Here is a 113,541-nt window from a genome sequence, read left to right on the forward strand (position 1 = left end):
ACATTATTCACATTCAGGGTAGGCTAATTGACATCTGTCTCCTGTCCCCAACTCTAGGTTACTGTGCAATGAAGCACAGTGTGTTGTCTCTGGATGCAGACAGCAAGGTCACAATTGCTGTACTGACATTTATTGGTAAATAGGAAATTTAGCCTAGCTCAATACCAACCACTAAGAACTCAGGATCCTGTTAATTGAACATTTACATAGGAGCCCCTTATAACATCAAGCACATCCCAGGTACAGCTTTACTTAACTCAGCTGGTCAGAGCATATAGTTGTCAGCAGGGGGTTACATGTAGTTAATGAGAAGAGCTAGGTATATAGCAGAGAGAAACAGCTTTGTGTTTCAGTTGCCAGAAGGAGCTATTTAGAGATAGACAGTCTAGGCTGCTCTGAAAATCAGAACCTCTCTAAAAGATTAAAGACTGTTAACCCAAATTAGAGCAAGTACATCCGTGACTGCTAATATTTAAAATGGGTTTTAAGCCCATGGGAATAATGTTGCTTATTTGGAACTGAAATAGTGATAAATTATAAGTTATTGTTTCTTTTCATGTTTAAAGGTTCTTAAACTGTTGAGTTGAACTGCTTCATGTTGTTGAGTTATATTTAAACGGTGTTATGAATAAAGCTTCAAAGCATCCTCTCCTCACATTTATGCCAAAAATAGAAAAACTGTGTCCAGTGTGAATTCATTATATATCTTGGGCTTCTGGTCCAGGATCTAATAGCATCTCCCAATTTGAATTAAACAAGCTTTCCTAAAATACGACAATTACTACGCATGGGAGTCTCATCTGTATATGCCATTTTTCAACAGGTCCTCAGGTAGTAGTGTACCTGGACAATTTCTTGGTCACAGGAACTTCAGAATGCGAACACACAGCAAACCTGGAAGAGGTCTTATGATTATTCTTGGACATCAGGATATGCCTGTGTCTTCCAAACAAGTGACGTGATCTATTTGGGCTGAGGTGGATTGCAAGGGCTTTCATCCAGTGAAAGCCAATAAAGGAGGCATTAACTCCAAGGAACCCCACGGAATTGATATCCTTCCCAAGGTTCGTGAATTATTGCGGAACGTTTATTCCAAATTTAGCTTCCTTACTGACTGGGATCCTGTGCTCTTCCTTCATGAATCAGCATTGGTTGATAAAGGTGGCCAGAGGCTGTTCTGGGAATCTAGTCACCTTTGACAGGCTCAACATTCAAATAGGAACCAGGATTATAAACAAATGGACCACAATGGCTGCATTTTTAATCTTTATCCAAAACATCGCTCCAGGAGTGGCTGACAATTCATTCAAGCCCTTTATCAGTTCCAGTCCAAAGTCAATGACAGCAGTTGTTGCATTTCAAGCTTAAATTTCCCATGATGCCCTGCAGACATCTCATTTGTCCACACAAGTCTATACCAGATCAATTAAAAATCTTTCTGGCGTTGTGGGGTGAAGGCAGATGGGTTCCATGTAGATTAGTTACCTGGCATGGAATACAGAGCACCAGACTGTAAAGTATGCACCAACATTTACTGTGCCCAAGAGCAAACTGGTTGGCAAGTTCCAGCTGAACAGACTGACTTTAGAACCATCTTCTCTGTTTTTGTATTTAACCATCTCAAAAGTCTTTTCCATTTCTTTATCTTGTCTGGTTTCTATATGCTCTGCAGAAGCTTGCAGAGCAGAAACTGAATCATTGTAAATCTCTGGTGGTCCTTGTGATTGTGATCTTCTCACATTACCGCATCTGACTGCAGGATAAGCGCCTGATGGCTTTGATTCTGCGGTTTCTGCAACCACAACAGGGGCTGGTGTTATCTTGTTCCAAGGGTTGACAATTTTGTTGTCTCTATACAAGGATATTCTCCGCCATATTCTTCTCAATGCTTTCTTCCGCCCCTCTTTTATCATTGATTTGTAAGGTCTGGATTCTCAAGCCACTGTAATCAACTTGCAGGTGTTCTGGCCTGTTCCCAGTCTTTCCTGTGTCCCCCTGTTCTTGAGTCACTGAGCCGGAATGGCCGCAAGTGTCCAGCTTCAACCCAGCCCAGACTTTGTTTGTTGAGCCACTCCAGGTCATCTTCCTTTTGCTCAAGTCAAACTCTTTCCATTCATCTCCCCTGACCTGCTCCTGTTGGGGATCCTGACACTCTTCACTATTAGTTCCTTCTCCTTTCTTTACTTTTTGAAGCCACTCAGGGGACCAATAATGGCATGGCTTCAGTAGGAGCCACCGCTACCAGCATGAGGGAGGTGGCAGCAGTAGCAGCAAGTGGTGGTGGGACCCGAGCTAAGGCAAGGGCCTCAGTCAACTTCGGCCAGCCCAGCAGGAAGTGCCAACTTGGCCACTTTGGTTTTGTCTTTCTTCTGGTCTCTTTTGGTAAATTGTCATGGTTTTTGTCATCCTGATTAGCCAGGCTGGGCTGAATACTCACAGCCAACCCCACCTCAGTCACTCAGAGTCTGGTGCTGGCTAGAGCCACCAAGAGCAGGTAGGACAGGGAAACCAGGGGCAGCATTGGCAATGGATGGTTGTGGTGAACCATAGTTGGTTACCACTGAGTACTGAACCATAGATGGTCAGCACTATGGGTACTTGTAGATATGTTATTGTTGTCACTGTTGGGGTTAGGGTTGGGGTGTTCTACCTGTTGATATTGTTCTGTGGTACACTCCAGTTGGCTCCACCTACCTGGAGTATAAAGGTCACTGCACTGCCTGGTGACCCTTTAGTCTGGGATTGTCTTGTACATAGTATGCTCCATTCTTGTTAGTAATAAAAGCTTTTATTTCCCGGGTACGATCTAGCCTCCCGAGTGATTTAATCGCACATCAATGGCCCACACCTTTTTGCCACCTGGGTTGCTGGAATTGCCCTTCTGAAATCTCATTGGAAGGTTGCAACATCCACACCTTCCCCTCTGTTGCCAGTGCATACTGTGATCCAGGGGTTTAGTAAAATGTGGCTCAGTCTTGCACTGCAAGGGGACTCAACCAGAGTTCAATGCTGCTCTGCATTGCCTAATAGCTCTGCATTTGCTTAATGGCTTGAGCCTTGGGCCCCCACAGCCACCGGCCAGCACAGGGCCAGCGATGGCCAGCACGAGGAGAGCCACCACACCCAATAAAGGAAGACCAGAACGCCAGATCAGACCAAAGGACCAGACTATGCAGAGGACAACAGAGACCAGCGCACAAAGGCCAATATCTTTGTCACGCAAAGTTAAGTCAAGGTCTTGTATTGAACTTGAACTCTAGTATTTTCTGTAAGATGACTTATTGTTGGTTGGGTGGGTGATTATGGATTGTGTGTCTTAAATAAACATTGGTTGTACTAATAAGACGTCTACTCACAGTTATTTGTCCTCCGTATAAGGATTAAAACAGACTGTGCGGCAGGCACAACAGACTGCACCTTTCAATGTGCTGCCTTCCATTGGCAAAATATAAAAATGATTTCATAGTCTGTGTTCCTCTGGGAGCGGACCTGCGGGGTGGAGACTGTGAGCGGTGAGAGAGAGAGCGCGGACTGTGAGTAAATTCTGGGTTTTTTTTTTGTCTAATTTTCGGGAGGTTTTTTGTAATTAACGGAAACCGGAAGGCCGCATCGCGAAGCCTGCCGGTAGCTGTAGTTTTTTTTTCTCTCGGGCCCCTAGCCCTATAAATTGGTGCAGAGGAGATACCCGATCCTCTACACTGGTAGAGGATCCCACCCTTCCATCCTCCTCTAACCTAATAAGTGTGGGGAAGTTTTTTGTTTTCTTTTTTTCTTGCTGGTAATGGCTTCAGGGATGGCAGTTCAGGCAGTATGCTGCATCTCCTGTGGGATGTATGTGGTGAGGAAATCCAGTAGTGTTTCAGGAGATTTTAGTTGTAAGAAGTGCATTAGATTGCAGCTTCTGGAGGAGCGTGTAAAGGAGCTGGAGGGGGAGTTAGTGGAACTCCGCATAATTCGGGAGGCGGAGGTGGAAGTTGATAGGAGTTATAGAGAAATAGTAACTCCTAGAAATGAGGCTTGGGTCAATGCCAGGAGGGGTAAGAAGCAATCGGGAAGACAATCCCCTGGGGCGGTTCCCCTCCATAATAGGTTTTCGGTGCTGGAGGCTACAGTTGAGGAGGAATCAACTGAGCATAGAGAGCAGATCTCTGGGGGTGAGCCGAGTGAGAAAGCTCAGGTGGTTAGGGGCTGTAAAAGACTGGGCCTGGTGATTGGGGACTCCACAATTAAGGGGACAGATAGGAGGGTCGGAACTAAAGGTAGGGACTCAGGGTTGGTGTGTTGCCTACCAGGGGCTGGGGTCCGGGATGTGTCTGACAGGGTATTCAGGACTCTTAGGGGGGAGGGAGATAAACCACAAGTTATTGTACATGTGGGGACACACGACATAGGGAGGATAGGGGAAGGGGATATTAGGCAGGGATTTATGGAGTTGGGGTGGAAACTAAAGGCCAAGACTGACAGAGTGGTTATCTCTGGACTCTTGGCTGTACCACGGGATAGTTTAGAGAGGAATAGGGAGAGGGAAGGTTTGAATTCATGGCTGAGGGGATGGTGCAGGAGGGAGGGGTTCAGGTACTTAAGCAATTGGGGCTCGTACTGGGGAAGGTGTGACCTCTATGAGAAGGATGGTCTACACCTTAATCAGAAGGGGACCAATATCCTGGGGGGTAAATTTGCTAAGGCCATGCAGGGAGGTTTAAACTGATTCGGGGGGGGGGGGGGAGGGATCCTGAGTAGTGGGGCTGAAAGTGAGGGATGCATGGATGGGGACTGCAATGCACGGCATTGCAGAGGTGGGGTGGAGCAGGGTTTGAAATGTGTATACTTCAATGCCAGGAGTATTCGCAATAAAGTGGGTGAACTTGCAGCGTGGATCAGTACCTGGGACTTCGATGTTGTGGCTATTTCAGAGACATGGATAGAGCAGGGGCAGGAATGGATGCTGCAGGTCCCGGGGTTCAAATGTTTTAGTCGAAGTAGGGAAGGAGGTAGAAGAGGGGGAGGGGTAGCATTATTGGTCAGAGATTGTATCACAGTGTCAGAGAGGAGGTTTGATGAGGACTTATCTGTTGAGGTAGTATGGGCGGAGATTAGAAATAGGAGAGGAGAGGTCACCCTGTTGGGAGTCTTTTATAGACCTCCTAAAAGTTCTAGAGAGGTTGAGGAAAGGATTGCGGAGTCAATCCTGCTTAGGAGTGAAAGTAATAGGGCAATTGTTATGGGGGATTTTAACTTGACTAATATTGACTGGAATTGTTATAGCTCTAGCTCGTTAGAGGGGTCAGTTTTTGTTCAAAGCGTGCAGGAAGGTTTTTTGACTCAGTATGTAGACAGGCCAACTAGAGGTGAGGCTATATTGGATCTGGTGCTGGGAAATGAGCCAGACCAGGTGCTAGACTTGGAAGTTGGTGTGCATTTTGGTGATAGTGACCACAATTCGGTTACGTTCACCTTAGTGATGGAAAGGGATAGGCATGAACCTCGGGCCAGTGGTTTTAGCTGGGGGAAGGGTAATTATGAGGCTATTAGGAGAGAATTAGGAAACATAGGTTGGACTAGGAGATTACAGGGACTGGGAACGTCCGACATGTGGAGTTTTTTCAAGGAGCAGCTACTGCGAGTCTGTGATAGGTATGTCCCTGTCAGGCAAGGAGGAATTGGTAGGGCTAGGGAACCGTGGTGCACCAAAAAAGTTTCTTTGTTGGTTAAAAAGAAAAAGGAGGCTTATGTTCGGATGAGACGTGAGCACTCGGGTAGTGCACTAGAAAGCTTTAGATTGGCTAAGAGGGAGTTGAAGAGCGAGCTTAGAAGGGCTAAAAGGGGACATGAGAAGACTTTGGCGGATAGGGTTAAAGAGAATCCTAAGGCGTTCTATAGGTATGTCAAGAACAGAAGGTTGGTTAGGGCAAGTTTAGGGCCAGTTATAGATGGCAGAGGGAAGTTATGTGTGGAACCGGAGGAGATTGGTGAAGCATTGAACCAATATTTCTCTTCGGTGTTCACGCAAGGGGACATGAATATAGCTGAGGAGGACACTGGGTTGCAAGGGAGTAGAATAGACAGTATTACAGTTGATAAGGAGGATGTGCAGGATATTCTGGAGGGTCTGAAAATAGATAAATCCCCTGGTCCGGATGGGATTTATCCAAGGATTCTCTGGGAGGCAAGAGAAGTGATTGCAGAGCCTCTGGCTCTGATCTTCAGGTCGTCGTTGGCCTCTGGTATAGTACCAGAAGATTGGAGGTTAGCGAATGTTGTCCCATTGTTTAAGAAGGGGAACAGAGACTTCCCCGGGAATTATAGACCGGTGAGTCTCACTTCTGTTGTCGGCAAGATGTTGGAAAAAATTATAAGGGATAGGATTTATAGTTATTTGGAGAGTAATGAATTGATAGGTGATAGTCAGCATGGTTTTGTGGCAGGTAGGTCGTGCCTTACTAACCTTATTGAGTTTTTTGAGAAAGTGACCAAGGAGGTGGATGGGGGCAAGGCAGTGGACGTGGTATATATGGATTTTAGTAAGGCGTTTGATAAGGTTCACCATGGTAGGCTTCTGCAGAAAATGCAGATGTATGGGATTGGGGGTGATCTAGGAAATTGGATCAGGAATTGGCTAGCGGATAGGAAACAGAGGGTGGTGGTTGATAGTAAATATTCATCATGGAGTGCGGTTACAAGTGGTGTACCTCAGGGATCTGTTTTGGGGCCACTGCTGTTTGTAATATTTATTAATGATCTGGATGAGGGTATAGTTGGGTGGATTAGCAAATTTGCTGATGACACCAAAGTCGGTGGTGTGGTAGACAGTGAGGAAGGGTGTCGTAGTTTGCAGGAAGACTTAGACAGGTTGCAAAGTTGGGCCGAGAGGTGGCGGATGGAGTTTAATGCGGAGAAGTGTGAGGTAATTCACTTTGGTAGGAATAACAGATGTGTTGAGTATAGGGCTAACGGGAGGACTTTGAATAGTGTGGAGGAGCAGAGGGATCTAGGTGTATGTGTGCATAGATCCCTGAAAGTTGGGAATCAAGTAGATAAGGTTGTTAAGAAGGCATATGGTGTCTTGGCGTTTATTGGTAGGGGGATTGAATTTAGGAGTCGTAGCGTTATGTTGCAACTGTACACAACTCTGGTGCGGCCGCACTTGGAGTACTGTGTGCAGTTCTGGTCCCCACATTACAGGAAGGATGTGGAGGCTTTGGAGAGGGTGCAGAGGAGGTTTACCAGGATGTTGCCTGGTATGGAGGGGAGATCCTATGAGGAGAGGCTGAGGGATTTGGGATTGTTTTCGCTGGAAAGGCGGCGGCTAAGAGGGGATCTTATTGAAACATATAAGATGATTAGAGGTTTAGATAGGGTGGATAGTGATAGCCTTTTTCCTCTGATGGAGAAATCCAGCACGAGGGGGCATGGCTTTAAATTGAGGGGGGGTAGTTATAGAACCGATGTCAGGGGTAGGTTCTTTACCCAGAGGGTGGTGAGGGATTGGAATGCCCTGCCAGCATCAGTTGTAAATGCGCCTAGTTTGGGGGCGTTTAAGAGATCCGTAGATAGGTTCATGGACGAAAAGAAATTGGTTTAGGTTGGAGGGTCACAGTTTTTTTTTTAACTGGTCGGTGCAACATCGTGGGCCGAAGGGCCTGTTCTGCGCTGTAATGTTCTATGTTCTATGTGACTCTTCTGGCAAGATGTTTAATTTTACTTAGATGGAGGTCATGTGCTCCTCCATCCCTTTTCCACTGATTAAAAATGTTACATTTCATGAAATTGGAAATAAGGTGCACACTACATAGCTTTATTGCAAAATTTTGTAGCAAAATGACATGAACTTTAGTAGATTGCCTGTTGCTGTTTTCATTAAAAATTCTTGTTCGCCCGAATCCCCATTTTATGTTTGTGACCAGCATGCATGTGTTTTTGTGGTTTGCTTGTATGGAAAGGGGCGGGGGGGAGGGAGGATTCTCCCATTCCAACCCACTAATTTTTTGGCGGGTTCAGTCAGGCATTCCCAACGCACGTGTCTCTTTCACTGCTGGAAATCAGGCGCAGTTCGGACCACACAAGAAACCGGTCAGAAGACAAGGTAAGTACTTTTAATCTATTTTTAATGTTATCTGCATTTAACTATCAGGCCCAGGACGGAATTCGCCAGGTCTGATTGCATCTCCCAGTGCAATTTCACTGCGGCGGGGTTTAGAGTAGCTCCCCACCTCCGGGGAACTCGCAAGAGACCCTGGAGTGGTGGTGCCCCCTGGCAGTGCCAGCCTGTGCACTCTTGGGGCTGGATTTCCTGACCCACCCGAGGAGTGTGATTGTGATTTATAATGGGCCTCTTCCCCCGCTCTCCATCTGCAATCAACAGTTTCGAAATTGCCCACAACGCACAACCTGCAGTCTCGACTCTTAAAATCACCCCTCCCTCTCTGTTCGCTAATCTTGCCCCTGGTTGCAAGCCTATCGCCAAGGGCAGGCGGTATAGTGCTGGAGATAGGGCCTTTATCAGGTCCAACGGCTCCTCAAGGAGGGGATCATTCAGGCCAGTACCAGCCCTTGGAGAGCTCAAGTGGTAGTTGTAAAGTCTGGTGAGAAACACAGAATGGTCATTGACTACAGTCAGACCATTAATCGATACACGCAGCTGGACGCGTACCCTCTTCCTTGCATATCTGACATGTTCAATCAGATTGCGCACTATCAGGTGTTCTCCACCATTGACTTGAAGTCAGCATACGACCAGTTCCCCATCCGCCCGGAGGACAGGCCATATACGGCCGTTGAGGCGGATGGTCGCCTATACAATTTCCTTAGGGTCCCTTTTGGCGTCACCAATGGGGTCTCGGTCTTCCAGCGCGAGATGGACCGAATGGTGGACCAGAATGGGCTACCTTCCCGTACCTGGATAACGTCACCATCTGCGGCCACGATCAGCAGGACCACAACGCCAACCTCCACAAATTCCTGCACACAGCAAATCTCCTTAAACCTGACCTATAATAAGGAGAAGTGTCTATTCCGCACACACCGCCTTGCCATCCTCGGTTACGTGGTGGAAAACGGGGTCATCGGCCCCGATCCCGAACGTATGAGTCCCCTCCTGGAACTCCCCCTCCCCACTAGCATCAAAGCACTGAGAAGATGCCTGGGCTGCTTCTCATACTATGCCTAGTGGGTCCCCAATTATGCGGACAAAGCCTGTCCCGCTGATAAAATCCGCCTCTTTTCCCCTGACGGCAGAGGCCCGTCTGGCCTTCGACCGCATCAAAGCTGATATCGCGAAGGCCACAATGCACGCTAGACAAATCCATCCCGTTCCAGGTGGAGAGCGATGCGTCTGACTTTGCCTTAGGCTGTGTGGTGAACCATCTTTGGTTCCCACTGTGGGATTGTACTAATGTTGTTGTTGGGCTAGGGTGGGATTGATACACCTGTGGTTGTTACTGTTGTGGCACATCCCAGTCGGGCTCCGCCTCCTGGGAGAGGTATAAGACCCCCTTGCTCGGACGGGACCCCTTCAGTCTGGGATAGTGTGTTAAAGTTCTGATAGTTCCATTTGTTAGTTAATAAAAGCCTTCTTTTACCGAAGCTTTGAACCTCGTGTCCAATTGATGCGCATCAATTTTATTAATTAAACTCTCGACGGAAGAAAAAAGAGAGTACGGAGCAAATCCTTAAACCAGAACGTCTGACGCTAGATCCACGTGCGGTGGGCGCTTCTAACACCTTCGACCACTGGCTGAAGTGTTTTGAAGATTACCTCGCAGCCTCCGCAGCGGTCACCACAGATGATGACAGACTCCGGGTTCTCCATGTGGTGAACCATCGTTGGTTACCACTGGGGGTTGTTCTTATGTTACTGTTGGGTTAGGGTGTTGTCACTGTGGGGGTTGTATAATGTTGTTGGGTTAGGGTGTTTACCTGTTGTAAATGTTATTATGGCACATCCCGGTGGGGCCCTGCCTCCGGAGGAGGGGTATAAGACCCTCTGCTCCGGCAGGACCCCTTCAGTCTGAACTGGTGTATTCGTGTTAGTTAGTTCCATTGTTTGACAATAAAAGCCTTCAATACTGAAGCCTTGTTCCACGTGCTTGATTGTCGCGCATCACTCCATGCGAGGGTAAGCGACAGTCTACCTCGCGATCCATGCGGCCAGCACTTACCCGAGGGCCCTCGAGCTTCTACAAAAAGCGCTATACGAAACCTCCTAACGAGATCCACGCTCGTTACCTCCTCGCTACACGACGTCTGCAGTCGGGCGAAACCATGGAGGACTACGCCAATGAGCTCTTGCAGCTAGCCAGGGGCTGTAACTGCAAAGCTGTCGGCTGAGCAGAGCATGTACGACCTCGCCCGAGATGCGTTTGTGGCCGGGTCTTCATACATCCGTCTCAAGCTGCTAGAAAAGGGGAATCTCAACCTGACCCAAGCCATGGAATTAGCTGAAATGCTCGAGGCGGCTTCGAAGAGCTTGGTCCTGTATCCGGAGGACCACGTGGAGACAACGTGGCAGGAAGCAGTCGCAAATCCCTCCTCGCCCCTCGGGCTTGAAGTGCAGTGTTATGGCGTGCTCCCATGTGGACCAGACGACGGCTGCAGCCCCATGCGGCCTGCGGTGCTACTTCTGCGGAGGAGCCAAACATACACGACAAAAGTGTCCGCTAAAGCGGTAGCCTGTACCGCATGCAGTAAAAAGGGGCATTATGCGAAGGTGTGCAGATCGAAGCCCAGGAACGGCAGTGCGGCCTGTGACCCTTCGGAACGGGGATCATCACCATCGTCGTCGAAGTACTCACGGGGTTCGTCCACGTGCGAGTCCAGGACAACGCCATTGCGGTCGACAGAGTCGGAGGAGGATGACCACCAGGAGTCGCTACGTTTGGCGCCCTCACCCATGTGCGATTCATGGGGGCGGCCATTTTGGTCGACGATGACCATGAGTGACCAGCAGGGGTCCTCAGCATCGACCTCAGCTGCCTGCAGTGACGTTCACGGACCAACAGTGGCGTCGATCACCCTGGATCGGGCTAAGCCTCACAGGCTTGATTGTTCAATGATGGATATACAGGTAAATGGTCATGCAATTTATTGTCTGTTTGACAGCGGGAGCACTGAGAGCTTTATTCACCCTGACACTGTGAAGTCCAGATTCAACCTGCCAAACAGACAATCTCTATGGCATCAAGGTCCCGGTCTGTCGCTGTGCTAGGACGTTGTGTGGTAACTTTGAAAGTGCAAGGCACAATTCTTTGCGCACCAATTCTCCTCGGACTAAACTTTATGGTCCACATGAAGAGTGTGATCCTACAGTACGGTGGGCCACTCCCTTCGCTGACAGTGGGAGAACAGCTGCAGTCTCCAAATTGTCCAAAGCGCCCCGCCTGCAATCTTTCCACGTTAAAGATCACCACACCCTCTTTATTTCAGAATCTGGTACCAGGCTGCAAGCCCATCGCTACTAAAAGTAGGCGTTACAGCACTGAGGATCGGATCTTCATCAGGTCTGAGGTTCAGCGACGACTCAAAGAACGGATCATACAGCCCAGTGTTAGTCCGTGGAGAGCACAGGTTGTGGTGGTCAAGAGCGGGAACAAACCCCGGATGGTCATTGATTGCAGTCAGACCATTAACCGATATATGCAGCTGGATGCGTATCCTCTCCCGCGCATATCTGATATGGTCAATCAGATTGCGCAGTACCAGGTGTTCTCCACCATAGATCTTAAGTCCGCCTACCACCAACTCCCCATTCGCCCAGAGGACCGACAGTACACGGCCTTTGAGGCGGATGGTCATCTGTAACATTTCCTTAGGGTTCCATTTGGTGTCACCAATGGGGTCTCGGTCTTCCAGCGTGTTATGGACCGAATGGTGGACCAGAACAGGCTGCGGGCTACCTTCCCGTACCTGGATAATGTCACCATCTGCGGCCGTGAAGAGCAGGACCATGACACAAATCTCCAGAACTTCTTACGCACTGCATCTCGCCTGAATTTGACCTACGACAGGGAGAAGTGTGTATTCCGTACGCGCCGGTTAGCCATCCTGGAATACGTGGTGGAAAACGGGGTCATTGGCCCTGATCCAGACCGTATGCGCCCCCTTGCTGAACTTCCCTTGCCTGCTAGTGCAAAAGCACTGAGAAGATGCCTAGGCTTCTTCTCTTATTATGCGCAGTGGGTTCCCAACTACGCGGACAAAGCCCGTCCGCTTATTAAGTCCACGACTTTTCCCCTAACGCCAGAGGCCCAATTGGCCTTCAAGAAATTGAAAGACGACATCGCGAAGGCCACGATGCACGCTGTAGACGAGTCCATCCCCTTTCAGGTGGAAAGCGATGCATCTGATTTCGCCCTGGCCGCCACACTTAACCAGGCGGGCAGGCCCGTCGCATTTTTTTCCCGCACCCTCCAAGGCCCCGAAATTCAGCATTCAGCCGTGGAAAAGGAGGCCCAGGCCATTGTGGAGGCCGTCAGACACTGGCGCCATTACTTGGCGGGAAAACGGTTCACCCTGATCACGGACCAGCGGTCCGTGGCGTTCATGTTTAACAACACGCAGAGGGGCAAGATCAAGAATGACAAGATCTTGCGGTGGAGAATTGAAGTCTCCACCTATAACTACGATACCATGTATCGTCCAGGGAAACTCAATGAGCCCTCGGATGCCCTCTCACGTGGAACATGGGCTAGTATTCAGGAGGATCGTTTGAACGCCCTCCATAATGATCTGTACCATCCTGGGGTCACTCGGCTCTACCACTTTGTAAAAGCCCGCAACCTGCCTTACTCGGTGGAGGAAGTCAGGTCGGTAACAAGGAGCTGTCGGATTTGTGCGGAATGCAAACCGCACTTTTACCGACCTGACCGGGCACATTTGGGCAAGGCCATTCGTCCCTTCGAGAGACTGAGTGTTGATTTTAAGGGCCCCCTTCCCTCAACAGATCAGAACCTGTACTTTCTAAACATCATCGATGAGTACTCCCGGTTCCCTTTTGTTGTTCCCTGCTCGGATACATCTGCTGCCACGATGATCAAGGCATTCCGTGATCTTTTTACCCTGTTCGGGTACCCCAGCTACATCCATAGCGACAGGGGCTCGTCGTTCATGAGCGATGACTTGAGGCAATTCCTGCTCTCATACGGGATTGCCTCTAGTAGGACCACGAGTTATAACCCATGGGGTAATGGACAGGTGGAACGAGAGAATGCTACAGTCTGGAAGGCTGTCTTATTGGCGTTGAAATCCAAAGGTCTTCCAGTCTCCCGTTGGCAGGAGGTCCTCCCTGATGCGCTTCACTCTATTCGCTCCCTCCTGTGTACGGCAACCAATACTACTCCCCACGAGAGGATGTTCTCATTCCCTCGGAAGTCTTCCTCGGGGATATCTTTACCGTCTTGGTTGACGTTCCCAGGACCCATCCTCCTGCGGCGACATGTAAGGGCCCGCAAGTCTGACCCCTTGGTCGAACAGGTCCATCTCCTCCACGCCAACCCTCAGTATGCCTATGTGGCATACCCTGACGGGCAAGAGGACACGGTCTCGATCCGAGATCTGGCGACAGCAGGGGATGTAGCAACTCCTGTCGCTCCCATACCCCCAGTAACAAACCCATTATCTCTCATTTCTTCCCTGGACACAGCGCGGGCAGCATCAGGACCATTGCTTAATAATTTTACTCCCATGTACGGCTTGCCTGAGCCCAGAAGATGGTCACCACCGCAGGGCGTGTCAGGATCCCCTGCACCACCGTCACCCCAGGGTCAACCGGCCTGTGAGTCCGTGGAAGAACAGCTGGACGCCGTTTTGGGGAGAACACCACCGCAAGTGCCTACTCCGGTGTCACCGCCGGTATTGAGGTCACAACGACGGTGCGGTCCCCCTGACCGTCTGAACTTATAGACTGCTGACATTTTATTCTGGTTTTTGTACCCCGCCGGCCTTTGTTCTCAAAGGAGGGGTGAATGTGGTGAACCATCGTTGGTTCCCACTGGATAGTGCTGAGCCAGGGGCTGGCCAGGACTACAAAGATGTACATATGTTACTGTTGGATTGTGCTATTGTTGCTGTTGGGTTAGGGTGGGGTTGTTACACCTGTGTATGTTACTGTTGTGGCACATCCCAGTCGGGCTCCGCCTCCTGGGAGAGGTATAAGAGTCCCTGCTCTGGCCGGGGCCCCTTCAGTCTGGGATAGTGTACATAAGTTCTGATAGCTTCATTAATAGTAAATAAAAGCCTTCATTTACTGAGCTTCGAGCCTCGTGTCTAAATTGATGTGCATCAGGGTCTTCCAGTCACCCGCTGGCAAGAGGTCCTCCCTGATGCACTACACTAGATTAGGTCCCTCCTGTGTACAGCAACTAATGCCACTCCCCATGAACGAATGTTTGCATTCCCCAGGAAGTCGTCCTCAGGGACATCCCTACCGTCGTGGCTGGTGTACCCCTGTTCTGCTCCAGAGGCATGTTCGGACCCGGAAGTCGGATCCCCTGTTTGATAGGGTCCAGCTCCTCCACGCCAACCCCCAGTATGCCTACGTGGTGTATCCCGATGGGCGAGAGGACACAGTCTCGATTAGAGAGCTGGCACCCGCGGGTGCCCCGGAGTCCACTATGCCCCTCAACCCCAAACTCGTTTGGTCTCCAAACAGCGCCAGGGTCACTGCTCACTCCTCTCACCCGTGTACAGCTCACCTGAGCCCCGGGAACCGTCACCACGCACCCGGCAGTTGGACGAGGCTGTGGATGGTCCAATAATCTGGTTTTGGCGCCCGAACCGACACCACAATCTCCGCAACTGACTTCGCGGCCATCGGAACCGACATCGCAACCTACACTACGGCAGTCGCAGCGACGTATCAAGCCACCGAACCGACTTAATCTGTGACTGTATATATAGTTCCACCCATCTCACCCCCGCTGGACTCTTTACTGTAGAGTTAGTTCCCTTTTATAGTGAATAAAAGCCTATTATTCCAGATTCCGTCTCTAGGTGTTGATGGTGCATCACCATCAGGCCAATCACAGACGCGATTGTTAACAGTTGGGAGTCTCAGAAGCATTTTTATCTGTGCTGTATATAGTTGCTTCTCCAAATAAACCTTGATTTATTCGCCAAGTTGGTCGCCTTCGCAGCCAAGTGTGTGCAGGGGAGGAGGAGTTATGGAAAAAAATCAACTTCAAAATTGTCAGATAATTTTTTGCCCAGAAAATTCCGGGAGGAGGAGTTATGGAAAAGTGGATGTTCCATGTCAAAGAAAAAAAGAGCTTCCCAAGGCTCAGAATTCCAAAGAAGTTATGGAAAAAACAGATGTTCATGTCTGCTAGAGCCATTATTATTAAGCATCTTGTTATTTAAATCCATTGATGTCATCAATTGTTACCACCTGTATATATTATGTTAACAGCCATTTATTTTTGCTTTTCTGTTTTTCCGATGTTTAACTAGATGCTCTCAATTTTTTAAACTTCAATGCATCTCAACTATCTTTTTGTGGTCAAGTTACCATAAGTATATCCGAACGCTCAGAATGGCAGAAGTTATGGAAAAAAACTGATCAAGTTGAAAATTAAATTGCCCACGGTTTTATCTGTTATCGCCCACTCTGAAATATCCTTTCATTATCCATGCAAAAGGGAGCAAGGCAGAATAATACGATCTAATTCTATTGAATTTTTAGTATTTTTCTGTATGTGTGAAAGATGATTATTCTATGCTATACTGGATTTTTGAGGGTTTCGTTGTATTTTTAAAAAATTGAACATTTTCAATAAAAATATATTAAGAAAATGAGCGCTTCCCAAGGCTCAGAATTCCAGAGGAGGAGAAGTTATGGAAAAAACCTGATGTTCGTGTTGTTGTGAAGCTGGGCAAAGCAATCACCACCTGCCAAGAGTAGAGTGTGACAGTTGGTGTCTCACTGTGGGAGTGCTGCTCGGGCTGCAGTAGAGTAATTAATTTATTTAATTATTTTTCAGTTCAATTAGTGAAAAAAATCGGAGGTTTTTTTTTCTAAACAGGAAATAGGCCCAGCAGCAGCCTGGGAAGATTTTGGAGGGTTTAAAAGTAGGCCGCACCTTTGAGCGGGCAGCGTCGTTAGCGGGCAGTGGAGTGAGCAGGGGACAGAGTGAGAGCTAAAAGGGCTTTGGCTCACAGGGCTTCGGCGAGGAAGGTTGTTTGTTTGTTTTTCTTCGGTTACACCCCCTTTTTGTTTTATCCCCAAAACTAAAAAGGACATGGCTGGTATGAGTGGGAGGCCAGTATACTGCATTCGGTGTGGGATGTGGGAGTTCCTGGAGACAACTTGCCTCCCGGAAGTCCATATCTGTGCCAGATGTGTGGAACTGCATCTCCTGAAGGATCGTGTAAGGGAGCTGGAGCTGAGGCTCGATGAACTCAGTTCAGTTAGGGAAAATGAGAGAGTCATAGATAAAAGTTATAGTCAGGTAGTGACACCAGGGTCTCGGAAGGAAGACACGTGGGTCACGGTTAGGAGGGGTAATAGTCAGAAGGGTGATGTGCCAGAAAGCACCCCAGTGGCAGTCTCCCATAAGAGAAAGGGATGGGCAACAGATGGGAGAAGGGAAGGGAGTGAGCAGTCTGTGGAGGGATCCCCTGTGGTTGTCCCCCTCCACAATAGGTATATTGTTTTGGATTCTGTGGAGGGGGATGACCCTCCAGGGGTAAGCCACGAGGACCAGATCGCCTCCACGGGGACAGGCTCAGGGGTCCGGAAGGGAAAGAAGGGGTTTAGGAGAGCGATAGTTGTGGGGGACGCAATAGTTAGAGACACGGACAGGCGCTTCTGTGGGACTGAACGAGAATCCAGGATGGTAGTCTGCCTCCCTGGTGCCGGGGTACTGGATGTCTCCGAGAGGGTAGGAAGCATATTTAAAAAGGAAGGTAGTCAAACGGATGTGATTGTACACATTGGGGGAAATGATGTAGGTAGGAAGAGCAGGGGGGTCATACGAGAGAAATTCAGGGAGTTGGGTGCTAGGCTAAAAAGTAAGACCTCCAGTGTAGCAATCTCTGGACTGCTCCCGGTGCCTAGTGCAAGTGAGGCTCGGAACAGGGAGATTCTACAGTTGAACGCGTGGCTAAAGGACTGGTGCAAGAGGGAGGGTTTTAAATTCATAGATAACTGGGAAATCTTCAAGTCAGGATGGCAACTGTACAGAAATGATGGGTTACACCTTAACTGGAAGGGAGCAAATATCCTGGCTGGGAGTTTTGCTCGAGTGTTTCGGCAGGATTTAAACTAGTGTGGCAGGGGGGTGGGGAACAAAACAGGAGGTCAGTAAATACTGAGGCTGGGGTCGAGCTGGGGGCCAGGGCAAGGCTAGCTAAGAAGAGGAGCACTCTGGAGGAGGAGGACCTGACTGGGCCTGGAGGTCTGGAGTGCATCTGCTTCAATGCGAGGAGCGTAACGGGTAAAACAGACGAACTTAGGGCCTTAATGCTTGTGCGGAATTTGGATGTGGTTGCGGTGACGGAAACTTGGTTAAAAGGACAGGACTGGCAGCTGAATATTCCGGGGTATCAGTGTTTTAGGCGAGACAGAGGAGGGGCTAAAAAAGGTGGGGGAGTAGCGATATTAGTTAAGGAGCATATTACCGCGGTGCAGAGGGTAGACAACTTAGAGGGGTCATGTACTGAGTCGCTGTGGGTGGAACTCAGAAACAGGAAGGGTGCAGTCACTATGCTGGGGGCGTACTACAGACCACCCAACAGCCCACGGGAAGTGGAGGAAAGGATATGTCAGGAGATTCTGGATAGGTGCAGAAAACATAGGGTTGTTGTAGTGGGGGACTTTAATTTCCCTGGCACAGACTGGAAAGTGCTTAGAGCTGGGGGACCGGACGGGGAGGAATTTGTAAAATGCGTACTGGAAGGTTCTTTGGAACAGTATGTAGATAGCCCGACTAGAGAGGGGGCTATACTGGACCTAGTTCTGGGAAATGAGCCCGGTCAGGTCGTCAAAGTTTCGGTAGGGGAACATGTGGCAAATAGTGACCACAACTCTGTTAACTTTAGGATAGTAATGGACAAGGATGAGTGCTGTCCTACGGGCAGGGTGCTAAATTGGGGGAAGGCTGACTATAGCCGGATTAGGCAGGAATTGGTGGATGTTGATTGGGAGAGGATGTTCGAGGGTAAGTCCACGTCTGGCATGTGGGAGTCTTTTAAGGAACTATTGATAAGGCTGCAGGATAGGCATGTGCCTGTAAAAAGGAAAGATAGGAAAGGTAGGATTCGAGAGCCGTGGATAACCAGGGAAATTGAGGATCTGATTAAAATGAAAAGGGAGGCGTACGTTAAGTCCAGGCAACTGAAAACAGATGGAGCTCTGGAGGAATACAGAGAGAGTAGGAAAGATCTCAAACGGGGAGTTAGAAGGGCAAAAAGAGGGCACGAGATGTTCTTGGCAGGCAGGATTAAGGAGAATCCTAAGGCATTCTATTCATACGTTAGGAACAAAAGAGTTGTCAGGGAGAAAATCGGACCTCTCAGGGACAAAGGAGGGGAATTATGCTTAGAACCCAAGGGAATAGGGGAGATCCTAAATGAATACTTTGCATCGGTATTCACGAAGGAGAGGGGCGTGTTAACCGGGAGTGTCTCGGAGGGAGGTGTTGACCCGTTAGAGAAAATCTCCATTACGAGAGAGGAAGTGTTAGGTTTTTTAGGGAACATTAAAACTGACAAAGCCCCAGGGCCTGATGGCATCTATCCTCGACTGCTCAGGGAGACGAGAGAGGAAATTGCTGGGCCTCTGACGGAAATCTTTGTCGCTTCTTTGGACACGGGTGAGGTCCCTGAGGATTGGAGGATAGCGAATGTGGTCCCGTTGTTTAAGAAGGGTAGCAGGGATAACCCAGGAAATTATAGGCCGGTGAGCTTGACGTCCGTGGTAGGGAAGTTGTTGGAGAGGATTCTTAGAGACAGGATGTATGTGCATTTAGAACGGAACAATCTCATTAGTGACAGACAGCATGGTTTTGTAAGAGGGAGGTCGTGCCTTACAAATTTGGTGGAGTTTTTTGAGGAAGTGACAAAAACGGTTGATGAAGGAAGGGCCGTGGATGTCGTCTATATGGATTTCAGTAAGGCATTTGACAAAGTCCCACATGGCAGGTTGGTTAAGAAGGTTAAGGCTCATGGGATACAAGGAGAAGTGGCTCGATGGGTGGAGAACTGGCTTGGCCATAGGAGAGAGGGTAGTGGTCGAAGGGTCTTTTTCCGGCTGGAGGTCTGTGACCAGTGGTGTTCCGCAGGGCTCTGTACTGGGACCTCTGCTATTTGTGATATATATAAATGATTTGGAAGAAGGTGTAACTGGTGTAATCAGCAAGTTTGCGGATGACACGAAGATGGCTGGAATTGCGGATAGCGAAGAGCATTGTCGGGCAATACAGCAGGATATAGATAGGCTGGAAAATTGGGCGGAGAGGTGGCAGATGGAATTTAATCCGGATAAATGCGAAGTGATGCATTTTGGAAGAAATAATGTAGGGAGGAGTTATGCAATAAATGGCAGAGTCATCAGGAGTATAGAAACACAGAGGGACCTAGGTGTGCAAGTCCACAAATCCTTGAAGGTGGCAACACAGGTGGAGAAGGTGGTGAAGAAGGCATATGGTATGCTTGCCTTTATAGGACGGGGTATAGAGTATAAAAGCTGGAGTCTGATGATGCAGCTGTATAGAACGCTGGTTAGGCCGCATTTGGAGTACTGCGTCCAGTTCTGGTCGCCGCACTACCAGAAGGACGTGGAGGCATTGGAGAGAGTGCAGAGAAGGTTTACCAGGATGTTGCCTGGTATGGAGGGTCTTAGCTATGAGGAGAGATTGGGTAGACTGGGGTTGTTCTCCTTGGAAAGACGGAGAATGAGGGGAGATCTAATAGAGGTATACAAGATTATGAAGGGTATAGATAGGGTGAACAGTGGGAAGCTTTTTCCCAGGTCGGAGGTGACGATCACGAGGGGTCACGGGCTCAAGCTGAGAGGGGCGAAGTATAACTCAGACATCAGAGGGACGTTTTTTACACAGAGGGTGGTGGGGGCCTGGAATGCGCTGCCAAATAGGGTGGTGGAGGCAGGCACGCTGACATCGTTTAAGACTTACCTGGATAGTCACATGAGCAGCCTGGGAATGGAGGGATACAAACGATTGGTCTAGTTGGACCAAGGAGCGGCACAGGCTTGGAGGGCCGAAGGCCTGTTTCCTGTGCTGTACTGTTCTTTGTTCTTTGAAGGGGGGGAGGTTTAACACAGATATCAGAGGGACATGTTTCGCACGGGGGGTCGTGGGGGCCTGGGGTGTGTTGCCGGGCGGGGTGGTGGAGGCGGACACACTGGGAGCGTTTGAGACTTGTCTGGACAGCTATGTGACCGGAGTGGGAATGGAGGGATGCAGAAGAGTGGTCTAGTTTGGACCAGGGAGCGGCGCGGGCTAATTGTTCCTTGTTTCTCGTTTCAAGGCTTCATTCTATGATCATCTTGCTGGTGCCAGTACAGAGCGAGACTGCGGATAGTTGGGAACCTGTCTCGGGGGCAGGGAATTCATATGGTGTTCATGGAAGTGGAAATGACTAGGGTTGGGAAGCATTTTCCGATCAGGGCCATTGTGATCTCCTGGACTCGTTTCGATCGCCTCAGGGGGTCGGAGAGGAATTTCCCAGATTTTTTTTTTCCCCATATTGGCCCTGGGGTTTTTCACTCTGGGTTTTCGCCTCTCCCTGGGGATCACATGGTCTGGAATAGGGGGGTGGGGGTGAGTTAATAGGTTGTAATGAACAAAGCATCGTAGCTGTGAGGGACAGCTCGGTGGATAGGATATTGGTTTGTAGATAGGCTGGAAAATTGGGCGGGGATCCTGGATTCAGGATTCAATCCTGGACCGGGGAGCGGCGCGGGATTGGAGGGCCGAAGGGCCTGTTCCTGTGCTGTATTGTTCTTTGCCAAAGCCAACAGCTCTCTCTAGAGAGAGAATCGCAGGCTCTCAGCTTCATTTATGTCTTAGAGAAAGCACAATCTAGAAAGCCAAGGTTGCAGACAGAATAATCAACAGAGAAAGCCCAGAATATTCCAGAAGACACAAAACCTGGTTGTAATTTAGAGAGTGACTAAATTCTATTTTGTTAGCATACCATTAGAATCTTGTTTTACTCAGGTATAGTCAATAGAAGGGATTTATTCAGTTTGTTCATATGCTCACTTTTAGTTAAATAATTTGTTAAGTGTTGATTTTAGAGTATCAGGGACTTAGTTTTATTGAAAGTAATGTCCTTTGGAATGAAAAATGCACCAGCCACTTATGAACAGAGTTGTTGCAGGATTGACTAATTGTGCTGTCGACAGAGATAACTTAGTGATCTTTAGCCATTTGTGGGAAGATCGCAGAGCATTTGGCGGAGTTCTTTGAGAGGCTACGGGAGGCAAAGTTAGTCATAAACTTAGCAAATACAGAATTTCTGAAGGCGAAAGTGACATTCTTTGGACACATTGGATGACACTAAGAAATGTGAAGACGAAGGCCATCGAGGACTTTCCAAGACCATCATTGAAGGAACTTATACGATTTTTGGGATTGAGCAGATTCTACAGGAAGTTTGTACCAAACTTTAGTAGCATCATGGCACCGTTGAAGGATGTTAAAAAACGCAAAATTTCAGTGGATAGAACAATGCCAGGAGGCATTTAAAAGCACCCGTTTTAACCATACCAAATTTTTTTGAAACCCTTCAAAGTTGTCATCGACGCAAGCGATGTAGGTGTTGAAGCTGACTTGTCACAGGAGGATGATTGTGAAAATGAAAAGCCAATTGGTTTTGTCAATAATACTCAATATCCACCAGAAAAAAATATTCAACCATTGAAGAGTTAAGATTGGTAATGGCCAAACAATGCATCAGAGATGATTGCGTATACCATCACAATCCTTTGATAGTTCTGGAAAGATTTGAGGACAAGAACACCAGATGATTTTGTTGAAGTCTTATGCTACAAGCATTTAATTTACAGATTGTACATATTGCGGTCATGAAAATATCAGATGCTTTATCACAAATTTGAAAGAAAAATATTTATAAGATTGAAATGATAGTGTTCAAAGTTATATATGAATGAAATTAGTATAAAATGTTAAACTCTAATGAGTTATGGATCTAGGAATATAAATGAAGTTAAGGTTTTTTTTAAAAACGCAATGATTCATTTGTTTCTTAAGGGGGGGGAGGTGTTACAAAGTTAGGTAGAGCAACTGCCACCTGCCAGAGCTAACAGGTCTCAACTCCCTCTCAAGAATTTTTTAAAAACCGTATCTTCATTTATATTAGTAGATTCATAGCTCATTAATCTGGTTTCACAAGAGAGGGAGAGAAAAATCGCTGGCTCTCAGCTTCAACTAGGTCTTAGCGAAAGCACCATCTCGATAGCAGAAGTACCAAGAAAGAAGTTCCAGACAAAAAGCCCAGAATATTCCAAAAAACACAAAACCTGGTTGTAATATAGAGAGCGACTAAATTCTATTTTGTTAATGAGTGGGAATGTTTTATTTGGGAATAGTTGTTACTTTGCTCACTGTTAGTTAGATAAATGAATTGTTACGTGTTGATTTTAGAATGTGTTAGGGATTTTTTATTTTACCACTGGAAGTTACTGAAGAGCAGGTCATACCACTTCACACACACTTTTTACAGATTACTGGGCGAGGTACGCCTCTTGTGTGTTTTGGTGTTAGTTCTCTGAGGCAGGGGGGTGGGAAAGAGATCAACTTCCACTTTGTAAGTGTTAAGAGCTTCAAGAATTCCAGAGGAGGAGAAGTTATGGAAAAAAAACTGATGTTCATGTTAAGAGCTTCCCAAGGCTCAGAATACCAGAGAAGAAGTTATGGAAAACACAATCTGGCAGATTATGGTTTCCTATTTGGTGAAACCATTGTTGCCTTTGAGAAGACGTTATCCAAAAACTATTCTTCAGATTCACTGCATCTGATTGGAAAGGTTTGATCCATAGGGAGATGTTAACAATCTGCAATTCTGTATGCCTCTGGAGTTTTTACAGTTTAACTCCACTGTACAACCCTGTAGACGGAAGGTCTTAAAGGATTTTGTGATGGAAAAGATTAGTTTAAAAATCTATTTTCTTTAATGATCGCTACTGAAAATCATAACTAGTTTGTTTAGAAGCTAGGGACCATTAAGTCAAGGACTTGTTTGATGGCGTTGCATATGCTGGGTCACCTAGAATTGGAGGAAGAGGATTACAAATTCTCGCAGCTTGCAATTGTGGCCAAACAGGCCACCTAAAATGGCAATTTGTAAAGCACTCTGGAACAATTGGGCAAGAACTAACACAGCAGGTTGCCGCCTAAAAGACAGAGATCAACAGGCTGCAACTCAAGACGACTGAATACACAGGATATGGGTCATGTCCAGGACAAAAGGGACTTTCTGGTCAAACTGGGTTGTTTACCAGACATAGGGGCGCCGTAACGCTTTATTTGGGAGGGAGGTGTGTCCTATGTGCCCCCAGCACCTACAGACATGGCCGTTGGGGACACACCCAGTGATTGATGTGGCAGCACCCAATTGGACTTTATCGATCAGGGTGATCAAGTCCTGATCAATTGATTGGCAATGGTTAAAAAGGGTGCAAAACCCAACCGGGTATAAAAAATGCTGCACAAGAGAAGAACCCACGAACGTGCTACAACACAAGTGACCGTCGCCAGCAACGACCAGCACAAGGAGAGCCACCACACCCGAAAAAGACCAGACCAAAGGACCAGACTACGCAGAGGACTACCGAGACCAGCGCACAGATAAAGGCCAATATCTGCTTGGGTACTGTGGTGAACCATCGTTGGTTCACCACTGGGGTTTGTTACCATGTTACTGTTGGGCTAGGGTGTTATTACTGTGGGGGTTGTACTATGTTGTTGGGTTAGGGTGTTTACCTGTTATGAGAGTTATCGTGGCACATTCCAGTGGGGTCCCGCCTCCGGTGGCAGGGTATAAGACCCCCTGCTCCGGCAGGACCCCTTCAGTCTGAACTGGTGTATTCGTGTTAGTAGTTCCCTTGTTACTTTATTAAAGCCTTCAATACCGAAGCCTTGATTCCATGTGCTTATTGACGCACATCAATTTAATAAACAGAAAACTCACAACTGTGCAACAAGAAGAAAAAAAAACAAGAGAGTATGGAACAGATCCTAAAACCGGATCGTCTGACACTGGACCCACGTGCGGTCGGTGCAGCTAACACATTCGACCATTGGTGGAAGTGCTTTGAGGACTACCTGGCAGCCTCGGTAGCTATCACTACGGACAGTGATAGACTCCAGGTCCTCCACGCGAGGGTAAGCGACACGATTTACCTAGCCATTCGTGCAGCTCCCACTTACCAGGGTGCCGTCGAGCTCCTAAAGAATAGGTACATTATGCCACCCAACGAGATACATGCTCGTTACCTCCTCGCTACACGACGTCGGCAGTCGGGCGAAACCATAGAGGATTATGCCAATGAGCTGCTGCAGCTTGCCAGGGGTTGCGACTGTAAGGACGTCTCCGCCGAGCAGTATATGTACGACCTCGCCCGAGACGCGTTCGTAGCAGGGGTAGGGTCCTCGTACATCAGGCTTAAATTACTAGAAAAGGGGAAACTCAACTTGACCCAGGCAATGGGGGTGGCCGTGAGGTTGGAGGCGGCGTCGAAGAGCTTGGCGCTGTACCCAGAGGACCACGTGCAGTCAACGTGGTTGGAGCAAGCTCTGCTCCCTCCTTGCCCCGCGAACCCGCGCTCCCAGACCGATTCGACGACGGCGGCAGCTCCAGGTGGCCAGCGATGCTATTTTTGTGGAGGGGCCAAGCATCCACGGCAACAGTGTGGATCTGTGTCATCCTGGAGTCACCAGACTCTACCACTTCATCAAAGCCCGCAACCTGCCCTACTCGGTGGAGGATGTCAGGTCAGTAACTAGAAGCTGTCGGATTTGCGCAGAATGCAAACCACACTTTTATCGACCAGACCGGGCACAATTGGTCAAGGCCACTCGCCCTTTTGAGAGGCTGAGTGTGGATTTTAAGGGCCCCCTTCCCTCAACGGACCGGAATGTCTATTTTCTCAATATAATAGACGAGTATTCCCGGTTTCCGTTTGTTTTCCCCTGTGCGGACACGTCAACTGCCACTGTCATCAAGGTTTTCAGTGAACTTTTTACCCTGTTCGGGTACCCCTGCTACATTCATAGCGACAGGGGCTCGTCGTTCATGAGCAACGACTTGAGGCAATTCCTGCTCTCATTCGGGATTGCCTCTAGTAGAACCACGAGCTACAACCCTAGGGGTAACGGACAGGTGGAAAGGGCGAATGCTACAGTCTGGAAGGCTGTCCTACTGGCACTGAAATCCAGGGGCCTTCCAGTCTCCCGTTGGCAGGAGGTCCTTCCAAATGCGCTCCATGCTATCCGCTCCCTCCTGTGTACGGCAACCAATGCTACTCCCCACGAGAGGATGTTCTCATTCCCTCGGAAGTCGTCCTCGGGGACCTCATTGCCAGCCTGGTTGACGTACCCAGGACCCGTCCTTCTGCGGCGCCATGTGAGGGCTCGCAAGTCCGACCCCTTGGTCGAACCGGTCCAACTCCTCCACGCCAACCCTCAGTATGCCTATATGGCATATCCTGACGGGCGAGAGGACACTGTCTCCATTAGAGACCTGGCGCCCGCAGGGGACGTAGCAACCCGTCGCTCCTATTCCCCCAGTCACAAATCCACTACTCCTCATTACTTCCCCAGACGTGGCGCGGTCAGCACCGGGACCAGTGCATAACACTTTTACTCCCATGTACAGCTTGCCTGAGACTCGGAGATCGGCGCCACCATCATCATCATCACCACCACCACTACCACCAAACGTTCCAGGATCCCCTGCACCATCGCCTCACCAGGGCCGGCCGGCCCGGGAGTCCTTGAGGGGACAGCCAGACGTTACTTTAAGAGCGCCACCACAAGCACCTGCTCCGTTTTCGCAACCGGTGTTGAAGAGATCGGCACCTGCTCCGGTTTCGCAACCGGTGTTGAGGAGATCGCAGCGTCGGTGCGGTCCTCCAGACCGTCTGGACTTGTGAATCCTGTGACTTTTCTGTTATTGTCTGTTATATGACCTGTTTTTCGTCCACCCCGCCACCTTTTGTTCTTAAAGGAGGGGTGAATGTGGTGAACCATCGTTGGTTCACCACTGGGGTTTGTTACCATGTTACTGTTGGGCTAGGGTGTTATTACTGTGGGGGTTGTACTATGTTGTTGGGTTAGGGTGTTTACCTGTTATGAGAGTTATCGTGGCACATTCCAGTGGGGTCCCGCCTCCGGTGGCAGGGTATAAGACCCCCTGCTCCGGCAGGACCCCTTCAGTCTGAACTGGTGTATTCGTGTTAGTAGTTCCCTTGTTACTTTATTAAAGCCTTCAATACCGAAGCCTTGATTCCATGTGCTTATTGACGCGCATCAGGTACTTGCCAGTCACGCAAAGTTAAGTCAAGGTCTAGTATTGGACTTGAACTTTAGTATTTTCTGTAAGATAACTTATTGTTGGTTGGGTGGGTGATTATTGATTGTGTGTTTTAAGTAAATATTGGTTATACTAACAAAGTCTACTCGCAATTCTTTGTCCATTGTATAAGGGTTAAAATAGACTGTGCAGTAGGCACAACAGAACCAGGTGCTGATGGCCCATCGAGCCGAGTATACGTGAACCACTGTAGTATTGTCTGTTTGTGATATGCCTGGACACGCCCCCTTGCTGCCTCAATCCGAGGCTCCGCCCTTCTCTGGGTATAAAGGTGACTGCTCTCCACCCCTTTTGCCTCAGTTCGGATTAGCTATCGGTTCCGGTCTGCTCCAGTTCTTTTGTTAATAAAAGCCTGTTATTTCGCAACGAGTCTTTGCGTAATCAATGGTGCATCAGAGGGCATTTCAGAAGAGCAAGTTGGTACTTGCCAGTGTGCAGAAGAGGGAGAGCCACGTTTTTGGAGAGGAGCTTTTCGGAGGCAGTAAAAACTCATGTCGAAGTGAACATTTCTCAGGTAGAACTGCTTAGTTTTTCATGACAGCCGAGGAGGACAGCCTTCAGCGCACTGGACCTGCGTTACTACACAGATAGCTCGCGGCACCTCTGCCTTGTGTGCTTGCTCCATCATCTTCCCTCTCGCAGACCCGTCTAGACTGTGTGTGTGTCGGGGTTAAGTGAGTACGATCAGACAGGAACGTTAACAGAAGTGGGTTGCCGAGGATGTGGTTTTCTTCAGATGTGCCCCAACGGATGGGCCCCAACGTTTAAAATTCAAAGTGCTTGGTGATATTCTGAAGGATTCTTTACTTGTTTATATCTGCTAATTATATTTGTTCTTAAATTTTTTTGTTATCCCGTTTACCTTGTTGTTCCGAACCTTTTCTCATTATAAGGTTTATCTCAATAACATTTTTGGAGGCACCGCGCTAAACATACTCAAATCCTTTTCATGCAAGCCTGTACTGGCATTTATGGGTAAACAGGAAATTTAGCCAGCTCAACATCAACTGCTAGGAATTCAGGATCCTGTAAATCGAACAGTTAAAGAGTAGCCCCATATAGTGATCAGCAGGGGGTTACATGTGTATCGTGGAACAAATTGTGCTGACTTGGAAACTTGGGGTATTTCTCAGTATTGACCGCACTTACGTTGGAACATGTTACTAATGCCCACATTGCTATCAGAAGTCTTGAGCCAATCTGTGTTAACCACATCTGTAACATGCATCTAACTAACTAATGAATGTAAATGGACATTATCTAGCGCAAGGAATAACAATGCTTGTTGAGAGAGAAAGGCAGGAAAACATGTACAAGAAGCTTGCCATATTTCAATTAAGATCTTGGAAAAGAAAATTTCTCAGCACCCGAATTTTGCAAATCTGTGTAACAGAGTTTGACGAATCTAACAGAGGCATGGATGGAACATGAGTGCTCCATCAAGATATGCTTATTCTTGAAGGCATTACCCTTCACCTTCAGATATGTGGCGCTCGGTCTCCTTGAACTCTCTGTATCTGCAGAAGTCTCAGAATTCTCATCTCCTGTGTGGTGAACCATCGTTGGTTCCCACTGGATAGTACTGGGCCAGGGCTGGCCTGCACTACGGGAATGTATATAGGTTACTGTGGGATTGCACTAATGTTGTTGTTGGGCTAGGGTGGGATTGATACACCTGTGGTTGTTACTGTTGTGGCACATCCCAGTCGGGCTCCGCCTCCTGGGAGAGGTATAAGACTCCCTGCTCGGATGGGACCCCTTCAGTCTGGGATAGTGTGTTAAAGTTCTGATAGTTCCATTGTTAGTTAATAAAAGCCTTCTTTTACCGAAGCTTTGAGCCTCGTGTCCAATTGATGCGCATCAATTTTATTAACTAAAATTAAACTCTCGACGGAAGAAAAAAAGAAAGGAGAGTATGGAGCAAATCCTCAAGCCAGAACGTCTGACGCTAGATCCACGTGCGGTGGGCGCTTCTAACACCTTCGACCACTGGCTGAAGTGTTTTGAAGATTACCTAGCAGCCTCCGCAGCGGTCACCACAGATGATGACAGACTCCGGGTCCTCCATGCGAGGGTAAGCGACACAGTCTACCTCGCGATCCATGCGGCCACCACTTACCCGAGGGCCCTCGAGCTTCTAAAAAAGCGCTATACGAAACCTCCTAACAACCTCCTCGCTACACGACGTCGGCAGTCGGGCGAAACCATGGAGGACTACGCCAATGAGCTCTTGCAGCTTGCCAGGGGCTGTGACTGCAAAGCTGTGTCGGCTGAGCAGAGCATGTACGACCTCGCCCGAGATGCGTTTGTGGCTGGGGTCGGGTCTTCATACATCCGTCTCAAGCTGCTAGAAAAGGGGAATCTCAACCTGACCCAAGCCATGGAATTAGCTGAAATGCTCGAGGCGGCTTCGAAGAGCTTAGTCCTGTATCCGGAGGACCACGTGGAGACAACGTGGCAGGAGCAGTCGCAAATCCCTCCTCGCCCCTCGGGCTCGAAGTGCAGTGTTAAGGCGTGCTCCCATGTGGACCAGACGACGGCTGCAGCCCCATGCGGCCCGCGGTGCTACTTCTGCAGAGGAGCCAAACATACACGACAAAAGTGTCCCGCTAAAGCGGTAGTCTGTACCGCATGCGGTAAAAAGGGGCATTATGCGAAGGTGTGCAGATCGAAGCCCAGGAACGGCAGTGCGGCCTGTGACCCTTCGGAACGGGGATCATCACCATCGTCGTCGGAGTACTCACGGGGTTCATCCACGTGCGAGTCCAGGACGACGCCATTGCGGTCGACGGAGTCGGACGAGGATGACCACCAGGGCGCCCTCACCCATGTGCGATTCATGGGGGCGGCCATTTTGGTCGACGATGACCATGAGTGACCAGCAGGGGTCCTCAGCATCGACCTCAGCTGCCTGCAGTGACGTTCACGGACCAACGGTGGCATCGATCACCCTGGACCAGGCTAAGCCTCACAGGCTTGATTGTTCGATGATGGATATACAGGTAAATGATCATGCGATTTATTGTCTGTTTGACAGCGGGAGCACAGAGCTTCATCCACCCTGACACTGTGAAGAGGTGTGGACTCCAGATTCAACCTGCCAAACAGACAATCTCTATGGCATCAAGGTCCCAGTCTGTCGCTGTGCTAGGACGTTGTGTGGTAACTTTGAAAGTGCAAGGCACAATTTACGAGCGTTTCAGGCTCCTTGTGTTGCCGCATCTTTGCGCACCAATTCTCCTCGGACTAAACTTTATGGTCCACAAGAGTGTGATCCTACAGTACGGTGGGCCACTCCCTTCGCTGACAGTGGGAGAACAGCTGCAGTCTCCAAATTGTCCAAAGCGCCCCGCCTGCAATCTTTCTACGTTAAAGATCACCACACTCTCTTTATTTCAGAATCTGGTACCAGGCTGCAAGCCCATCGCTACTAAAAGTAGGCGTTACAGCACTGAGGATCGGATCTTCATCAGATCTGAGGTCCAGCGACTCCTCAAAGAAGGGATCATACAGCCCAGTGTTAGTCCGTGGAGAGCACAGGTTGTGGTGGTCAAGAGCGGGAAAAAACCCCGGATGGTCATTGATTAGTCAGACCATTAACCGATATATGCAGCTGGATGCGTATCCTCTCCCGCGCATATCTGATATGGTCAATCAGATTGCGCAGTACCGGGTGTTCTCCACCATAGACCTCAAGTCCGCCTACCACCAACTCCCCATTCGCCCAGAGGACCGACAATACACGGCCTTTGAGGCGGATGGTCGTCTGTATCATTTCCTTAGGGTTCCATTTGGTGTCACCAATGGGGTCTCGGTCTTCCAGCGTGCTATGGACCGAATGGTGGACCAGAACAGGCTGCGGGCTACCTTCCCGTACCTGGATAATGTCACCATCTGCGGCCATGATTGGCAGGACCATGACGCAAATCTCCAGAACTTCTTACGCACTGCATCTCGCCTGAATTTGACCTACGACAGGGAGAAGTGTGTGTTTCGTACGCGCCGTTTAGCCATCCTGGGATATGTGGTGGAAAACGGGGTCATTGGCCCTGATCCAGACCGTATGCGCCCCCTTGCTGAACTTCCCTTGCCCGCTAGCGCAAAAGCACTGAGAAGATGCCTAGGCTTCTTCTCCTATTATGCGCAGTGGGTCCCCAACTACGCGGACAAAGCCCGTCCGCTTATTAAGTCCACGACTTTTCCACTCATGCCAGAGGCCCAATTGGCCTTCACGGAATTGAAACACGACATCGCGAAAGCCACGACGCACGCGGTAGACAAATCCATCCCTTTTCAGGTGGAAAGCGATGCATCTGATTTCGCCCTGGCCGCCACACTTAACCAGGCGGGCAGGCCCGTTGCGTTTTTTTTCCCCGCACCCTCCAAGGCCCCGAAATTCGGCATTGGAGGAGGCCCAGGCCATTGTGGAGGCCGTCAGACACTGGCGCCATTACCTGGCGGGAAAACGGTTCACCCTGATCACGGACCAGTGGTCCGTGGCGTTCATGTTCAACAACTCGCAGAGGGGCAAGATCAAGAATGACAAGATCTTGCGGTGGAGAATTGAACTCTCCACCTATAACTACGATATCATGTATCGTCCAGGGAAACTCAATGAGCCCTCGGATGTCCTCTCACGCGGAACATGCGCTAGTACGCAGGAGGATCGCTTGAACGCCCTCCATAATGACCTGTGCCATCCTGGGGTCACTCGGCTCTACCACTTTGTCAAAGCCCGCAACCTGCCTTACTCGGTGGAGGACGTCAGGTCGGTGACAAGGAGCTGTCGGATTTGCGCGGAATGCAAACCGCACTTTTACTGACCTGACCGGGCATATTTGGTCAAGGCCACTCGCCCCTTCGAGAGGCAGAGTGTTGATTTTAAGGGCCCCCTTCCCTCAACAGATCAGAACGTGTACTTTCTGAACATAATAGAGTACTCCCGGTTCCCGTTTGTTGTCCCCTGCTCGGACACATCGGCTGCCACGGTGATCAAGGCATTCCGTGATCTTTTTACCCTGTTCGGGTACCCCAGCTATATCCATAGCGACAGGGGCTCATCGTTCATGAGTAATGACTTGAGGCAATTCCTGCTCTCATACGGGATTGCCTCTAGTAGGACCACGAGTTACAACCCTAGGGGCAATGGACAGGTGGAACGAGAGAATGCTACAGTCTGGAAGGCTGTCCTATTGGCGTTGAAGTCCAAAGGCCTTCCAGTCTCCCGTTGGCAGGAGGTCCTCCCTGATGCGCTTCACTCCATTCGCTCCCTCCTGTGTACGGCAACCAATGCTACTCCCCACGAGAGGATGTTCTCATTCCCTCGGAAGTCATCCTCGGGGATATCTTTACCAGCCTGGTTGACGTACCCAGGACCCGTCCTCCTGCGGCGACACGCAAGGGCCCGCAAGTCCGACCTCTTGGTCGAACAGGTCCACCTCCTCCACGCCAACCCTCAGTATGCCTATGCGGCATATCCTGACAGGCGAGAGGACACAGTCTCGATCCGAGACCTGGCGCCCGCAGGGGACGGAGCAACTCCTGTCGCTCCCATACCCCCAGTGACGAATCCCTTATCCCTTATTTCTCCCCCGGACGTGGCGCAGACAGCATCGGGACCAGTGCTTAACAGTTTTACTCCAATGCACAGCTTGCCTGAGACCCGAAGATTGTCGCCACCGCAGAATGTGTCAGGATCCCCTGCACTACCGTTTCATCAGGGTCAACCAGCCTGTGAGTCCGTGGGAGAACAGCTGGACGCCGTTTTGGGGAGAACGCCACCGCAAGTGTCTACTCCGGTGTCACCGCCGGTATTGAGGTCACAACGACGGTGCAGTCCTCCAGACCGTCTGAACTTATAATCTGTTGACATTTTAGTCTGTTTTCGTACCCCGCCGGCCTTTGTTCTCAAAGGAGGGGTGAATGTGGTGAACCATCGTTGGTTCCCACTGGATAGTACTGGGCCAGGGCTGGCCAGCACTATGGGAATGTATATAGGTTACTGTGGGATTGTACTAATGTTGTTGTTGGGCTAGGGTGGCATTGATACACCTGTGGTTGTTACTGTTGTGGCACATCCCAGTCGGGCTCCGCCTCCTGGGAGAGGTATAAGACCCCCTGCTCGGACGGGACCCCTTCAGTCTGGGATAGTGTGTTAAAGTTCTGATAGTTCCATTGTTAGTTAATAAAAGCCTTCTTTTACCGAAGCTTTGAGCCTCGTGTCCAATTGATGCGCATCATCCTGCATGCAAGTATTAGCTGTATCCTTTCGCTTACTGATGCTCATGTTCCAACCCTCCCTTCGTACAAGGATGTTCTTGCATCGAGCCCACAAGCACACAGTCACAGGCTTGCAGATAATCAGACCACCTTTAACTAATTTTCTCATCTGTTGACAGGAATTGGCGATCTCATTTATTTCATTAGGATCCAGCCGGCCTTCTTGCCACAGTGCAAGATGCTTGAGGTCAGCCTCTTCTGAAGCCTGAGACTACTCATGGCCGCTTTGACAGTGTGGTGAACCGTCGTTGGTTCCCACTAGATAGTACTGAGCCAGGCTCTGGCCAGTACTACAAGTATGTATATATGTTGCTGTTGGGGTTAGGGATGGGTTGTTACACCTTGTATTATAGTTATTGTGGTACATCTCAGTCGGGCTCCGCCTCCTGGGAGAGGTATAAAGGTCTCTGCTCTGTCTGGGACCCCTCAGTCTGGGATCGTGTATATAATTAGTAGATTTGTTGTAACAGCAAATAAAAGCCTTTATTTCCTGAGTATCACAAGCCTCGTGTGTGATAACGCGCATCAATTTTATTTGCTGTTAAGTAAACTCTCGTCGGAAGAAAAAAAAACGATAGAGTATGGAACAGATACTGAAACCTGAACGTCTTACATTGGATCCACGTGCGGCAGGCGCGTCTAACACCTTCAACCACTGGTTGAAATGTTTTGAGGACTACCTGGCAGCCTCCGCAGCGGTCACCACAGATGATGACAGACTCCGGGTCCTCCATGCAAGGGGAAGCGACACCGTCTACCTCGCGATCCGTGCGGCCACCGACTACACAAAGGCCCTCGAGCTTCTTAAGCGTTACATTAAACCGCCGAACGAAATGCATGCTCGATACCTCTTAGCCACTCGACAATGGCAGTCCGGCGAAACGACGGAAGAATACGCGAACGAGCTCCTACAGCTAGCCAGGGGCTGTAACTGCAAAGCAGTGTTGGCAGATCAGAATATGAACGACCTCGCTCGAGATGCATTTGTGGCGGGAATCGGATCATCTTACATCTGACTCAGACTACTGGAGAAAGGTAATCTTGACCTCACTAAGGCAATAGAACTAGCGGATATGTTGGAGACGGCCTCCAAAAGCCTAGTATTGTACCCTGAAGACCACGTGGAGACAACGTGGCAGGAGCAGTCGCTGATCCCTCCTCGTCCCTCGGGTTCGAAAAGCTGTGCGATGGCGTGCTCACACTCGGGCCAGACGATGGCAGCAGCTCCGGGCGGCCCGCGGTGTTACTTCTGTGGGGGAGCGAAGCATACTCGGCAACGGTGTCCCGCTAAAGCTGTGTTGTGCTCCGCCTGCGGTAAGGGGCACTATTCGAAAGTGTGCCGATCTAAATCTGCTTCTTGGAACAGCAGTGCGGCCTGCGATTCCTCGGAGCCCGGTTCTTCATCGTCGACATCGTCGAGGGTTTCGTCCACATGCGAGGCCAGGACGACGCCATTACGGTCGATGGAGTCGGAGATTGAGTTTGGCGCCATCACCCACGTGCGACCTATGGGAGCGGCCATGTTGGTCAGCACCGACCGCGAACGACCAGCAGGGGTCATCCTCGTCAATCTCAGCTGCCTGCAGTGGCGCTCATGAACCAACGGTGGCGCGATCATCCTGGACCAGGCCAAGCCTCATAGACTTGACAAGTCTATGATGGACATTCAGGTAAACGACCACTTGATTTATTGTCTGTTTGACAGCGGGAGCACTGAGAGTTTTATCCACCCAGACACTGAAGCGGTGTGGACTCCGGATTCAACCTGTCAAACAGACAATTTCTATGGCATCAAGGTCCCGGTCTGTCACCGTGCTAGGGAGTTGCGTGGTAACTTTAACGGTGCAAGGCACGGTTTACGAGCGTTTCAAGCTCCTGGTGTTGCCGCACCTTTGCGCACCAATACTTCTCGGACTAAACTTCATGGTCCACTTGAGTGTAACCCTACAGTACGGTGGGCCACTCCCTTCGCTTTCAGTGGGAGAACAGCAGCTTCCAAATTGCCCAACGTGCCCCACCTGTAGCCTCTCGACGCTGAAGATTACCACACCCTCCCTGTTCCAGAATCTTGTGCCAGGCTGCAAGCCCATTGCGACTAAGAGTAGGCGTTACAGCACTGAGGATCGGATCTTCATTCGATCTGAAGTTCAGCGGCTCCTCAAGGAAAGGATCATACAACCTAGCGCTAGTCCGTGGAGAGCGCAGGTCGTGGTGGTCAAGAGTGGGAACAAACCCCGGATTGTCATTGACTATAGTCAGACCATTAATAGATACACGCAGCTGGATGCGTATCCCCTCCCGTGCATATCTGACATGGTCAATCAGATTGCGCAGTACCGGGTGTTCTCCACCATAGACCTCAAGTCTGCCTACCACCAACTCCCCATTCGCCCAGAGGACCGACAATACACGGCTTTTGAGGCGGATGGTCGCTTGTATCACTTTCTCAGGGTTCCCTTTGGTGTCACCAATGGGGTCTCGGTCTTCCAGCGTGCTATGGACCGAATGGTGGACCAGAACAGGCTGCGGGCTACCTTCCCGTACCTGGATAACGTCACCATCTGCGGCCATGACCAGCAGGACCACGACACAAATCTCCTGAATTTCCTACGCACTGCATCTCGCCTGAACCTGACCTACAACAGGGAGAAGTGTGTGTTTCGTACGCGCCGTTTAGCCATCCTCGGATACGTGGTGGAAAACGGGGTTATTGGCCCTGATCCAGACCGTATGCGTCCCCTCTTTGAACTTCCCCTGCCCACTAGTGCAAAAGCACTGAGAAGATGCTTAGGCTTCTCCTCTTATTATGCACAGTGTGTTCCCAATTACGCGGACAAAGCCCGTCCGCTCATCAAGTCCACTTCTTTTCCCCCAACACCAGAGGCCCGATTGGCCTTTGATAAACTAAAAGCCGACATCGCAAAAGCTACGATGCACGCTGTTGATGAGTCCATCCCCTTTCAGGTGGAGAGCGATGCATCTGATTTCGCCCTGGCCACCACACTTAACAAGGCGGGCAGGCCCGTCGCATTTTTTTCCCGCACCCTCCAAGGCCCCGAAACTCGACATTCAGCGGAGGAAAAGGAGGCCCAGGCCATTGTGGAGGCCGTCAGGCACTGGCGCCATTACTTGGCGGGAAAACAATTCACCCTGATCACAGACCAGCGGTCCGTGGCATTCATGTTTAATAACACGCTGAGGGGCAAGATCAAGAACGACAAGATCTTGCGGTGGAGAATTGAACTCTCCACCTATAACTATGACATCATGTATCGTCCAGGGAAACTCAATGAGCCCTCGGATGCCCTCTTGCGTGGAACATGCGCCAGTATACAGGAGGACTGTTTGCAGGCTCTCCATAATGACCTATGCCATCCTGGGGTCACTTGGCTCTACCACTTTATAAAAACCCGCAATCTGCCCTACTCGGTGGAGGATGTCAGGTCCATAACAAGAAGCTGTCGGGTATGCGCGGAATGCAAACCGCACTCTTACCGACCTGACCGGGGGCACAATTAGTCAAGGCCACTCGTCCCTTCGAAAGACTGAGTGTCGACTTTAAGGGCCCCCTTCCCTCAACAGATCGGAATGTGCACTTCCTCAACATCATTGATGAGTACTCGAGATTCCCTTTTGTTATTCCCTGCTGATACATCCGCTGCCACGGTTATCAAGGCATTCCGTGATCTTTTCACCCTGTTCGGGTACCCCAGCTACATTCACAGCGACAGGGGCTCGTCGTTCATGAGCGATGACTTGAGGCAATACCTGCTCTCATACGGGATTGCCTCTAGTAGAACCACGAGCTTCAACCCTAGGGGTAACGGACAGGTGGAACGTGAGAATGCTAGAGTCTGGAAGGCTGTCTTACTGGCGTTGAAGTCAAAAAGGCTTCCAGTCTCCCGTTGGCAAGAGGTGCTCCCTGATGCGCTCCATTCCATACGCTCACTCCTGTGTACGGCAACCAACGCTACTCCCCATGAGAGGATGTTTTCATTACCGTCTTGGTTGAAGTACTCAGGACCTGTCCTCCTGCGGCGACATGTTAGGGCCCGCAGGTCCATCTCCTCCACGCCAACCCTCAGTATGCCTATCGATTCGAGACCTGGCGTCGCTCCCATACCTCCTGTTAGAGACCCCCCAACTATTGTTTCCCCTCCTGACACGGCGCGGGGCAGCATCGGGACCATCACTTAACCCTTTTACTCCCGTGTACAGCTTGCCTGAGTCCAGGAGATGGTCGCCACTTCAAGGCGTGTCCGAGCTCAGCGGGTCAACTGGCCCGTGAGGCATTGGAGCCGTTGGACACCGCCTTGGGGAGAACGCCACCGCGAGTGCCTACTCCGGTGTCATCGCCGGTGTTGAGGAGGTCACGACAACGGTGCGGACCCCGACTGTCTGAACTTATAGACTGATGACCAATTGTTGTGTTTTTTTTTGTACCCCACCGGCCTTTTGTCTTCAGAGGGGTGAATGTGGTGAACCATCGTTGGTTCCCACCAGGTAGTACTGAGCCAGGGTCTGGCCAGTGCTATGAGTCTGTATATATGTTGCTGTTGGGGTTAGGGTTGGGCTGTTCTACATGTTACTGTTGGGGTTAGGGTTGGGCTGTTCTACCTGTATTATAGTTATTATGGTACATCCCAGTCAGGCTCCGCCTCCTGGGAGAGGTATAAAGGTCTGTCTGGGACCCCTCAGTCTGGGATCGTGTATTATATATGGTAGCTCTATTGTAGTAGTCAATAAAAGCCTTTATTTCCTCGAGCATCTCTAGCCTCGTGAGTTATATCGCGCATCAAATGGTTCAAGTTTTTTTTGAATTTCACTGAAGTTCTTTCTTGGGCGTGTTTATTTTTCTTATTGTGTGCCACAAAATTGGGCAAATTCTCATTTCAGGCTTTTTTCTTTGGCCCATGAAAATGTGTAAAATATACGGTGGCCCTCGTACTGAAAAGTTTCGAGACCACTGTATTAAAGACTCTCAGCTCTAATGTTATTTCTTTCACACTATTTTCAGTTTTGTATTCATGGTGTTTTCACAATGTACATGCAGGAGCTTGGTTAGTTGTGTGATCCGATTCACTAAACGCTCACTTCATCACGAGGAAGGACTGTGGCTAATGGCGTAGCCCAACGGAAATTTAACTGCTGTAGCAAGAATCACCAGGAAGGCAGAAAAGATAGAAACAATACAGGTCAAAGCAAGTCAGGGCACGCTCCAGTGCAGATCGGAAGGTCTTCATCCTGACCATATTTAGTGTGAACCACTGTAGTATTGTCTGTTTGTATGATATGCCTGGACACGCCCCTGCTGCCTCAATCCAGGACTCCGCCCTTCTCTGGGTATAAAGGCGACTGCTCTCCGCCCCTTTTGCCTCAGTTCGGATTAGCTATCGGTTCGGGTGTGCTCCAATTCTTTTGTAAATAAAAGCCTGTTATTTTGCAACGAGTCTTTGCATAATTGATGGTGTATCATTTAGCAGATGGTTTATGCTTTCCCTGGCTTCAGCTGGACTCTCCGGTGCCTTAGGCTCCCTCCATGACCTTATTTTAAAAGGGGGCAATGTGGAATATGCATGGCTGGTGATGGTCACCTCGGGTGCATCTAGTGTCCTCCAAATAAGGGATTTGCAACCTCATTGGGTGCTGTGATATCCACCCTGTGACCCCATTGCTTCCAGAAGCACACAGAGGAAGGGATAAGAGGAGACACCTGGCGGGCACTAGCAGGCTCAGAAAATTGGACCCAGGAGTTAACTAAGTTCATTAGCACAGGTACTATTAGAATCTTGGGCAAATAGGGTTAAGATAATTTGGAAATTCTAACTATGTTAATATTTGCTGAACTTGTTAATAAAATTGGGTTGAATGTGAAACAAGTTGTGTCCTTGTATTAAGTGTTTGATATACAAACTGATTTAAAGTGTTTGTCCGCATTTCACAGACAAAAAAGTAAATGGGCGCTCAAATATTGCTAAGTGTGGAACCCACAGCTGATTGGTGAGGATTCTGTGCTAACAGGTGCACCGAATTAGGGTGTTTGGTCACTGGAAAGGGCTGGAATTAGAGCAAAGATACAAAAAAAACCTACAGCTAAGGAGTATGTAGACTGCATTACAACCTCACTCGATATGGGGCGTTAACATGTAACATCACAATGACATTGTCATTTGGCCTCCTAAAGCCTAACCAAATTGACATACGTAGATGGGACAAGACCCTTGTTAACGCGAGGGATGATTCTGGCAGACCCTAGGAGAATAACTCCTGCTGGAGAAACTACAACAGATCTTGACTGTTAGCCAATGCCCATCCAGTTCAACGTGGTGCTTTCAGCCCAAATGATCTCCAGCTCATTTACATTGGATTTCTCAGTTGTTATATAGGTAATCTGCATAATAATTAAGTCCAAAATGTATAGAATTGTCATTGTTGCAGCAGTATTGCCAGTCTGAGATTGAACAGAGTAGAGTCCAAGGTTTCTGTGTGCTGGTCATTGAAGGAGTGGGAAGAGGGAGTTCAGAAACGTTGGCGCGCACAGGGTCCCAAAAAGGTGCAAGTCAGTCATGGTCTGCAAAGCGAGATTATTGATAAAGTAATGTTGCTTTCCTTTGTGATAGATGAGCTGATCAAACTGAACTTTTAAAATCACTCAAATTTGTCTCTGCATGACATGCAAAAGAACTAACATTTCTCATGCTGGTACTGATTTATTGGAACAAAAGGAATACAAGTTGGCTTTGCTGGACACCTAATGAGGTGGAATTCAGCTGCCCCACACATCACCGTTTCTATCAAAGATCAGCATGGAGAATCTGCGGTGTAAATCAATGGGCCTCTTCTGCACCATACGAATCCATGCTGTCAATGTTCCAGTTCTTGTTTTTGAGCTGGTATTTAGACAATTCAAGTTTCTACATTCATGTTGCCTTTGGAGATTGCTTTAACGCATGTCATTTGGAATTTTAAAAAAAATAATCTCCCTTTGTTCTCTCCTTTGCACATACTGCGATTTCCTGGGGGTTTCAACATTTAACACCATTCCTGCCATTTATTTTGCAACAGCCTTCAAAAAAATATAGTATGGAGCGATATCTGGACATTGGGATCAGCATTTAAGGGGTTCAAAAGGTTATGCAATTTATTTAGTCTGATTAATCTTGCTGTAACCATCTGGCTTCCATCAACTTGCTGCTAGGAATTGGAACTCGGGAGAAATTCCCAGTTAGATTGCTAAACTCTGGGCAAGAAGCAATCTCAACTGCTTAGTAGGGAACAGGACTTAAGAGGCCTTTTCAGTATGTCTCCACCATTCAGTACCACAGCTGATCTGGCTTTGTTCTCAGCTCCAGTTTCTTGTCTGTCCCCAGTAGCCCTCCTTTGACTCCCTTGTCTATCAAAACATTATCCAACCTCAGCTTTGAATACATTCAATGTCAGTCTGCACTGCTCTTTGGGGAAAATTACATGAATGATTACACTCGAGAAAACAAAATCCTCTCAGCTCAGTCTTAAACATGAGATCTCTTTAAAAAAAATTGTTTCCCCTCAATCTCCCCACAATTTCCCCGTCTCCCCCAAATGGAAATAGTCTCCCTGTATCCACTCTTGTCACGTCTTCTCAGAATCTTTTATTAGTTCACCTCTCACTCTAAACTCAAATGGGTATACCTGTTCAATCTTGTTTCTCAAAGCCAGACACTGGTTTGTTTTCTGGACTTTGGCGCCAAGCTCAGTAGCAGGTTTAATTATTCTGGTCAAGTATTAGTTGTAGTTTGTTTCACATTTCCTTCCACATCTGTCTGCTTTTCAATATCCAGATTTGAATCTAGAACGGACCTAGCTTGTTTAGATTCAGGAGCATTTACAACCAAGTTTTTTGAGAAATGACGATTATCTATTTTCTTCTTTAAAAAATGCAGGTTTAATTCTGCTCTCTGTTGTGCAAGCAGCTGATGTTTCAGATGTAGTTCTTCTTAGCTGTTTTATGGAATTACATAGTGTATTTTGATATTCAGCGAAGCTTGCATAATTAAAGAATTCTAAATTCTTCATTCTTTAAATTATCTTTATTCCACATATTTGCAAATTCAACTTCAACCATTTTTTTCCCCACACATTCTAATTGGTTTAAGAACAAATGCACCTCACAACATGCTCGAAGTTTACGGCCTTCCATTTCTATCTCTCATTGTAGCCCTCAGGCAGCGAAAGCTCGGACACCCCTGCCCAATGTCCTTATTCTGATTTCATAAAGGTTTGTTTCAAAACCATCTGTTTTGTGTATTTTCAAAGTATGCTCTGGATTGAGATTCACTTTGTCAACCTTGGGTGTAGGTTTTCTCTGTAACCCAAAATATACATGTCCCTGAAGTTTTGCAAAAATAAATGCATGAAACTCTTCAGGTTTGGCCTTTATAAGGGCAAGAACAACCCCCTGGACTTGTACTCCAGTGTCTGATGTATTAAAATATTCTGTTGCTTTTTAAAAATTAAAATTTTACTTCTTCACTCAAGGACATGTGGGACTACCAATTTGCTCAATTTGTTTTAGTTAACTCAACTGGTCAAAATAATATCCCAAATTAAATCCAAATCTGTAACAATTCCCTCAAAACTGCATCCTCCATCCTATTAAATGACTCCATATTTCAGAAGCCTACAATCCCACAGTATGCAAGGTATTTATGTAGCTAAAAAGACATTTAAGAACTGCAATACAAGACTACTTAACACATTACACCTGGATCCATGTATTCCAACAATCTGAACTATATAACCATGAATTCAGATAAATCTTGTGTTGGACTCGCTCACAAATGTATAGTTAGCCCAAAAAAATGAAATGTTTACTTTGCTCTTTGATTTGTTAGGGTATATTTGCCAAGACACTCCAGTTTAATATCTTCATTGACCTTAAAGTAAAGTATGCTTTTCACATCCTTACCCTAACTACCATTCACTGATCCAACATAACTACACTACTAATGAATCTCCAAAGTCCATACCAAACGGTAAATTTAAACGGCACATTTATGTCCTTCATAAGCACCCTCAGCAGAACTAGCAAATTCAATGACTTAGCCAGTACACAAATCAACTTCTTAGTTTCGATATGCCACTTGCTAATTGCCAATCCACTAGATTTGACAAGTATCCACTTTTTTGCATTTGGGAGATATTTTTGCAGAGGACAAAACCATTCAATTTATTGAGTAAGTTTGGTAGGCAGCAAGCCCAAAACTTTATTTGGCCTCTACTAGAAACTCTATTCTTCTACTTCTTTGAATTACTGGAGCATATACTGAGAAATATAGTTGAGAAATCAAAATCCAATATCTACATGTAGAAAGTTGCAAAATGTGGTTCAAGCAAAAGCAATGAAGCTGTGGGGAGTTAGTGAGTATCCAAAAAAGGCATCAAGACTGGATTGACCAGATTCCAAGGCATTTGAATTTGGAGGCAAATGAAAAGTTGAGGGATATAGACCAAGAGGGACAAACCTATCAAACAAGTAGAAATTGGGAGGCTCCTACAAGCAGCTTCAGTAAAGTACAGGACCAAAAGGCTGCCGGTATGAGCAACCTGCCCTCACGCAGAATACTAATACTACATGTTTCTCAACACTGGGGACACACTTTTTGACTTCAAGAAAATGAGCTCCACTGCCATTGCATTTGCTGAGTTTAACAATGCATTATGCAATATCCCCATGAAAGCATATTTGGCCACCATAATTAACCATTTTCCTGACAAGTAGGTTTTAACATTGAAGGAGACTGGAAGTGGTTAATGGCATTCTTACAAAGACTTGGCTTAACAGGATGATTATCAGGGACCACTATTTATCCAAGTGACACTGGGCGAGGAAAACCCCAAAGCATTTTCAACTTTCACTTGTGAAGAAATTGAAGTCAGTCTAAGTGAAAATACCAAGACAGCAGGAACTGACAACTAAACTGTAGCACAGGAAAAGCTGATGTTTCAACACAATCAGCCATCTAGTAATTTTCAAGCGCTTCGCCCCTGCCTTAGATTTTGGTAGGAAGGTACATAGTGTTTGATATTTGACCACTTCTCACTTCACAAGGATTTTTATTTCAATTGATCTTTAAAATATTTGTGACTGAATACATCTAATAAATTGGGGAATCCAAATAAATGGCATTTACTCAATCAAAACTTGAAAAAAAATGGGTGCAGTTTTGATATCAAAGTCTTCTGCGTCTTTTGGGATAAAATACGTTTAAAAATGAGTCAGGTTTTCCACAGTATTTGGTATCTTATCACTAAGGGAATTTCTGGCCGATTTTCTATTGACTACGCACTTCCCGCCTAAAAAGAAACGGTTGAAGCCTCATTTCCACCCGGTCTCGAGGACCTCACTACACCAATCCCCTCCATTTGTCTAACTGAAATTTTGGTACAAAAACTATGCCTTCACACGTTAACATTTTACGTTCAATTTTCATCGAACACTGAAGTTGAAAATACGCAATTAAATAAGAATTCTTCCCACCGACTTCCCTCCCCATTTCTCCCACACACACAATTCCCCCGAAACCACTTTCGCTTCTGAAAACGCGCTGCCTTTTCGTCATATTTATACTCAGCCACCACGTGATCGACGTCTCGCGCTGCGCCGCCTCCGTCAGCGTTCAGTCCATGTGATCTCAACCTACAACGTCACTGCATCAGGCCCCGCCTCTTTTTGGGGTCACATGGTCTGTCGCCATGGTCGCGACATTGATTAAAGCTTTTAACCTGCCGATTGCTTTAATCAATGAATCCCGTTTGTTTGGGTTAAAATCGGGAAATATTCACCATCATTTATTCCAAAATTAGTAAACTGACGGTAAGGTATACTTTTATGATGCTTTGTAATTTTCTAATTATGTCAACACTGGTGGAATTGTGTGAGTTTTAAACCCAATCTTCTCTGATCCCAATGGGGATTCTCAGACCATTGGATTGTTTATTATCCAAAGGTTTCACCATTCTGGATACATTATAATAATACCCGAGATATTAAATGTTTATAACATTCTCCCTCATTTATTATATCAAGAAATCTTATTACATTGGGTAATAAAGCTTAAAGTTCACAAATAATTCCACTTCCCAGTAAAATAAATCCCCCTTTTCCCTTTCTCATTTCCCTCTCTCCATATGTACTGACACACATTTAAACTTTGGGTGCGCAGTTGTCAGTTTGGCTCATTGGAGAAGGTTTGGGGTTCAAGCCCAACTTTATGAAGCAGTTTATAATCTGGATTAATACTGAGGTGCAGCCATACTTCAAATGTGAGGCATCATAACTCAGCATAATATTTTCTGCATTGGTGTCCATGCACAAGATGCTCCCTGCAATCCCTCCAATTCCCCCAATTACCCCATTCCATTTTACGCTGTTACATTGAAACCAATTATATAAAGCCACCCAATGTTGCCCTAAAATCTGTCAAAATGCATGAGCATCTGGTAAATTGAAAATGACCACGTACTGATCTAATAAAACAGAAAAAAAAACTCTTCTAAAACATGAGCCAAATAATGGAACTGTCTCCCAATGCTATTATTTCCATCCCTTGACTAATTTGTTTTATATTTATTTCTACAAGAGCAAAATACTTCATCTGCTGGAAATCAGAAAAAGATAGCAAATGTTGGAAATACTCAGCAGGCCTGCAACTTCTGTGGAAAGAGAAACAGAGTTAATGTTTCAGGTTGATGACCTTTCGTCATAAGTGGGAAAGTTAGAAATATAGGTTTTAAGAATTTTTTTTATTATTCTTTAATGGGATGTAGGTATCACTGGCAAGGCCAGCATTTGTTGCATATCCCTATATGCCCTTGAGGTGAATTGCTTCCTAAACCATTTCAGAGAGCAGTTAAGAGTCAACCACATTGTTGCGGGTCTCAAGTCCAGTGTCATTACCAGTATGCCACCGACTCCCTGAGCTAGAACAAAAGTGAAGCTTTGTGATAGCATGGAAGGAATATCACAGATTTTTCCTAACCTTCCTGTACTTAAAAGCTAATACATTTCTAACATCTAACGTCAGGAAAAAGATACAGAAGTCAGAGATTATGTACCAACCAACTCAAGAATAGCTTCTTCCTTGCTGCCATTAGACTTTTAAATGGACCTACATCATATTAAGTTGATTTTTCTCTACATCTAGCCTTGACTGTAACACTATATTCTGCACTCTTTCCTTTCCTTCTCCCCTCTGTACTCTTATGCATGGTATACTTTGTATAGCGTGCATGAAACAAAATACTTTTCACTGTATACCAATACATGAGAAAGTAATAAATCAAATCAAATCATCTTCCAGTTCTGATGAAAGGGAATCCACCTGACATATTGGCTGAGATTCTCCGGTCTCCCAGCTGCGAGTTTCCTGCCGGCAGGAGGTGACGCGTTGTTTGCTAGCGGCGGGATTCTCTGGACCCGCCGCTGACAATGGGAATTCCCATTGATGTTGCCTCATGGCAGCAGGAGACCTGCTGGCAGGGGTGGGCTGCCGGCGGGACCGGAGAATCCCACCGGTGTGAATGGCCGGAGAATTCCGGCCCTTAACTCTGTTTCTTTCTCCACTGGTGCTGCCAGATATGCTGCATATTTCCAACATTGTCTGTCTCCTCATTTCTAATTTAGTTCTCATCTACACACTGCCCTTCAGTGCCATCATCCAAAAGCACCATATTTGTTTTCAGATGTTTGCTAATGACACCATCTCTTACAGTACAGATTAGGCCCTTTGGCTCATTGAGTCTGCACCAACAAACCTACACTAGCCCCACTTTCCAGCACTTGGCCCTAGCCTTGGATATTATGACGTTTCAAATGCTCATCCACATACTTTTTAAAGTTTATGATGTTTCCCGTCTCTACAGCCCTCCCTGGCAGTGCACTCCAGACTCCCACCATCCTCTGGGTGCAAAAATCTTTCCTCAAATTCTCTCTAAATCTCCTGCCCCTTACCTTAAAACTATGCCCTTAGTTATTGACCCTTCAACTAAGGGGAACAGCTTCTTTCTAATAACCCTGTCCATACCCCTCATAATCTTATACACCTCATCAGGTCCCCCACTAAGCCTTCTCTGCTCTAATGAAAACAACCCAAGCCTCTCTTCATAGCGCAAATGCTTCATCCCAGACAACATTCTGGTGAAAGTCCAAAAATGTCCAGAAATGTGCAGGTTAGGTGGATTGGCCATGCTAAATTGCTCCTTAGTGTCAGGGGGTTTAGTAGGGTAACTATATGGGGTTACAGGGAGAGGGTGGGAGTCAGTGCAGGTTCGATGGGATGAATGGCCTCCTTCTGCACTGTAGGGATTCTACGATTCCTCTGCATCCTCCCCAATGCAAGCACATCCTTCTTAAAATGAGGCAACCAGAACTGCACACAGTACTCAGCTGTGGCCTAACCAAAGTTTTGTACAGCTCCAACATAACCTCCCTGCTCTTATAATCTATGCCACGACTGATAAAGGCAAGTGTCCCATATGGCTTCTTAACTACCCTATTAACCTGTCCAGCCACTTTCAGGGATCTGTGGACAAGCACCCAAAGATTCTTCTGAGCTTCCTAGTTCCCTGTCATGTTACTCCTTCCAAAGTGCATCACTTCACACTTTTCAGGGTTAAATTCCATCTGTCACTCATCTGCCCATCCGTATCTTTCTGCAACCTGAGACCTTTCTCCCCACGATTAACTGCCCTGCCAATATTCTTCTCATCCACAAATTTACTTCTTACTTATCACCCTCCCCCCCGCCTTCCCCCCACAACATACTTATCTATGTTGTTTATATATATCATGAACAACAAGGGACCTAACACTGATGCCACTGCTCGCTGGCCTCCAGTCACACAAACAGCTTTCTACTACTACCCTGTGTCTCCTGCCACTAAGCCAGTTTTGGATCCAACTTGCCAAGTTGTCTTGAATCTCATTTGCTTTTACCTTTATCAGTCACCTATGTGGGACCTTGTCAAAGGCTTTGTTGAAGTCCATATAAACTACCCTCATCTACACACCCGATCACTTCCTCAAAAAATTCAAATTTGTTAGGCAGGACCTCCTCCTGACAAAGCCAAGCTGACCATCCCCGATCAAACCTTGCCTCTCCAATAGGAGCTTAATTCTCTCCAATAGTTTCTCCATGTTTCCTCAACATCACCTCTCTACATTTAGCACTGATTTGCAGTCCCCACTCCAAACTCTGTTCATTGGCTACTAAATCCTCCCCTCGTTATGGCAACAGTCTCAGATGAAGCAGTCTATTCTCAGCCATTTGACTTAATATGAGCTTCCAACATCGTTTTCACACTATCACGTGGACTGCCTCTTTCCACCTTTGTATCAATCCCTTAGCATCATTGGAGACAGTACAGCAAAGACTTACTAGATTGGTCTCTGGGATAGGAGCATGTCCTCTGATGAGAGGCTGAGTAAATATGTCTGTATTTTCTGGAGCTTTGAAGAATGAGGTGATCTCATTGAAACATTGAAGATTCTGAAGGTGCTTGAAACTTTGCTTCCTCTGGCTGGGAAATCTAGAACAAGAGGGCACAAATTCAGAATAAGGAGGTGCTTGTTTAGGGATCAGATGAAGAGGAATCTCTTCATTCAAAGGATTGTGAATCTTCAGAGTTCCCTTTGCCAGAGGCCTGTGGATTTGCCATCACTGAACTGAGCTGAGATGACAGATTTTTGGTCTCGGAATCAAGTGATATGGGGAATAGGCGGGAACATGAACTTGAAACACAAGATCAATCATGATGAATGGCAGTGCAGACTTGACAGGTCATCTGGTCTTCTGCTCCTTTAAGTTTATTTAGTGTCATAAGTAGGCTTACACTACAATGAAGTCACTGTGAAAATCCCCTAGTCGCCACACTCTGGCGCCTGTTCGGGTACACCCTGTTTCTTATATTCTTATAGTGAGAAGTCTCACAACACCAGGTTAAAGTCCAACAGGTTTATTGGGAACGGCGAGCTTTCAGAGTACTGCTTCTTCATCAGGTGAGTCTTCTTATGTCACCCCTTTCTCAGCTCATTCGCTGCTGAAATCCTCATTCATGCTTTTGTTATCTTTTAGCTTGATTGTTCCAACAGCCTCCTAGCTGGTCTCACACATTCTACTTACTATGAACTTTGAGATCCTGCAAAATTCTGCTGCCTGTGTCTCAACATCAAGTCCTGTTCATCTATCACCCCTGTGCTAAGTGGATTACATAGACTCCCAGCCTTAATTTTAAAATTTGCATCCATGTTTTCAACTACCTTCATGTCCCCTACCTTCCATAACATCGTCCAGCCCCAGAACCCTAAAAGATATCTGTGCTCTTCTAAATCTGGCTTCTTGAGCAATTATTCCAATGTTGGTGGCTGTGCCTATAGTTGTCTTGGTCGTAAACTCTGAAATTCCCTCTACACCTCTCTCAGACGGAGAATGTGGGCTCAAAATTGGCCCCATTATGTAGGGAAATATAAGATTATTCACTTTGGTAGGAGGAAGAGAAACATTTTTTAAAAATATTAATTGTTGGTACTCAGAAGGATTTGGCTGCCCTTGTATATGAAACACAAAGTTAACATGCAGGTAAAGCAAACAGTTAGGAACGTTAGTGATATGTTAGCCTTTATTGCAATGGAGTTGGGGTACAAATCTACAGAAGCCTTGTTGAAATTGTGCAAGGCTTTGGTGAAACCATACTTGGAGTTCTAAGTACAGTTTTGGCCTCCGTATCTAAGAAGTGATATACTAGCCTTGGAGCTGGTGCAGCAAAGGTTCATTAGGATAAGAGGGCTGTCCAATGAGAAAAAATTGCAGCATGCTGCTGTACAGAGGGACCTGGGTGTCCTTGTGCATGAATCTCAAAAAATTGATTTACAGGTGCAGCAGGTAATTAATAAGGCAAATGGAATTTTGTCCTTCATTGATAGAGAGATGGAGTTTAAAAACAGGAAGGTTATGTTGCAGCTGGTCAGGCCACACCTGGAGTATTGTGTACAGTTTTGGTCTCCTTACTTGAGAAAGGATATACTGGCACTGGACAGGGTACAGAGGAGATTCACTAGGTTGATTCCGGAGTTGAGAGGATTGGCTTATCAGCAGAGACTGAGTAGACTGGGACTATACTCATTGGAATTTAGAAGAATGAGGGGAGATCTTATAGAAACATATAACATTATGAAGGGAATAGATAAGATAGAAGCAGAGAAGTTGTTTTCACCTGGCGGGTGAAACTGGAACTAGGGGGCATAGCCTCAAAATAAGGGGGAGCAGAATTAGGACTGAGTTGAGAAGGAACTTCTTCACTCAAAGGGTTGTGAATCTGTGGAATTCCTTGCCCAGTGAAGCAGTTGAGGCTACCTTGTTGAATGTTTTTAAGGCAAAGATAGATAGATTTTTGAACAGTAAAGGAATTAAGGGTTATGGTGAGCGGGTGGGTAAGTGGAGCTGAGTCCACGAAAAGATCAGCCATGATCTTACTGAATGGAGGGGCCAGATGGCCTACTTCTACTTCTTATGAAATTGGTAAGAGTGGGCCTATAATCTCTGACGATTGGAATATTGAGAGGTAATCTCATTAAAACTTGAAAGGTTCTGAGAGAGCTTGACAAGTTGCTTTTTAAGAGGCTGTTTTCCCTGGCTGACAAATCTAGAACTAGGGGGCATAGTCTCAGGATAAGTGGTTGGCCATTTTGGATTGAGATTAGAAATTACTTTACCCAAAATGTTTTGAATCTCTGAAATGCTCTATATTCAAATGGAAATTGATAGATTCTTGAATACTAAAGGAATTGAGGATATGGGTATCAGGCAGGAAAGTCATGTTGTGCCAGTAAATCAGCAATTTCTATTAAATGGTGAAACCGGCTGGGGGGTGCTGCTGTTCCAACTTGTGATCATACAGACCAAAAGATCCCAGATTTGATTTCAGCTCTGTGTTGAATTAATTGAACTCAACCTGGTTCAGCAGTTGGCACTATAACTGGTATCTGTAGTCCCCTCTGAACTAGAAGAGGGAAGTTAGCTAATGTTTTGTTGCTGTCCAATTGAAAATGGGCTACCAGAAGTTGAGCTCTGCTGTGATGCACGTGGTCATTTAGGTCAGTAGTGTTCGGTGTGAAGGCTCACACATGAATCCTGGACACCCTGAAAATTGATGACCCTGGAACCATAAAACATCAAAGTGGCAATAGCTTTGGAAGAGTTTGTGAGAGGGATAATTCCTATCAGGAGAGGTCCCTTCTATTTGAGTCACTGCATCTACAGCCTTTTAATTTGCTGCTTAGTTCAAATTATCTATTCATTTGAATTGAACTCATGCTCTTAATTTAAATTGTTCAATTGAAATCACTGGACCTTGAATATACAAATTTAATTATATATTAATGAAAATGTTTGTGAGAGAAATGGCCCAATATCCTGAATGGGTTGTCACAAGAAAAAATAGAAAAGAGGTTGGTTATTTTGTACTTCATGTTTAATCTTGAGACAAGAATAGGAAGTAAGAGTTGTCAATCTAGAGAAATTTTCAACAAGAAAGAATAATTAACTTCTGATTAATCTTTTCGTAATGTTTTTAAGAAAATACTATTTAGTTAAAAATGTCAGTGAGAACGTGTGCCTACTTCTCAAATCCTTCAGTGATGTATGACAGTGATACTTGTAAATCATTCTCCACTTCCAGGTGGAATCTGCTCTTCATCTTAATTGCTGACATTAGCAGGAAGTGACATTTCGGAAAGATAGCAACAATTTTTCATCACTTATTTTATTAACTCTGGACACACTGCAGCAACAGATCACCAAAACTGGGAAGGTGTTTTTCCTGAAACATAATTTTCAGTGAGCATTCGCAGCACAGTCCCACTAACCCTGCTTCTGTTGTGCACATTGAAAATACCTCATCGTACTTGGCATGAAAAAGAATCATCCAGACTCGAAACGTCAGTGCTGTTCTCTCTCCACAGATGCTGTCAGACCTGTTGAGATTTTCCAGAATTTTCTGGTTTTGTTCCAATCGTACTTGCCTGTGTTTAAATTTTCAATTTCAAAAATAGACACTTAAGTATTCTGCCAATATTGTAAGAGGAGCAATGATTCTTTCTTTCACAGAAACAATTCTCATTGTGTTTACATCCAGAAACTATCAACAGCGGGAACATTTCTGAACTCCATTGCTCAGTCTGGTTTTCCAAATATCTTCCCAAATGGTGCAATCTAATCATTTACTTCAACTATGGTTACATTGCTCCCTTGTAATGATAGGTTCAGTGTATTTTTGCAGGTTTAAAAATGTCAACAAGGTGTACAAGTTTTGTTATCCATAGTTGGTTAGAGATGTATTCAGCTATTGCAGGATGGTGCATAGAAAGAAAAGCCAGCAGCTCTCTTCGAGGCTTGAAAACTCTTTCTAAAATTCTGCTGCAAGGTGACAAACATACTTGGGTATAAAACAATATTTTTTTCATGTCCTGCACCATTTCAGAACACAGCTTTGCAAGCAAATGTGAATTCACAGGTCGGGACTTCATAAAATTGACAGATGTCACAGTTACATTTAACACAGCACATAATTTGGATTTCATTCTTTTTCAAGCAAGAACATGGCAATGAGCATTCAGTGTGGATTTATAGCTCTTATTCTTACAACAACATGATTCATATTGACTGTCATTGTGACAGCATAACATGTGCAAACAGGAATGCAGTTCTCCCACTGCAATTATTGTTCCAGTAATTTATCATAACCGGAATAGTTCACCATCCATTGTTCACCCTCTCAAACCTCCCTCACCCAAAAAGCACACATAGTGTACTGCATTACCAACTTCAGTTGTCTCATCAAGCCAATTTACCAATATCTCTTAGAATCATAGAATCGCTACAGTGCAGAATGAGGCCATGAGGCCCATCAAGTCTGCACTTACTCTCTTACAGAGTGTCTTACCCAGGCCCTCTCCCCCACCTCATCCTTGCAACCCCACACATTCTCCATGGCTAATCCATTTAACCTACACATCTTGAGACACTAAGGCGCAAGTTAGCATGGCCAATCCACCTAACCTGTACATCTTTGGACTGTGGGAGGAAACTGGAGCACCCAAAGGAAACCCACGCAGACACAGGGAGAATGTGCAAACTCCACACAGTCACCTGAGGCCAGAATCAAACCTGGATCCCTGGCACTGTAAAACAGCAGTGCTAACCACTGTGCCACTCTTGAACATTGCTTGATTCTTCTACTAATTGAGTGATTAGAAAGTGGAAAGGTCTTCAACTTTTGTGCAGCATCTTTACTCACCATCACTTTGCACATTTGTACAGTAGCTGGAAGAATGGTTTCCTCTCATTGTTTGGGCTTTCTTGCTTCTAGCAATCCAAAACACTATTAAGAAGAATGTTGTCAGAGCCTTTTCTAGAACCAATGTTACATTTGTCATTTGAGATTTCTGACAACTGTATTCTTTCTTGTGGATCAAATAAGTCTTTCATTTATCTCTGTATTCTCGATGTTTTGTTGTGAGGTGATGTTTTATTTTTGCAGGTTTCATTGCTCCATTGGATAAAATTTGTTACATCACATTGCAGCTGTCTATCACTGAACTCCATCAATCCAAATTCTATATAAACCTGCTCATTGTCTGTTTCTCACTTGTTTCTTACTACTGGACTCTATTGTACTTGCAGAAAAAATTTGATTCAAAAACTTTTCCATTTTAAAGTAACTTACACTACATTGATCAATCCTTTTAAGAGTATCTGTGTTATGCTAACACACATTGTTGTTAAAATGACAAAAACACAAAATGTGTTTTAAATATATGTATTTATTTGTTTTTGTTTGCGCTGTTTTGAGATATGAGTTTTCGCAGTGCACCAGTGTGCAGTTTTTCAGGCACTAAACAGGAAGTTGTTGTCATTATACTTGCTAACAGTGCCAGCCTCAGGGAAAATGGTGTCCTGATGAACTTGTGCTTTGATGTCCTTTGAGTTTAAGTAGTACTCTAATATTTAAAGCAGTGCCCTTATTTGAACAAGGCTAAACTCACCTCATGACCACCACCAGCCTTGCTAACTGCTGCTGTCAGCTTCATCATGCATGCTCCCCTCCAAGGCCAGACAACATACTGTGTTTAACAATTGGATATTTTGCAATTCCTCTTATCCTTACCTTTAATCTTCCTAACAACATAGGCTCCTGCAGCCTCTGTCACCCAGCTCAGTATTTGTGAGGGATACTGCAGGTTGTTTCTTTTTCAATCATCTTGAATTTTTATTTCCTAGAGAATGTAACTATGAAGAAATGCAGCTTCATTGTTTTATGTTAATGTTTTAAGAAATGAACCATATAATCCACCTGCTCCATCTACTGTTCTCCATGCATTGTATCACCCACATCCCTGGTCCCGCTTCCTGCTCTTCACCACTTGCTCAGCACTGAGCTGGAAATGGTCAGTTTTATTGAGAGAAAGCTTATTGCTCTATGTTATCATGCTATAGTAGGAGACATGGGAAAAGATGTGGACCATTCAGCTCTTCAAGCCTGTTTCGCCATTCCATTATGTCATAGCTGATCTGGAAAAAGAAAATGCACAATGAGCAAGAACCATGAAAAAGCTAAATGGACTGAGAGAAAATGAGTGTGAGGAAGCAGGCAGTACAAACAGAAAGTCACTGATGCGATAACATAAGGACTTGTCGGAAGGAAGACATAATAGGAGGAAAGTATGGGGGAGAAAAAGAGTTAATGGCAGCACTAAAAAAATGAGAGGAGAGAGCCATGCATGGTGGCACAGTGGTTAGCCCTGCAGCCTCACAGCGCCAGGGACCTGGGTTCAATTCTGGCCTTGGGTCATTGTTTGTGTGGAGTTTGCATATTCTCCCCATGTCTGTGTGGGTTTCCTCCAGGTGCTTCAATTTCCTCCCACAGTCCAAAGATGTGCAGATTAAATGGATTGGCCATGCTAAATTATTGTCCAAACATGTGTAGGTTAGGGGGATTAATGGGGTAAATACATGGTGTTAGGAAGATAGGGCTGGCGGTGGGCCAAGGTAATATACTCTTGGAGAGTCAGTGCAGACTTGATGGGCCAAATAGTCTCCTTCTGAACTGCAGGGATTCTATAGCAGCATGAAATTGTGTGTGAGAGATTGCTAGATTACAGATGTGGAGGATAAGATGCAGTCACTGTACTTTGTTCATTTTTTCAACTATAGACATCCTTTCACAGGGACTACCAGATCCAGAGGTTGTAGCTTCCAGTGTTCAACAGATGTGGGTGTTAACTGAAATGGTCCGAAACAATCCCAACAACCAACCGAGTTGACAATTTGATGTAAGTATTTTTCATCATTCTCTCAATGTATGTTTGCAAACAGGCAGAATGGAATGTGACCACTCCAGATAAATGTTATGTTTATTCAGTCTAAAAAGCAGCCTCAACATTAGGATGTTGTTTTAAAGTAAAATCGTTGTACAGAGGGTTAAGTGATTACCTGATGTAGCACTAATCTCTTCAGAGCAAAAGGTTACAGGTCTGAACCACAGTCTGTGCTCAGCTAGCTAATCTCAGCTAGCATGTCAGTTTAGGGCAGCTACAATTAATCTTCACATTCCTGGGCTACTAAGGAAGAAAATCAGCCAGATTTCCAACTCCTGATAAACATACTTCTCATTTTTCTTTACAATATGTGATTGAATTGTTTAAATGCTTAGGTCCTAAATTTATTTTAAGCAGTTGAACATCTTCAAGAAAGCTGTGTTCCCAATGATTATCCAATGATCCCTGCTGGAAGTCCTTTTGTGTGGATTTTGGATGAAGACCGGATTGAGGATATGTTTCAATGACCTCTGCAATCTGCCAACTTGTCAATGATCCTAGTCTCAACCCTTAAGTAAGGCCACAGGAAAAGAGCTGACAGCAGATTAATGTCGGTAAAATTGTCATTCAGGAGAGAAAGAGATTATTGAAAGATTTTTTAAAAAGAAGGAATTGAGATGCAGACAGAATATGAAGGAATCAGCTTTACTATACTTTATCCTGTCCACAGATGAATGGTTCCTATGATGTCAACTTGCTATCCTATACCTGACTGAATCATCTTACAGTACTGTTACTGCTGGGAGGATCTGAGGATTCAGAACTCCCTGTTTGTGAATACGTACAGGTCCAAATGAAAAGTACTTGTTGCGCCAACTGAAAATAGGACTGAAACACAAGCTAGTTCTAATCTATTTGCCTGAGTGGGAACTGTTCTGTGTCAACTCCACATGTTTTATATGTACAGAATTAATAAGTGTAATATACTCTTATTCTAAAATTTTTTTATTCTTTCATTGGATGTGGGTGTCGCTGGCTAGGCCAGCATTTGTCCTTGAACTGAGCAGTTTGATTGCTCATTCATTTCATAAGGCGGTTAAGAGTCAATTACATTGCTGTGGGCCTGGAGTCACGTGTAGGCCAGACCAGGTAAGGAAGGCAGATTTTCTTCTCTAAAGGACATGAGTGAACCAGGTGGATTAACAACAATCGATGATAGCTGTCTTGATTATCATTGTTGAGACTAGCTTGATATTAACTGAATTTAAATTCTGCCAGCTGCCGTGATGGAACCCTGTTGAACCCATGTCCCCAGAGTCTTGGCCTCTGGATTACTGGTCTAGTGATATCACTATGCCACTATCTCCCCTAATTGTAGTAAAAAGACTATTATTAAGCTTGACAAGTTTTTTTTTCAGATTTTTGGACCCCACAGCTAGTATTCAAGTTTCTTTTTTATATAATTACAAATGTGCCTCTTTAATATTGTTGGACAGTATGTCCTCGCTTAAAGTAATCATTCTGTTCCTTATAATGGTGACTTTAAGTGAACCAACTTTAAATGATTCTTGAGTTCCCATACAAATCAATGTTAAAGTCGACTTTAGGTTCCTTCAGACATTTATGTCTGGAAAACCAATGTACAAGTTACAATACTGTACAACTCATGCAGCACTTAGCTGGAATATCTTGCAAAATAAAATAAATCACTGAATATAACAGAAATACAAATCAATTAAAATTAGATCACACTAAATCATACAAACAAACCTTAAGTAGCACAGCTTCTTTGCCTCACCCACAGCACTTCTGAAACTCGGTTCTCCAGTTTCCCACACTTTCTCTCTGTTTCTTATTTCTCACTCTGACTCTCTCAATCCTTTTCTGCTCTGTTTCTCTCTCCTTTTTTCTCTCTCTCTCTCATTTCACACTCTGTATTTCTCTTCTCTCCAGAGCCTGGACCCCTTCCTGAGATTCTGCAGGGACCGAAGCCTTGTCCCAGGGAGGAGCTGCAGAGGAGCCGCTGATGGAGTCTATCCCTGCCCTGCCCTCCTGCTGTTGGATCTCGGGCCTCGCTCTCTCTCCCCCCAGTGCCTGGGCCTCTGCTAACTGTGGCGGCAGCTCCATCATCAGAACATAGTGTGGGTGGCCCGGAGAGCCAGAATGCAGACAACGTAAAACCAAAAATTGCGATGTTTATTCTTGATGGCCTTTTTTTTATTTGCAATGTTAAAATGAAACAACTTTACGTCAGGGACTTAAAGTGAAGACTCACTTTACAGTTCAAGAGTACTATAGCACTCACCAGCTGCATTGTTGATGGTGTGAGAAATGGACATTGCTTTTTATCTGCTATAGAATTGTCTTCAAAAAATGTAAGACAAAACAATCAATCGGAAAAGCTGGAGAAATTGACCAATGGAGTGAAATGAAAGAAAACCTCACACTATGTAGAACATCTGTAGGTGACTGAAGGGATGCATAATGCTGCCATGTCTCATGCTTTGATTACAAAATGTAAAAAGAGATTTTAGGCCACAGGGTTACATGCTTTGTACATCACTAAGGCAAAATTTGTTTTCAGTGTGTTTGTAATGTCTAGGAGCTCCCGTGCATATTTCCCCTGATTCTTTATATTTGATCTTTACTGTGATGGAGGCAATAGAACGGCTTTCACTGTGTTGGAGGCTATGGACCAGCTTTTACTGTGATGGAGGTGATGGATCAGCTTTTACTGTGATGGAGGCAATGCACCGGCTTTTACTGTGATGGAGGTGATGGACCAGTTTTAATTTTAAGTAGCCTATATAAAAAGCTAAACAGGAGAGTGGGCACAACTGGAGCTAATAATGAGAAATTAAACTGAACAAGTATATAACTAAGCACAGGGGAACGTGTAGATAATAATAATCTCCAAAATAAGATTGAGAAGTATATAGATAAGACAACGACCAAAGTAGTAAGGACAGAAAATGATGTAAATACTCAGCAGGACTGGTGCAGGAGTAGGCCATTTGGCCAGTTTGCCCTGCTATTCAGTAAGATCATGGCTCACCTGGTTGTGGCTTAACACTATATTCCACCTACTCCCAATAACTTTTGACTCCTTTGTTAGTCAAGAATCTATCAACCTCTGCCTTAAAAATATTCATTGACCCTGCCTCCATCACACTCTGGGAAGAGAGTTCTGAAGATTTACCACCCTCAGAAAATAAATTCTTCTAATCTGCTTCTTAAATGGGAGATAAGTCCCACAAGGATCCACCCTGTCAAATCCCCTTAAGATCTCTGATGTTTCAATAAAATTCTCTCATTCTTCTAAACTCCAATGGATACAGACCCAGCCTGTGAATCTTTCCTCAGAAGAAACCCAACCCCACCCCACTCCTCGGTGTCAAGTGAACCTTCTCTGATTCTAACACATTGATATCCTTACTGTACAATGTACCACTAACACCCTGTACAATTATAGTAAAACATCCTTGCTTTTGTATACCACTCCCCTTGTAATAAACAACATTCCATTTACTTTCCTAATCACTTGCTGTACCTGCATATTAACTTTTCCTGATTCATGTACCTGCATACCCAGATTCCTCTGTACCTTAAGAGTTCAGCAATTACTCTCCATTTAAATGATATGCTGCTTTGTCATTCTTTCTGCAGAGTTTAACATTTCAAGTCCTGATCACGATATGAAACTTTAACTCTATTTCTCTCTCCACAGATACTGCCTGGCCTATTGAACACTTACAGCATTTTCTGTTTTTACCTTGGATTTCCAGCATCTGGAGTACTTTATTTTTGGACCAAATTAATAAATTGTAAAAATGCTGATTTTAAGGAGATGAGAGTGTAACAAGGGAAAATAAACAAATAATTTACTGACAATGAAATAGAGAGCATGGGAAAACTTTAAAGTAGTGATCAAGAACATCCAGGAGAAGATACTGGATTAAAAAGGACAAGCCGGCCAGTAATTATGCGGCCTTACTGAACAAAGAAATACGGTCAAATTGGAACTAAAAAGAATTACAATCCCCCACATTGGGCACAATCTTATGAGAAAAATTCTAAGTGCTGAACAAGCAAGAAAATGAGAGAGAATGGCACCAGTTTTTATGGTGAGGTATGAGTTGCAATTTTACGGCACTTAATGCAAAAAAAGAGGCCAAATGCATTGGGGTTGAGGGGGGGGGGGGGTGAGCTGCCTGGGGTGCCATTACAAAGACCTCCTCCCCAGATTCCCCCTCCAGTGCCAATCTTCCACCCTATCTTCAGAGTCATTCCTCCACCCCTTTTTGGAGGAAGCTGATAACGCTAGCAAAACACGGCTGGGAAGGTTGCTTTTGGTATGAGACAGACGTGTCCTTGCAGAGATCAGTGAAAAGAATCACACTGGGGCGGCATGGTAGCACAGTGGTTAGCACTGCTGCTTCACAGCTCCAAGGACCTGGGTTCGATTCCCGGCTTGGGTCACTGTCTGTGTGGAGTTTGCACATTCTCCTCGTGTCTGCGTGGGTTTCCTCCGGGTGCTCCGGTTTCCTCCCACAGTCCAAAGATGTGCGGGTTAGGTTGATTGGCCAAGCTAAAATTGCCCTTAGTGTCCTGGGATGCGTAGGTTAGAGGGATTAGTGGGTAAATATGTGGGGATGTGGGGGTAGGGCCTGGGTGGGATTGTGGTCGGTGCAGACTCGATGGGCCGAATGGCCTCTTTCTGTGCTGTAGGGATTCTAAGATTCTAAGAATCAGCACAGGTGCCAAGTCACCTTTTTACGGCACTAGCTGCCATACGTACGTTTAAATGTCATTGTGAATGTTAGAGAATGGGTGATGGATGAATTAGGTGGAAAGAAGAGCTAAGTGGTTAGGGTGAGTGAGGTGGGTGAGATAAGTGAATAGGGTGATAGGTGGGTAGGATGGCACGTGGATGAGTCGGTCAGGGTAGTCAGCTCAGGAGGTGTTGTCAGGTAGGGAGCTAGTCTGATTGAGTTGAGAGGTAATCTGGTGGTGAGGAGGGGGTGTGTCAGGTAGTGGGGTTAGTTAGGTTTGCTTGGGGAGGCTAGTCAAGTTGGGTCAGGCAGAGGAATTGAATGGGGAGACAGGGGTGATTGGGAAGTCAGTTGTATGGTTAGGGAGGAGTTAGACTAGGATTTTTCTATCAAACATTTCCTGAGTAACTTTTCAGGTAAGTAATGTGAAAATGTCCAAAGTCTCTGACTCTTAACACAGAATTGGAGACCTTTTCGGAGGGGGTGGGGGGGGGGCAATGAATTAGGGAAATTGATTAGGAAAGTTCAGACTGCCAGCAAGGATTGCTCCAGGTACTTTGTAGTTCACTATTAACATAAATAAATCAGTTCAGGAATCAGACATTTACAAAACTGCAAATTACTCCAAATTGCGGGTGTAAATAATCATAGAATCCCTACAGTGCAGAAAAAGCCATTCGGCTCATCGAGTCTGCACTGACTCTCTGACAGAGTATCTTACCCAGGCCCTCTCCTCCACCCTATTCCTGTAAGCCCACACATTTACCATGGCTAATTCACCTAACCCTACACATCTTGGGACACTAAGGGACAATTTAGATGACCAATCCACTTAACCCGAAAGTCTTTGGATTGTGGGAGGAAATCAGAGCACTCAGAGAAAACCCACGCAGACGCAGGGAGAATGTGCAAACTTCATATAGATGGTCACCCAAGGCCGGAATTGAACTTGGGTCCCTGGAGTCGAGAGGCAGCAGTGCTAATCACTATGCCACCATGCCACCCATAATATAGGGAAGGACCAACAAAATACAGGAAGACATTAATACACTTGTAAAAATGTATGTTTCATTGGTAAATTAACTTCAGTATAGATAAGTGTGAGGTGGTACATTTTGTTCGGAAGAATAGAGGAGGCCACATATTTCTTGGAACGCAAATGTATAAATGCAGTAGACAAACAGAGTGATCTGCAGGTACAGATACACAAATCACTAAACATAATGATGCAGGTTAATAAGGCCATTAGAAACAAACAAAACACTTGGTCCATTGCTAGAGAGAGAGAGAGAAATGAAAAGGAGTAGAGACTTGTTAAATTTGTACAGATTCATGGAATCTCTACAGTGCAGAAGGGGGCCATTTGGCCCAATGTACCTGCATCAACAACAATCCCACGCAGGTCCTATCCCCTTAACCCCATATATTTACCCTCCTAACCCCCTGACACTAGGGGTAATTTAACATGGCCAATCAACCTAACCCACACATTTTTGGGGATGGTATAAAACCTTGGTTTCACCAGATTTGGAGTACTGTGCACATTCTAGTATTACAAAAAAGATTTACTACAATGGTACCAAAATGGTACATTATAACTACCTACTGGAACAATTTTCTCTAGAAAATTGCTTGAGAGGTGACTTTATGTTTGTAATGTTCCACCCCAGGGCCAGCTTCCAGCACAATGTGATAATTTTGAAAACATGAGGGAGAAATGAATAGAATTACATGTTAATAGGACTGCATGAAGAAGGGTGGGATGAGGTTCATGTCGTGCTTAAAAAAATAACATGGACCATTTTGGAAGAATGGCCTGTTTCTGTGCTGTAAATCTTGAATTTCCACCATTCAAATCAGCCAAACTAGTGCAAAAGATTAAGAATTTCAGGTGCAAATTACAACCAGTGTAAATGTAGCTTCTTTAATCGTTTATGCTCATTTGAAAAACATTGTGATGAAAGCCAGCCCTACCTACCAGAGTGGTCATGTCCCTCAATCAAGTTAATCACCATGCCAAATTTCTGCTAATTATTGAACATATAAAATTACTCATCTTTGGGCACAAGGCTTTTTAAAAGCCTTTCTTAATTGACAAGGAAACAAACTTGTATACCTCACTGTGGTTGGTAGGTTCTGTATGTTTTTATACTTTTTTTCAATTATTCGGAATCATTACTTTCAGATTCTGCAGACACACACTGATTAAAAAAGCTTATGTTGTGTGATAAACCAATTTTCAGTAACGTGATTTAAGGATAAAAGAAATAGGAGAGGGCATAGGCCATAACGCCCCTCAGCCTGCTCCACCATCCAATAAGATCATGGCTAAACTTCTATAGCATCTCCAATTTCTCATCCTATTCCACAAACAAAACAATTACCAATCTCAAATATACTCCATCACCTGGCCATCCACAGGTCTCGGAGGTAGTGAATTCCTAAAATTCCCAACACCGTCAGATAGCACCACTGACAATGCAGCACATCCTCAGGAATGTCAGCCAGAGATTATAAACTTGTCTGGAGTGGGTCTTGAACCCTCAACCTTCCAAGTCACAGTAAAGTGTATTACTCCTGTATACTTAAACTCACATTGAGCAATATCCCGAGAGATGGATTGTGAATATCCCTAAAAAAACAAGATTGCAGCTTGCAGAAATATTTAAACAGATGAACATTCCAATGAGCCCATACTGAGTCTAATGCTAGTCATGATGCATCATGGGAGTTGTAGTGCCAGGATGCCGATTAATTCCGAGGATGTGTGTGGGGTTGGACTACAATTCTGGTGATGCTGTGTGGCATGTGAGCGCATGCGTACTGTGCAGGAGGCGGCCAGAGTGGACTGGCGTTCAGAGATGTTGGCGTTTAGCTCGCGACTGGGAGCCCGGCTCCGACTGCAGTTGGAGGCCGGCAGCTGGCTGCACCATCCCCGGCACAGCTACAGTCAGGGCGGCACGGTAATTACTGGGCACCGGGCTACAAACAATACAGCCATGGCGGGGAGAATAGCGAAGACATGGTGTATTCGCAGATTGAGAGGCGATCGGCATTACAATACCTATTATTCAGACTGGGGGACGAGGTATTACAGCACCTGGCATTCGATTGGAGACTGGCCATTACAGCTTCTGGCATTCAGCTGGGGGACTGGGTATTACAGCAGCTGGTATTCAGGGCGGAATGGTGGCACAGTGGTTAGCACTGCTGCCTCACAGTGCCAGGGACCTCGGTTCAATTCCGGGCTCGGGTCACTGTCTGCGTGGAGTTTGCACATTCTCCCCGTGTCTGCATGGGTTTCGTCCAGTCTAAAGATGTGCCAGTTAGGTTGATTGGCCATGCTAAATTGACCCTTAGTGTCAGGGGGATTAGCAGGGTAAATAAGTGGGGTTACGGGGATAGGGCCTGGGTGGGATTATTATTGGTGCAGGCTCGATGGACTCCTGCATTTTAGGGATTCTATGAATCTATTCAGATTGGAGACTGGATATTACAGTATCTGGGTATTTAGATTGGATATTACAGTACCTTAAATACAGACTAGGGACTGGGCATTACAATACCTGGTATTCCAAATAGGAACTGGGTATTACAGTAGCTGGTATTCATACTAGGGACTAAATTTTACAGTAGTTGGTATTCAGACAGGATATTGCATTACCTGGCGGTAGTACCTTACAGTAGTCAGACTGGAGATATAGTATTATAGTATCTGGTATTCAGATTGGGGACTGGCTATTACAGTACCTGGTAGTCAGACTAGGGACAGTCTTACAATAACTGGTATTCCAAATGGTAACTGGGTATTACAGCACCTGGCATTCGGACTGGGTAATAGAATAGCTGGTATTCAGTCCAGAGACTGGATATTACAGTATCTGCTATTCAGATTGGGTACTAGGTATTACAGTACCTGGTAGTCAGACTGGGGATAAGGTATTACAGTACCTGGTATTCAGACTGGATTTTTTTTATTCATTCGTGGGACATGGGCGTCATTGGCTTGTCGGCATTTATTGCTCATCCCTAGTTGCCCTTGAGAAGGTGGTGGTGAGCTGCCTTCTTGAATCGCTGCAGTCCATGTTCTGTGGGTTGACCCACAATGCCGTTAGGGAGGGAATTCCAGGATTTTGACCCAGTGACTGCGAAGCAATTTATTTCCAAGTCAGGATGGTGAGTGGCTTGGAGGTGAACTTGCAGGTGGTGGTGTTCCCATTTATCTGCTGCCCTTGTCCTTCTAGATGGAAGTGGTCGTGGGTTTGGAAGGTGCTGTCTAAGGATCTTTGGTGAATTGCTGCGGTGTATCTTGTAGATAGTACACACTGCTGCTACTGAGCGTTGGTGGTGGAGAGATTGAATGTTTGTAGATGTGGTGCCAGTCAAGCAGGCTGTTTTGTCCTTGATGGTGTCAAGCTTCTTGAGTGTTATTGGAGCTACACCCATTCAGGCAAGTGGGAAGTATTCCATCACACTCCTGATTTGTCCCTTGTAGATGGTGAATAGGTTCTGGGGAGTCAGGAGGTGAGTTGCTCGCTGCAGTATTCCTAGCTTCTGACCTGCTCTTGTAGCCACTATGTTTTATGTGATGAGTCCAATTGAGTTTCTGGTCAATGGTAACCCCAAGGATGTTGACAGTGATGGTTACACCTTTGAATGTTAAGGGACAGTGGTTAGTGTGTCTCATATTGATGATGGTCATTGCCTGGCATTTGTGCGGCGCGAATGTTATTTGCCACTTGTCAGCCCAAGCCTGGATATTGTCCAGATCTTGTTGCATTTGAACATGGACTGCTTCAGTATCTGAGGAGTCGCGGATGGTGCTGAACATTGTGCAATACCATTGCAATACCTGGTATTCAAACTAGGGACTAGGTATTTCAGTAGCTGATATTCAAATTGGGGACTGGGTATTACAGCAGCTGATATTCAGACTGGGGACTGGGTATTACAGTACCTGGTATTCAGACTGAGGACTGGATATTACAATAGCTAGTATTCAGATTGGTGACATGGGTATTGACTGGGTATTACAGAAGCTGGTATTCAGATTGGGGACTAGGTATTCTCGTACCTGGTATTCAGACTGGGTGTTACAGTACATGATATTCAGATTTGGGGCAAGGTGTTACAGTACCTGGTATTCAGACTGGGGATAGGCTATTACTGTATTTGGTGATGGATATTCAGATTATGGGGAGGGTATTGTGATAGCTGTATTCCAAACCTAATGGGGTAGTATTTTGTTACCTGTTTAGGGATAGTACCAGAATTGTATTTGGAGGGTTAGCATATTGCTTTGTCCTGAATATTTACAGACATGGAAATGTTGACCACAGCCTTATCAGTTTGGTTTGCTGAGATATTCTGGCCTTTGAACTAATCATTCAAATCACTCCATCAACTTTTTCTAGTAACTTGGTTAAGGCGGTGATTTGCTGAGCTGTATGTAATCGCTAATCCCAACTTCAATCCCTGTATGAAGGTTCCTGATTGTAGACAAGGCTGCTGATAGGAACAGTAATAATTTCTTTAGTGTTTTTAGCTGCCCAGTGATTTGTGCTGGAAAAGATGCTTGAATGTATTCTGTGAAAACAGATTTTGATTTTTACTCTGATATTCCCTTCCCGATGAAGAATAGTTATTAGGCATGTGATGAAAGGCTAATTGCCCATGTGGACCTGTACTCTGGCATAGGAGGAGGGAAAATATGCCCCTCAGTATATCTCTTCTAACAATACTGAGTGACAGCAATATTCCAAGATAAATGCTAATCAATTGAACTTTGCTCTTCTAATTTATGGCTTCTAAATCTATTCATTATTGCCAAGCATTGTAAAATGCTAGGTTTGCATTCCTCATGGTATAAAATAGTCGAGCTCAAATCTTCCAATCCAGGGTGGTTTCATATCTATTGCTAACTCTCAGCAAAATATAATACTGGGTGTGTAAAATTCCCACAGCCGTTGTTGCTGGTGACTTTGGGTCAGCTTTGGAGACATTTTATAATACCTTATACTTTTCCCAAGTTTTTATTCACATGTCCTAATACCTCTTTATGTGACTTTATTTGCCTTATTATGCTTAAAGCCGGTTGAGAGATTTTACAAGTTAAATCTGATTTTAAAAATGCAAGTTCTTGCATACTTATACTTGGGTCATAAAACGACAGGCTAGCTTAAATCCACCTACACTTCAGAGCATGTTCATTATATGTTGTAATAACCATTCTAAAAGAAGATATCATCTAACTGACTACGAGGGAGATTTGTTAGTAATTCCAGTCCAACCTGATTGCTAGGGAAAATGCTGACCCATGCAGTGTTACTGTATAAAGTAGGAAAGTTTTGTTACAACTGCATAGGGCGTTGGACAGACCACACCCAGGGTACTGCATCCAGCTTTGGGTCACCATTTTAGGAAAGATACACTTGCATTGGAGGCAGTTCAGAGAAGGTTCAGTAGATTGATTCCTTGGCTGAGGGGTTTATTTTATGAGGAAAGCCTCGGCCTCTTTGCTGTTCAGAAAAATGAGAATTGGTCTTATTGAAACATACAAGTCTCTGAAGAAACTTGACAGGATAGATGCTAAAAGGATGTTTCCTCTTGCTGCAGAATCTAGAATTAGGGAACACAGTTTCCAAATAAGGACTCCCCCATTTAAGATGGAGATGAGGGGGAACTTCTCTCAGGGTTGTGAGTGTTTGGAATTCTCTTCCCCATTAAGCAGTGAAGGTTATATGTTCAAGTAGAATATATTCAGGGCTGAATTAGATTTTGGATCTACAAGGAAGTCGAGGGTTCTGGGAAGCAGGTGGGAAAATGGAGTTGAGGCTACCATCAGATCAGCCATGACCCTATTGAATGCTGGAGCCAGCAAGAAGGGACAAATGGCTTAATCCTGCCTTATGTTGAGAAGAGTTGTTGGCATAGTTGTTATGCTACTGGACTGGTAATTCAAAGAGACAGGTTAATGCTCTGGGGACATAGGGTCAAAAAGCAACCATGGCAGATGGTGGAATTTAAATTTAATAAAATCTGGAATTGAAAGTTAGTCTCAGTAATGGTCACCATGAAACTATCATTGATTCACTAATGTTCTTTGAGGGAAGGAAATCTGCCATCCTCAACTGGTCTGGCCTGTGTCTCCAGGCCCACAGCAATGTGATTGACTTATAACTGCCCTCTGAAATGGTCTAGCAATCCACTCAGTTCAAGGGTAATTAAGGATTGGCAAAATTTGCTGGCCTTGCCAATGACACTTGCATCCCATCAAATAATTTTTTAAAATGTTCTTAATCATAGAGTTGTACACCATAGAACAAGGAAATTGGACCCATTGAGGCTATTTTTCCAAAAATCCCCGCAGTGCAGAAAGAGACTATCCAGCCCATTGAGTCTGCACCAACTCTGCAAAAGAGCATCCCACCCAAGCCCTCCCTTCCGCCCTATCCTTGTATCCCCGCACATTTACCATGGCTAATTCACATAACCTACACATCTTGGGACATTAAGGGACAATCTAGCATGGCCGATCAACTTAACCTGCACATCTTTGAACCGTGGGAGGAAATTGGAGCCCCCGGAGAAAACCCACGCAGACACGGGGAGAACACGCGAACTCCACACAAACAGTCACCCAAGGTCGGAATCAAACCAGGGTTCCTGGCACTGTGAGGCAGCAGTGCTAACCACTGTGCTACCGTGTTGCTATTTTGGCTCTTAGAAATAACTATCAAATCAGTCCCACTCTGTTGTTCTTAGTCCTGCAAATTATTCTGTGTATTAGCCAGTACCATTTGGAAAGTTCCTACTGAATTTGTTCCCAGCAACTTTTCAGGCAGAGAGTTCCTGATCCCCATTACTCACTTCTGCCACTGGAAACTGTTTCTCCTTATTTGCTCAAGAAAAATTGTTTCATGTCAGTCACTCAGTAGAAATCAAGCAAGAAGACCTGTGAGACTCAGTACATTGCACTCCAGGCTTGCCTCCATTATTGATAAATAAGATCTGTTGATTGATTTGATCACCTCTGGAGGCCGAAGAGCAATTTTCCACAAAACCTTACCCATATCAGCCTTGGAATTTTCTCTGATCTTTTACATCCACTTGAGAGGAAAAATCAGGCCTTGGTTAAACACCTCAGCTGAAAGTTGACACCTCTGCTTCTGGCTATGCAGATAACCTACACATGGTCTCCCTGTGAATTCTATTTCATCGAGGGCATCTACTTATGAAGCTTGAATCAAATGGAAACTGGATGCACTAAGTATTTTCTTTTAATGATGTCTCTGTCAAGCTCTTTGGATGTTTTTCTACATTAAAGATGTTGCATAAATATGAGTGGTGTTGGTGACCTGATTGGATATATACATGATGGTCCCAGTTATCCTCTACGGTTATCGAAGCAGGACACTTGGGTGAGGTCCCTGCAAAATTACACAACCTTTTCTTCCTGCTGCCTTCCACCACCACTAACCTTAACCTCACCTGCAATCAACTAACAGTACAAATCAGGGATCAAACCTGGGCCTTGGCTGGAATCACTGCAATCCAATCAGGGACAAATCTTGTTTGGGTTTACTCTTGGTGTAATAGCGTGACACCCCTCAGGCAACGTCAAGACACTTTAGGCTTCGCGGAGAACAAAAAGGTATCTATTGATAAAGAGAAATCAGGTACAGGAGAATGCAGCCTATGGCTGCCTGGTGCAAAGGTCCAACCTACACATGTTGATTACAAGAGAGGACTCTACCCTCTGGGGTGATCACTCACTCTCAGTTCCCATTGGTCCCTCAAGCCAGGTGACCCTCTTCTGCTGTGCCATCTTAAAGAGACAGACCCCACAATTACTACATTTGGAAAGTGCTGTTTTCTGGGTTGTTTTCCTTGCAGTTCATTATGGTGTTGAGGCAAAAGTGAAATTGGTAGCTAAAATTGTCACCTGACTGCCGGTATTTAAATACTGCCGAAAGATCTTGGTTACTGCTCCTTTTTTTTGTAGTTACCAGAGGAACAGGGAACATTGTATTCACGTACATGCACATAAATTAAAGTCATGGGGTCATGACTTCGCTTCTGACTGCTCTCTCTTTTCCACATCCTCCATGGGCTTCCATTTTGTCAAATGCCTCCATATATTCAATATCTACTGCACTACCTTGATCAAATTTCTCATCAAAGAATTCAATCAAGTTGGTCCTTAACACATACTTCAATTAACCCATATCTTTGCAATGAAAGTTTAATTTTTCTTCTGCGAATGGTTTCCAATAACTGCCCCACCAGGCATAAAAACAAAATGTTGGAAATACTCAACAGATCAGGCACCATGTGTGGAGAGAGAAATAAAGTTAACGTTTCAGGTCGATGACCTTTGACAAGTGTTATGCATTTATCCAATGCTTACACTTTGGGGGAGTTAGTTGAGGAGAGGGGGGCTGGCTTCATGATCTGGGTTAAAGAGGATGTTAAGTGAGTAGGGACAAGATTATTATCTATTTTTATCTTATTTTCCTCCCCTATCTCCCAGCTATATAAAAGGGACTGATGCATTCCTCTTGTGTGGTAGGTAAGGAGGAGAGAGGAAAAGCCCTCCAGCTGTTTCGTGTTAGAAGGGCTGTGCCACGTATTTGGAGTCAATTTTTGAAATAAGCGCATCCTCAGATTCAGCCCTAACAATGACAAGATATCCTTGAGTAGTTTGGCCATGCTAAATTGTCCGTAAGTGTCTCAAGATATGTAGGTTAGGGGATTTAGAGTGGTAAGTGCTTGGGGTTACAGGGTGGGGTGCGAGGTGGACCTGGGCAAGATGCTCTTTTGGCAAGTCAGTGCAGACTTGATGGGCTGAAAGGCCTCCTTCTGCACTGTACGGATTCTGAGTGTCCATGTGTGAACCTACTTTTTTTTTTGTTCAGGAAGCTCTCAAGAAGACAGTACTATATGAATTCCATCAGAGTAAAGGAGCACGGATGGTGGAATTTGCAGGATGGAGTATGCCTGTTCAGTACAAGGACAGTCACATCAGCTCACACCTACACACCCGCCAGCACTGCTCATTATTTGATGTCTCCCACATGCTACAGGTAAGACCAGAATCTGGACATTGCACTTCAAGGAGCGGCCCCCATTTCATTGTAGCAACGACAAGGAAGGTTTGTTGTAATGTGAGTTTTACCAATGATGCCAAGCTGTGTGGATACATGACAAATATAAGGCAGTAAAATGTTTTGGATCCATTGAGGAATGAGCTACAGAATAGCAGATTAGTTTTAGCATGGGCAGATAGAAGGCGGCCAGTCCATGGCTTCACTTTTGATACAATCACATAAAATGTGTGACTTTAGAAATAACCATTTCTATATTGTGACAGAGACACAAACCTGATTGAAGGGATTCAACCATGGAGTTGGGGGAAAGATCAGAATGGATTTTTGATGAAACAACACATTCAAAGACGTTGGAGAGGAAAGAGAAGTTGGAAACAGGTTGGCTGTTTGCAAGGGTAGTAGGTCAAGGTTTGTTTTTTTAGGATGAGAGGGATAATGATTGCAGAATTAAAGGAGATGGTCAAATACCAGAAGAGAGAACCATTTCAATATTGGTTAACATAGGTACCAGGCAGGGTAGTTAGGTATTCAAAAGTTTAATGGGAGTAGAATGTTAATTGTATATAATTATTTTTATTATATGCTGGTGGGAGTAGAATGTTAATTGTATATAATTATTTTTATTATATGCTGCTGGGGGCCATTAAATTGGGATTTCATTTGTGCACATATAAAGAGACTCACTAAAACTGGGTTGTAGTTGAGTTAGGAGATGCATGCTTGTAATGTTTTGCTCTGTAAATATATGTTCCATTGGCTGTAGTTCTATCCTTCACCAACTTGCTCATGGATACAATGAGCTCAGAGAGGGCATGAGGGGAGAGTTAGAGAAATTCGAGAAAGGGCTAGATGAGATTTTGAGGAAATTTGACTAGGTGCCTAGTGGAAGGGAGGCAGCTGATTGAATTAATTTGATCTTGGTGATAAAGTAGTCGATGAGCTCCTCACTTATTGTTGGAAGTAAGGATGCAGAGAGGGTGAAGAAGACTATTTGCAGCAGAGAAAATAAGTCAGTGGTTACCTTTGCATTCCAGGATGATCCTGGAATAGTGAGCAGTTTTCACAGACAAGATCCAACAGGAGTTTACGTGGTCCAGCCAGATCTCATGATGGATGGTGATGCTGTGGCTAGCAAAGTGTCAAGAGCTAGTTGGTTGGGATTTTTTGAAAGTGCAATTTTAAGTGAATAGTTTTCTTCCCAGAATTGAATAGAAAAGAAGATAGGGCTGGGATGTGGGCAAGTTGTGATTCAAGGAAATGAAATAGAAATGGCATTATCTGTGATTGATGTGATCTGGACAGGCAAGGTCAAGGGAGTGCCCATGAATATGGAAGGAGAAATGTAGGGCAGGGAAGAGTGCAGTGAACTCAGAGAAATGAGAACAAGATGAATTGAGATGGAGGTTGAAATCACTGAAGATGAAGAAGTTGATTGGTATAGAAACTGAGGGAGGAAAGCAGTGAAGATATCTTAGTTAAAAAAATCATTGCACTTGGGGCGACAACGGAGAATAAGAGGTGAGAGTGTGTGGAACAAGGTGAGATGCCTGAGGAGGAGAGGGCCAGGCCCAGGTGTGAACTGGTGATAAGCGCCACACCACAACAATCTTGGCAGAGCAGGTAATGGAAGATGTAGCCAGGCAGCGTGGCTTCATTAAGGAAAAAAGTGTCATCACCTTTCACCCAAGTTTCTGCTAAATCCGTGATGTTGATTAATTTTCCTGCAATAAGTTCAGGGATGGTAAGGTCCTTGTTCACAAGTGAACAGACATTCTGAAGGAAGATAAATAAAGGGGTGATGAGAGCAGAGTCCGTCTGTAAAAATGTAAGCATATAAAAATGACAAACGTGGAGCAGGAAGGGAATCTAATTAGTTAATGAGGATTCATTAATGTTTCCCAATCAGTAAAACAGCAGGCAATCGAATTATGCAGGTACCAGGGTCTGTTTTGGGGCTACTTAACTCTGAAGTGGTTAGAAATTCTGTTACCCATGTACAGATCACCAGGTGGGCTGTATTTGGAACACGATGTAACTTGAGCATTCTACCTGGAATAGAGGCATGTCAGGCAAGGGTAATTAAGAGGTTGGACTTCAACTAAGGAGAGGCTCAAAGCTGAACACATTTTGTTGGAGAACTGAAGATTGAGAAGGGACATGATGAAATTTTGAGAGAAAGAGATAATGCATAACTCAACAGCATATTTTTTTAGTCCAAAACTTGGGAGTATTGTGAACTGTGAGGAAAATGGTGTAGAACTTCAAATGATCAAAATAAGCTTAGTGGAATGGACAGGCAAATGACAGATCAAATTGAATGCAGAAAAATGCGAAGTGATTCATTTTGGTAGGAAGAAGATGGCGAGACAACATAAAACAAAGGGTACAAATCTAAAGTGGGTGCAGGACAGAGGGACCTGGTGTGTATGTGCACCAATCATCCAATGTGGCAGGACAGTTTTAATAAGGCATACAGTATTCTAGTCTTTATTAATAGGAACATAGAGTGCAAAAACAAGGAAATTATGTTAAACATGTCTTGAATTCTGATTTGTCTCAACAGGAGTACTGTGTCCAGTTCTGTGCACCACACTTTAGGTAGGATTTGAAGAAATTGGAGAGAGTGCATAGAAAATCCACAAGAATGGTTCCAGAGATGAGGAACTTCAGTTACGTAGATAGATTGGAGAAGTTGGTACTGTTCTTGGAGAAGATAAGGTTTAGAGGAGACTGGATAGAGGTGTTCAAAATCATCAGGGGTCTGTACTGAGTAGATAGGGAGAAACTGTTCCCATTGTTGGAAGGATCAAGAACAAGAGGGCACAGATTTACAGTAATTGGTAAAAGAAGTAATGATGGCAGGAAAAACATTTTCGCACAGCAAATGGTTAGGGTCTGGATGTGTTGCCGATAGTGTGGTGGAGGCAGATTCAGTTGAGGCTTTCAAGAAGCAATTGGATTATTATCTAAAAAGGAAGAATGCGCAGGGCTATAGGGAGAAGGTGGGAGACTGGCACTGGGTGAATCACTCCTTTGGACAGCCACATGTTTGCAACTGACAAAAAGGCCTCTTGTGCTGTAATGTATGATTCTGTGATTTTCAAGTTTGCTGGTGACACCACCGTTGTGGGTTGGATCTCAAACAATGACGAGACACACTACAGGAGAGAGATAGAGAATCTGATGAACTGGTGTGACAACAATAATCTCTCCCTCAATGTCAACAAAACGAAGGAGATAGTCGTCGACTTCAGGAAGCATAGTGGAGGGCATGCCCCACATACATCAATGGGGACAAAGTAGAAATGGTCGAGAGCTTCATGTTCTTAGGTGTCCAGATCACCAGCAACCTGTCCTGGTTCCCCCATGCCAACTCTATAGTTAAGAAAGCCCACCAATGCCTCTACTTTCTCAGGAGACTAAAGAAATTTGGCATGTCCACTACATCTGTCACTAACCTCTACAGATGCACCATAGAAAGCATTCTTTGCCGGTTGTACCACAGCTTGGTATGGCTCCTGCTCTGTCCAATACTGCAAGAAACTACAAAGGGTCATGAACAAAGCCCAGTCCATCACTCAAACCAGTTCCCATCCATTGAAACTGTCTACAGTTCCTACTGCCTCGGAAAAGAAGCCAGTTTAATCAAGGACCCCTGCCCATGGACGTACTCTCTTCCACCTTCTTCCGTCGGGAAAAGGATACAAGAGTCTGAAATCACATAGCAACCGACTCAAGAACAGTTTGTTCCCTGATGCCATCAGACTTTTGAATGGGCCTACCTCACGTTAAGTTGATCTTTCTCTTAACCCTAGCTATGACTGTTAACACTACATTCTGCACTCTCTCCTTTCCTTCCTTATGTACAGTATGCTTTGTCTATATAGCACGCAAGAAACAATACTTTTCATTGTATACTAATACATGTGACAATAATAAATCAAATCAAATGTGAAATAAACTCAAGTGAGACTTGGGAATTAAGCACTTTTCCCTCGAGTAGTAATTATGAAACAAACAATCAACAACTTGCATTCATGCAGCACCTTTTAATGTGGTAAGGTGTCCCAACGTGCTTCACAAGAGCATTATCAAACAAAATTTGACTCAAGCATTTGAGGTTTTGTTGATTAAGTACATGAATTAGGGTTATAGAGGCAAGTTTGGACTGAGATAGCAAAACTTTGAATAAGAGTTTATGGGGGTAGGGTCAGACTAAGATAACACAGTGACATTTACTTTTATTTAAATGTCACCTTTAACAAAATACTCCCAGAGCATTATAAAGTAAAATTTGGCAATGAATCATAAAAAGAGCTATTGGGGCAGACGGCCAAAATCCTGGACAAAAGGGAGCAGAGTGTCCAGGAAGGGAATCCCAGAACTAGGACTTAGCCAGCCAAAGAAATGGCTGCCAATTGTTGGACAATTTAAATCAGAGATGGTCAGGAAGCCACAGTTGTCTGACCATCAATATCTTTTGGAGGGTCGAGAGCTGGCGAAATTTATAGAGATAGGGACCAAGTACTAAGTTAGTTCAAACCTGCCTTTATAATTCCAATTTACAGGGGTAGATTTAGATTGAAGTGACAAAGTATTCCATCGAACCAAAATGTGTGACACTTGGATAGAATACTTGTCTAGAGGGTTGCAGACCAGGGTCAAACAATGGAGATCTGAGATTGGTCTGGAGTTTTGCATGAGGTCAAACCAGCATCCTCATATACATATTTAAAATAAAGTTCACTCCAAAGTATGTTTCATGTAGTGGTCTTTAAAATCTCAGTTTGTTCCTCAGGAAGGAGCAGGAGATACAGGTGGACAGAGGCTCTAGCATGAAGGAGGAACTGAAGGAAATCTTTATTAGTCAGGAAATTGTATTGAAGAAATTGCTGGGATTAAAACCCAATAAGTCTCCAAGGCCTGATGTTCTGCATCCCAGAATACTCAAGAAAGTGGTCCAAGGAATGGTGGATGAATTGGTGATCATTTTCCAGCATTCTAGTGGATTGGAGGGTAGCTAATGTAACCCCACTTTTTAAAAAGAGAGGGAGAGAGAAAACGGGGAATTATAGACCGGTTAGCCTGACATTGGTGGTGGGGAAAATGCTGGAGTCAATTATTAAAGATGTAATAACTGAGCATTTGGAAAGCAGTGACAAAGATGTGCGGGTTAGGTTGATTGGCCAGGTTAAAAATTGCCCCTTAGAGTCCTGAGATGCGTAGGTTAGTGGGATTAGTGGGTAAATATGTGGGGGTAGGGCCTGGGTGGGATTGTGGTCGGTGCAGACTCGATGGGCCGAATGGCCTCCTTCTGCACTGTAGGGTTTCTATGATTCTATGACAGGATCAGTCCAAGTCAGCATGGATTCACTAAAGGGAAATCATGCTTGACAAATCTTCTGGAATTTTTTGAGGATGTGACCAGTTGTGTATCTGGACTTCCAAAAGACTTTTGACAAGGTCCCACACGAGATTAGTGAGCAAATTTAAAGCTTATGGTATGGAGGTAATGTATTGACGTGGATAGAGAACTGGTTAGCAGAGAGTGGGAATAAACTGATCCTCTACAGAGTAGCAGGCGGTGACTAGTGGGATACCGCAGGGTTCAGTGCTGGGACCTCAGCTATTCACAATATCTATTAATGATTTGGATGAAGGAATTGAATGCAATATCTCCAAATTTGCAGCTAACACGAAACCGGGTGGCAGTGTGTGCTGTGAGGAGGATGCTAAGAGGCTGCAGAGTGACTTGGAAAGGCTGGCTGAGTGGGCAAATACTTGGCAAATGTAATATACGTGGATGAATATGAGGTTATTTGGTGGCAAAAACAGGAAGAAAGATTATTATCTGATTGGTGGCAGTTTAGGAAAAGTGGAAGCGCAACGTGACCTGTAGAGATAAACCAGGGAACTACAGACCAGTGAATCTCACGTCAGTGGAAGGGAAACTATTAGAGAAACTTCTAAAGGAGAGCATCTATCTATGGGTGGCAGAGTGGTTAGTACTGCTACCTCACAGTGCCAGGGACCCAGGTTCAATTCTGGCCTCGGGTCACTGTCTGTGTAGAGGTTGCACTTTCTCCCCGTATCTGCGTGTGTTTCCTCCCACAGTCCAAAGATGTGCGGGTTAGGTTGATTGGCCATGCTAAATTGACCCTAGTGTCAGGGGGATTAGCAGGGTAAATGAGGGTTATGGGAATGAATAGGGTCTGGGATGGCATTGTGGTCGGTACAGATTCAATGGGCCGAATGGCCTCCTTCTGTACTGTAGGGATTCTATGGATTCTATCTCCACTTGATGAGGCAAAGCTTGATCAGGGATAGTCAGCATAGTTTCGTCAGACAGAGGTCATTCAATTTTTGATTCAATTTGATTCAATTTTTTCAGGAGGTGACCAGGTGTGTAGACAAGGATAGTGCAGTTGATGTAGTTTATATGGATTTCAGCAAAGCTTTTGACAAGGTTCCACATGGGAGACTTATAAAGAAGGTAAATTCACATGGGATATAGAGTAATTTGATTATGTGGGTTCAAAATTGGCTCAGTTGTAGGAGACATAGGGTGATGACAGAAGGCACGAGGGGACATAGGTTCAAGGTGAGGGCCAGGAAGTTTAGAACATAGAACATTACAGCGCAGCACAGGCCCTTCGGCCCTCGATGTTGCGCCGACCTGTGAAACCAATCTAAAGCCAATCTAACCTACACTATTCCAATATCATCCATATGTTTATCCAATGACCATTTAAATGCCCTTAATGTTGGCGAGTCCACTACTGCTGCAGACAGGGCATTCCACGCTCTTACTACTCTCTGAGTAAAGAACCTACCTCTGACATCTGTCCTATATCTATCACCCCTTAATTTAAAGCTATGTCCCCTCATGCTAGCCATCACCATCTGAGGAAAAAGGCTCTCATTATCCACCCTATCTAATCCTCTGATCATCTTGTATGCCTCTATTAAGTCACCTCTTACCCTTTTCTCTAACGAAAACAGCCTCGAGTCCCTCAGCCTTTCCTCATAAGACCTTCCCACCATACCAGGCAACATCCTGGTAAAATCTCCTCTGCACCCTTTCCAATGCTTCCACATCCTTCCTATAATGCGGCGACCAGAACTGTACGCAATACTACCAGAAGGACGTGGAGGCTTTGGAGAGAGTACAGAGGAGGTTTACCAGGATGTTGCCTGGTATGGAGGGGCTTGGTTATGAGGAGAGATTGGGGAAACTGGGGTTGTTCTCCTTGGAAAGACGGAGGATGAGGGGAGACTTAATAGAGGTGTATAAAATTATGAAAGGCATAGATAGGGTGAACGGTGGGAAGCTTTTCCCCGGGTCGGTGGTGACGTTCACGAGGGGTCATAGGTTCAAGGTGAAGGGGGGGAGGTTTAACACAGATATCAGAAGGACATATTTCACACAGAGGGTCGTGGGGGCCTGGAATGTGTTGCCGGGCAAGGTGGTGGAGGCGGACACACTGGGAACGTTTAAGACTTATCTAGACAGCTATATGAACGGAGTGGGAATGGAGGGATACAAAAGAGTGGTCTAGTTTGGACCAGGGAGCGGCGTGGGCTAATTGTTCCTTGTTTCTCGTTTCAAGGCTTCATTCTATGATCATCTTGCTGGTGCCAGTACAGAGCGAGACTGCGGATAGTTGGGAACCTGTCTCGGGGGCAGGGAATTCATATGGTGTTCGTGGAAGTGGAAATGACAAGGGTTGGGAAGCATTTTCCGATCGGGGCCATTGTGATCTCCTGGACTCGTTTCGATCGCCTCAGGGGGTCGGAGAGGAATTTCCCAGATTTTTTTTCCCCATATTGGCCCTGGGGTTTTTCACTCTGGGTTTTCGCCTCTCCCTGGAGATCACATGGTCTGGAATGGGGGGGTGGGGGTGAGTTAATAGGTTGTAATGAACAAAGCATCGTAGCTGTGAGGGACAGCTCGGTGGATAGGATATTGGTATGTAGATAGGCTGGAAAATTGGGCGGGGATCCTGGATTCAGGATTCAATCCTGGACCGGGGAGCGGCGCGGGCTTGGAGGGCCGAAGGGCCTGTTCCTGTGCTGTATTGTTCTTTGTACTCCCAAGTGAGGCCGCACCAGTTTTGTACAGCTGCAACATGGCCTCATGGCTCCGAAACTCAATCCCTCTACCAATAAAAGCTAACACATCGTACGCCTTCTTAACAACCCTATCAACCTGGGTGCCAACTTTCAGGGATCTATGCACATGGACACCAAGATCTCTCTGCTCATCCACACCACCAAGTATCTTACCATTAGCCCAGTACTCTGTATTCCTGTTACTCCTTCCAAAGTGAATCACCTCACACATTTCCGCATTAAAGTCCATTTGCCACCTCTCAGCCCAGCTCTGCAGCTTATCTATGTCCCTCTGTAACCTGCAACATCCTCCGCACTGTCCACAACTCCACCGACTTTAGTGTCATCTGCAAATTTACTAACCCATCCTTCGACGCCCTCATCCAGGTCATTTATAAAAATGACAAACAGCAGTGGCCCCAAAACAGATCCTTGCGGTACACCACTAGTAACTGAACGCCAGGATGAACATTTCCCATCAACCACCACCCTCTGTCTTCTTACAGCTAGCCAATTTCTGATCCAAACCGCTAAATCACCCTCAATCCCATGCCTCTGTATTTTCTGCAATATGTGGAACCTTATCAAACGCTTTATTAAAATCAACCACATCAACTGCTTCACCCTTATCCACCTCTTTGGTCACCTTCTCAAAGAACTCAAGGTTTGTGAGGCATGACCTACCCTTCACAAAACCATGCTGACTATCCCTAATCAAGTTATTCCTTTTCTAGATGATTATAAATCCTATCTCTTATAATCCTTTCCAAAACTTTGCCCACAACAGAAGTAAGGCTCACTGGTCTATAATTTCCTGGGTTGTCTCTACTCCCCTTCTTGAACAAGGGGACAACATTTGCTATCCTCCAGTCTTCTGGCACTATTCCTGTAGTAAGAAGTTTAACAACACCAGGTTAAAGTCCAACAGGTTTATTTGGTAGCAAAAGCCACACAAGCTTTCGGAGCTCCAAGCCCCTTCTTCAGGTGAGTCTTGTGGCTTTTGCTACCAAATAAACCTGTTGGACTTTAACCTGGTGTTGTTAAACTTCTTACTGTGTTTACCCCAGTCCAACGCCGGCATCTCCACATCATGACTATTCCTGTAGACAATGACGACATAAAGATCAAAGTGAAAGACTCTGCAATCTCCTCCCTAGCCTCCCAGAGAATCCTAGGATAAATCCCATCCGGCCCAGGGGACTTATCTATTTTCACACTTTCCAGAATTGCTAACACCTCCTCCTTATTAACCTCAATCCCGTCTAGTCCAATAGCCTGTATTTCAGTATTCTCCTCGCCAACATTGTCTTTTTCCTGTGTGAATACTGACGAAAAATATTCATTTAGCGCCTCTCCTATCTCTTCGGACTCCACACACAACTTCCCACTACTGTCCTTGACTGGCCCTAATCCTACCCGAGTCATTCTTTTATTCCTGACATACCTATAGAAAGCTTTAGGGTTTTCCTTGATCCTACCTGCCAAAGACTTCTCATGTCCCCTCCTGGCTCTTCTTAGCTCTCACTTTAGGTCCTTCATGGCAAACTTGTAACTCTCAAGCGCCTTAACTGAGCCTTCACGTCTCATCTTTGCATAAGTCTCCTTCTTCCTCTTCACAACAGATGCAACTTCTTTAGTAAACCACGGTTCCCTTGCTCGACCACTTCCTCCCTGCCTGACAGGTACATACTTATCAAGGACACGCAGTAGCTGTTCCTTGAACAGCTCCACATTTCAATTGTGCCCATCCCCTGTAGTTTCCTTTCACATCCTATGCATCCTAAATCTCGCCTAATCGCATCATAATTTCCTTTCCCCCCAGCTATAACATTTGCCTTGCGGTATATTCCTATCCCTTTCCATCGCTAAAGTAAACGTAACCGAATTGTGGTCACTATCACCAAAGTGCTCACCTACCTCCAAATCTAACACCTGGCCTGGTTCATTACCCAGTACCAAATCCAATGTGGCCTCGCCTCTTGTTGGCCTATCTACATACTGTGTCAGGAAACCCTCCTGCACACATTGGACAAAAACTGACCCATCTAAAGTACTCGAACTATAGCGTTACCAGTCAATATTTGTTCTACAAGGCTCATGTACATTTACCCGCTCACCCAATCTGTAGAGGCCCTATTTGTGGCCACCCCTGGGTGGACCCCCCATGACTTATATACGGCGGATACCTCGGACGCACCCTGCAAAGGACAAACAGGCAAATATAAAAGGGGTATACAGGGAAGATATGTGGAACTAATAAATTCCACAGATCCTGTGTGCAGGGGGCTCCAGGGAGTGGGAGGAAGAGTATGCTCAGATGATGCAAGCTACCCGCTTTGTTTCTCGGGGCAGGAATGGAGGTGTGCGTATGCTTTGGTCCCCAAGAATGTTTCCTGTGTACAGACGCAGTGTGCCCGTCAGCACTGTCGGGTAAACAGAGGCCAGTTTACTTGTATCTGAACGAGCAAAGATGCCTGAACATGACCGCGGGAAGGCAACTCATTTGTGGCCAATATAATGGGACTCACGTCAGCTCAGCCGCATGGACATACCCGTTTGATACTTACCAATTGGTAGGATCGAGTGGAAAGTCAAGTGAATCGAGCAATTGGTGGTATATACAGTTCGTACAGACCAATAACCAGGATATTAAATGTTACCGAGCCAAGAAGGGATTTGTGTTCCTCCTCAACGGCACCTTCACGACGGCAACACCAACCCTCCCGGTCCTCTTTGCCGTAGGAACGATAGGACCACTCACTGTCCCATGCCCTCAAAAAGGGCATACCCGGAGAAAGATAGTGACCCGGGCCATCAGCAAGGAATTCTGTGCCGATTGGAAGGTCCCGGTCACACTGGGATCGTCACTCGGCTACGGGTTCAATGGGGCCCTGTCTCTGGGAGGAACAGCAGGAGTAATTAGTGCCACAAATAGAAATAGGGGCGGCACGGTAGCACAGTGGTTAGCACTGCTGCTTCACAGCTCCAGGGACCTGGGTTTGATTCCCGGCTTGGGTCACTGTCTGTGTGGAGTTTGCACATTCTCCTCGTGTCTGCGTGGGTTTCCTCCGGGTGCTCCGGTTTCCTCCCACAGTCCAAAGATGTGCAGGTTAGGTTGATTGGCCAGGATAAAAATTGCCCCTTAGAGTCCTGAGATGAGTAGGTTAGAGGGATTAGTGGGTAAATATGTGGGGGTAGGGGTAGGGCCTGGGTGAGATTGTGGTCGGTGCAGACTCGATGGGCCGAATGGCCTCCTTCTGCACTGTAGGGTTTCTATGTTTCTATTCTATGAAAACCATCTTATCTGTGGATTAACCATTCTGGGAAACAGCACATCAAAGGCACTGCAGGCCATCAACCAAGAACTGGCTGAATTAAGATTGTACACGCAGCAGACCCGCTATGCCGTAGTTTATCAGTTAGCCCAACAGGGGGGAGTATGCACAATAATAGGAGACAAATGTATAACGCATGTTACAGATGAATCTTACAACATCACCCAAGCCATTAATGACATAAGAAAGCAGCTCGATGACTTTAGACATGGCCCCAAGAAGGGGAATAGCTGGATCGAATGGTTATTGGGGGGATCCTGGGAGTCTTTTTTAATGCATGGACTAATTATTCTCGTTGTAATAACAATTGTCTGTTGCCTGATTGTCAGATGTTTTAATGTCTGCTGTAAAGTCATGATGGCTCGGATTGTGCCAGGGGCCAGTGTGGTCACCGAAGAAGAACATCTAATGGGAACACCCGAAGACACCGAGGAAGACGACGACAATGAAGGAAAGGGCGAGAAGGTGGAAGTCTACCTGTGAACGCGTGACCTGTTCGTGACCCTGTGGGTCAGGCATATCAATTGCCGGACCCACAATGCTGCTATTGTTGGTCTATCGGATTATTAGAGCATAATCCTGACCAAAAGGGGGAATTGTTGGAGTAAACCCGAAAATTAAAAGATACAAGATGGTTACCTGACACAAAATGGACTCTGTGAAAAGACATTAAGATGTGCCGACTTAGGCATAGACATTGCACAATGAGCTAAATCCTGTTATTGTCTAATTACTACAGGAAATAAACCAGACCTTGAGGCCCAGATGATCACCTTAACTTAAGATAAGGCAGAACCGAAACAATGAGTTTTGTTAACGAGATCAGTCGTTGATAGGGGTGTGATAACTGCTAATGTCCGTAATTGTCCACTATTTGAAAATGTATAAAAGAAGCTGAGCTGCCATTTTAAAGTTGAGAAGGTGACTGCGAGCACTGCGGAGAGCCAAGCGCTTCTCCCAAAGCTTTGTCCGATAAACTGCATGTTGAATCTTTAAATCTGACTCCGAGTGGTGATTTTCCCACAACAGAATACCCGAGAGGAAACACAGAGTGAGATAGAGAGAGGGGGGGACAGAGAGAGAGAAACATTAACCCGAGAGTGAATACCCAAGAGAGGAAACACTGAGCGTGAGATAGAGAGAGGGGAGACAGAGAGAGAGAGAAACATTAACCCGAGAGTGAATACCCGAGAGAGAGGAGACAGAGAGAGAAACATTAACCCGAGAGTGAATATCCGAGAGGAAACACTGAGAGTGAGATAGAGAGAGAAACATTAACCTGAGAGTGAATACCCGAGAGGAAACACTGAGAGTGAGATAGAGAGAGGGGAGACACAGAGAGAGAAACATTTAACCTGAGAGTGAATACCCGAGAGGAAACACTGAGAGTGAGATAGAGAGAGGGGAGACACAGAGAGAGAAACATTAATCCGAGAGTGAATACCCGAGAGGAAACACTGAGAGTGAGATAGAGAGAGGGGAGACAGAGAGAGAGGATTAGAGGGGGGGGGGGGGGGGGGAACTAATTAGCCAGACAGTGAAGAGATGACAATCCGAGTGAGAGAGTTTATACCCGAGATAGGAAGCACTCAGAGTGAATGGGGGGGGTGACAGACAGACAGAGAGGGACTGTAATTAACCAGACAGTGAAGAGATGACAATCCAAGTGAGAGAAGCTGAGGGAGTGAGAGAGAGATACAGGGGGGATATGAGGAAAAGCTTTTCTACCCAGATGATGGTGACAGTCTGGAATGCGCTGCCTGGGAGGGTGGTGAAGGCGGGTTGCCTCACATCCTTTAAAAAAGTATCTGGATGAACACTTGGCATATCATAACATTCAGGGCTATGGGCCAAGTGCTGACAGATGGGATTAGGTGGGAGTTCAGGTGTTTCTAATGTGTCAGTGTGGACTCAATGGGCTGAAGGGCCTCTTCTGCGCTATATGATTCTTTGACCTGGGTGTCATGGTGGAACAGTTGCTAATGGTTGGCATGCAGACACAGGAGGCAGTGAGGAAAGCAAATGGCTTGCTGGCCTTCATAGCAAGAGAATTTGAGTATAGGAGTAAGGATGTCTTGCTGCAGTTATACAGGGCCTTGGTGAGGCCATATCTTGAGTATTGTGTGTAGTTTTGGACTCCTAGTCTAAAGAAGGACATTCCTGTTAGTGAAGGTTCACCAGACTGATTCCTGGAATGACAGGACTGATATTTGAAGAGAGACTGGATCAACTGGGCTTGTACTCACTGGAATTCAGAAGAATGAGAGGGGATCTCATAGAACATATAAAATCTTGATGGGAACGGACAGGCTAGATGCAGGAAGACTTCCTGATGTTGGGGAAGTGCAGAACTAGGGGTCACAGTCTAAGAATAAGGGGTAAACCATTCAGGACTGAGATGAGGAAGAACGTCTTCACTCAGAATTGTGAACCTGTGGAATTCTCTACCATAGAAAGCTATTGGGGCAAGTTCATTAGATATGTTCAAGAGGGTGCTGGACATGGCCCTTGTGGTTAAAGAGATCAAGGGGTATGAAGAGAAAGCAGGAGTTGGATACTGAAAGTGCATGATCAACCATGAACATATTGAATGGTGGTGCAGGCTCAAAGGGCTGAATGGCCTACTCCTGACCCTATTTTCTATGTTTTTCCATATTCTCTGCAATCCACTTCTAGCTTTGAGAACATGGTATTTTATTTCATCTCTGACATAGTTGAAATTCTTATATCTGCTGTTCAACCAATAGTGTTTACATCGAGTGTGTCGTTTGTTTCAGAGCAAGGTGACAGGGAAGGATCGAGTGAAGTTCATGGAGAGTTTGGTCGTTGGGGACATCACTGAGCTCCAGGACAACCAGGTGCGGATCGAATTTCTCTCATCCAAAAAACTCGCACACTCGAGCACAAAGGTTTTGGGGTGCTCATGCATAAATCACAAAAAGCTCGCATGCAAGTTCAGCAGGGAAGGCAAATGGGATGTTGGCCTTTATTTCAAAAAGAATGTAGTGTAGAAATAGAGAAGTCTTGCTAAAACTATACAAAGCACTATTTAGACTACACCTGGAATACTGTGAAGAGTTTTGGTTCCCTTATCTAAGGAAAGATATGCTGGCATTGGAAGCAGTCCAAAGAAGGTTCACTAGGAGATCCCGGGTATGGAGGGATTTTCTTATGAGAAGGTTAGGCCTGTGCTCTTTGGAGTTTAGCAGAATGAGAGGTGACTTTATTGAGACATGTAGGATCATCTGATGCTGAGAGGTTGTTTCCCCTTGTGGGAGAGTCTATGGGAGAGAGTATGGGGTCACCTATTTGAGACAGAGATGAAGAGGAATTTCTTCTCTGAGGGTAGTGAATCTATGCAATTCTTTGCCATAGAGGGCTGTGAAGGCTGGATTATTGGGAATGTTCAAGGCTGAGATGGACAGATATTTAATGTAAGGAAATCAAAGGTTATGGGGATAAGGTGGGAAAGTGGAGTTAAGAATTATCATATCAGATCAGTCAAAATCTCATTGAATGGTGGAGCAGACCTGATAGGTCGAATGGCCTGTTTCAACAACAGTGAAAGGAAGAACTTGCACTTGCACAGACAGGGCCATTGGTTAAAGTCTCATTTGAAAGGCAACACCTCCAACCTTTCAGCAGGCCCTCGATACTGCATTGGAATGTTGGTCCAGATTTTGTGCTCTGCCCTTGAGAGTGAGTCTTGAACCTCCAACCTTCTGAAGCAAGAGTGCTACCATCTAAATCATGGCTGACACCTGTAGTAAAGCATCTGAACTGCCTGAAGCCGCACAGACCACAGGACCATGTTTGTCTCCTAATTTGTGCTGTTTGCAGTCAGATTCTGTCATTATCCTTAGTCTTATGGGTTAGGGAGGGGAAACACCATTCTCTGGCTTTGTGCTGCTGATGTCTACGCATGAATTGCATGCCAACAGGAAGAACATTTGTAGAAAATTTAGAATCATTCTTGCAAGATTGATTTTCCTTAGTCAAAGTGTACTCGTCAGTTTGTCTAAACCCCCATTCCGTTCATCAATCTATTTGGTCTCCTGGGAAGAAAAAACATTGGGCTTATTTAGAAGAAAAAAAACTTTTGGAACCCGAGAATCAAAGAGTCAGGAACTGGTTTCAAACTGGTGAGCACACTCATATTTACTAATGCCTCTATCTATGTGGAGTGTTTCTCCTAGGTGTCAATGAGTCCTTCAACGAAAATCCTTCACTTCTCTTTGTTCAGGGTATGCTGTCACTCTTCACCAATGAGAAGGGAGGGATAGAGGATGATCTGATTGTGACTCGGACATCTGACGGATACCTATACATCGTGTCGAATGCTGGCTGTGCTGACAAGGACTCTGCTCACATGAAAGTAGGTTGTCTTTGCTGTAGACATCATGAATGCAGAAGAATAGACACACAAAGTGGCTGATATCTAGGTGGGTGAACTTGCTGCTGAGTTCGGTGCTAGGTTGCACACATCCAGAAGGTTCCAGATTGAATCATAAATTTGAAAACTCCTGAATTGTCCCTGTTCCTGTAGAAAGCAGGGTAACTTTGTTGTTTTGAGTTGGGTTGCTCTTCTTGGTAGGGTGTTACATTTTAAATAAAACCATTGAATTACTCTGCAGAACTGTATGAAAATTAAGCAAAATACAATTTTTTGAGAACTGAAAATGTGTGGATATTTTGCAAATTGTTGCATTGTCTATTCAACAATATATTAAAGAAAGTTGTTGGATTGATAACAGAGTTTGGGGCTTTCATACAATCTGCAGATTAATGCTCCTGAACCTTGCCCTGACCTGATGCCAACCTTAGGCACATTCATATTCCTGGGAGCAGGCTGGTGTGGATTAGCCAGGTTAGTGCTGAGAATGTTAGTGAGGAGCCTTCATCCTCTGAGGTGTGGGCCTGTGCTTATTGCCTTCCTTCTCTCCCTAGGAGAAATTGGCTGAGTTCAAAGCTGCTGGGAATGACGTTGACCTGGAGTTTTTGGAGGCAGGACTGATTGCGCTGCAAGGTGACCCCTTCTCTATGCCACCGCGGATCAATCTAGAATAGTCAAAGTTGTCGTGTCTTTCTTTTTGGTGCTGACTGTTCCACACATTTAATTTTTGTTCTTTGATATCTGTGCTTGCTTGCACACTCTCCACTCTCAGATTCTTCCCCCGTTACAGCTACTGGCCCAACCAACCCACAAAGGCAACCACAGGAAAGTCACAGAATTACACATGAACCATTTTTTTCCTAAATAAAGAACTTGCATTTATATCATGCCTTTGACCACCTCAGGATGCCCTAATGTACTTTACAGCCAATTAAATCCAACTGAAGTGTTGTAATGTATGAAATGACACAGCAAACTCCCAGAAGCAACCATGAGCTAAATGATCAGATCTGTGATCAGTCAACAGTACAATACTGTGGATGCAGAAAATGTGAAATTAAAATATAAAATGTTGAAAACATGAAGTAAGCCAGCTTCTATAAAGAGAAAACATGAATGGCTTTTCAGGTCACTGACCCTTTGTCTGAATCTGTTCTGGTGATGCTAATTGAAAGATAAATATTGACCAGAATACTGGTGAGAACTGTTGTATTATTTTTCAAAAAGGTGGCTGTAGAACTTCTGACCACCATTCAAGAGGGTAAACAGGGCCTGGCTTTAAAATCTTAATGTGGAGATGTCGGCTTTGGACTGGGGTAAACACAGTAAGAAGTCTAACAACACCAGGTTAAAGTCCAACAGGTTTATTTGGTAGCAAAAGCCACTAGCTTTCGGAACAGGCTGTTCCTTCGTCAGGTGGGTGGGAGTTCTGATCACAAACAGGGCACAAAGACACAAACTCAATTTACATGAATAATGATTGGAATGTGAGTCTTTACAGCTAATCAAGTCTTAAAGGTACAGACAATGTGAGTGGAGGGAGCATTAAGCACAGGTTAAAGAGATGTGTATTGTCTCCAGCTGTCCTGTCTGTGATCAGAACTCCCACCCACCTGACGAAGGAACAGCCTGTTCCGAAAGCTAGTGGCTTTTGCTACCAAATAAACCTGTTGGACTTTAACCTGGTGTTGTTAGACTTCTTACTGTGTTTAAAATCTTATCCAGGAGCATTCATGAGAAACAAAAAAAACCAGTCAGTTGACCTGTGTCATGTGATTCTGTTTCATGCGTCTTCACATTTATCCTTGTGATTTGCCATAAAAGCATTGCAAGTTTTGTTGACGCTGAAACTGGGAGTATGAAAGGACCAGTACTTGCAGAAAATATCCCTCTGGAGAGGGGTATCTTCTCACCTCTTTGACTTCATGCAGTGTCTCATTGCAGTGCAGTGTTAAATCTGGTTTGTAAAGTGGAGGAAGGATAGTTGACTGACTGTGCTTCAAATGTTTAGAGGTCAGAGATTTCCAATCCGCATTCCCTATATGTTTAAGCTTTTAACTTCTAGAAGACAGGAGTGCACATTGCTAGAGTGAGAGTGTCCCTGAATCACCTATCACCCTATGACTGCATAGATCGCAGCCCCAGCAACTGACTCACTCTTCACCAAAATCTTTCAGAGCAAGAGGAATTCACAGGCATCTGGTGAAATGCTTTGCTTTTCCAGAGAGCACAGTCTAAAACACGTGGGCAGAATTTTTCTGGCCATTCTCGCTGGTAGCAAACCCCCGCCGTGGGTTTCCTGGAGCAGGAGGAGCATAAACCAGGGAGCCCTGTTGACAGCAGTGGGACCAGAAGATCCTACCATTGCCCAATGGCAGGCCACCTCTGCTGCCGCAAAACATGCTGTGGGGGTTTGTGGAAAATCGTGCCCATAATCAACCAGCCTGCCCACCCCATCCAGTTACAGAAAAATCAGTTACACTATTGACACACCCTCCTGTCAGGCAGTCACCTGGGTGATGCAGAATTCCAATGTAAACCCTGGAGAAGTGCCATTTGGATTTCCTAAGGTGAGTGACCTAGTATCTGGGAGTTCACTGTAAATGAAGAGAAAGAACTCACATTTCCATAGTGCTTTTCACCACCTCAAAACATCCCAAAGTGCTTTACAATCAATGAATTCCTGTGGATAGCAAGGGGAGCAGTGATGTAGTGGTATTGTCGCTGGACTAGTAATCCAGAGAACCAGGTTAATGCTCTGGCGATGCGAGTTCAAATCCTACCATGGCAAATGGTGAAATTTGTATTTATTAAAAGTCTAATCGGGAAACATGGCAGCTAGTTTGCATTCAGCAAGCTCCCACAGAACATTGTGATAATGACCAAGTAATCTGGTTTAACAATGGTGGTTGCAGGATAAATATTGGTGAGGCTGCTGTTACTAAAGAAAACTTATTGTTCCGTTGAGCAATGACAAAGTCAGTTGATAGCTCAGGTTCATTTTTATTTCTTATGAAACAGCTTACAAGTGCAGCATTATCAGTAGACAGAATACAATAAATGCAGACATGTCTTATCATTGTAGTAAACAAAAGAAATTGCTCCTTACACGTTTCTTTTCTGCTAGAATTTTTCCTTTCTTCGATTTGTCTCTTTTACTGCATCCTATTTCTTAGTATCTTTTCTATTCAGCGTTAGAAACCTTCAACCGTCATGTGGTCACAGCTACAGTATCCCTGTGGTTTTAACAGATACAACCTGGAACATTCTATTGGCAGGATTTCCAAGTTCAACTCCAAGGCCTCCCTCAATTAACTGGTCAATCTTGAACATGCTAACTAATTCTTCCTTTCTCTCATGTATTAAGGGAGATATTTGCTGTTCTATGAAGTAGTGCCATGAGATCTTTTACACCTCAGAAGCTAAAGGTCTTGTAGGAAAGACAACAACCTTTCAGAAAGTAGCACTCCCTTAGTATTAGTATCGGCCTGACCCGTGTTTCAATCTGGAGTACTTGCAATCTTTTGAGTCAGAGGCAAGCGTGTTACCCACTGAACCCCAGCTAAAGTAATTATTTTTCTAATCCCAACCAGTCATCAACTTGCCCTCTTTAACTTGAGGTCTCCACAGCCAGCAATAAATGCATTAAAGTGTACTGGTGTCTCAAGGACCCCAGCATCCACTGTGTTCTGCTCTGTCCTTGGGGATCTTGCTTGGTGCAACAAAACAACAGTCATTTTTTTCCCTGCCAGGAAGTGCAGGAACCTTCCAGATAATGTGGAGTTGTTCTTTATTTTGCTCAGGTCCATCTGCAGCGAGGGTGCTGCAGGAGGGCGTTTCTGATGATCTTTGTAAGCTGCCCTTCATGTGGAGTGCCATGATGACTGTGTTTGGGGTGCCAGGCTGCAGAGTGACTCGTTGTGGCTACACCGGAGAGGATGGGGTGGAGGTAAGCTCACAACAGACACAGAGACTCGCAGCTAAAATTATTTCCTTTTTTTCATTTGTACCTCCCTGCATCAATAAAACATATATTTATATAGCACCTTTAACATGGCAAAATTCCCTAAGGTACTTCACAGAAATGTTGGCAAATAGTTTTTTTCCATTCTTACCTATCTAATCATAGCCAGAGTATCACTTGCAAGGTCTTCTCATCCCATTCCCACTCAGTTATCTCTGCTGCCCCATGAGGATCTATCCATGCTCCCTCCTATTCCTCATCTACATGCTGTTCCTCAGCAACATCGTCTGAAAGCACATCATTCGTTTTCACAGGTACACTGACAATCTGCAGTTCTAACTTAACACCATCTCTCAACCCCTCCACTGTCTCTTCAATTATCAGGCTGCTCAACTCGCATCCAAAGGATGCCCAACTCACAGCAAGAAAATTAAGGGACATTTTGATTTGGGGGCGAATATCTAAGAACAGGGTGGTGGTGGTGGTGGGCTACACTCTTCCAGCCCATACATTTTGTCATAGGAGCTCCAAGGGCTCAAAATTATGTATTTGCTGGACCAGACACGTGTGAAAGAAGAAACTGGGGACAAAATGTGTTCAAGGAAGGTCTAACCTGGGCCGAAAGGACAAAGACCAAATTAGGGAAAGTCCCAGAAAATGCCAGACAGTTGGTCACCCTAGCAGTGCTATATGAGCAGAAATTTTCTCCAATTAAATAATGGAGCCACTCCACTATTGCCTCTTCCTGGCAAGCATGTGAGGCTGAACCAGACTGTTCACAACCTCTGCATCATATCTGACCTCAAAATGAACTTTCAGTCACATATCCGCATTGTCTCCCCCATAACATTGTCCAATTCCACCTTGCCTCAACTCTTCTGGAAACCATATCCTAGCCTTTTCTTCACTCTAAACTTGACCATTCTAACACATTCCTGGTTGGCCTCTTTCATTCTATCCTCTATAAACTTGAGGTCATCCAAAATTCTGCTACCCACATTCTACCTCTCGCCAAATCTCATTCACTTTATCACCCCTGTGTTCGCTGATCGACACTGGCTCCCTGTAAAGCGATGCCTCATGTCTAAAATTTCTCATCCTTGTTGTGAAATCCGTCCATGACCTCGCCCCTCTGTATCCCTGCAATCCCCTACAGTCCCACACCCTTCAGAGATATGTACTCCTCTAAATCTGGCCTCACACGCATTCCAGATTTTAATTGCCCCAGCATTGATGAGCGTGCCTTCAGATTCCTATTTCTCAGGTCTGGAAATCCCTCCCTAAAAGTCTGCCTCTCTACCTAATTTTTCTCCTTTAACGCTCATTAAAACCTACCTCTTTGACCAAGCTTTTAGTCATCTGACCCAATATCACCCTATGTGGCTCAGTTACATTTGTTCTTTAATGCTCGTGTGAAGCACCTTGGGATATTTTATGCCATTGACGGCACTATGTAAATACAAATGGTTTTAAAACACCGAGATTCTAGACGGTTGAATACCAGCATTCCCAAATCATTTTTACCCATGGGTTAGATGCATGCTTCATCGTTCATGTTCAATAGATTTTAGTTCCATACACACGCAGAAATGACACTGATTGACCAGTTCCACTAGATGGTAGTAGAGCACCTCTTTTGGGTGAATCATAAAATGATACAGCCCCTGTAAACACTGCTCCCTCAACTATTCATCCAATTTCCAATTAGTATTGAATCTGCCAACACCATCCTTTCAGGCAGTGCATTCCAACTCGCTGCATAACATTTCTTTTTCTTCATATTGCATCTGATTCTTCTGCCAATTACCTTAAATCTGTGTCTTCTGGAAACTGTCTCCTTGTATAAGAAATAGGAGCAGGAGTACACTCTTCAGCCTTTCAGTAAGATCACAGCTGATCTCTACCAGTGCTCCATTTTCCAACCCTGTTCCTTGTTTCCGATAGTATCCAGAATTCTGTCGCTGTCTGATTTGAATAGACAACTCTTGACTTAGAAAATTCCAAAAATTCACAACTTTTTTGAGGAGACATTTGTCTTCATCCGAGTCCTAAATGGCCAATATCTTATTCTGAGACTGTGACCCCTGGTTCTAAACTCCCCAGCCAGAGGAAATCCTGTCAAACCCCATAAGAATTTTATATGTTTCAATGAGATCGCCTCTCATTCTCTCCCTATACATCTCCTCTCCCTCAGATGGGATTAACAAAAATATCATGCTTTTCTTTGTGCTCAAGATTGAGGCCTTGCACTCAGCTACCTTTGCTTCCCCTCATTTCTGACTCCTCCTCATCATGTCAGCACCCCTCCCTCATATTCCTGGCTTTACCTTCAGTTCTCTCTTCACTCCAGTTTTGGTTCAATTCCTCTCATCTATAAAGACTATGCCCACTCCCATGATCCAATCCTGTTCCAGTACCTGGACCATCTAACTTTCCTGATTCCCTTGCTTGCTATTATCAACCTGTCTCTCATTGACTGGCACAACCGCTGCTTCACGGAGAAATCTTATCCTCAAATTCCATCTATGTTATTCCGACCTTAATTCCACAGCTTCTATTACATTGTCTATTCCACTTCCTACATCAGCCAGAATCACTGTCATATATCCACCTCAGTGAACGATACCCATCATACTTGGTTGTGTAGACCTGAGGATCTCCAGTTTCATCACCAATGTGTGCTAATTTTACCAGGGGACAGTATTTGGCCACTGGGGTGGAGTGACCTGAGTTTTGCTGTTGCTGAATGCCAGTCCATGCCATCTGCTGCCAAGTGCCAGTGTGGACAACGGTAAGATTGGGCTTGCATGCGCTGCTGTCTAGATTCTTGCACAGAGAACGGCCAATTGGATATCTGTTTGGTGAGAGAAATGGAACTGTACCACAGCAAGAAACAACACCTTCAGAAGAGGAGACAATGAGGGGTGATATTCAAACAAATTGATTCCTAGCAGTTGTAAACCTTTTAAGTGTGAGATGGAGAGCATACAAAGTAAGTGTAACACAAAGGCAGTTTGTGGGTGCAGCAAAGCATAGAGTAGGTAAAGGGAGAGACTGAAACAAAACTAACTTTGAAGAGAAATGTGATTAAAACTAAATACACAAAATTGAGAAAAATATAGAAATTGTAGTCAGGATATGAAAAGGAAGTTCAGTGGGGAATATTTTAAAAAGGCTCATGGGTAATTTTGAATCTTTACTGTTGCATTTTATAAGTGTAAAAAGTGAGTCATTCTCAAGGGTCGGATCATTTGCAATGGCGGGCAATATGAAATAGATAGCTTGCATTTCTCTGTAAAATGATGGTGGAAGTGGTAACGTAGACATACAGAAGGGCGATGTGTAACAAATTAATGATAACTGGGAAAGACATTGGTTTGGATTTAAAGAGTCAAACTCAAGGTGGATAGCTCTGAGTCCTGACTATAAAAACCCACGAGGGTTGAAGAGAGGAGATATCAGTGGTCCACTCACAGTTGTTCACCCTTCCGTAAACATCAAAATTCTGTCGTGGGACACATTTGTTCAAGCAGGATAATCCAGGTAACTACAGACCAACTAGTTTAACAACAGTTGTGGGGAAACTCCTATATCTGTAATTTAGATCTAATTTGTGTGCACTTAGATAGTGTGAACAACTTATTAAAGAGAAGTTGTATTTGACAAATTGAATAGTTCCTTTGTGAAGAAGTGGTTAAATGAAGGAATGCAGTAGTTGTAATACATGCAGATTAATGAAATATCTTTCTCGTGAGGTTGTTTAAAAAGAATCCAGTCATGAGGAAATGCGTGGGTAGGGCATTGAATGACCAGACATGAAGCAAAGAGAAAGGCTTTTCTCAGATTGGAGAAGGGTTAGAAGTTGTGTACCCCCAGGCTTAGTGCTGTGTCCACTTTCATTCGTTATACATAATCTTTGTGGAGTGTATATAGAGAGCATGATGAGTACGTTTCTGAGGACATGAGTGAAGGTTTTGTTAAAACACCGAAGTGGACGATGGAGGATTTTCCAGGTTAGCAAAGTGGATATCAGTTGCCCGAAGCAGCACACAGGCCCGACAAAAGACGAAAAGTGGAATTTCGACCAGCTGCCATGGGCCATAACAGCTTTCTGTGCTGTAAACCTGCAGAACGATGCTGTGGAGTGTGGAAGTAACATATTTTGGGGGTAAAAGCGAGCAAATGGAGAAAATGCTGAAAGGTGTGGATGAGATTGAGTGACGGTAGATGAAGCCATAAAAATCAACAGCATCTTTGGATTTTAAATTGGGCAGAGAGTTCAAAAGCAAAGAGGTAGTGATAAGTTTGTGCAGGCCAGCAGATAAGCCGTAGTTAGAGTACTTTGTGCAGTTTTTGGACACCCTGTTAAATTAATTTAAAGCCATTGAGAGCATTGAGTGATCAGAGTGGTGAGACGAGGATAGGAAACTGGAGTTAAAAACAGACTTGGGATACTGATTCCACTGGGGCATCAAGGCTAATAGGTAATTTAATTGGAGTTTTGCAATTTTAAACTATTCTAATAATGTGAATACGGAACAATATTTATTCTGGGAAGTCAGTGATATGGGAATCAACAATATTAAGATTAGCACATAGAATGAGGAGAGGTTAGGAGAAATTTATTTTCACAAGGAACATGGGGTGCTTTCCCACAGTGGATACATTTTCAGAAACCACTGCAACTTTTAATTTTGAAGCAGGGGAGAAAACAGGGCTGTTGAAGAGAGCGGGACAGTGGGATTTATGTAGGGCCACAGGCGGAGTGCAGGGCAGTGGAAATGAATTAGGAATGTGGGGGGAGTGTGGGACTATGTAATTGATACAAGACTATTGGGAAAGAATGGGGTAGTGGAATTGATACAGGGCTATTGGGAAAGCGTGGAGCTGTGGAATTGTTACAGAGCTATTGAGAGAGGTCGGGGCAGTGGGATTGATACAGGGCTATTGGGAGGGAGTGGGGCAGTAGGATTGATGCAGGGCCATTGGGAGAGATCGGAGCAGTGTGGCCAAATTCCCTTCCAATTCGATTTTCAAATTTGCTGACGACACCACCGTAGTGGATCAGATCTCAAACAATGACGAGGCAGAGTACAGGAATGAGATAGAGAATCTGGTGAACTGGTGCGGCAACAATATTCTCTCTCTCAATGTCAACAAAACAAAGGAGATTGTCATTGACTTCAGGAAGCATAAAGGAGAACATGCCCCTGTCTACATCAACGGGGACAAAGTAGAAAGGGTCGAGATCTTCAAATTTTTAGGTGTCCAGATCACCAACAACCTGTCCTGGTCCCCCCATGCCGACACTCTAGTTAGGAAAGCCCACCAATGCCTCTACTTTCTCAGAAGACTAAGGAAATTCAGCATGTCAGCTACAACTCTCACCAACTTTTACAGATGCACCACAGGAAGCATTCTTTCTGGTTGTATCACAGCTTGGTATGGCTCCTGCTCTGCCCAAGACCGCAAGGAACTACAAAAGGTCATGAATGTAACCCAATCCATCACACAAACCAGCCTCCCATCCATTGACTCTGTCTACATTCCCCGTTGCCTCGGCAAAGCAACCAGCATAACTAAGGACCCCACGCACCCCGGACATTCTCTCTTCCACCTTCTTCTGTCGGGAAAAAGATACAAAAGTATGAGGTCATGTATCAACCGACTCAAGAATAGCTTCTTCCCTGCTGCTGTCAGATTTTTGAATGGACTTACCTTGCATTAAGTTGATCTTTCTCTACACCCTAGCTATGACTGTAACACTACATTCTGCACTCTCTCATTTCCTTCTCCATGAACGGTATGTTTTGTCTGTATAGCACGCAAGAAACAATACTTTTCACTGTATGTTAATACATGTGACAATAATAAATCAAATCAGTGGGATTGATACAGGGCTATTGGGAGAGAGTGAGGCATTGGAACTGATACAGGGCCATGGGGGAATGCTGGGTACTGGGATTGATAAAGGGCCATGGGGGAATACAGGGTACTGGGATTGATGCAGGGTCACAGGGGGAGTGCAGGGCAGTGGAAATGATACAGGAACATGGGGGGAGTGTGGGGCAGTGGGATTGATACAGGAAAATGGTGGGGGGACGGGGAGTATGGGGCAGTGGGATTAATACAGAGCTATTGAGAGAGTTCAGAGCAGTGGAATTGATACAGGGCTATTGGGAGAGAATGGGGCAGTGGGATTGATACAGGGCCGTGGTGGGGTACAGGGTAGTGGAAATGATACAGGAACATGGGGGGAAGTGGGGTGGGGGGGGAATGTGGGGCAGTGGGATTGATACAGGGCTATTGGGAGAGAGTGAGGCAGTGGGGTTGGTGCAGGGCTATTGGGAGAGCGTGGGGCAGTTGGATTAGTTTAGGATTGGAAAAGGGCTATTGAGAGGAAGGAGCAGTGGAATTAATTCAGGATTAATGTAGGGTTATTGGGAGAGAGCAGGGCAATGGATTTAGGTTAGGATTGATACAAGGTCATGGGATGAAATTATGTTGGTGAGAATTACTTTAGGGATTGATATGGGGCTTTGGGGGTTGGATAGTGGTCAGTGGTGATTAGTTTGAGGTTTGATATATGGTTACATATGCAGGGAAAAGGCAGGGCAGTGGGGTTTAGATTAGTGATTGACAGGGAATTTGGAGGAGAGAGTGGGGTTTGGTTTGAATTGTTCTACCTATGAGCTGCGAAGATTTGATGAGAGGAGAGTTTCCTCCTGTCCTAGGAAACTTTATGATTCTAACATTTTCACTTCTAAATTTTAGATCTCGGTCCCTATTCAGCGCACGGTTGAGTTGGCAGAGCTGCTGTTGAGGAACAGTGAGGTGAAACTCGCTGGTCTTGGGTCGAGGGACAGCTTACGTCTGGAGGCTGGGCTTTGTCTTTATGGAAATGACATTGATGAGACCACCACTCCAGTGGAAGCAACCTTATTATGGACCATAGGTATTCCACCTATCCCTCTCTGTTTCTTTGTATCGGATAGAATGGCCTAACTTTATAACCAGATCCACAACGGATAGAATGGCCTAGTTTCATAACCAGAGGGTCAGAAACCAGCCCTGACTACTTGATGCTTTTATTCAATATATTTAGCTCACATTCTGACTCAGACTTCAGTTAGTTCTGTCTCTAATTGTTACTGAATCTTCACCTGAATCCGCATGTCTCATGTCACCCAACTTGGTTATAAGGACACCATTTGACCAACTTTCCCAACTTTTGACTACTTGTCTAACTTCTGTAGAACTTTTCACTCTTGTTTTTCAACTGTTTCCCCCTCCTCTTTGTCCAATTCTGCTATTTTGACTTCCTTTTCAATTTGGTTCTCTGTCTGTTTTGATATTTAATATCTTCTCCCTGAGGTTTTTGATATTGTTTTAGTTTAGATAAAGCCCATGTAATCTGTACAGTTTTGCCTTGCTCTAAAACAGGTAGCCACACTCGATGTAAAAACCCTCCACTTAAAACCACACCTCCAGCCACAGGTTGAAGTGTCTAGCTTGTCCCTATTATATTATAGTGAGTGGATCAGGGAGTGACCCATAAATTACTCTTTCATCTAGCACCTAACTCACTCTGCAATGTCTAAGACCTTATTCCGTTTCTACTTCCCACAAAAAGAAAATCTCATGTCTTTCTCTTTCTAGAATGTTTTCCCTCTGCTCTGCTGTGTTATGGTCTTTTTATCAGGTACCTGAGAAACATTCGGGAATCTCAGTCACAGCTGCTTATTCTTTTAATATGGAATCAACTATAATTACTATTCTGTATCTTTAACCAAACCCCACCTACGTCTCTTCTACTGGGGGGAGCACTAAAAAGCTTTCACAAACACAAATCAAAATCATTTCATGTCGCTGACCTGTAGGAACATATCAGGAGTCTAGGCCATTCAGTCCATCAAACCTGCTCCTCCATTCAATACAGTCATGGCTGATCATGCAGTTCAATGCCTTTTTCCCACATTCTCCCCATATCCTTCTACATCATTGGTTTTCAGAAATCTGTCAATCTCTGCTTTAAATACACTCTGTAACTGAGCTTCCACAGCCCTCTGGGTCAGAAAATTCCTAAGACTCACAACCCTCTGGGTAAAAACGTTCTTCCTCATTGCAGTCCTAGTTTTCTGACTGTTTTGTTTGAAAGGTCACATACCTGAAATGTTAGCTTTGTTTCTCACTCCACAGATGCTGCCTGAGCTGCTGAGTATTTCCAGCATTTTCTGTTTTATTTAAAGCTACCACCAACTTTGTCCATATCACAGACATGCCAGTATTGTCTAATTGATAGATAGTTTCAGACTCTCAGCATCCTCTATGCCTGACCTGCCTTTTTCCTCCTCCCAGCTGATTGCCACCCACTTTGATGTAATATTCTCATGTCTCATGTGCAATGATTTTGAACTGGAACAAATCCAAAGCAGTCATTCCTTGCAGTGAAGTTGGCCCTGGATACTTTCAACTTTTGGTGGCACAGTGGTTAGCACTGTTGCCTCACAATGCCAGGGACCCGGGTTCAATTCCAACCTTGGGTGACTGTCTGTGTGGAGTTTGCATGTTCTCCCCATATTTGCGTGGATTTCCTCCAGGTGCTCCAGTTTCCTTCCACAGTCCAAAGGTTAGGTGGATTGACCATGTTAAATTGCCACTTAGTGTCCAAAGATGTGTCGATTAGGGGGGTAAATATGTGAGGTTACGGAGATAAGGCCAGGGTAAGATGCCATGTCGGAGAGTCGGGGCAGATTGGCCTCCTTCTGCACTATAGGGATTCCATGAATCTATGACTTCCAGTAATTCCCACGTTGCTCATCTCACCTGCCCTGACCTGAAAATTCTGTCACTAGTTGAGAATCAGTTAGTCCAACTTTCTCGCCAATGAATTCCTACTCTTGGTCCAATATCTGTGTTTGTTTTGGGATCTTGGTGTCACTGGCATTTATTACCCATCCCAAGTTGTCCTGTACAGCTGGGTGACTTGCTTAGGCCACCTCAGAGGGTAGTGAAGAGTCTTGCATGTTGGAGTAGAAATGAGGTCACATATAGGACAGTCTGGGTAAGGGGCAGTGGAATTCCCTAAAGTACATTCACAAACCTCATGGGGAAGCAGTGGCGTAGTGGTATTGTCACGAGACTAGTAATCCAGAGACCCAGGGTAACCCTCTGGGGACCTGGGTTCAAATCCACCACAGCAGATGGTGAAATTTCAGTTCAATAAAATCTGGAATTAAAAGCCTAATGATGACCATAAAACCATTGTCAATTGTCATAAAAACCCATCTGGTTCACTAATGTCCTTTAGGGAAGGAAATCTACCGTGTTTACCTGGTGTGGCCTACATATGACTCCGGATCCACAGCAAGAAGTCGAATATATATATCGAATATCGAAAAGCTACAGCACAAACAGGCCCTTTGGCCCACAAGTTGCGCCGAACAATTTCCTTACCTTCTAGGCTCATCTATCACCCTCTATCTTACTAACCTCCATCAACCTATCCAAAAGTCTCTTAAAAGACTCAATCGAATCCGCTTCCACCACCACTACCGGCAGCCGATTCCACGCACCCGCCACCCTCTGAGTGAAAAACTTACCCCTAACATCTCCTCTATACCTACTCCCCAGCACCCTAAACCTGTGGCCTCTCGTGACAACCATTTCAGCCCTGGGTAAAAGCCTCTGAGAATCCACTCTATCTAAACTTGTTGGAGTTTAGATGAATGACGGGGGGGGATCTTATTGAAACTTACAGGATACTGCGAGGCCTGGATAGAGTGGACGTGGAGAGGATGTTTCCACTCGTAGGAAAAACTAGAACCAGAGGGCACAACCTCAGGCTGTAGGGACGATCCTTTAAAACAGAGATGAGGAGGAACCTCTTCAGCCAGAGAGTGGTGAATCTGTGGAACTCCCTGCCGCAGAAGGCTGTGGAGGCCGGGTCATTGAGTGTCTTTAAAACAGAGATAGATAGGTTCCTGATTAATAAGGGGATCAGGGGTTATGGGGAAAAGGCGGGAGAATGGGGATGAGAAAAATATCAGCCATGATTGAATGGTGGAGCAGACTCGATGGGCTGAGTGGCCTAATTCTGCTCCTATGTCTTATGGTCAGACTCCACCGCGCTATGGGGCAGCGAGTTCCACAAATTCACCGCCCTCTGCGAGATGTAGTTCCTCCTCATCTCAGTCCCAAACCTAACACCTCTCAACCTGTACCTGTGACCTCTTGTTTGAGATTGCCCCACAAGGGGAAACATTTGGTCCACATTTACTTTATCAATCCCTTTTAGTAATTTATATATCCCGATCAGATCCCCTCTCATTCTTCCAAACTCCAGCGAGTACAAACCCAAAGTCCTCTGAAATGACCAAACAAGTCACTCAGTTCACGTCTCATGAACTAATAAAAAATAAACAGTTGAATTTTGACGACAATCCCACAGTTTTATGGTGTCCTTTACAGAAAGCAGAATTTATTTTCCAGATTTTTAAACAGAATTCAGGTTCTCAAACTGCCACAGTGGTATTTGAATTTGTGTTCTCTGGTCAGTGATGTAACCAAGAAACCACTTTAAGCACCCCATGCTGTAACTAAACACCCTCTTCACTTGGGTGATTTTCCACAACCTTGGTTTCCTCAGCTTAGTCCCACGGTGGTTAGTGTATGTATTTTACCCTTCCAACAATTGACCATGAAGGGACGTGCTATTCGCCCAATTTGATCCACTAACAAGTGAAATGGTTTTTCCGATCCCTCTGCCGGACAGTTTCTAATCTGGGAATCTTTTCTCCCTTCGCTCCCCCTCTCTGCTTAGGAAAGCGACGGAGAGCTGCTGCAGACTTCCCCGGAGCATCAATTATCCTGAGGCAGATCAAAGAGAAAGTAAAACGGAAACGAGTGGGCCTGACGTCGGCCGGCCCCCCTGTCAGGCAGCACACACCCATTTTAAACCCCGACGGAAAAGTCATCGGTAAGTTCCAGAGTGGCAACCCAAGAGATGTGTGGGGCACTCAGGGAATCTGGAAATACACTGCAACAATAACTATTTGAAAAATAATTGGACAAATACTTGAAAGGGAAAACAATGCAGGACTAAGGGAAAAGAGCAGGAAGTGGTGCTCATTTTTTCAAAGAGTTGGCACAGGTACAATGGGCCAAATGGCCTTCTGCTGTGCCATATGATTTAACTTTCATATTGTGTACTGTAGTAAGAAGCAACCTGCAATGTCCTCATAGGGACAGAAGGTTGTTGCTTGGTGGTGTTGTAATCTGTCAGCCCTGGTTACCCAGCCCTGAGTAGCACTCTTGCTGTCGGGTCAGAAGGCTGTGGGTTTGAGTCCCACTCCAGCGTCTTGGGCACATGATCTAGGCTGACACTCTAGTACAGGACTGAAGGAGCACTGTACTTTCAGAGGTCATAGAGTAATCATGGCACAGAAGCAGGCCATTCAGTCCATCATGTTCATGCGGGTTCTCTGTAGAGCAATCCAGTAAGTTCCATTCTACTGTTTGCGCCCCATCGCCCTGCAATTCTATTTCCATCAAACTCCCATCCAATTTCCATTATATTATGGATGAGATGTCAGACCTAGGCCTTGTCTACCTGCACAGGTGGTTGTACAAGATTTCATGACATGATTCAGTGAAGAGCAGTGACCTGGTCAATAATTATTCCTCAATCAAAATCATGACTTTTTTTATTCTTTCTTGTGATGTGGACTTTGCTGGTTAGGCAAGCATTTGTTGTCAATCCTTAATTGTCCTTGAGAAATTGGTGGTGAGCATCTTCTTGAACCACTGCAGTCCATGCGGTGTAGGTACAACCACAGTGCTGAAGATTCTTTTTTGTTAACGCAATTAAATGCGAAGGGGAGATAGTTAGATGCTTTCTTACTGGAGCTGGCCATCGCCTGGCACTAGTGTGCCACAAATGTTACTTGCCACTTATCAGCCCAAGCCTGGATATTGTCCAGATCATGCTGCATATTGGCACGGACTGCATCAGTAAAAGCACATTTCTGTTTGTGGGATCTTGCTGTACACACTTTGACTGCCACTTATACCACATTACAACAGTGGCAACACTTCAGTAATACTTCATTGGCTACAAAGCAATATCAGACGATGTGCAGTCATGTGCCTTTTCCTGGGTTGAATATTACACCAAAGGGGAAGGGTCAGGCTGCTGGCAAAGGTAAACCCTTCTCCCCTGTGGCACATCGATGGGTAACTTGTGATCCGTTGAAACCAGTTCCTCTACAGTCAGGGGTTTTTAAGTTGGGGGAGGTACAGATAGATGTATTTCTTGTGCATTGTGGCACAGTGGGGCGGCAAAGTGGCTAGCATTGCTGCCTCACAGCACCAGGGACCCAGGTTCGATTCCCGGCTTGGGTTACTGACTGTGTGGAATTTGCACATTCTCCCCATGTCTGCGTGAGTTTTCTCCGGGTGCTCCGGTTTCCACCTCACTCCAAAGATGTGCGGGTTAGGCATGCTAAATTGCTCCGCAGTGTCAGGGGGATTAGCTAGGGTAATTGCACGGTGTTGTGGGAATAGGGCCTGGGTGGGATTATGGTCAATGCAGACTCGATAGGCCAAAATGGCCTCTTTCTGCACTGTAGGATTCTATGATTCTTTGTGCATAAAATGCCTGCTGAATTTCAGGATAATTCTCAATGGGAATGAAGATTATTTTTAACACAATTAATCAATAAGGAAGACTGTGGCATTTGTACTAACATTTTAACCTTGTTTTCCATTGACACTCAGGGGAGGTGACGAGTGGTTGTCCCTCCCCCTGTCTGAAACAGAATATTGCCATGGGATATGTGGATACGGAGTACAGCAAGCCAGGCACACCAATAAAGGTGGAGGTTCGCAAGAAGATTGTGGATGCCATCGTCTCCAGGATGCCTTTTGTACCATCTAAATACTATATTGTGAAGTGACAGTCTCCTTTTCTGACTGAGAGAAATTCATGCTTTGCAGAAGATGACCAGGGTTAATTACATATTTTTATATTTTTAATGATTTTTTTTGTATCTGTGTTTTGTTTACAAAGGTTAGTTGTTGCTTTGTTCTAATCTCCTACAGTGTTGTGTGAAGGTATAGTGAGTATTTTCAGAGGGATGTTAGAAATCCCATTTGATAAAGAACACAGTGAGATCGCTGTCTTTATTTGGTCCTCACTTTGTCCATCTGATCAGAACTGCTCTCCCCTGCAGAACTCACAACTGATCCTGAGAACAAGACTAATAACTGCGCTGTTATTAACTAGCGCATCAACATTCTTCCCAGCCGTGATGGCAGAGATGTGTCAGGTGAAAAAGAAACCAACCAAAGTTCTATTGAGCAGCTCAGCTGCAGAATCCCATGTTTCTGACTGCAGATTAGATTTTAGTTTCCAAGATAAAGGCAGAGCTGGTCTGAAGGGGTCATGTCTTGACTGGGATTCTTTGTTCGGACCTTTACTTTTGGGAAATAGTTTTTGTTTTGGTTATTGCACCAACTTCTTCCTTGCCCGGCTCGCTTGCTGGCTCTGACCTCTTGCTGCCATGCAGCACGTTGCCGACTTGAGTGTTCGCTGTGCGAGCCATGACAATGAAAATTCGAGGGGTGTTCAGTCGGAGGCAGCATTGCAGTGCCATCCAGTTCTTTGTAGTGGGGAATGGCAGAAAGCTGGCAGCAGTATGGCCCTTTGCCAGTTGTTATCTCCCTTTAACCCCTCTCTCTGTCCCAGCTCAGGGTGCATAGGGCTCTGCTGTAAACAACTGACTCAGCACAAACCAGGAGTCTCATGAGGCTCAGTGGGGTCCCGGTGCTTTTACAATCGGGTTTGACTGTGAATGTGAGGTGATTTTTGGTCAGGATGTAATAAACAGCAGTCTCATCACAATGAGATCACTGTCACCAGCTCTGATTATTGGGGACAGAGACAATTGCCTTGCTTCAGTCAAGTTCTGAAGACTAATCTTTGTGGACTAACCTTAGATACTGCAGCTGTAAATGAATATGGAGTGTTTACGAATATAACTAATTATAATTGTATTATTAATGAGGATGTGGATTAGACACTAAGCCAATACCAATAGAGAGCTGACAATGCTACTGAATGAATCTGCAGTAACTGAATAACGAGCCAAATACTAATTGGTGTGATTATTGATATGTGATGGAGATAGTCACTTTGGTACCTGCAGCCAGTGTAATGACTAGTGCCTTATGTTTACAAACAATAGATGGGGTTTACTTGATCTCTTTAGAAGAATCAGTGCCTCCTTGTGTAAATGTTGATTATTTTTTGTATATCTTTATTAAATATATCTGTGGAATAACAAAAACAGCAAACAGCATTGAAAGAAGAGGGATTGAGTTAGATTTGTGTGTGGTTACAGGGTAAATGGTAGGACTCTGAAGAGTGCAGTTGAACAGAGGGATCTGGGAATACAGGTACAGAGTTCCCTAAAAGCGACGTCACAGGTGGATAGGGTCGTAAAGAGTGCCTTTGGTACATTGGCCTTTATAAATCGGAGTATCGAGTATAAAAGTTGGAGTGTTATGGTAAGGTTATATAAGGCATTGGTGAGGCCGAATTTGGAGTATTGTGTACAGTTTTGGTCACCTAGTTACAGGAAGGATGTAAATAAGATTGAAAGAGTGCAGAGAAGGTCCACAAGGATGTTGCCGGGACTTGAGAAGCTGAGTTACAGAGAGAGATTGAATAGGTTGGGACTTTATTCCCTGGAGCGTAGAAGATTGAGGGGAGATTTGATAGAGGTGTATAAGATTTTGATGGGTATAGATAGAGTGAATGCAAGCAGGCTTTTTCCACTGAGGCTAGGGGAGAAAAAAACCAGAGGGCATGGGTTAAGGGTGAAAGGAGAAAAGTTTAAAGGGAATATTAGGGGGGGCTTCTTCACGCAGAGAGTGGTGGGAGTGTGGAATGAGCTGCCGGATAAAGTGGTAAATGCTTTTAACATTTAAGAAAATCTTGGACGGGTTCATGGATGAGAGGGGTGTGGAGGGATATGGTCCAAGTGCAGGTCAGTGGGACTAGGCATAAAATGGTTCGGCACGGACAAGAAGGGCCAAAAGGCCTGTTTCTGAGCTGTAATTTTCTATGGTTCTATGGTTACCCTGACCTGGTCAATTCTGCATTATTGTTGAAAACCAACCTCACCTCCGACACTACCCAAATCTTCCCAGAACCTGCAGATTCCCGGTACATGCAGAACCTCCAGACTCCCCGCTCCACTCAACCTTCTTCCCTCTAGACCCCTTGGGTTCCTTCTCTCCAGACTCCTCGCTCCCTTCAGTCTCCTTCCCTCTGAGACTATTTGCTCCCCTAAACTCCCTTCTCTCCAGTCTCCTCACTCCCCTTGGCCTCCTTCCCTCCAGTCTCCTTGTTCCCCTCAGTTTCCTTCCCTTCCCTCCAGACTCCTCGGTCCCCATGGCCTTGTTCCTCCGGAGGCTTTTAAAACCCATCCCTTGGGCACGTGTTCCTGAATTTTTTGGTCTCCTCTTCCTGCACCTTCCAGTCAAGATTGTATCCTGCTCTTTGGGCTCATGTTTTCCTCCTTTTCAAAATAAAAGTACTGTATAACACTGGGTGATTTTTAATAACCATTTTATTGGAATGGAGTCAGGCATCTGATATGTTTTAATAAAATATTAATTTATAATATGTAGTTGCTGTATCTAGATTTTTCTGATTTATTAGCTTGATTTGGTGGGCAGAGCCTGGTGCACATGGGCAACGTAGAGAACTGGAGTGCATCACACACACGCAGCAGCCAATGGTTAGTGGATGGAGGGGTGAGGCATGTGGCTGAGAAAACAGCAGAAAGGGGCCCGAAAACTAAGTTACCCAAGCTGGACTGATTGGACATGGTGGGTTGAGGTGATGGTGTTAGGAATGCATAGGAGGTGTGGCATTGGAAGAAGCAGTGGAATGGGATGGGGATAGCTGGGAGGAAGGTGCTGGTATCCGGTAGGATGGGAGGGATGGCCTGGACAGACTGAATGGGATGTTGGAATCGTCTATATACATATTAATTGCAAAAACAAATATGAACGTACAAATGAGGAGTAGGCCACTCGAGAGCCTGCTCTGCCAAACAATAAGATCACCTTTGATCTGATTGTAATCTCAACTGCACAATCCCACCTACCTCCAATAATCTTTTACCCCCTTGCTTATCGAGTAGCTATAGCTCTGCTTTAAAAATACTCAAAGACTCTGCTTCCACCACTTTTGAGGAAAAGAGTTCCAGAGACCCGGAGCCTCAGAGAAAAATTTCTCCTCAACTCTGCCTTAAATGGGCGACCCCTTATTCTTAAACAATGACCCCTAGTTCTAGATTCTCCAGCAAGAGGAAACATCCTCTCCACATCCACCCTGTCAATACCCCTCAGGATCTTATATATTTCAATTAAGTTGTCTCTTGCCCAATCTGACCAACCTTTCCTCATAAGGCAACCATCCCAGTGCTGATATTAATCTAGTAAACCTTCTCTAAACTGCTTCCAACACATTTACATACTGCCTTAAATAAGGAGACCAATACTGTACACAGTACGCCAGATGTGGTCCTACCAATGCCATCTACGAAGAACCTCACTACTTTTGAATTCAATATCCTTTGCAATAAATAGTATTCTGTTAGCTTTGCTAATTACTTGCTGTGCCTGCACACTAGCCCTTTGTGATTTATATACGACACTTATATTAAACCCAAAGGTGGGTTATGATCTGGAATGCACGGCCTGAAGGGAATGGTGAAAGTAGGCTCAATGGTAGCCTTCAAAAGGGAATTGGATAAAGACTTAATAAAGTGACATTTTGTAGTAGTATTGGGAAATTGGAGGAAGAATCATACATAAGAACATAGAACATAAGAAATGCGAGCAGGAGTAGGCCATCTAGCCCCTCGAGCCTGCCCCGCCATTCAATAAGATCATGGCTGATCTGACGTGGATCAGTACCACTTACCCGCCTGATCCCCATAACCCTTAATTCCCTTACCGATCAGGAATCCATCCATCCGCGCTTCAAACATATTCAGCGAGGTAGCCTCCACCACCTCAGTGGGCAGAGAATTCCAGAGATTCACCACCCTCTGGGAGAAGAAGTTCCTCCTCAACTCTGTCTTAAACCGACCCCCCTTTATTTTGAGGCTGTGTCCTCTAGTTTTAACTTCCTTACTAAGTGGAAAGAATCTCTCCGCCTCCACCCTATCCAGCCCCCGCATTATCTTATAAGTCTCCATAAGATCCCCCCTCATCCTTCTAAACTCCAACGAGTACAAACCCAATCTCCTCAGCCTCTCCTCATAATCCAAACCCCTCATCTCCGGTATCAACCTGGTGAACCTTCTCTGCACTTCCTCCAATGCCAATATATCCTTCCTCATATAAGGGGACCAATACTGCACACAGTATTCCAGCTGCGGCCTCACCAATGCCCTGTACAGGTGCATCAAGACATCCCTGCTTTTATATTCTATCCCCCTCGCAATATAGGCCAACATCCCATTTGCCTTCTTGATCACCTGTTGTACCTGCAGACTGGGCTTTTGCGTCTCATGCACAAGGACCCCCAGGTCCCTTTGCACGGTAGCATGTTTTAATTTGTTTCCATTGAGATAGTAATCCCATTTGTTATTATTTCCTCCAAAGTGTATAACCTCGCATTTCTCAACGTTATACTCCATTTGCCATATCCTCGCCCACTCACTCAGCCTGTCCAAATCTCTCTGCAGATCTTCTCCGTCCTCCACACGATTCACTTTTCCACTTATCTTTGTGTCGTCTGCAAACTTCGTTACCCTACACTCCGTCCCCTCCTCCAGATCATCTATATAAATGGTAAATAGTTGCGGCCCGAGTACCGATCCCTGCGGCACGCCACTAGTTACCTTCCTCCAACCGGAAAAACACCCATTTATTCTGACTCTTTGCTTCCTGTCGGATAGCCAGTCCCCAATCCACTTTAACACACTACCCCCAACTCCGTGTGCCCTAATCTTCTTCAGCAGCCTTTTATGGGGCACCTTATCAAACGCCTTTTGGAAATCCAAAAACACCGCATCCACCGGTTCTCCTCCATCAACCGCCCTAGTCACATCTTCATAAAAATCCAACATGTTCGTCAAGCACGACTTTCCCCTCATGAATCCATGCTGCGTCTGATTGATCGAACCATTTCTATCCAGATGCCCTGCTATCTCCTCTTTAATAATGGATTCCAGCATTTTCCCTACTACAGACGTTAAGCTGACCGGCCTATAGTTACCCGCCTTTTGTCTCCTTCCTTTTTTAAACAGCGGCGTAACATTAGCCGTTTTCCAATCAACCGGCACTACCCCAGAATGCAACGAGTTTTGATAAATAATCACTAATGCATCCACTATTACCTCTGACATTTCTTTCAATACCCTGGGATGCATTCCATCCGGACCCGGGGACTTGTCCACCTTCAATCCCATTAGTCTACCCAGCACTGCCTCTCTGGTAACATTAATTGTATTAAGTATTTCTCCTGCTGCCAACCCTCTATCGTTAATATTTGGCAAACTATTTGTGTCCTCCACCGTGAAGACCGACACAAAAAACTTATTTAAAGACTCAGCCATATCCTCATTTCCCACTATTAACTCCCCCCTCTCATCCTCCAAGGGTCCAACATTCACTCTCGCCACTCTATTCCTTTTTATATATTTATAAAAACTTTTACTATCATTTTTTATATTAATTGCTAGCCTAGCTTCATAGTCTATCCTTCCTTTCTTTATCGCTTTCTTAGTCTCTCTTTGTTGTTTCTTAAATTTTTCCCAATCACTTGTTTCTCCACTATTTTTGGCCACTCTGTACGCAGCTGTTTTTATTTTAATACTCTCCTTTATTTCCTTCGTTATCCACGGCTGGTTCTCCCTTTTCTTACAATCCTTGTTTTTTGCTGGAATATATTTTTGCTGAGAACTGAAAAGGATCTCCTTAAAAATCCTCCACTGTTCCTCAGCTATCCTACCTGCCAGCCTGCTCTCCCAGTCTACCTTAGCCAATTCATCCCTCATCCTATCATATTTCCCTCTGTTCAAACAGAGGACACTGGTTTGGGACCAAACTTTCTCCTCTTCCATCTGAATCAGAAATTCGACCATATTGTGGTCACTAGACCCAAGAGGGTCCTTCACAATAAGATCCTTAATTCTACCTACCTCGTTACACAATACCAGATCCAAAATAGCTCGTTCCCTCGTCGGTTCCGTAACATGCTGTTCAAGGAAACTATCCCGACAGCATTCTAAGAACTCTTCCTCCATTCCACCCTTACCGACTTGAGTCTGCCAGTCAATGTGCATGTTGAAGTCCCCCATGATTATTGCCATTCCGTTTTTACACCCATCCCTTATCTGCTTGTTTATAGCCCTCCCTACCTCAACATTATTATTTGGGGGCCTATATACCACACCTACTAGTGTCTTTCTCCCTCTACTATTCCTCATCTCTACCCATAATGATTCCACGTTTTGTTCCTCAGAGCCTATGTCATCCCTCAGTACTACCCTGATATTATCTCTTATTAATAGCGCGACCCCACCACCTTTTCCTTCCTGTCTATTCTTCCTAAACGCCTGATACCCCTGGATATTCATCTCCCAGTCCTGGTCACCTTTCAGCCACGTTTCTGTAATGGCCACCAGATCGTACCCACTTGTGCTGATTTGCACCATCAACTCATTTACCTTGTTCCGAATGCTTCGTGCATTCAGGCAAAGTGTCCTTATTCCAGCTTTTATCTGGACCCGCTTTGATGAATCGCGAACAACCTCTCCCTCTACTCCCTTATCTAAATTACCGCCTTCATTCACTTGCACCCTCTCCTCTACCATTAATTTTGTAATTCCCCTTACCCCTGCATCCTCCCCCCCATCAATTAGTTCCTTGATCCTAGTCAACTCTTCTAGCTCCCCTCCCCCCAACCTATCTAGTTTAAATTCTCCCCAGTAGCCTTAGCCAACCTACCGGCCAGGATATTGGTCCCCTTGTGATTCAAGTTCCACCCGTTTTTTGTATACAGATCACCCCTGCCCCTAAAGAGGTCCCAATGGTCCAGGAACCTGAATCCCTGCCCCCTGCACCAGTCCCTCAGCCACACATTCATCTTCCACCTCACTCCATTCCTGCCCTCACCTTCCCGTGGCACAGGCAGTAATCCTGAGATTACTACCTTTGCTTTCCTCTTTCTCAGCTGTCTCCCTAATTCCCTGTACTCCCTTTTCATGACCCCTTCTCCCTTCCTACCCACATCAGCGGTACCAATATGTACCGCTACCTCAGGCTCTTCTCCCTCCCACCTCAGGATTTCCGGGACGCGACTAGCGACATCCTGGATCCCGGCCCCAGGGAGGCAGACCACCATGCGAGAATCCCGCCTACCTCCACAGAAACGCCTGTCTGTCCCCTTCACCATCGAGTCCCCGATTAATACCGCCTTCCTCCTCTTTTCCTTAGCCCTCTGAGTTACAGGGCTGGACTCCACTGCGGAGACACGGCCACTGCTGCTTCCCCCAGGCGGGCTGTCCCCCCCCAGCAGTACTCAAGCAGGAGTACTTGTTGTGCAGGGGCAAATCCACTGGGGTGCTCTCAACCACCCTAGCCTTACCCTTCCTGGCCGTCACCCACTTGGCCTCCTCCTGTGGCCCTGGTGTGACCACCTGATGATAGCTCTTGTCTATCACCTCCTCATTCTCCCTCATCAGCCTAAGATCCTCGAGCATGAGTTCCAGCTCCCTAACACGGTCCCTCAGGAACCGCAGCTCGACACACCCCTCACAGATGTGGATGTCCGGGAGGCCAGATGCCTCCAGGACCTCCCACATCCTACACTGGATACATGGAAGTTGAAGAAGAAAATCGATTTTTAAGCAGGTCTGAGATCATGCTCCCCTGGAAGTTGTTGAAATTGGATGTTAAATGTGATGCATATTTTTAAATTTTATGTTTTTATATACTTAACAATTAACTCAGAAAATAGATAAAACAAAGTGACAATGTTCAACAGATCATAATTTACTCAAAAGTTTCCCAATGGTTACTCAATCTCCTTCAAATCCAGTTCATAAATCATTGTACTCAAATGCTTCCAAGGAAACTTTCTCTCAAACAATCGCTGTTCATATTTGGGTCCCTTACTCTTTCGTCAATTTAACTTGCCATTCTCCTCCTCTAACTCATGTCTAGGACACTTCTAGCACTCCCACCGTTCACACCAGTAGCTTTTCCTTCCATCCCACAGAGATCACGTTGGCACTCATTTCCCTAAACTGCACCACACTCCCAACTTACGCAGCTGCCATCTTTGTGCGTTCCTTTGTCCTTAATTTCTCCCCTTCCTACCCATTACTTCCCAAATGTGGTTATTAAAACTGAACAGGTTCCACTCTCTTGCAGTGCTAATGGCCACTAGATTTACTGTAAACAGCTGTGGTAACTTGGTTTTGCCAACTATGAAACAGATTAGATGTACTTCGGAAGGTTTCTCCACATGACTTGCCCCATGCTGTATCCATTAGTCGTTCAACACACCCATCTTTGTGACACACTGCCTACGCCAATTGTGTGATGTTAATGTACCTTTAAGGAAATTTTTTTTAAATCATGATGTCTGCAGCTTCAGTGCTTTCTTAGCTCACAGCCCAAGCTGATCTCAGTGCTGCCAGGTTTGGTTCCAGATGTCTTTTTATTGTTCCTCAAGTGGCTTGGATAGGAGTAGTTTGTTTTTACTTTGGGATTTTTTATAACTCTGCATTATGAGGAGGAAAAAAAACTGGTTGGCAGGTCAGGTGATAGAAATTCCTTCATTTTCAGTTCTGAGCTACAGTTTAGTTTTTAAAAGGATCAGCCAGCTGAAAAGAAGTGTTTTCTCTCTCCCTGTTCATTTTGGAAATTCTGTCGGTTATCTGAAAACAAGGTCTTGCCTTCCTGCAGTAAAGATTCTGCGGTTGGTGGCTTGACCAGAGAGTCTCTCCCTGGGGTTCTGAGAAGCTGTTTTGACTTCAAACTGCTCTGAGTGAATCCAGAGAACTGCAGACTTCAACCAAAGGACTCAATTTCCACTATCATGTGAGCATTAGTCTTTGCTGTATTGAACTTGTTTAAAGGGTTTTGTCTATGGAAGGTTTTGATTATGATTGGAACACATTAAGGTTTATACATAGTGGTCATTTTGGTTTCTTGATTGTAATTGATAAAAGTTCTTGCTAATTGTCAACAAAATGAAGGAGATTGTCATCGACTTTAGGAAGCATGAAAGAGAACATGCCCTGTCTATATCAATGGGGACTTCAAGTTTTTAGGTGTCCAGATCACCAACAATCTGTCCTGGTCCCCCCATGCTGACATTATAGTTAAGAAAGTCCACCAATACCTCTACTTTCTCAGAAGACTAAGGAAGTTTGGCATGTCAGCTACGACTCTCAACTTTTACAGATGCACCACAGGAAGCATTCTTTCTGGTTGTATCACAGCTTGGTATGGCTGCCCAAGATCGCAAGAAACTACAAAAGGTCATGAATGTAGCCTAATCCATCACGCAAACCAGCCTCCCGTCCATTGACTCAGTCTACACTTTCTGCTGCCTCGGCAAAGCAGCCAGCGTAATTAAGGACCCCACGCACCCCAGATATTCTCTCTTCCACCTTCTTCCGTCAGGAAAAAGATACAAAAGTCTGAGGTCACGTACCAACCGACTCAAGAACAGCTTCTTCCCTGCTGCCAAACAGACTTTTGAATGGACCTACCTCGCACTAAGTTGAGCCTTCTCTACACCCTAGCTATGACTGTAACATGACATTCTGCACTCTCTTGTTTCCTTCTCTATGAACGGTATGTTTTGTCTGGATAGCGTGCAAGAAACAATACTTTTAACTGTATGCTAATACATGTGACAATAATCAAATCAAATAAAAAAATCATACATGTTCACTATATTCTTAAATAAACTTTGTTTGACAAAGGCTCCCTAGGTACACGGAGTTGGGGGTAAAGTGTTAGCGTGGATTGAGGATTGGCTATCTAACAGAAAGCAGACAGTCGGAATAAATGGGTGCTTTTCCGGTTGGCAATCAGTGACTAGTGGCGTGCCGCAGGGATCAGTGCTGGAGCCTCAACTATTTACCATATACATAGACGATCTGGAGGAGGGGACCGAGTGTAGGGTAACAAAGTTTGCGGATGACACAAAGGTGAGTGGGAAAGCAAATTGCGTGGAGGACACAGAGAGTCTGCAGAGAGATTTGGATAGGCTAAATGAGTGGGCAAGGATCTGGCAGATGGAGTATAACGTTGGTAAGTGTGAGGTTATCCACTTTGGAAGGAATAATAGTAAAATGGACTATGATTTAAACGGTGAAAAATTACAACATGCTACTGTGCAGAGGGACCTGGGGGTCCTTGTGCATGAATCACAAAAACTCAGTTTGCAGGTGCAGCAGGTAATCAAGAAGGCAAATGGAATGTTGGCCTTTATCGCGAGAGGGATGGAGTATAAAAGCAGAGAGGTCATGCTGCAACTGTACAGGGTACTGGTGAGGCCGCACCTAGAGTACTGTGTACAATTTTGGTCCCCTTATTTAAGAAAGGATATATTAGCTTTGGAGGGGGTACAGAGAAGGTTCACCAGGTTGATTCCAGAGATGAGGTGGTTAGCATATGAGGAGAGATTGAGTAGACTGGGCCAGTACTCATTGGAGTTAAGAAGGTTGAGGGGAGATCTTATAGAGACATATAAGATAATGAAGGGGCTAGACAGGGTAGAAGCAGTGAGGTTATTTCCACTTACAATGGAAACAAGAACTAGGGGGGCATAGCCTCAAAATATGGGGGAGTCAATTTAGAACAGAGTTGAGGAGGAACTTCTTCTCCCAGAAGGTAGTGAATCTTTGGAATTCTCTGCCCAATGAAGCAGTGGAGGCTACCTCGTTAAATCTGTTTAAGTCACAGATAGATAGATTTTTAACCATTAAGGGAATTAAAGGTTATGGGGAGTGGGCGGGTAAGTGGAACTGAACCCACTATCAGATCAGCCATGATCTTATTGAATGGCGGAGCAGGCTTGAGGGGCTAGATGGCCTACTCCTGCTCCTATTTTTTATGTAGTGGGTCATTTGAGTCATACCTGAAGTGAAACCTATCATATTTTTCCTAGCCAAATTCAAGATGCAAAATTTACCATTCAGGCAGGCTCCATTCAACACTTTGGAGTTTTTGACCTGAACCATAACAACTGGAAAGCAAAAGTCTCATTACCCAATTGGACTGTGCTTTTCAACATTTTTATATCAGGTAAAGGGAAATGTTCCAAGAAAATTACAAACAAAACCCAATCTTTTTTAATGTCCCAATGACTTTTCTCTGGGATTGCATACAGCAGTGGCCTAGAGGTTGATCTTCAATTCCTGGAGGCTCTAGGACAATCTTGGAGGGTTGGCAACCTGCCAGGTAATAATGGAACTATTTGGCAGAATATATGAACTTGTCTGGTGTATTAACTATTGGATTGAGGAAAAGTGGAATGGGAGGTTTGCACGGAGGAGCTCAAAACTTCTTTTTATATGACAGAAAACTTTTCTCATTTTCTGTTTTAAT

General features: G+C 45.2%; 1 protein-coding gene, 1 long non-coding RNA gene and 1 pseudogene across 2 annotated transcripts; 2 read left to right on the top strand and 1 right to left on the bottom strand.

Annotated features, from left to right (window-relative positions):
- The window catches only part of LOC144491850 (protein CDV3 homolog A-like), a 3,698-nt pseudogene extending 1,292 nt beyond the window's left edge, over window positions 1-2,406 (bottom strand).
- A 41,172-nt stretch (window positions 2,407-43,578) lies between these two features.
- On the top strand, window positions 43,579-56,224 carry LOC144484650 (uncharacterized). Its single transcript, XR_013496099.1, has 3 exons — window positions 43,579-43,702; window positions 54,096-54,214; window positions 56,153-56,224. It is a non-coding gene; the product is annotated as an uncharacterized LOC144484650 (long non-coding RNA).
- A 5,577-nt stretch (window positions 56,225-61,801) lies between these two features.
- amt (aminomethyltransferase) lies at window positions 61,802-103,221 on the top strand. The gene is made up of 9 exons (XM_078209381.1): window positions 61,802-61,934; window positions 68,889-69,056; window positions 83,305-83,385; window positions 84,771-84,902; window positions 85,475-85,553; window positions 88,724-88,869; window positions 95,659-95,839; window positions 99,707-99,862; window positions 101,662-103,221. The coding sequence occupies exons 1-9, from the start codon at window positions 61,833-61,835 to the stop codon at window positions 101,838-101,840; spliced, it is 1,224 nt and encodes a 407-aa protein (XP_078065507.1). The 5' UTR covers window positions 61,802-61,832; the 3' UTR covers window positions 101,841-103,221.
- Window positions 103,222-113,541: the final 10,320 nt, after the last annotated feature.

This window comes from Mustelus asterias, chromosome 3 (assembly GCF_964213995.1).
Source record: "Mustelus asterias chromosome 3, sMusAst1.hap1.1, whole genome shotgun sequence".
Lineage (NCBI taxonomy): Eukaryota > Metazoa > Chordata > Chondrichthyes > Carcharhiniformes > Triakidae > Mustelus > Mustelus asterias.

What these genes read in the sequence shown, in the direction of transcription:
- amt (XM_078209381.1), top strand. Translation starts at nt 61,833, where the DNA reads ATGTTGGCGTTTAGCTCGCGACTGGGAGCCCGGCTCCGACTGCAGTTG. An exon ending in AGGACTGATTGCGCTGCAAG is followed by an intron (nt 85,554 to 88,723) that starts GTGACCCCTTCT and finishes TATTTTGCTCAG; the next exon opens with GTCCATCTGCAGCGAGGGTG. An exon ending in AACCTTATTATGGACCATAG is followed by an intron (nt 95,840 to 99,706) that starts GTATTCCACCTA and finishes CTCTCTGCTTAG; the next exon opens with GAAAGCGACGGAGAGCTGCT.